The sequence below is a fragment of the Scleropages formosus genome, chromosome 11 (assembly GCF_900964775.1).
Source record: "Scleropages formosus chromosome 11, fSclFor1.1, whole genome shotgun sequence".
Taxonomy (NCBI): Eukaryota; Metazoa; Chordata; class Actinopteri; order Osteoglossiformes; family Osteoglossidae; genus Scleropages; species Scleropages formosus.
The window spans coordinates 3,801,655-3,919,385 of record NC_041816.1 but is presented as its reverse complement, the minus strand read 5'-3'; the positions used below and the strand labels follow the sequence as shown (position 1 = coordinate 3,919,385).

At 46.6% G+C, this 117,731-nt stretch overlaps 5 protein-coding genes across 8 annotated transcripts; 2 read left to right on the top strand and 3 right to left on the bottom strand.

Moving 5' to 3' along the window:
- Positions 1-221: 221 nt before the first annotated feature.
- copb1 (COPI coat complex subunit beta 1) lies at positions 222-11,214 on the bottom strand. The gene is made up of 22 exons (XM_018752773.2): positions 11,134-11,214; positions 9,505-9,654; positions 9,194-9,423; positions 8,907-9,076; positions 8,542-8,656; positions 7,946-8,038; positions 7,582-7,719; positions 7,377-7,496; positions 6,860-6,967; positions 6,610-6,756; positions 6,342-6,487; positions 6,124-6,220; positions 5,782-5,942; positions 5,412-5,532; positions 5,088-5,315; positions 4,525-4,704; positions 3,604-3,748; positions 1,965-2,084; positions 1,715-1,860; positions 1,525-1,614; positions 1,032-1,187; positions 222-752 (listed from the first exon to the last, which is right to left on the bottom strand). Exons 2-22 carry the CDS (start codon positions 9,593-9,595, stop codon positions 693-695), a joined length of 2,862 nt encoding a protein of 953 aa, XP_018608289.1. The 5' UTR covers positions 9,596-9,654; positions 11,134-11,214; the 3' UTR covers positions 222-692.
- Positions 11,215-13,033: 1,819 nt separating this feature from the next.
- Positions 13,034-17,964, bottom strand: LOC108934589 (proteasome subunit alpha type-1). The gene is made up of 10 exons (XM_018752521.2): positions 17,913-17,964; positions 16,397-16,441; positions 16,137-16,238; positions 15,201-15,304; positions 15,013-15,101; positions 14,748-14,818; positions 14,522-14,651; positions 14,329-14,408; positions 14,023-14,127; positions 13,034-13,258 (listed from the first exon to the last, which is right to left on the bottom strand). Exons 1-10 carry the CDS (start codon positions 17,913-17,915, stop codon positions 13,199-13,201), a joined length of 789 nt encoding a protein of 262 aa, XP_018608037.1. The 5' UTR covers positions 17,916-17,964; the 3' UTR covers positions 13,034-13,198.
- Positions 17,965-18,406: 442 nt separating this feature from the next.
- pde3b (phosphodiesterase 3B) lies at positions 18,407-64,338 on the top strand. 2 transcript variants are annotated; one of them, XM_029256206.1, is made up of 16 exons: positions 18,407-19,850; positions 46,959-47,009; positions 47,242-47,490; positions 48,075-48,220; positions 53,834-53,952; positions 54,710-54,893; positions 55,022-55,119; positions 55,554-55,687; positions 56,241-56,375; positions 57,008-57,119; positions 57,409-57,522; positions 58,984-59,183; positions 60,333-60,536; positions 60,658-60,819; positions 61,664-61,913; positions 62,693-64,338. In XM_029256206.1, exons 1-16 carry the CDS (start codon positions 19,002-19,004, stop codon positions 62,896-62,898), a joined length of 3,213 nt encoding a protein of 1,070 aa, XP_029112039.1. In that variant the 5' UTR covers positions 18,407-19,001; the 3' UTR covers positions 62,899-64,338. The 2 variants fall into 2 exon arrangements, with proteins under 2 accessions (XP_029112039.1, XP_029112038.1); XM_029256205.1 differs by having other exon boundaries at positions 55,551-55,687.
- Positions 64,339-66,730: 2,392 nt separating this feature from the next.
- cyp2r1 (cytochrome P450, family 2, subfamily R, polypeptide 1) lies at positions 66,731-74,075 on the bottom strand. Its single transcript, XM_029255958.1, has 5 exons — positions 73,162-74,075; positions 71,731-71,872; positions 70,431-71,063; positions 68,082-68,415; positions 66,731-67,036 (listed from the first exon to the last, which is right to left on the bottom strand). Exons 1-5 carry the CDS (start codon positions 73,384-73,386, stop codon positions 66,859-66,861), a joined length of 1,512 nt encoding a protein of 503 aa, XP_029111791.1. The 5' UTR covers positions 73,387-74,075; the 3' UTR covers positions 66,731-66,858.
- A 6,685-nt stretch (positions 74,076-80,760) lies between these two features.
- calca (calcitonin/calcitonin-related polypeptide, alpha) lies at positions 80,761-84,833 on the top strand. 3 transcript variants are annotated; one of them, XM_018752393.2, is made up of 4 exons: positions 80,761-80,830; positions 81,467-81,598; positions 82,418-82,552; positions 83,289-83,844. In XM_018752393.2, exons 2-4 carry the CDS (start codon positions 81,513-81,515, stop codon positions 83,476-83,478), a joined length of 411 nt encoding a protein of 136 aa, XP_018607909.1. In that variant the 5' UTR covers positions 80,761-80,830; positions 81,467-81,512; the 3' UTR covers positions 83,479-83,844. The 3 variants fall into 3 exon arrangements, with proteins under 3 accessions (XP_018607909.1, XP_018607910.1, XP_018607908.1); XM_018752394.1 differs by lacking the exon at positions 83,289-83,844 and adding an exon at positions 84,349-84,833 and having other exon boundaries at positions 80,763-80,830; positions 81,507-81,598; XM_018752392.2 differs by having other exon boundaries at positions 80,763-80,830; positions 81,507-81,598.
- Positions 84,834-117,731: the final 32,898 nt, after the last annotated feature.

The following is a 117,731-nucleotide window of genomic DNA, read 5'->3' as shown; positions in this document are numbered from 1 at the left end:
ATTATCAGCTGCACCTGGACAGGAAACGAGTACCAGGTGCGGCCAGAGACGTCTTTATGCATATAAATAGACTGTGGAAGTGAAGCAAAAGGACCAGATGGTGGAACCACGTGAGGCTGTGTTTTGTTGCAGAGGATGATTTGTGTCATGTTCAGAAGGGTTCTCTTCTAAAAAGTGGTCTACCCTTTTTGACCTAAAGCATGATTTATTTAAAAAAAGATTTCACAATTCAAATCACAATTTCGTTTTGGAAATATTACAGTCCGTAGTGCCAAATGGTACCTGTTGGACAAAAAAGTTAAGCTGCTGATTCTGCACTGCCTGTTTTCTTGTTCTACAATAAAAACTTAACTCCATGCACATCTAGTCACAATGAGGACAGAACAGAATACATGCTGGTGTGTCACATACATACTATGAACAAAGAAACTTTGGTATAACCAACACAGAACTCAGGAGAATTAAGTACGTTTATTGTCAGGTTCCAAGTTTAGTGTAGGTTACAGTTGAGCCAGAAATATGATTCCTCGTGCTAAATGAAATACGAATCTCACAACAATCATTGAACACTGCTGCAACCTCTACTTCAGCCCAGGGACTTTGTGGACGAGAGAACAGGAAAACATTGTGGGGACGAGTTAGACACAGACGGATGCGACGACAGACAAGTCAAGCCACACGTTGCAGCTGCTTTAGGAGTTACTCTTCTTCTGAGACAAGTTGATCTTGTCCCCTAGGCTCAATGCCATGCCCTGCAAAAACAGCATGAAAAACAGAAGCTCATGTATTTTTGTTGGTAATTACAGTAACTCCTGAGGTGTTATTATGAATCATTTAACAAAAATCTCATACATTTCGAACTGCTCCTCAAACACTATTTGAAAAATGTAAGGCTGTGCTATTTTCCATCCACGATACACAGTGAGCACCACTATGGCAAATGAAGCTTCAAGGATACATCTGGCCGTTGTGCTAATGAGAAAAAAGCGGCAGCGTGCGCCAGGTGAGCGGATGGGTTCAAGTAGGCTCACCTGGCTCTTGGCCCGGATGCGGATGTGGCCGTTGACGGGTGCCTCGGGCCCCAGGTGGATGGGCTTCTCGATGCTCACGTTGGCCAGTGCATCCTCTCCGAAGATGGAGCGCGCATACAGGTTGGCGGCCATGAAGCCGCAAAACCCTGACAGAGCCTGTTTGGAGATGGACACAAAGGATGGAGGTGAGGCAAAATGAGTCTTTCCCTGGTCACACTTCCTGATACTCAGTCCAGTGCTCACATGATCTAATCTGACATTTCAACACAATTGCCCTGTTACTTTTGGCCGGGCGTGGATCTCATTAAAACTGAGGTATCAAAGTCAAAGTCTAAAGCAGGTTTTCCTTGTCGTGCTGTAGATTTAGCTCCAAAGGGAAGAGCAATTTCAGCCAGAGAAGCTAAATGGCCATTGAGGAAATCTCCTGCAGGAAAATGTATAACTATTAAAAACTGCTTAAGTCTCAGCTGTAAAACCACACGACTGTACTGACCTTTTCTGGGGTCAAGCACTTCATGTTTGTTGAGCGGATGATGTGCTGCAGGTACTCGTTCAGGTCTGTGATGTTCGTGTTCACCGTCACCTGGAGGGGAGAGAACAGCATATCACATGACCCCGAGTCCGAGACACTGTGGCCAGATGAACCCCCATTCCTCCTCCAGGTACCCCTCCCTCCCACCTACCTTGTTCTCCCACTCAAACTCGGCCCACATCTGACGGAACTCTGCATCGGTGCAGGTTGCGGGCTGGATATAGTCCATGATATCAATGTGAATGTCACTCAGGACCACACAGTTCCTGTCGCTAGCTGCTCCTGAGACATCATACACTGGACACACATACAGGGTCGAAAAGGTCAAACAGGAAAAGGGGAAAAAGCAAATAAGCGAAGTTATGCCAGAACATCAAACGTACTATGAGGTCCTCCCTCACCTATGTTGCCGAATATGATGCCGTTCTCTGTGGAAGCCACCTTAACGTTGGCCTTAATGTTGGCAAAGTCATGAGGGGCCAGTGTGAGGGGGGATGGCTTCTCCACCAGCTTCAAGTCTCCTGCAATGTTTAAAACGAGATACGATGAGCATCCCACATATAAACATTTGTGTAAATATTTCATTTATCACTTTTTGCCAACAGTTTAAAAAAAAAAAAAAATTGTTCACTGCCACTCACAAAGAGAAGAAACTGCTAAGGTATCTTTGCAACACTCACCCGAAAACATTACAGTGAACTGGTATAAAACTGATCAAAAACGTAAATGCAAATTGTGTAAATTATGCAAAACTGCTTTTGATAAAAACATCTGGAGGCAAAAGAATTATTGAAATCAAAACTTCAACAAAAGGCAAAGCAAGAACAATAATAAAAGGCTTTCTGTCATCACACAAAAGTCCTGGAGAAGCCATCACTGAGCTGCAGACAGTTTACAAATCAATAATGAATTTGTGGCAGCAAAACTGTTGCCTTGTTGCAGAAAAGGAAATGCCTGGGAGAGATTAGAAACTGAGGTTAAATAGAGAGTGGGAAGCAATCGGATGGCAGGTGTTTTAACGTAACCTGTAAGGAAGGTAAAACTTTACAAGTGGTCTGCAATATGGCAATCTTTTCTGCTTCTGACTGTAAGCTCTCGCCTTTAGTCTCAAGAAGCGGCACTGCTGTCAACAGATTAATCCAAAACAAGGCACCAGACAAACACTGCCATGTGCGGATTCTGAATGGGCTGCAAATGGAGGTCAAAGGCGCTGTGAATAAACAAGGGGAATGACTAGCATCCCAAAAGCACAATGCCCCCCATTCTGTGTGGCACAGACAGGGATTAAAGCAAGTGTGAGGGGAGCAGCGTCAATCTACGAGGAACACGCTGGAGCAAAGATGCATCAGACCACAAACCAGACAAAAACAAAAATAAAGTGAAAGGCACTTTTCAGCTGACGTATGCTTTTGGGTGCGGACGGTGGGGTGTTACTGCTCATATATGCACCACTGAAGAGTTGTCTGGGAGACATGACTGCAGACGGCAACCTAGCACGGCACACGAAAGATCAACAAGAGGGAAACTCTGAGCAGCAGGACACATTAACAGGCCGCCATTCAACAGGCCCACTGTTTTATTACTGAGCATTCAATTGGGTTCACTAACTACCGCATTCTCTTTACCATAAATGTAAATGAAACCTTCCTTCATTCGGCCATTGTCAATCACTGCTTGTCCAATGTTTGCCCAACATCCTATCCCAGAAAGCACATGGCAGGGTATACTCTGGATGGGACACCAGGTCATCACAGGGTTACTCATCCACTCAATCATACACACATGCCACCCTGTGAAGCAATATGTATATAAAGAAAACAACCTTGCTTGCTTCAAGTTCACTGTAATTCCAATTTATTACAGCATTCGTATCCCTTAATTTCTACATATTTTTAAAGAATTTGACATGCATGTCCCTAATCCTCAAGCTGAAAACTAGAAGCAGAGATTTAAATGACAGGTTCATGATTTAAAGTACAGAGCTGTATGGTTTCTAGGGCACACTGCTCCTGCTGTCACTGAGGGACAGAAGAAACTCACCCAGAGTTGCCAACTCCAGAGTGCAGTTCTGCAGGGTATCGTTGGTCTGGTTGACAACCAGGACATCCAGCACAATGTCATACTGGTTAACGTGGACGTAAGCCTCGGCGTACACTGGGTCTGAGAAGCCCGTCAGCTGGGTAACCTGTAGGGCAACATGCGGCAGGATCACCCATCGGTCCTCAAAGAGGTGGGAGGCAGCAGCTAATAACAGCCATCGCCCCAAACACTGACACAGGAAAATGTCAACTAAACCAAAACAGGAGGAAAACACAACATACTGGAAAAAACACAGCTGAAACCTAAACCACACCATTAACACAGAAGAAATAACAATAAATAAATTACTTTAGGAATTTTTGCTGACATGCCAAAGCACAACATTAACAATCTGATTAGATAGTTATTTAAGCACCATCATAAATACCTACTGTAAACAGAGGCAGTTGATGACATTTCCCTAAGGCCAAGGGTAAACAACCCGAAAGCTAAAAATGACCACAAGCACCACCTGGTGTTGGGGTAGGACTCTTGATCTCACTGTGTTGCCTTGCTCCACAGGTAGTGCTGCCTCTCCCAAAGACTGATGTTTATAAGACCCAAAGAAACCCAAACATTTACTACTACATCAATTAAGAGGGTGTGACCACAGCTTAACTCAACCCAAACAGGGCCCTTTATAATGAAATTTAACACTTACTCCTATATATCTTGTTAAAATACACACACACACACACACACACACACACACACACACACATTTGGGTCTTGCATTATGCCTGCGTTCCAAATGTGCAAGAATATAGTGGGTCATCAAGAACTAATATTATTTGGTTAAACACATCCTGCATGTGTGTCTGCACAATCACGTGACCAAACCCGACCAACCCCCACCACCCCGCAGAAGCCAGGTCTCGGCACCTTGTTGAGCTTGGAGGCGAGAGGGTCGGCAGCTTCCTTCTTCTGGGTGTTCCCCATGGCGGCGAGCAAGCTGAGCTGGAATTGATCCTCTTTAGAGGCCATCTCGCTCTTGGCAGTGAGCTGCATGAAGGAGATGGGGTCGTCTGCCTGCACTGTCACATTGCGCTTCTCAGATTCCTTCTGTTGGTACAAACAGCAATACAGAACAGTCAGGAGGGAAACATGCAATATGCATGTGATGAAACAAAGAATTCTACATTTAATCTAAAATGCACAGAAAAACCTTAAAGTTCAAGAAATTAATTTTTCGCTAAACTATATTATATCTATCTCAATGAATTCTAACTACTACAGAAGCACTGTAAATCATGGAGAAAAGCATTGGGTAAATGAATAAATGTAAATGCAAGAGAACCTCCAGGAAATTCTCACAGCTTAAATACAGGAAATGTAAATGAATGTACACTGCAACAGAAAAAAATTCAGAACAGTTCTCATTGGTACTCCTGTTGGCAGAAGTCAGATTGGAAGTAACGGATCAGGAAAGAGTGAAAAGCTTGTACCTTCTGGGACAGCTTCTCCTCCTCCAGCTTGACGGTGAGCATGCGGGAGAGAGACTCGCGACACTCCTTGTTGAAGATGTCATTCATAAGGGGCGGGCACTCAGAAAGCACCTTAAGGCACAGTGAAATGCGGTCCACGTCGTCATCTGTGATGGGCTTCTTTGGTAATGTGGACTTGCCCAGGTGGAGCACTGTGGCCATGATGAGCATAGCTTCGGCCACAAAGGACTGCGTGAAAGGGAGATGGGGTGAAACGACAGCGTGATAAGGTAGGCATCAAACAAGACTAATAAAATTCAGATAAAAGTCATATGATCGACTTACATTTTGCTTCTTTTTGTCCTGAACGATGGCCACATAGCGCAGAGCCAGCTTGGTCAGGGTTGTTGCTAAGGAAGCGCCAACATAAAAATCTCCATCCATCAAAAATCCCCTGAGAGGTGGTCTGCAAAATTAAGGGACACACTCAAGCTTTCAGCCCACGTTTAGCATAGAAACAGACTTAAAACTGGTGTACAGCTGGGGTGGAGAGATTCAATATGTTGTTCAATATGCCTCAAAATGTGAAGATGTACTGTGTTGTCATGAAACTCTGAAAAGTTCTTTCGCCTTGTCAGAGAACATAGACTGGGACCAGCTTTCCCTGTACGCTGCAATGTGCCATGAACTGCTACATACCGGTAGCGCACCCTACCTGTCCTCTGCCTTCTTCGAGGGCCGGGAGGAGCTGAGTGCACTCTGTGTGACGTAGGTGCCCATTTCTGTCACCAGCTTCTGGGCAGGAGCAGCTGACATCTCCTCCTCAGGCTTCACTTCCCCCAGCTCCTTCTTTATCTCATTCTCCACAATGGGAATCTGAAATGACAGTCACCCGGTTTCTGTGTGCACTGAGATTTTATTAATCATCATGAAAACATGCAGTGAGACTGTATCACATTGGCCACATTTTATTCCAGAATGAAAACCCCACATATCTGCAACACAAAATGACCCACAAGTGCTTTACATAAAAACACGACCAAACAAAAACACCCACCTCGCCAAGGGACCGGCGGATCTCAGTCATCACACTCTGAATGTCTTCCTTGGTACTGCAGTATTCACCCAGAATCCACAGAGCCCCCCGGTAGATCCTACACATTAAATTTAAGTACAGAAAATAGCAAAACAGTCCTTTCAAGTTACTTCCCAAATTCTGACACTCTAACGAGGGCAAGAGTGCTTCTGCATTCAGCAGGTTGCAGGGAGTCTTACTTGACAGTTTTGATAGAATGAAACACCTCCAGCATCTTCTCAATGATGAGTGGCCGCAGGCTATCAAACCTCTGTATGGCCTCCCGCACAAACTCCAAAACGTCCGCAGCAGCCGCCTCATTCGTATCACTCAGGAACTCCATCAGCTGACCAAAAAAAAAAAAAATTATTTCTAATGCAGAATTAAAAAAGAGAATCCATTTGGTTACATGCACCTAATAAACAGACAAAATTGGTGAAGATATAAATGTACGTTTCTTGAACTCACCACAGGGATGACATTGGCAGCCATGTCAGGGAAGCGCACACTGCAGGAGTGGAGGGTGCGAACCAACAGCTGTCTGTACTTGTCTGTGTCCTCATGCTCAGTGACATTGTTGGTTTTGATGACCTCCTTCTTCAGAACAATGACCAGCTGCAGGGCAACACGACAATCTCAACAAGATCAGACCTCAGCCAAACAAACTGGGCCAAACACCAAAGAGTGCATAGAACACGCTAGAAAATGCCTCCTCCACCTCCTCCACATTGCGGGTTGAAACTAGGTCCAGTGCCAGCTGTAGGGTCTTCTTTCGGACCTCCAGGTCTGGCGTGGTCAGAACCCGAAGGATATCCATCACAAGATCCTGAACAGGACATAGTGGTATAAAAGTAAATGTCAATACTTTAAGAGGGTGAGCCTACAGCCTGCTACTGCTGCTTTTGCGTCTGAAAGAAGCCATTTACATTTACATGTATGCATTTAGTTGACAGTTTTCTCTAAAATGACTAAAAATGCTAAGGTACTTAATTTTTACTGGACTAATTCAAGGCAAGTACCATACTCAAGGGTTCTGTAATAGGAAAAGGGATTCAAACCTGTGACCCTGGTATCTAAAGGCAGTAGCTCTATGCACTACACCTGGTGCCGGTCAACCAGGCATAGCTCAGTCGTACAAGCAGCGTTACTTTTGCATATACCAATGGGAACCTGCTCAGTTCAGCAGAAAGCTGCTATATGCTTGATGTCTGAGGTACGACAGTATGTGATAATACCTGAAGAACTCGTTCGTGGGTTGGGTGCTCTTTCAGCTCAATCAGTCGATCCAGGACAATGAGCTTGACGTTGTTGTCGCTCTCCTTCACAATCAAGTCGATGTAGCACTGTGCAGCAGCCTGGAGGGGAGAAACCCAGTCAGCATTTAAATCAGTTCGTACAGGCAGGGGGTGGGATGGTTTGGCTGCAGGTAAGTGGAGGCACCTTGATGGCGGTGGGAGCGCTGGACAGGGTGACAAGAGTCCCTGCGGCCTCGTACTTGACAGCAGGACTGGACGACTGCAACAGGTTGTAGATGCAGCGAATGAAGCGTGCACGTTCCGACGGGTTGGCATGGCACACCTGTACAGTGGAACAGTAGTAGGTGGAGGTTTGCAGTGTTTTTACAGATGCCCATGCCCACAGATGTAGAAGTTCACTGTCCACCTCATTCCTCCTTAAAAGTTTCAGCTTTTTTGCTAATTAAAAATATCACAGAAAATTAAAATTAAAAAAAATTAACTGGCTTATCAATACAAAGACATAGCCTGAAACACATGCTCAGTGTTTAAACATCTAGTGCTGTTACCTTGTAGATCAGCTCCACAATTACCAACTGAAGGATGTCTCCAAATGTGTGGACCTGGTCAATACATGTACTGAGGTAATCCAGAGCACGGTCCTGCATAGACACAATAGTGATAGTAATAAAATATTGTCCCCATATGTACATATATATTCCCATGTAACTATTAAAATTGAACCCATTAATATTGTGTAGCCTGTAATCATATACAAGATCTTCACGCAACTACTCCTGCAATGTAACGTAAATGTTTATATATAAATATTAAAATTACTAGGAAGAAATTGTCAGTATCGGGATAAAACTTTATGCAGCTACGCGTGTGACGAATATTGATTCATATGGTGGAAAGAAACTAACTGCATCTAAGAATCACGCATCCGCATCCAAGTCTCTCCTTCTGCTAATGTAATGCACACATTGTATTTATGAGATGCAAGTCACTTTGGAGAAAAGCATCTGCTATATGCATTAATGTAAATGTAAGACGATTAAAAAAAAAAATGTTCACCTCTTGAAGTTTGGCTAACAGCATGAACAATCAAATTTTCTGGCAATAAAAAAAAAAAAAATTCAACTTTGATTGGGACTATACTCACCTGGTCAGCATGAATGAGCATCATGAAAGCATTTCTTTTGCAACTAGCATCCTTCTCATTTACAAGGAAATCATGGATCAGCTCAGGGGCATCAGGAATCAAATGTTCAAAATTTCTGGAAAAAGAAAAGATGCAAATGCTGAACATTCCCAGGCTTTGTAGGCTTCAACAAGGATAAGCAGTGTTCTGCTCAGCACAGGCCTTCTTGGTTTCACTTAAGTCACCATTTGAAGAGTAAGTCAGCCAATGCAATGCGCAAACTGCAAGTGTTAAATGGTAAGGTGAGCCGGGGGGGGGGGAACAGCAGCAACAATAAAATGGGCTGAGTTCTTGGGGTGACACTTGCTCTGCGGTGGGAGACTCACCTGTAGATGGTGTAGATGGCCAGCACAGCATTGCGGCGCACATAGCTGTGCCGGTGCTCCAGGCAGGCACGGATGGCCGGCATCAGTGGCTCCAGCAGCTCCGGCTCCTTCAGCTTGCACAGGAAGCGCAGCGTGGAGCCCCGGATGAACTCATTGGGATGTTGAAGGTCCTGATATGGGCAGATACAGACAATCAGCTGAGAACTGGAAAACACCAAGGCCTACATTGGTAAGGGGCAATCACTCCTGCTTAGAGTGCTGCTTCCCTGTATTCCGTCCATGATTACCTTTCTGTAGGCATCACAGACGAGGATCATCTCCTGGAGCAGCTTGCCATCTGGCGTGGTCTTGGGCACAATCTCCCAAAAGACCAGAAGCAGCTTCTTTATGGTGTGGTCTTGCAGTGGGAGGACAAAACGGATGATGGTCATAAGAAGGCCGGGCAGCTTCTCCCCATTCAGGATCATGATGATCACTTTCTTCAGGGCCTCGGTCTTTGCCTTGATCTCTCCCTTCTCTAAACATGAGGAAACTGTTTTAATAATTCAGAAAACTCCTTCCAGCTTTGGCTCAGCATTAAGCTAAAACACTCACTTACCCAAATCAGTTTTGAGACTGATTTCGGACGGAGGCTCAGAGTCCGAGGCCACATTAATGAGAGTGTAACACACATTTTCTGCAGCTGTCATCCTGCTGTCCTGACACTCCTCCTTCCTGCGAGCCTCCAATCAGAACTTTTCAAGTTTTTCTGGAAGAAAAAATACAAACAATTTTTTGTAAAGTTTAAAGCTGTCACTTTTCACTGTTAAATACACTGCAGAATAGATCTTTTGCTAATAAATTTTCAAGGAAGTTTCCATCGGCGTGCATGTACTCTACTGGTGTCAGGTTGATTTCTAGCCCGTGCATGTGTATTGAGGTTTCTGCTCCAGCCTCACCTGTTAACGCTTAACAAGCTCCTTGTGACATTATCAATTTCTAAAAAATATCAACACATCAGAAGGCAATGAAGAGAGTGAAAAAGAAATTACCTAACTGTGGCTCTGGACAAAGTTGCCAGTAAAAGCAGATAACGGGACAACGGAAAGCACAGTGATTAAGGACACTGACCCGCACCCTGAAGGTTGCTAATTTGAGTCCCACTCCATACCACAGCTGTAGTACTTTTAATCAAGCAACTTAGTATCAGCTACTACAGTAAATTACTGTATGTGTTTTACAAAAATAGAGATACTTTGTATACAATGATCAGATAAGGTGTGAATAATAATTACAATAAAAATATAAAATAACACAATGAGCCACTGGCAGTGAGAGATGTGTGTATCCCCGAGTATTTTTTTCTGTACAAAATTAACAAATCAAGGGGCCGTTGAAGAGTGTTAGTGAAACAACAAAAACACAGTAAAACACAAGGCTCTGTTTTACACAAGTAGATGGCTCCTCCGTGGTGATTCAGTGCACCAAATTCCTGGTGTTCACCTGGCGAAGAACCTCACCTGCTCCCTCAACACCAGCAGCGTCTCTACTTTAGGAAGGCTCATCTCCCACCCTCACCACATTCTAGAAGAAGGACGTATCGAGAGCATCTGGTCCAGACCAGTGCAGCTACACCACTGCCTGGTTTGGTAATTAGTAATTCCACCGTTTCGGATCGCAAGACCCTGCTGCTGCAGCGTTACTAGTATGGACAGCTGAGAAGATCATCATCGAGGTCTCTCTCCCCTCCATGATCACAGACATTTACACTACACACGCACCCCTCACGCAAACTCTTTACCCTGCCGTCTGAAAAAAAGGTACCGAAGAATTCATTGCGGGCCCAACCCCGTAGTAACACACACAGAGTGACAGTCACAGTACTCACGGACTGAGTGAATGGAAAACGAAACACGCACACCCCGGCCGTAACGGGCCGTAGCGTATCAATTTTCTTCCATACTTAAATCTCGGCAAATAAGGCACTCGTTCGGAAACATTTTTAACTAATTCTTTATTTGAAAGGACAGGTTTGTTCTTCAGGCCTCAGCTGCCCTGGCTGAAGTGAATAAGTAGTAGCTACCGACCGTCATCACGGAAGTGTCCGTAGCTGAGCTGGCACGACGGATGCTTACGGTTAAACCCAAACCATTACAAAACAGGAAACCCCGAAGACAGCACAACCAGAAACATATATGCTTTTAACCATGATAAGATAAGTATGCCTTTTCGTTATGCGCCGAATTACCTTTAACACCGGGTTTACTCCTCCACGCTCTTCAACGGACTGCCTGTTCTGACGTGGAGCTTCTCTGCGGGCCACATCAACAAGTACGGCCACTGTAGAGGGACATACCGAGCGAACGGAGGAAGTCCGTTCTTTTTAAATCGCCTTTTCCAAGGACAGTCTCAAACTGGTACAGTGTTTCACACATCCACCCGAGCGGACTCGCCGAGAGTCAGCCAACTGTTACTTGGTGCTAGCTGTTATTTACCTGACACCTTTCTCTAAAGTGGATAAAGGTTAGATAATCAAATGATTTATTCATTAGTGGAGTATTCTTACTGTAACACACACACACACACCATCTGAAACTGCTTGTCCCAAGCAGGGTCGTGGGGAGCCAGAGCCTAACCTGGCAACACAGGGCATAAGGCTGGGGGGGAAGGGGACACACCCAGGACAGGATGCCAGTCCATCACAAGGCTCCCCCAGCAGGACTCGAACCCCAGACCCACCGGAGAGCAGGACCCGGTCCAACCCGCTGCACCACCGCGCACCTGCTTTACTGGAATAATTCAGGATAAGTATGCTGATCAAGGGTCCTGCAGCAGGAGCCAGGGGATTACAAATTAGGAACTTTATAAGGCAATCACTCCTACTTTTACACATTTTTTCATCATTCTGCAAATGATCTTTCATCAAGTGATTAAGAAAACATCCAAGCACGAGAACCAAACAGCTTTAACAGCTGTTTAAAATCGTTGGTTTTGCTATTTATAAAGGGAATCATCAGCATTTCAGAGGCCATCAATAGCTCAGCTTCATTCAACAGCAGCTTTACAGCACAGCTTTATGCAAAGCTGCAGTGTTTTCCAGTGTAGACGACTGTTTAGTTTGCTGTACAGTTACGATAAAAAGGCCCTTCCGGTGGTTTAAGCCTACAGTTTTTCACTGCATTTTTTAAAAAAATATCTCTGCTGTGCTTGCTCCATCCTACAACTGAAAAATATCCCCAGCCTTGGAGCATTTGAAGTAGCTGTGTTAATGCACGATTAGTAGAACCTTCCATTGTAGTCATCTTGATGTCTGGTAACATCTCAGCAGGATGTTTTTTTTGGACTTCTGATAAAACTTAGCAAGCTCATACAGACATGTTTTATGTCTTTTTTTTTCTTACCTGGTAGAATATACAGAAACATTGTTTATTTCCTAAGGGGGTGCAGTTACATGGCAGGTTTGAGCAGTGCCCACTGTGTGGCAGGTCTGGGGTTTGAACTCTGCTTGGGGTGCCTTGCAGTGGACTGGCATCTCATCCTGGGTGTGTCTCCTTCCCCTTTGGCCTTGTGCCCTGCGTTGCTGCAACCCTGCTTGGGACAAGCGGTTGTGGACTGTGTGTGTTTATTTCCTGTTTGATCAACAAGATGGTTTATGGAAACTAGTTTACAGATGTCCATAACCAAACCTGAAACCCGGTGCACAAGAATTCAGAACTAATGGGCTATCCGAAAATGTATTGACTTGGAGATTAATAAATGTAGATCTGTGGATCATATTAACTGACCAGCTTCAACTAATCTTGAAATACTTGCCCTTTCAGTTAAAATAAAATATTTAATCAGTATTGTGCAATTTAAGCTGTCACACCAGGTACAGTCTGTATTTTGTGTATGGGGAGTCTATTCGTGAGACAAGATGACAATGTGAGTGCAAACACAGTTAAGCCCTAAATCCTTGTTAAAATGCCACCCTTTGACATTTTGCCAGGCAACCATATATTGTCTTTACAGTTAACTCCTTCAAGGACTTTGTTCTCCTTCCACACTCAAGGTGTCATCTCGTAGACCCATCAGAATAAAATGTAGCCCTTGTTAGAGAACATTTCAGTCATGCCATCAAAAAAAAAAAAGATCAGAACAAAGTAAGATTTACTTTCAGAAAAAGATGTATTTTCATTTTTGGCTATTTTTGCTACCAGAACAGAAATGTCACAAAGAAAAATCAGATAGGAACAATATTGACATAATGGAAAAGCTTGTTTTGGTGGGGGTTCTTGGCCACAAAAATCTCTGTGCAGGAGCCTGGTTCCAGATTAGTGCTCCATCGGCTCATCTGCTTTCTCTGTAGCTGCCTCTTCTGCTGGCTGAGCAACCTACAGCACAGAGATGAGAACTGGATGAGAAGTTCAAGGACATGCTGTTCAGGTGGATTAGTGACTACAGAATCATCTATAGTGTGTGTGAGTGGCAGACAGAAAAGGAGTGTTTCACTGGTAGATGCATATAGAAGTCGAAGTCACCTTGGTAAATAAGGTGTTTACTTTTTCTTTATTTTTATAGAGCACTCTTCTCACGCAGTGACACTTTAAATTGTTTTGGAGAAAAGCATCTGCTAAATGAATATACAAACACACAATTGATCCAGACCCAAGGGCAGATTCCTCCCAGATTACTCTTACAGCAGTGTAAAACAGTGTATTAGTTTATAAACAAGTGAAATTTGAATTTCCCCTCTTTATGCACATTAGTCCGTGTTATATGCGATATTTGAATACTGACTGATATATCTTTCATTTTATATATGAAAGGCAAAGAGTAGTTCCTTCAAAGAGGGGGGCACGGTGGTGCAGCGGGTTTGGCCTGTGCCTGCTCTCTGGCGGGTCTGGGGTTCAAGTCCTGCTTGAGGTTCTTTGTGACAGACTGGCATCCTGTCCTGGGTGTGTCCCCTCCCCTCCAGCCTCGCGCCCTGGGTTGCTGGGTTAGATGCCGGTTTGCCGCGATCCCGCTTGAGACGAGTGGTTTCAGACTGTGTGTGTGTGTGTGTGTGTTCGTGTGTTCATTCAAATTCAATTTATATGTGTTCTGTAATAAATAAGCAATACTTTCTCACATAATAATTTCTGACATTCTAGTTTACCTTTCTCTGAGGCCTCTCTTCAAGGCCGACAAGGAATGGGGCGACATCATCATCATCATAGATGGTGAACTCCATATCCTTGCCAAGAATCCCAATGGACACATTCTGCAAGTGGTGGAACCATTAATGTCCTCCATATTTTCAGCCACAATCAACAGAAAACATGGCAAGTATTATCAACTATATTATATTATACACACACACACACACACACACACACATATATATTATACACACACACACATATATATTATAATATATATTATACATACACACACACACACATATATATATATAAATCCTTACCTTTGTTGTCAGGTCCTGTTCAGCAGGGAGGGTCTCTCGCAAAGCACGAAGACCATGCTGGACCAGCTCATTCAGGCTGCCTTAGAGACAAATCTAAGTATAAGTCTCTATGCATGTATACTCACAAAATGAAATGTTCTGGTGCAAAAAGGCACTCAAGATCTGAAATGGAAATTCTCATGGTCGGACTCACAATCCAGGAAACTGTCCATTTTTCGCTCCAGGTATGTACGTGCAGACTGGGAACGTGCTCCGATCGACATTGCCTTGCAGTCAAAGTAGTTTGCTGAAGGACACGTCTGGAAGATGTGAGGACCCATATCCTGCAGAGAAACCACATGGACCAAGGTGTGTTTCATGCAGCACATGAGCTCACCAAACTGGCTATTCTAGAAACAGACACGTGCACACACACTTACATCGTAACCAGCAATAAGCAGCCCAACTCCATATGGCCTCCTACCATACCTCTGTGTTGGAATCTGGGTTTCTGGGGGAAAAAACTGTTAAGGAACATTGCCATTCACTTTAGCATGTCGCAGAAACGCATTTGTTATTTTGCTGTCAGCCAAAGAAGTACATCTCCAGCATTGTGCAGTGGATTAACAAGAATTTTCCAAAAAGGTAATAACAGACATTTGACAAGACCCAAAGAAAGCGGCTTTGTTTGTATGCAAAGGATACTGCCTCCAATTAGCGAGACGAGACGAGACACGGGCAGAGGTCGATCAAACACAAACCTTGAGTCCAGGCACTCCTGACGCATGAAGTTGCTGTCAAAGCAATAAAAAGTTCAAGAAAGTATTATCCCCAAGGCTGCATCACCAGAGCTCAGCAATGGCTGTTAATTCACAACACTTGTTTACACTAACCAGAGAAGTCTCGCATCGGCAGTGAGACCTGCAATGGAAATGCCCACGTGGTTGTCAACATGAAGGATCTTCTTCTGGTGAGCAGCCAACTCTGACTGAGCTCTCTGGAAAGGCAACAGCATTGGAGAACTTCACCTTATTTCAGTAAAAGTCCAGAAAACTGACAAGAGTGCTTCCAATTCTAACATACTGAATGTGGCCTCATATAAATGTACAAGTGTTAAGGGATGTTAACCCATAAGTTATACTGAAAAACAAATTAATTCATGCATATTTAAAGAAAAAGTATACAATAAAGACAGCAAATTGCCATATACTTCCAACACGTAGTTTACAACAGGTGATTTTTTTTTTTTTTTTTAAACTAAGAACATACTAGACTTGTTAAGCATGAAAAAATGCTTCTTTTCAACTGAAAATTATTTTAACATTTGGATAATTTCTTACAGATACATAATATGGATTTTGGCACAAGGGGTTGAACATCTTTCCCTGTGTATTATTGTATGGATCCATTCACATCTTTCACCACCCGTAACCATGGACCGACTAGAAGCTAAGACGAGACTTATTCATTTAACTGACGCTTTTCTCCAAAGTGAGTACACACTGACAGGTTTATAAAATAAGCCACTTACAATTTACACATTTACAAAACTATGTAATTTCTGTAACTGAGCAAAATACATTGATCAAAAGCACAGCATGAGTGGGATTCAAAAGAGGGTCCTTTCAGTGAAAGGTGATGGATCTAACCATTGTGCTAAGCACTAGCCAAGAACAAAAGTATCAGTCTTGATCTTGAATGTGACTGTAGCTGATAGCCTGAAAAAAGCAAATCTAGAACTTTTCCAAAGACTATAAGGGAGTGTCCATCTAAAGCATGAAGCTTCCATGAGTGAGAAAGAGAACAAGGATGATTCAGAGATTCCATACCTTCAGTGCCACAAGTACTGCATGAGTCCTAGACTTCAGGCCCACTGTAGCTGAGCCTTGTTTCACTGCCTCCATGGCATATTCAATTTGATGAATACGCCCCTACAATGTATTCAAGGGGAAACAAGTCATCACTTGGGCAAAAAGTTCTAAACTGCATAAACAAGGTACTTACATGCAAATGAAAAACCTTAAGAATTAAATGAACAATTCCACAGCACTCATATCTACAGGTTTTACTTGAGGAGACAGACACTCACCTGAGGACTCCAAACCGTAACATCGTTGTCGTACTGATTGCGAAACTGAATAGGAAAACAGAAAGACTGCAGCTGCTCAAAAGGTAAATGACACCATAACTTCATTTCCATTTTCATCATCAACTACTTGTCCAATGCAAGGCTTTGAGGTACAGAATCTGGTATACCTATGACCGAAGCATATGAAGCATGAGGTAGGATACAATCTGGACAGGACATGACTCCCCACACACATACACACACACACACCCTGCCCTAAGTGCAGTAAGGCAACAGCAGTACCAGTTGTGCTGCGCTGAAGTCATAACAGCAAAAGTGTGTAATCAGTAACTAACCATAAGAAAAATAATTCAAATAGCTGAAAGTAATTTTTTCCCACTATAAGGGTAACAGTTTAAATTTTCAGCTCAGGAAAGGAACTCTGTGACATTTATTCATTTAGCTGACGCTTTTCTCCAAAGCAACACAGTACTGAGGTTACAATTACTTACCCATTTATACAGCTGGGTACTTTTACTGGAGCAATTTAGGGTAAGTACCATGCTCAAGGGTACTACAGCCAGAGGTGAGGCTTGAACCCACGACCTTTCGGTACCAAAGGCAGTAGCTCTAACAACTACACTACCAGCTGAATAATACAGTTCTCAATTTCAAGTCACTAAGTATTCTTTTTAATCTTTATTATTATGTAAGTAATAGTTGTATTTACTGTGTCTATGACAAAAACGAAGGGTTAGGGAAAAAAAAATTTCCACTTGAATTTTCTCGGTAACTTGCTGATGGGCACAATGAAAAACTAAACTGTTTATTTCTATACGAACGAACTTCACAGCAATCATGCTGCCTTTACACCGAGGTTAAAGAAAACGGCAGTTTATTGGTGTTCTTTGAATTATTAACGACCAAATGTTCAAATCATGGCTGAACAATGAATGGAAAGTGAAAGTAAAACCTCAACTTGTCAATCAAGCAAAAGAAGAGAAAAGTATCTCATTGCTCTGTCGTAAATGTATTACAAACAAGAGAGGAGCAAACTCGACTGAAAAAAGTGTTATATAACACTTGTACTTACAATTTTCGACACGCTAGCTAAAATGAGTCTTATTTCTTAGGCCTACGTACGTCTCGTTCCCGCCGGCATCGCAGAAATCATGAATGGGAAAACAACAAGTACTAAATAAAGAGGTTTTCGCCAAGTGCAAGTCAAATAAAAGAACGACGACGAAAACTACACTGACTTAGTTACATCGCACTGCATAAAATACTTAAGAGTATATCGTCGAAAGCAGCGTAAGTAGAAAATGTTCCCGGCGACGGCGGGTCCGCCGGCGAAACGCTTACTCACCGTCCTCCTCCATCCACTTGATTATCATCATAACTGCCACTTTCACAGTTACTACGTTACATCGAGAAATGCCATATAAAGGCTTTCGTTCATTCGAAACACGATTTAAAAGATTTAAAATAAATAAACGAATGAAAATAAAAAAATAAACTCGAAATCTCTTCCACTCACCATGTCTGCCGGTGCAGCTCTTGCAGAAGTGAAGTTGACTGAAATCGATTGCTTTTCCTGTGGATTCAGGGACGCTGCAGGGAAAACCAATCGATCACAGAAGTATTTTAACCTGAGATTTATTTGAAACCATATGGAAACATGTCGATACGTTATGAATTACATTTTTTTGAGACAGACACCTCAGTTTCGTTCGAAATCTGTTTGGGAAGGCCATAAGTCGGAGGATCTGAAGTGTTTCGAAGTAAGCTTACTTTAAGGACTCTAACTAAGTGCTAAAGTTTAATTATCGTGTGTCTCATGTCTGGTTTCCATCTCGTTTTATTATTTCAGTGATACAGAAATAACTGATTTGGCCATAATAATAATCAAATCAGCAAAGTTAACGGTGGAGTCATTCACATTACATTTCGGAGTGTGCAGCATTATGGCTGTGTATGTATGTCCCTCGGAATGCAAGCAAAGACGTATCATATCAACTGTTGAAGGGGCGTTTTAAATTCAATATTCACTTCATTATATATATATATATTTTTAATCATGACCGGACTACCGTTTTACCCACTTATACACCTGGGTAACTCAGGGTGAGCACTTTGCTCATGATGAGTACTAGAGAATGGGGGGATTCGAACCATCGATCCGAAGGGACTAACGTCATTCATTAGCCAACAGTTCGACCGAGCCACAACAGTGAGGGGGACTCGAACCTGCAACCTTCAGGCTACACGTGTATGTCTTAACCAAATGGGGACTTTCTATAACTTACTAAAGAGTTGCATTTCAAAGATGGTCTCACTGGAAAATTGTTTTTAATTCAAACTGCACAGCGTACAGCATAGCCGATGAGGCGGGTCCCCGCGTGCAGGAGGCTCCCGCGCGCCTGGTTTTTGCCGGTAGGTGGCGTCTGAGGGACCGCCCTAACTGGGGGGGGGGACGACGACACATTTCCACCTTATTTTCATGCCGTGTTTTGTGTGTGTGAGTGGCTCTAAGCGTCTCCGCGCCGCCATGGAGCTCGCGCTCGCTCACACTTGAACACACACACAGTGAGCAGAGAAAGGGGAATTGTGTGGACCCGCGGAGGACATGGCCGTGGACGAAGAGGGGACCGTTTCCCACTGCAGAACGAGGTCTGCCCACGCGAACGGCTACGTGAAGAGCTGCGTCGCCCCCCTGAAGGAGGACCCCCGGGGGCGCTCTCTGCTCCGGCTGTGCGCGTGCACCACCACCAGCGCCGGGGGCCCCGGGCGCCCGCGAGCCTCCGTGTTTTCCGTGGGCGCGCTCGCAGCCCTCTCCGCTTCCCTGCTGGTGGCCAGACTCGTGCGCGGCGGAGACAGCCCCGCGAACGCGCTGGGGGGTGTCCTCGCTGGGCTCGCGCAGTCTTCGAGCCCCCTCTTCGGCGTCGGCTCTGCCTTCTTCTTCGTCACGCGCTACCTACGGAGCCGCGCCACGGGAGGCGAGCGCTCCCGCTGCTGGCTCGCGCTGCTGCCCGTCTCGTGCTGCCTGGGGGACCTGGCGGCGACTCGGCTCGCGCGCTGCGGGGAGGACACCGGCGCGGGTCTCGCGGGCAGGCTGCTGTGCGTGCTGGCCTGCGTGGGCTCGCTCGCGCTCGTGCCCGCGCTGAGGCTCGGACAAAGCCTCGTGGTCGTGCTCTCCACCGGCCTGCTCTGGATGGTGTCCTCGTGCAGCCTGGACTATGATGTGGCCCCGGGTGGCCGCGCGCTGCTGGCCGGCCTAGCCGGGCTCTGCGGCTCCCTGCTGGCCCTTCGCGGGGACCCGCCTCCCAGGGGTCTCGGCGCTCACGAGAAGCCGGTGCCCGTGATCAGACCGCGCAGGAGGTCCAGCTGCTTCTCCCTGGGGGAGGCGTCCCCCGGCTGCCATGGCAACAGCAGAGCCCCCCGCAGACCGTCGCTGCCCTGCATCTCCAAGGAGCAGGTAGGCGTGAGGAACAGGTGCCCTTCAGCTGAGCTCCGCTTCTGCACCCACGTGCGCCGCGCGAGCCCCTCGGTGTGTGGGTCCCGTGCTCGTACCGGTCCGACCGTTGTGCCGCCATGCGAGCGCTCGAGAAGTTGTGCATGGCATGGGGGGAGCTGTGCGCGTGTTCGCAGATGCTTCGCCCAGCAGAGTTTCCTGAGCGCTTTTTGCTCGTGTCGCCCGCGGGGATGCTGGACGGACATCCATTCACTCCAGGAGCTGAAGTCTGGAGAAGACGCGTCGCGGGTGCGAATGACTGCTGGTTCTTGTGTGACGATCACTCGGTGTCTTTCGGCGCGGAGTCCTTTGTGACTCATTTCGCTCTCCAGACACTGCGCATCTCCCAAACCCGCCGCTGCTCTTCGGGCTCCTTGCGCGGACCAGGCTCACTTACGGCTCTTATTTCGGGGTGAAGTGATGTCGTGCGGCCTCCATCGACTGTCTGTGACGTTTCGCGGTAATAATGAAATCCGTCCGTGGCGTGGTCGTGGAAAAGCAGAACAAGTCCAGGGTGGGATGCGGCCGCCTAGGAACTCAGTTCCTAACCTGACCTGTGGATCGTAAATGCCCAGAGATCTCAATAGGCTTCTTTAATAAAACGTTTTAATTTACGGCGCTTGCGCTTTTTTTAATGTTCATCTTCGCATTTTTCTCTCGCTCTTTTTTGATTGTTGAATTTAGGATGGAGCCTGAGAGCGGAAAACTAATTTGAAATGCAATTCCTGCAGCTTTGTTCTGTGGGGAATTTGGCATGATGCGTCAGACATGGAGGGTATAACTGCTACAGTACAGTAAAACGCAGTAAAATAGTTATGTGTCAGAAGTGCAATGCTGAGCCTAAATTGCGGACAGGAACCTACTACAGCAATGTTCTTTCGTTTGGAGCCTTTCTAAGTGCCATTTAATGTTAACGCGCATCTTCTGCTCAACATGGGTGAACAAGTCAACATTTCAGATGCTCACCATAGTTTTAGAAAGCTGGAGGGCTGCTGAGGCGCATGTGTATGATGTGCTGTGTTTTCGAAAAATGGTCATTGTTTGTCTTTCTGTGCGTACCGTGTTAAGATATGGTCATTGTGACAGTTTTGTGCTGAGACACGGTCATTTTGGTGCCTTCCACGTTGAGGAAAGGTCAGCGTAGTAAATCCCGTGTTGAGAAATGGTCAGTGTGTGACCTCCTGTGCTGAGACATTTTGGGTTAGGGTTAGGGTAAGGGGTTAGAGGGTTAGGGTTGTGGTAACAGGTTTGGGTTTAGGGGTTAGATGTTAGGGGTTAGAGGTTAGTGTAATGGATTAGGGTTTAAGGGTTAGAGGTTATGGTAATGGATTAGGGTTAGGGCATGTTAGGTGTTAAGGTTTTGTCGTCCCTATTGCATTGAGACACGGTCCGTGTCCTGAGATGGTATTAATTACATAACAATTTTTATGACCGAGTGAAATCGAGTTAAAGAAAGACGTTTCCTTGTTTTTGTGCAATGTAGGCGGAGGGAGGCGAACCCTGGACGTACGCCACTTTTCACACAATGATCATTATTGATCTGTGATTGGTTGTATTGGCAGAGTCACTGGGTTAAAGAAGATGCGTTCACACAAGGAAAAGTTCTCCCTCTAGTTAAGACTGCATTGCGCGTTATTTATTTTACTTGTTTGATTCCTGTTTGAGTTTTTTAGTATTTATATTTGCACACAGGCATGTTTGTAAAATGGTCATGGTAGCAGTGGCCTTGGAGAGGTGTGTCATTATCGTTGCGGTTGTAGTCAGAAGGTGCGGAATTGCCACTTGTTCCTCCAGTTTGTGTCGCGGTCAAAGCCAGCGTCTGCCAGGCTCTGACCTTTGACCGAACTGCATGCATGGTTATGCTTTCCCAACATGCAGTGCAGGGCTGCGGTGCAGGCATATCTGGGCTGAGAGGAGCGTAAATAAAAAAGTCTCGGCTATCTATAATTTGTGGGCCCTAGGGTTGTGCTTCAGTTCGGCTTAGGTTCAGAAACATGCACGCACGTGCGAAGGTGTATCTTCATCGTTCTCGTTTGGCGGTTGCAGAGTTCTCTTGCTTTTCTCCGCTCTTGATTTTGAAAGGCCGCAGCACTTGCGCCAGAACTTAGAGAGCGCTTTTCAATCTCGAGGGATGCAAAGCCGTGCTCCGATCGGCCGTCTCCAGCCTTCCCAGGTTTGTGCGGCATTTACACGGCAAGGTGCGCAATTCAGGCTGTGTTCTCGTGAGATAAGGCTTCAGGTGAGCAAGGATGCGGAGAAATATAGACGTGAGGCGAAAGGCAGCCCTTCGGATACAGCTGCAGCGTTTGCCACGCAGAGGAAGGAGTGAGACACCGGGAAACTCAGAAGCTGAAGGTGCTTCGCTCTCATTTCCACAACATATGCAAATTCATGTGATTTACATGTCATTTTGCACAGTATGCAGCATCTGTGGGTCAATGGCCCTGCCGCGGGAGGAAACGACTGGTGCAAATGCCTTATTCCGTAGAATTAGTTCCCTAAATATAGTCAGAGCAGTTCTCTAGTATATTACTGGAGTGTTTTGAACGACGAGAAAAAAAAAAAAAAAAAAAAAGACGGTAGCGGTAAATGATTCAATTATATATAGAGATTAACTCTGGTAAAATCTTCTCAGAAGCAGCTTTTACAAAATATTTAAGCCGGGTTTCAAAAGCAGCTCGGGTTCCAGTCAGAGACGTTCATCACGACATGATGATTGTCACAATGAGACTGTTATTGGTGTCGTCTGAATAAATATGACGGTTGATACGAGCGATCGTGGCGTTCCGGCACCGCGAGCGCGCGCACGTCAACATTCACACAGTTTTTCCGAACTGTTCCGCAAACGGGACGAGGACGTCACGTCTCCAGAGAGGTGTGATATAACTGGTTTACGATTAATGACTGTAAAGCGATGTTTTTACAAGCTGTAATAAGTCCTTTACGATCCGGCGGGCGGTAAGAGAGAGCTGACTTCCAGCTGCGCGCGCCCGCAGGAAAGTGCCTCGAGGCGGCCTTCACTGGAGCGCGTGACCTTGTTTTCTGGCGGAATCGAGCTGAGGCGACGCTGTGACGCAGCCCCCCGTCACCTTTTTTATTTTATTTATTTTTTTTTTACACAGTCTTTTCATGAAAGATCGCAAATTCCTCAGAGTTCTGCTTGAATACTTGTATGAATAATAAACTCTTCATATGACTCAGGAGGAGTTTTCCACTTTGTTTAGTCTGGCGCCGCACATGAAACCGTGCGACTTTGTCACTTTCTGTGTCTCATTTGGTGACTTGACATTTACTGCCTTATAATGCAAGTATGCAAATGACATTTGTCATTCTCATTGAATGGAATTAGGAGGCAATTAGAGAATTAACCATTTTTAAAAAAAATTGTCATAGACTGAGCTCGGTTTTGGTTATTTTTGTAAATCACGGTCACACCCATTGTAATTTTTCTTTTTATATATTGTAGTTTAATATACATACTCTGTAGTGTAATATATTGTGATGACCTGCGTTACTGTGAGTTTGGGCGGCTTCAATATGTGTGGTTTAAAATTAATATACTGAAGTAGCAGGTAGTATAGTGATTAGAGATGCTGCCTTTAGACTAGACTCACAGGTTGTGGGATTGAATCCCACCTCCATCTGTAGTACTTGAGCAAGGTACTTACCTGAAATTGCTCAAGTAAAATTAACTCAGCTGTATAAATGGTTAAATAATTGTAGGTAGTTTAACTTTGGAAGTTGCTTTGGAGAAAAGCATCAGTCACGTGAATAAATATAATTACACAATGTAACAATGTAAATGTCAGCCAGAGAAAAAGAGCAAATGATAGTACTTATTGTGTAGGTGATCTTTTTTCTGGCCAATATTTGGACTTAGTTTTTACCACTGATGGCGTGATGAAATTCATTGCAATTTAGCAGCGCTATTTAGAAAAATACGAAAAAGTTTATTCTGCTTCTTCGTAAGCGTTTACAGTTTAGCTGAAATATTAAGATCTGCATTTATCCCAGCGTTTGGATTACCATACCTGGTTTCGTGCACTCAGGTAATCGGACCTGTGTTTTAATGGGAGCACGTATCCATTAAAATTCCACGCTTTGTTTAAAGAAGTATAAGCGTTTAGCTCTACGAAGTAAGGGCGAGCAGCGTTGCCTCGCCCCCGGGGTGAGTTCATTTTGAAGAGACGCAGAGCATTTAAGCTGTCCAAGAGTTGACCAAATGAATGATGAATGCCTTCTGGTTTGTTTTCAACGTAACTGATTTGAAAAGTCACCTTACTTTAATTTCCATTGTTTTGAGGAGATGTTAGCAGATACAACCTGTATTCAGCACTTGAAGGAGTGCTTGTTTGGTTCCTGTGGTTTCCCAGTATGAAATGCAGTAGCGATCAAAGTGAAACTCTCTCACACACACACACACACTAAACCTTCCATATTGGCAGTTCAGAATATTGACACTGCAACATGCAGTCCGTCACCAGTGAACATGAGCTGCAAGTATTAGTTGGTTTTGGGCTATGCGTTTGCGGAGAAATCAAGCAGAGGGTCCTGTTCATTCGTGATGCATACCCTTCGGTATCACACGGAGCACCACCAATGGGTTCTGTGTGTGTGTGTGTGTGGTCCAGTCGTCAGCGCACGTCGTATTAACGCCGACCATAGGGTCGGCGCATCCTTGTAAAATACAGGATTACGCTCCCATCTGCGTCAGTGTCACGTTTGATGTCACGAGGCCGACTTTTTTTTTTTTTTCTTTCTCACTCCTTCGTCTTGTAGGACATTCACAGCAGCCCACTGAGCGCGGTTACAGTGCATGGTATATTATTAACTAATTATTAATTAGTATTTGTTCATTTTGCTGATCTTTTTCTCCCAAGTTGGGTTTGCACACTATGCCACTGGCAGTGTTTACCCATTTATACAGCTGAGTAATTTTTACTGCAGCAGTTCATTGTAAGAGCCTTGATCAAGGGTACTGCAGCAGAAGAGGGAATTTGAACCCAGGTCCTTTCAGTTGTAAGACAACAGGTCAAACTACTTGACCCTGAAAGCATGTCAACCTTGTGCAATTATTAACATCAAAATTTCTTCCTCTTTTTTTTTTTTTTTTACCTTTACATTTATTCATTTTGTTGATGCTTTTCTCCAAGGTGACTTACAGTGTTAAGGTACTTACAGTTATTTACCAACATATACAACTGGGTAATTTTACTTGAGCAATTTAGTGTAAGTACCTTGCTTAAGGGTACCACAGCTGGAGGTAGGGATCAAACCTGTGACTGTTGGATTTTTTAATGGGTTAAGTTATGGGAAAAGCCATTTGCAAACCATGCATGGGTTAAAGCTGCACACATCTCCAGTCCTGGACTGTAGAGGAGGGGGACTTTCTCCGCGGCCGTTCTTCGTTCTGCTTTATCTGCTCATCAGGAGCTCTGTGGCCGTCTGTGGGTTTGCCGGTGTGCGTGCTGTAGTAAAGCCGCCTGCGTCATAAGCTCTGGCTGCGAGGGCATAGTGGAGGAGGGGGTGTTTTTCACCGCGGGTGTTTGTCATTTCAGCACACGGCTGTCATCGCTGACTGACTGGAATGTGTCAGCACAGCACCGGTGACAGGCGGAGCGAGAGGCTCGTGACACTGTCGGCCATGCAGCGATGCACTCTGCGTGTCTTCGAGTGGAGAGACCCAGAGTCGCTCTCTTGGGTCTTTTCCACTGTCAGCGTTGAAATGATATTTGTTCGTTCGCCTGACACTTTCCTCCGAAGCGACTCAGAACGTTTAACTACTAATTGTAATTATTAAATCGTTTGTACAGCTGGGTAATTTTTACTGTGTCCGTTTAGGGTTAGTGCCTTGATCAAGGTTAGTATCGCAGGAGCGGAATTCAAACTCGGGTTTTCTACACCTGTGGGTGATATTTTCACTCTATAATATAAGACTCTATATATAGACTGTTTTTATATTTCCCTATATTAGGAAATACAGAAAATGCGGGCAAGGAAAATAAGTTTTTTCCTATTTGACACGACATGTGAAATGAATTTGTGATTTTGCATCTGATAAACATGTTCTTCCCGCACATCGGTGCTCGAGTTGGGCCGGTTCTCACCGACATGCACTTCTGATTTTCACCTGTCAGAGTAATATCACTTTTGTAACTCCCGGAACAGCTGGTAATGAAGTGGTTAGAGCTGCTGTCTTTGGACCCAAAGGTTTCAGGTTCCAATCTCACCGCCCAGCTGTAGTACACTTGAGCACTATAGTACTTACCGTAAATTAGTCCTGTAAAATTTCCCATCTATATAAATGGCTAAGTAGTTGTAAGCACCTTAACGTTGTAAGTCGGTTTGGAGAAAAGCATCAGTGACATGAATAAATGTGATGTAAATGGCGTCACATTTTCTGACCCAGTTGACATGAATTAATTTATCTTGACTTCTTTTCCAGAAGCAACTTACATAGTTAGGTCACTTATTCATACTGTTGGGTCATTTTTTACTATTTGAATTCAGGCTAAGTACCTCATCCTAGGTCTAAAGTATTAGAGAAGGACGGGGGATTCGAACCCAGTCCCATTGATTGCAGATTGGCAGCTCTAACCATTACCCAATGTGCTTCTGCAAAAATATTTAGTTTTATCACGGCTTGGTATTGAGTCCAAAGTTTATTGGTTGCTGTCATTCCATTGCAGTGGTGGTTTCACTGGTGGTTATTTCTGCCTTATTTTATGACCATAGGCCCACCACAGGAAGTGGGAACCAACAAGATATTGATGAATACACTTGCTCCTCATGTTTCAGTCATAAAAATTTGTTCACTTTTAATTGCACTTTCTTCACTTATCTTTTCTCTAAATTTTCGCTCTGTTGTGGAGTGAACGTGACTTGGCTCAACACTTGGCAGTAAAATGCACCAAAATAGAACAGAAGGGTAGTTCGGGACTGCATCCACTTTAAATTTATTTAAAGGTAATAAAAAAATAAGTTTTGCTGCAAATTAAAAAAAAAAAAAAAAAGATTACCGTTTACTTAGGTACCAAATAGACAGCTAGTAGTGTAGTGGTTAGGGCTGCTGCCTTTGAATGAAAAGGTTGCAGGTTTGAATACCCTTGAGCAAGATATTTACCTTAAATTGCCCTAGTAAAATTGCCTAGGTGGATGAGTTGTGAAGTAGCTTAACATTGTAAGTGGATTTGGAGAAGAGTGTCAACTAAATAAATAAATTGAGCGGCATCTGTATTATTAGGGTTTTATTGACTGTGACTCTTTGGTAAAGTTCTCTTTGGATTTACAAACAAATTGACTTACAGACTGACTTGTGGTCCCTGTTGTGTTTGAGCCAGTGTACTTAATAAATGACAATCACACTGAAACTGAGTATTTGGGACCAACAGGGTGTCACTGGAGATGACCAGCTGAAAGCAGGAAAAGATGTAATGGCTCATAGATTTTTTTTTTTATTATTTTTATAACACGGATGATAAAAGTTATATTACGCTGGTGATGTGCAGTTGACAGGGTCATCGCGAGTCTTCTCATGTCATCTGTTGTCTTCTTTGAACTCAAATTTCTGCTTTGCATGCTGATGGTATTTACATTGTGTCCATTCACCTGATGCTCTTATCCAAAGTGTGTTGAAATAATATTTATTTAAAAGGAGGGTGAATGGGAGCTGCATAATCACTTCCTGTTGTTTGATGTTTTGTCACATTAAATTTTCATGCTCTTAATCGATGAATCCTTCAGCTTGATGCTCATTATGTATTAATAGAGGTGCCACTTTTGTCCAGGTCTAATTAGTGTTGGGTTTGCACACTTACAATGAATTATCCATTTTTATGGACGAGTAATTTTTACTGTGTCAATTCAGGGTAATTACCTTGATCAAGGGTACTATAGCAGAATGAGAAATTGAACCCCAGACCTTTGACCTCCAGAACACCTACTGCCTGTAATAACAATTTCGTTCTACTTCGGCGAAAAATAAATAGATGTAGATGCAAATGGTTCATGACATGGAGCTGCCTGTCTGTGCATGATGCATTTAGAAATATGATATGAGTACAATGATGTAGCTTATGGATCGTGATGATGGGCCTGCACGCTCCGTCTCGCAGAAAGTATGCCGTACGAGACATGTGACTCCAGCACGAGTCCAGTAAATTCATATGAGTCTTTTGGCTTTGAAGGGTCACATAATAATCATGTTGTCACAGTAATTCCAAATGAAAAGATGGTATATATGCTTACGTTGCATTTTTATAATTAATCAAAGCAAGCAAAGACTTACTGTTATGGAATTCATTTCACTAGTCTCAGTGAAGTGCTGGCCTGTGTGTTGTTAAATATGTTTGTTCATCTGAATGATTGCAGATTACAAAGAATAAATGTTCTCTGTAGATAGACTATCTCATTTTTGGGACAAGTTTTGAAAATGACAAGTAATTATGCGCTAAGTTGTACAGTCTTGTCTTGTGTTCGTATCATATTCCCCCGAAGGGCCAATTTTTACTACGCAGGAAATATTTTCTAAGCTGAGCGCAGTCGGCCTATGAAGTATAATGCTTTTTTCAAATTAACAACTTTTTAAACATGATTTAATCATAGCGTTTATCAGTAACAGTTTCGGCACATTTGAAATATTCGCTCTGTTCTCCCTGAGAAAAATAAAAATCCTGCATTTCCTGGATGCCGTACCTGAGGAGGGCTGTTTGCAAAACGCGAATTCCCTGAAATTATCGTGGTTCCATATTCTTATCTTATCAAACTGTAAATATTGTAACTAATTCAAAGCCTAGTTTCCTTGGAGGCAGTCCAAAGGTATTATTATAGAAGTATAACCCAAAGGTATTATGATAAAATAATTGGTTTATGTATTTAGTTTTATATTACCAAGGCTGCCTCACTGTTTTGATATATCTATAAATCTCACTTTAAGCTCCCTAGGCAGCAGCTGGTGGTATAGTGGTCAGAGCTTCTGTCTTCTTAGGTGAAGGTTGTAGGTTTGAATCCCACCTACTGCGTTACTGGCCTTAAACAAGGTACCTACCCTAAAGTATCTCTAGCAAGAAAATACCCAGCTATAAGTGGGCAAATCATTGTAAATTGGTCAGGTCCTTTTAATATAAGCACAGTTAATATGTTCATAGTTGTTTTTTTTTAGATCAGATGTTATTCTCTTCGGAGTTATAGCCTTTACCCTGTATTTGTGGTGTGTGGGTTTCTCAGTACTTGGACATTTAGTACTTAACACCACTTTTAGTGCTTTTATCAAACGGTATCCATGGAACAGGAAGCTGGTTGACCTCAAAACACAAGAGCAGCACGCACGCACGCACACACGCACACACACACACACACACACGTCTCCTGAGATGCAGGGTTTTACCACGGAGGATGTGTTTAAATTCAGTCAGGGCGGTGTTTATACCACCAAGGCTCACACGGTGTCACATAGTATGTTTTTCAGGTAAGTTAGTGATCACTTGGGGAAAGAGCACTCAAAAGACCATTTTTCCACTTTTGATATTTTAATGTATATTTATTAATTATGTTTACATTATTTTCATGCCACAAAAACAAGGATTAAGAAATGTGACTAATGCTGTAGTGAAAAAAAATTGGTTGAGGAACTAATTTTTAATTGAAAAATGTAAAAAGAAAGGTTGGATTAAAATACTTTAAAAAAAAAAAAAATTCCTATTTGACCATCAAATGAAGGTGGTGATAACTTGTCAAAACCAGGGATTTGACAAAACTTTTTAGCCTAATACTGACCTTTTTGTCAAATTTGATCCTGTACTAATACACCTAGATGAAATCACAATATAAGAAATTCTATTATAAAAAGTATATTTAATTTCCATTTTTCTGAGTGTAATTTAAAGCCCATAGTATTTTTGAAGGTGCATGTGCAGCATGGACCTAACCAGCCAATCTAAAATAGTTGCGATAAGGAAAACTGATCACTGATCGTTTCAAAACTTAAATTTTTGAAGTAACACTGAAAAGAGGAGACGGACGGAAAAATTAAGCAATAACGAGACACGGAATAATGAACTATATCTGTAATACGTCAACGGTAAGATTACACACAAACCTGGAAAGCAGAGCCTGTGAACAGCGGGTGGCATAATACTTAGAGCTGTTGCCTCGGACCCGCAGGGCCCGGGTTCAAACGCCTGCTCTTGCTGTGGTACCCTGGCTGAAGGGACTTACCCTGAGTGATGCAGTAAAAATTACCCAGTTGTGAATGAGTCAATCCTTTTAAGTAGCTCAGTGTGCAAACCTCACATTTTGAAGTGCTTTGAATAGAGGGGGTGGCTAAATAATAATAATAATAATAATAATAATAACAGTGAAGGGATGCTGGAATGCAGGGGAGATGTCAGATGCAGATTGAGCCACAACCACAGGCAAACTAAAGGGGGGGGGTGACAGATTTCCACCAAACTAACGTGTCACTGTTACGTCCCTAAACACAAGGACCTTTGTTACTGTGTCCCTCGTGGAGCCACTAGATGATGTCCAGCCGCTGCCATGTGATGGTGACAGGGGACAGGATGGGGCTCGCAGTGCGACGTAAACAGTTCACGGTGCGGGTTCGGGGCGGGTGGAGGGTGTGGGAGGGATGCGGGAGAGGGATTCGTCTCACCGCGTGTTTGCAGGTGGAGTGCGATCGGCAGCGAAGGGGTTAACCCGCGCGGCGCGCCGCTCTCCATCCTTAGCCGCCGCGCACCGACACAGGATGCGCTGCCGCTGCGTTGTGAACCTGCAGAGAGAGGAAGCGCTGCCAGGAGAAAGCCCCCCCCCCCTCCCCCCCCTCCCGCATAACTCCGGCTGTTGCCTTGGAAACCCGCGTGCGTCACTATCGGCGGCAATTAGCTTGCGCGCTGTAGTCCCGATGACAGCTCCGGCTCAGGGCTCGGCTCTCGGTGTCACAGTGACAGAAAAAGGAGGTGATCTCAGAGCCCCCCCCCCCCCGTGTATAGCGGGGCACATGTGTTCAAAACTGGACTTAGTCCCGATCTTTTATTATGTAGGTCACGCGGTGACGCGGAGCCGCCGCTCATGCGAAGTTCTCTCGTATAAATAGATTCCTGTGTGTGTGTGTGCGTGTGCGCGTGTGTGTTCTCAAGGTCCTTTTCCAGCGCACCACATCACGGGTGTGTGATATTTTAGCCTTTTTGCGAAAGATCAAATACACTCTTTCGACAAATGTCCTTGTAAAGATTGGTGCTGCTCTGCGTTCGGGATGTTTCTCGGGTTTTAGCGGAACTTGGAAGTAAATTGTGTGATGAACACCGATGCATATGGTGAAGGAAACGAACTAACTGTGTACGTCGTTCTGGAGAAAAGTGTCTGCTGAATGAATAAATGAATAAATGTAAATGTGTTACAGTGTCACTGCTGGAACAATATTCTCCTTTCTCTTTCTGGCACCATGAGGAGCGCAGTGCCAGCAAGTGTCGGAGCTCCTGCTATAGAGCCTTGGGCACTGCCTCTTATTCATTCATTTGCTGGGTAGAGCACTGGGTTGGCCCAGTTCCTGCTCTCGGTGGGTCTGGGGTTCGAGTCCCGCTTGGGGTGCCTTGTGATGGACTGGCGTCCCGTCCTGGGTGTGTCCCCTCCCCCTCCAGCTTTTCGCCCCGTGTTGCCGGATTAGGCTCCGGCTCCCCGCGACCCCGTATGGCACGAGCGGTTTTAGACGTTGTGTGTGTATTTATTTGTTTGTTTACTTAGCAGATTCTTTACTACAATGCGACTTATAGTGTTAGGTTTTACACCCTCTACTTACAATGTTTTACCCACGTATTCAGCTACGGGAATTTTTACTCTTATCGGATCAAGGTAAGCACCTTGGTCAAGGGTACTACAGCAGGAGTGGGGATGAGCCCGGGGGCTTTGTTTGCGCGGCGGGGGCCGTAACCACTGCGCCACCTGCTGCCCTGCTGTTGAGGCGCCACGGTCTGTGTCTGCAGTCCCTTGTCCGAAGTGCCTGGGGCCAGGTGTGTTGGGGAATTCAGAACCGTTTGCATTTCAGAAAGGTAGCCCGGTGCCTATAGCGCATATTACCTAACAGCCCCAGCAGGGTTTGGGTTCAAATCCCGTAATGAAACGCATCAATATTTCTGTAGCGAAACATAAATATTCACACTAAGTTTGATAAATAAAGACTATAAATAGCAATTCAGTTGATTCATGTAGTAATGAGTTGGTCAGTAAAACAGTGTGGTTCATATAGACCATTAAAAACTGCTCATTGGCACCACGCGCACGTGCTTCCTGTCTAATGGTCGAGGTCAAGGTCGCAGCTCGGGATGAGGGGCTTCCCTGGCAGGGTGTGCGGATGCCACACGGTGTAAGCGAAGCCGTGGCCTGTGGCCGTGACAGAACTGCAGGGAGAGGTGGCCCTTACCCTTCAACTAAAGGTCCTGGGTTCGAAACTCACCTTCTGCTGTTGTACCTTTGTGAGATGTATTTACTCTGAACTGAGTAAATTAAACTGCTAAATAAATGGGATGGCACGACAGTGCAGGGAATAGCGCTGCCGCTTTGCATCGCTTGGGTGGTGTAAGAGAACATGGATTCGATCCCCGCTCAGCGTGCGAAGTTTGCGTGTTCTCGCCGTGTCTGTGTGGGTTTCCTCCCGCAGTCCGAAAACGGCGAGAGATTTGTTCGTTACGCATTGAAACCCGAGTCGGTGGATTGGCGCCCGTAGCGTGCGAATGGGTGTGTGCATGCGTGTCTACCCTGCGATGGAGTGGGTATCCTGCCCAGGGCGTACCCCCCTCAGCCTCCAGGATAGGCTCCGGACCACCGCGGCCCTCCTCAGTGAAATTTATTATTGAAATTGGATGGACGAATCGTAAGTCACCTTGGGCAAAAGCATCAGCTAAATGAATAATATGTAAATGAAGAACCTGTAAATGGTGATGGGGAGGTGATAAGTGAAAATTTGAGGCTGCTGAGTAACTGGGTAAATCATTGTAAGCAGGGAGAGCGCGTCGTAGGCGACTCTGGACAAAAACACCAGCTCAAATAATTAACAATATGCAGCAACAGATTAGTTCACCGTTATGTATTTTGCCACGAGAAAAGCTCACTGTCGAGAATATTTGTTCATTATTTCCCAAAGCGTCCGCTTTCCTGCTTTGCCTGTTGTTACTCGTGACCTTAGCCCGGCGGACCGACTTGTTCTTGCCCTTCGTGGACTTTTCGTGAACTTCCAGGTTTTTACGGCTTCTCATTCGTCCGCCTGCCGTCTTTCGTCGTCTCGGCCGAAAGTGACGTCGGCGGCGGCGCATCTGCGAAGAAAGGCTGGTTGCCGGGCAACGGCGGACGTCAGCTCCCCGGCCCATGGTTTGTCAGACTCGCTGCTGCGAAGGCCGGAGCGATGAATTCCTGTTAATCGCTGCCATGATAACCCAGAGCGCAGCGTCTGCGCCGTGTAAACGGAGGAGCGCTTTCTGCTCCGGGGCGCTGCCGTCAGGCCTCTTAACCACCCCTCGCTTCCTGTGTTCCTCCGGCTCCCCCTTTACGACCAACCCCTCTGTAACGTGAGCTTCCGTCCTCGAGAGCCTGAAAGGGCGAGTGCGGTAACTACCGTAACGGCCGGCTGCGATCCGTCCAACCGCTCCCCTCACGTCTGTGGGACGTGGTGAGATGCGCGAGCAGGAGTCCTTTGGTGGGCAATCACGCATCCAGCATTCGTCTGACAAGCTTCAGCTCTTCTGTAGCGCTACCCAGAGATGTGGCACCCTTGTGTTTGCGTTTATTCACGTAGCTTTTCTCCAGAGCGACCTCCAGTGAACTCTGTGTAGTGTTATGAGCCCACACACCTTATTCATCGCGGTGACTTACGCTGCTAGATACACTACTTACACTGGGTCACTCATCCATACATCAGTGGAGCACACTCACACGCTCTCTGTTACTCACACACTGGGTGAACCTGAACAGCATATCTTTGGAGTGTGGGAGGAAACCAGAGCACCCAAAGACTTCCACTGCTAGATACACTACTTACACTGGATCACTCATCCATACATCAGTGGAACACACTCACACGTTCTCTGTTACTCACACACTGGGTGAACCTGAACAGCATATCTTCGGAGTGTGGGAGGAAACCAGAGCACCCGAAGACTTCCACTGCTTGATACACTACTTATAATGGGTCACTCATCCATACATCAGTGGAACACACACACTCTGTCACTCACACAATATGGGTAAACCTGAAGAGTATGGCTTTGGAGTGTGGGAGGAAACCAGAGCACCCAGAGGAAACCCACAGGGAGAACATGCAAAGTACACACAGACTGAGCAGGTATCGAACCCGCGTGCTCTCGCACCACCCAGGCGCTATGAGACCACAGCGCTACTAGCTGTGCCACCACTTGTGTATCGCTTTGTGGTCACTCTTCAACCCAGCTTGCCCACTTACTCATTTACATTTGTTCATTTGTCCTTGCAGTTATTTACCCATTCATACAGCTGGGCAGTTTTTACCGGAGTGATTTTGGGGTAAGCACCTTGATTAAGGGCACTAGAACAGGAGGTGGGATTCAAACATGGGTCCTTTGAGTCCAAAGGCAGTAGCTCTAACCACTACGCCCCCTGCTGCCCACACTTTTACCCAGTTGTACTTGCACTGGTACTGTGTAGTAAAGTTTTAGATGTGCTGCGGAAGTAATATAAGGAACCCCCCGCCGACCCATAATGCAGTTTTTTCTACTTTAAAAGGAAAGCCTTTATGTTTATAAACTGTCGGGTGTTTTACCTGGGCGTGTGGTTGTGCAGGTGCTGCTTCATGTTTCCTGCTCAGCTGACGCTGATCCTCGCTAGCGCGGTGTAAATGTCAGACCTCTGTTGGTGGCCATCAGGATGGAGGGACCAGTAAATGTTCTGGAAGCATTACGGTGACATGAAGAGGTGACGGCGACACGTGGCTGATGGTAGCGGGAGCGGGGCGTCACCTCGAGTCCTGGGTTTTCATAGGGGGTCCGCAACGGAGGGGCGGCACTCGGGAGGGCGTCCGGAGCCAACGTCCGGCGGCGTTTGGCTCAAACCCTGGTCCTTCTGGATTTTTCCACTCTGACCAAACACGGGTTTAGCAGGACTGTCAACTTGCCTTCGCTCCGCCCAGTTTTGCCCTTTCTAAATCTACAAATTTCCATTATTCGGTAAGTTAATGTATATAACAGCCGTCCAGATTTTAAATCCTGCGGTGAAAATGCTGCTGTTAAATCTTAGTCTGATGTCAGACTTAAAGGGGCCAATTTTTAATACCCTTTTCAGTACCATAATACGATTATTTTATTTCGTCATTATGTTCTCGAGGGGGCGCAGTGGGTTGGACCGGGTCCTGCTCTCCCTTCGGTCTAGGGTTCGAGTCCCACCGGGGGTGCCTTGTGACGGACTGGCGTCCCGTCCTAGGTGTGTCCCCTCCCCCTCCAGCCTTTCGCCCTGTGTTGCCGAGTTAGGCTCTGGCTCCCTGCGACCCTGTATGGAACAAGCGGTTTCAGGTGGTGTGTGTGTGTGTGTGTGTGTGTGCGTGGCATGTAAAAAATGTTTTATTCATAGAATGCATGACGAAATAACTTTATTTAGCTTCAGGCACACTGGCTTGGCTGGTTTGTTTGTTATGCTGTAATGCTCCCTTGGCTGAGGTGCACCCCTCCCGTGAGGGTCGCTCCACGCCGGAGGTCCAGCTGTCCGTGGCGTCCCATCGCGGCGCACCTTCCGTGTCGGGTAACACTTTAACCCGACCGTTTGGCCCATGGCTACGAACGCAGCGCACGCCGGTCCGAGTCTCGCTCCGCCTTTTCGGCTCCGTCCTCCGCTGTCCGAACCAGCTACCCGCTGGCCTCTGTGGGTTTCCTCCAGGTGCTCTGGTTTCCTCCCACAATCGACAGACCCTTGTATCTGATGCACTAGTGACTCTAAATTGCCCTTAGCGTGTGTGCGTGTGTGTGTTTCTAACACTGCAAGTGACCTTGGATAAAAGGTGCCAGCTAAATAGCGGTTCATAACAGTAATAATAATAACCTCGATAGTTACAAAACAGTCCTTCCTGTGGGCACAGCAAAGGAACAATGATTAATACACAGCTGCGCGCGCTGGATGCACTGAGGTGTTGTATTTCATTCCTAGCGGATGGGATTTGATAGGATACGCCGTTAATAACCAAGCCGAACATGATGGCGAACTGCAAAAGTTCAGCCAATTGTGCTGGACGTTCCGCGAAACTTGGTGTCAACGGTTCTCGGTACCGTAAGCTTTTTTTTTTTTTTTTTTTTTTTTTGTAAGAGCAGTATTGGGCGGGAAGTGGCGTAGTGGTTCAGGTCGGGCAATCCAAGGGTCTTTGATCAAAGCGCTTACCCTGAATTGCTCTGGTAAAAAAAAAAAATATCCAGCTAGCGTGAAGTTGCTTTGGACAAGGGTGTCCGGTGGAATAACGGTTAATAAATTTGGCTCGCGAGTCGCTTTTGCGAGGTGGCGGTACACGGTGAGATCCGCCACGTGACTCGCTCCGTCTTCCGTCGGCTCATGACGGTGAGAGAGACGTGAAAAGGCAGCGCTCGCCGTGCCATCGTTGACTCGGGAGGAGAATCTCCGCGTGGCGCTGTCAAAACAGAGCCGAGGGTTTTCTGCCAAACGGGCCCTGGCATCGTGCCAACAGGGAGGCCTTCCTCAAAAGCTCACCTGTATCGCTCTGCGTTTCACCCGATTCTTCAGCCGGAGCTTCGGTACGGCCTTACTCGGCACGACGCTGCCTACAGCTGCGCCAGGAACTCTTTAGTACCAGTCCCACGTGGGCCCTTTCGTGGAGTTGGACTGAGGGCGACACGGTGACGCGGCACCTGGGTGGCACGAGAGGACGTGGGTTCGATTCCCGCTCAGTCTGTGTGGAGTTTGTATGTTCTCTCCGTGGGGTGCTCTGGTTTCCTCCCACACTCCTAAGATATGCTGTTTAGGTTCACCCATAGTGTGTGAGTGACACAGAGAGAGAGAGAGAGAGTGTGTGTGTTCCGCTGATGTATGGACGAGTGACCCAGTGTAAGTAGTGTATCTAGCAGTGTAAGTCACCGCGGTGAATAAGGTGTGTGGGCTCATAACACTACGTAGAGTTCATTGGAAGTTGTTTTGCAGAAAAGCGTCTGATAAATAAATGCAAAAGGATCATTAATGGGGTCTTAAAGAGGGGAATCTATACAGAGATCACGTAATCCATTAATTGTACATGCCAGTCAAGGGTTGGCGTGATTCGGACAACTCCGTCTCCTGCTTCAAAAACGGCAAACGCTGCATTTACACATTGCTCATGCTCTGGGGCGTAGCGGGTGGCGTAGTGGTTAGAGCTGCCGCCCTGCGCTGTAGTACCCTTTGAGCAAGGTCCTTACCCTAAACTGCTCTAGTAAAAATCACCCAGCCGTTTACAATCATCTTTGGCTTACGATGGGTTTCCGTCCGGTCGTACAACCCGCTCGTAAATTGACTGTAAAAAATCTCAGTTTATTATATGACTTATAAGGATATATAAACAATTAACATGCATGAATGCTATTCTGTATAATAGGGCTTTGCTACATATTATTCATTACACTGATGAATATGTTATATATTGTTATGTTATGCATTATTCATGTTAAAATAATACTTACATGGAATATAAGTAAAGTATTATAATCATACAGTATATTCATGGGGGGGTGTGATGGCGCAGCAGGTTGGACCGGGTCCTGCTCTCCAGTGGGTCTGGGGTTCGAGTCCCGCCTGGGGTGCCCTGCGACGGACTGGCGTCCCGTCCTGGTGTGTCCCCTCTCCCTCCACCCCTCTGTTGCCGGGTTGGGCTCCGGTTCCCCATGACTGTGTGTGTGTGTGAATATATTCATACTGCAGTATTATTTTCAATTTGAAATTTCTCATCTTCTGCTGCTCTTTTCAGCATCACCAGAACACTCACTTTTTGCTTGCGAGTTGTTAGAAGTAAAGAAAAGAATGTGAAACAACCACAAATAAGCAGACAGGCTGTTTTATCGCACAGCAGATGGAGCGGTCGTTGCGAGACGTTACGACCATTAGGTTAATGGGCTGGCCGTCCTAAGTCTGGGTGGTCGCAAATTGCGTGCGTTGTAACTTGAGTAATCTTTTTAAATGGGTAAATAACAAAGTAGCGCAACACTGCACGTTGTTTTGGAGAAAGTTTCAGCGAAATTAATAACTGTGTACCTGTAAATGTCAGTAGCTGCCCAGAGAAGTAGAAATAGCAAATATGTGGACAGTCGTAACAGATGGTGCCGGGAAAATGGACGTAGTTGTCAGGAGAGCAGCGAGTCCGAAGGCGATGTGTTTTGAGACCCTTCTTAAATGCTGGGAGGGATTCAGCAGTTCCGAGGGACAGGGGGAGCTCATCGCATCGCATCGGCGCTAAGGCTGCGAACCGGTTCCCTTTCGATTCTTTTTTTGGGCCTTTGTGAGACCAGAGAAGGAGCGCAGCGTTCCTGCTGGGGTGTAGGGAGCGATCAGGCCCTGTAGGTATCGTGGTGACGATCCTTTAACCGCCTTGTGGGCAGTTTAACGGGAATGTTGAGGAAGGCAGCGTCGAGAGACGAAGAGGGGGACACGCTGTCGTCTGGTACCTTTCTTTTTATTGCACCGGGAGCTTTCTTATGCCGATTCTTTTGTTCTAAGGATGTTTTCATTTCCACATAAGGCATTTCCAGAAATAACTGACACATCCATGCCTGGAACATGTGAGAAGAGGGCTCATCTTGCAGCGTCCCGTCCGTCCGTCCATCCGTCGTACCTTCATACAGTTTACACTCGCGCAGCTGTTTGTTCGCTTTTCATTTTCCAAAACTGGTTCATTCCGACTTGATAGCATGGTTACCTACCGTTTGCTGCCCGCGAAATAACTTGGAGATGTACGACGCAAAGTCAAACGGTAGTTATTTAATCAGAGCACGATTCATGGTGGCAGCGTTGCCGAATGCTTTTCTATGCACCCACTTAGCACGTGCTGATGGATAGAGGAGATGGGCCATAATCTTACATTCATTTGTTTAGCAGACACTTTTCTCCAAGCCCACTTCCAAGGAACTCTATGTAGTGTTATTTTCTCCAAGCCCACACACCTTATTCACCGCAGTGACTTACACCGCTAGATACACTACTTACGCTGGGTCACTCATCCATACATCAGTGGAACACGCACACTATGGGTGGACCTGAACAGCATGTCTTTGGAGTGTGGGAGGAAACCAGAGCACCCAGAAGACACCCACACAGACACGGGGAGAACATGCAGATTCCACACCCTTTCAAACCACCCAGGCGCCCGCAGTTGGTTGGTTGGTTGGTTGGTTGGTTGGGTCCCCCCTTTCATAATTTCTTTCCCTCTCCCCCAAGCAAAAGGCCCCTGGGTGCAGTTAAATCCTCCGCTCTCTCAGAACCTCCTGCTGGCTTCTGGCTTCTCTGACAAAGATCCTGAAAAAAATACAGCAAACTGTGCCGCTGGAGGTTCATGATATGGACGTTGCTGGGCGGGGATTTAAGGCAGCGACATTTCACTGAGATGACGCTCAGACTTGATGGTTGCAGGCTGCTGATTTGACTTGCAATCCGGGGATTTTTTGACTCGTAAAGGGGCCGCGTTCCGCACCACGACGCCACCCGAGCTGCTGGAGACGATCCGAGGGCATCCTCCTAACCCCGCTTCCTTACGTCTCTTCAGAAACAATCACAAGGACAGCTTTTAAAAACCTCCAAGTCCCGGGAAAGGCCGAATAACCAAGTAAAATAATTAACATTTACATTTATTTCTTTAACTGATGCTTTTCTCCAAAGCGATTTGCAATGTTAAGGCAATCGGTACCAGGCGTGTCCACGTGTGCGGTTTCCCTCCGGGGTTAGTAACGTTTCGTCCGATCGTTCGTCCACCCGCGTCTTTGCAATCGTCCTGCTCTCGCGGACACGGGCCGCTAAACGAGGAAAACGCGACCGCCCCGGACTCCGTCGCCGCTTGCTGCCGCGTCTGTCCGATGGACCTTCTTCCGCACTCCAAGCACGTCGTCCTCTGCTGCATTGTCCAGATCCCCGCTGAGCCGGGCTCGAAACCAGGACGAGACGGGATAACGTGATGGAACGCAGGACTTCCGCGTAAGGCCTTCCAGGTAAAGCCCGCGACGTTTTATGGGCCAGTTTGTACAAGTTCCTCTTCCTGCAGCTCTGGACAGCGCTGTCGGAGACTGAGAGGCACCGGGAGACGCGTGGGCCGTTTGGAGGAACCGACAGCTTCGTTGATGCACCGATAGCTGACGGCTCCTTTGGCTCAGCGCTCCGATTCACTGACACCCCCGCTCGGATTTGATCGCTTCGAGAACTTCCTGAAGGTTCCTGGAATGTTGCATGAAGTCACCTATAAAGTGTGTAAAGCCCCCCCCGTGAGCCGGTGCCTCGCAGCTCTTACGCTCCTCCAGGTTTGATGCCGAGTTTGCGTGTTCTCCCCATCTTCGCTTGGGTCTCCTCCTCCCTCTGATGTCCCGCGCAGGGCGTACCCCGCCTACCATCCCGTGCTTACGGGATAGGCTCCGGACCACCGCGACCCTGCGCCGGACAAAGCGGTTGCCGACAATGGATCGATGTCGAGGAGACGAAGTCCAGGACGCTGGCGACGTGACTCGTCCTGCTCCAGAAAGACCATATGGCGATTAGAAATGGGAGGAGGGAAGCGGAGCACGATGGGGAAAAGTGTCCACTACACAAGTGCTGCAGTAAACACTTGTCCGGCTCTGCTTAAACACGCGGGCGGAACGGAGGAGACGGCAGGTCGCAATGAATTACAGTTTCCAGACGCAGGCCGTTGCGCCGGTTCCAGGTCAGGGGAATAAAGCCGGATTTTTATCTTTGATGCATGTTGGAAAGAGGGAAGAAGAGTCCGGTTTGGAGCAGAAGAGGAAACCGTTTTATAAATGTCAGGGTGTATAAAAATGTTTAGCTTTTCCGCAGAACTGGAGCGACAGGTTCTTGCTCTGGGGAATTCTGGGAGTTCGCCTTCCCTGACCGGTCGCGTGAAAAGTCGATCGTTCGTGTTTTCCCTTTTGGGAGAAGCACCTACAAACAGTAGAGCGCCGAGCAGCAGTAGAGAGGGAACTCGCTGTGGCGTAGCCCTCTCGGCCATGTTTCGTAACTGCCCGCTCAGGACCGCGCCGCGCCATTTGCCGCAGAATGTGTTGGGCTCACGCTTTTCTCCAAAGCGGCTTAGAGCCGTTTACCTCTTTACACATTACATGGCTGGCTCATTTTTTTACTTGAGAAATTTAGGGCAAGTACCCTGAGCAGGAGTACGATAACGGCGGGTGGGATTCGAACCTGCGACCTCCGAGTCCCCAGGGAGGAGCCGGAGCCATGTGGCCGAACCCCTTTTCCACACGTGGCACCTTTCGGTATTCCGACTTTCTACCCCTGGGTATTAGGATGAAGACGTCGGATACGGTCGCTTTTACTAACTTTACCACGTTGCTTAAAGGTACCAAACGTACACGAACGCGACGGGGCGGGGCCTTGTAACTGTGCAGCGCGGAGGGCCACGAACGAAGCCGAAAACGCAGGGAAAACAGAATCGCTGTACCTCTCGCCTCCTTTTACCGCGTTATGACCGCTCCGCTCACAAATTTCGAAACCTTTCCCGTTTCACTGAATTTTCTTCTTCCTCCTTCCGCTGTTGAACAAAAACTACCTGACTTTCTGCATCCGGCGTGGAACCATTTCCACCACGCTTACAGCTCATTCAAAGTTAACGAAAAGAACTGAAATATTTATATACAGCGTATAAAGCATTTTCTTTACGATAGCGATGTGTAAAATGTTTACGGAACCGAAACGAAACGAGTCGAGGGCTCCGTTAAGCTTTTATCGATTGTGTAGGTGGTAAAGAAAGGGGAAAAGGGAAGATGTTTGCGGGATGAACTGGTGAGCAACTGGGTCCGAACAGGAGTGTGTGGACACGACACATTTTTTCACTAATGTTAAAGTAGATTTAATTTCAATAGAAGAAAAAAATAATAAAAGAAGCTTTACGGAATATTTAATTAGAATTACTGTATCATGCGATTTTTTTTTTTTTTTATCTAAGGTTTTTTAATTTTAAAAAAAAAAAAAAAAAGAAAAAAAAAAAGAAACCTAACCATGATGCAAATGGAATGACATTTATGTTCAGCTGTTACTGTGACTGCAGACTTCGGGTTTATGAACGGACGCAGTTACGAACAGACTTCGAGCGCCGGCCGTGTTTGTGAAATGACGAGCCAGCGCAGAGCCTCGTGGAGCACGTTTGGGTCCCGTCTCCCTCCTTCCCTTCGTCCCTCGACCCGACCGGTGACGGCCGCATGCCCGGATAGCGCGGAATCGCCACCGCGGAACACCGACGGCCATCGTGTGCCTGAAATACGCCGTTCTCTGAGAAAGTTCATCTCTGACGTCAGGCTGCCGACCTTCATCCGGCTTCTGGCTTCTTCCGCGAACACATGTTTGTCATTATGGAAGCACTTTTCACCAAGAAAAGAAGCCCCGATTACAAAAAGTACCCAGCGTTGCCCCTTCCAGCCTCCCCACCCCCCACTGGCGGCGGATTCCCACATTTCCGAAGCAAAAAAAGGAACCTCGCATCAGTCAGTTTAAAGCTTGCTCAGGGTAACAGTATCATTCACTTTCTCTGCATAACTCCACCCTTCTGTCTGTATGAAGCTGCATATCACCTGTAGAATTCACCAGGTGCTGTAGTAGGGGGGCGTGGTATCACAGTGGGTTGGACCGGGTCCTGCTCTCCCATCCATCCATCTTCCTCCGCTTATCCGGGACCGGGTCGCGGGGGCAGTAGTCTAAGCAGATCCCCCCAGACTTCCCTCTCCCCGCAAACCTCCTCCAGCTTCTCTGGGGGAACCCCAAGGCGTTCCCAGGCCAGCCGGGAGACGTAGTCTCTCCAACGTGTCCTGGGTCTGCTGCCCCGAGGCCTCCTCCCAGTGGGACAAGCCCGGAACACCTCCCCAGGGAGGCGTCCAGGAGGCATCCGGAACAGATGCCCGAGCCACCTCAATTGGCTCCTCTCGATGCGGAATAGCAGCGGCTCTACTCCGAGTTCCTCCCGGGTGACCGAGCTCCTCGCCCTATCCCTAAGGGTGCGCCCAGCCACTCTGCGGAGGAAACTCATTTCTGCCGCTTGTATCCGCGATCTCATTCTTTCGCTCATGATCCTGCCCTGAAATGAAACGGTAAAAATTACCCATCTGTGTAAATGTTACCCCCCGTTATGGCCTACAAATGCATCAGTAGAACTGCTCCTAGCTATTTACAGGACTTCATCATGCGCTACACCCCTGGCAGACCGCTACGCTCCTCCACACCTGCTTGCTTGGTGGTCCCACGTACGAAAGGTGGGTAGCACGGAGGTCCTCGGTTCTGATTCCGTTCTAGTGGAACGACCTCCCCCTCTCACTCAGAACTGCTGAATCTCAATCTACATTTAAAAAGGGTCTGAAAACTCACCACTTCCAGACTCACTTTGCCCATCATCTCTTAAGCTCATGTAATGTGTAAATGTTCATGCACTATAATTTTAAGATCACCCCTGGATTAACTGTTACGCAGCTACTACTGTAACGTAACGTAAATGTTTATATGTATCTTTAAAAAAAAAAAAAAAACTAGGAAGGTGATTAGGAATCGGCGATATTTTGATCTAGTTTTATGCAGCTACTTGTGTGATGAACGTCGGTGTATATAGCAAAAGAGACAAACTAAGTTTACTGAAGAATCGCACGTCTGCAACTATGTCTCTTTCTCCTAATGTACAAATTGTATTTTCTACGAGATGTACGTCGCTTTGGAGAAAAGTGTCTGCTAAATGAATACATGTAAATGGGTAAATCACTGTAGAATACACACCTCACAGAGTAAGTGACCCTGGACTAAGGTGTCAGTTCAATTATAACAAGATCACAGTGGTCAGTAACTTTTTTATAAGCATGCTTACCCTGGTGTGTCTTTGCTGCACCACACCTTCTCGGTGTAATAGGACTTGAGAGACGGGGGCCCGTAAGCAGAGAGAGGGATGGTGGTTCCTACGCGCCGTTTGTGTCAGAGGGAACCTCTCCAGGCTGTCTGGTAGGACGCTGCCTGCTGGACGCACCTCGGCTGCTCTCCATTATTAAGTGCTGTCGTTTATGTGCTGACCCGTAGCGGGCGGAGCGGCACGCCGACATCCGTGAGGTCAGTGGCCAATCTGGGCAGCGCAGCATCTGCGTGTTGTGCGGGAAGGACTTTTTACCTCCGTGTGGATGGACGCACACACACACTCCTCAACTATGACACACTGCAGGATTGCTGGAGGGGCTAAACTCAAGTTTGACCTGACTGGGCTCAGAATTGGGAGTAAACGGGTGTAAATATAGCGCTGTGGTCGGAGGAGGGGCGGTGAAGCTCAGCCGGGGTTCGAACGGGACGCCCCGGCTTCGGCCGCGCCTGTCGGAGAACCGGGGGCCCGGGGCAGCACTGCGATCGACCGGGATTGGAGCCGGGCGCGCGACTCGTCTTCGGCCCGGCGTCAGGAAGAACGCGTCAGGTGTGCAGAGGCACCCGAGCGACAAAGCAGACACGGGCAAAAACAGGAAACGTCCGGGCGAGGGAACCGAGCGCAGCCCCAGTTGTCCGGTGCACTCCTGCCCTGCCACGCAGCCAGCGGTGGCGCTCCGCACCAATGAGGCTTTTAACCTTTTCAACCTTTGAAGGAGCCTTGGGCGCAATGCGGAAAGGAAGGGCGCAGCATCCGCTCCGGGGCATCGCGACAGCGTGTCTGGGCCGTGCTGCTGGGACTGCGTCGACGACACCCGAAGGATGTGTCGAGGTTCCAAACGATGTGTGGGCGTGTGTAGCTGCGCAATTACAGCAGCGCACTTTGTGCTCTTTATCCCGTGGCCCACGGCGGCACAGTGGCTGTGGAGCTTCGTTGCTCGTTCCAGGGGGCTCCGCTCCCGTGGGCTGCAGACGTGGGTCTGCGAACGGTTTTCAGGCAGAGATCACGAGCGGTGGGTTTACCGGGCCGCCGTACGTCGGGTGGCGTAACCGCGCACGTCGCGGCCGGGGACCGGCAGCCAGGACGCCGCTTTCCCACGCCGTTTTGTTTGCGCATGGCGTCTTCTGTTTTTCGGTCGCGAGACTTCAAACGAGGTACCCCCGTGCGCTCATCGTGGTGTCTTCTGCCACTGCTTTGTTGCGTGTGTGCTGCTCCAGCCCTGCGCACGTTCCTTTGGCATCAATAAAATGACCGCCTGTCTGCGAGGGTTCACCGAAACATTTCGAGGGCGACCGGGAGAGGACCGCTTCCTGTTCAGCCCGTCACTTGTCGCGCCCCGCGGTTCTTTCCCTACTTTGCGGCGACGGCGGTGCCGAGCGATGCTTCTTCAGATGCCCTACAAAGATGAGCGACGCTCAAGAAAAGTGCGGAAGCGTGGAGTCGAGCACGCGGAGCAGAGACGACGAGCGGAAAGGCTGTGAAACGAGCCGAAACGTGAAGGAAGGTACTTGGGAAAAGGTCGCCGACCCCGAGGAATCTTGAGACGTGGAATGACGGGTATAGCCGTACAGCCTCAAAACCGTTCCGCGGGCCCTCAAACCCACCCGTCCGCCTGTCCGTCAGGGGCGCCGGAGGGACGGAGAGTATGCGTGTACATCCTGACCCCCAGCCTCAGAAGAACAGCTCAGCGATCTCAGTAAAAGGAGTGGCGAGATCCACGTGGTGCTCGAGAGCTTTCTGGCCCACAGGCAGCTCTGCAGAGAGGGAAGCGCTGTCTCGCCACCCTGTCCCGTCCCCTCTCCGTTACTCTGGCTCGTGTGCTTACCCTGAATAGAGACAGCAAAAATTACTCCGCTGTATAAATGGGTAAATCATTGTAAGCAGCTTAGTGCAGAAAATTCGGCGTAGGAAATTTTTCATCAGGGAATAAAAAATGGTTAATAACAGTAAAAAATGGTCACGGCTGCGGGCTGGGACCGACAGCCCGACCTGAAGATCTCCCTCTCCCAACCACACTGAGCCTCAAGCCCATTTTCTCCCGCATTATTTTCCCGCCACCTGGTGGGAAAGACGTTCGCCTTATTGTTTGCTTACGTGGCCGTTGGGTTTCCGTGACAACGCTCCTTTGCCGCTCCAGCGTCGGGCTGCGCCTAACGGGTGCCGATGACGATCCCGAGTCGTTTCCTCTCCCTCGGTGGAGCGTCTTCTTCTGAGGCTCTGCGGGATGAGCAGCGGCCCAGAACTCGCCAGGTGCCACCTAGTCCCGTCTCTGTCCCATCGAGTCTCTTGCGGTTCTTCGAGCAACACGGCGCAGACGGTCGCGATAGGCGTAACTAGTACGTCTTTTGGGATGGACCACGGTACCACGGTAACTGCAACGATTTGCAATACGTACAGAAGAAAGCCATTACTATCATGCAGCAGGTGGTGTGCTGCTTAGAGTTGTCGCTTTGCGTTGGAACATCCCAGGTTCGAATCCCCTCAGTCCAAGTACTTGCCCTGAAGTGATGCAGTAACAATATCCCAGATGTATGACAAGGCAAATAATTGTAAGTTGCTCTGTGTACAGACCTCACGCCATTTCAAGTCGCTTGGGAGAAAAGTGTTGCTCGATAAATAAACGTAAACGTTACAGAGATCTTGTAAACCTCACAGATGCGCTACACTCCACCATGGGGGTAAGAAACAGGGCACATGTGCGGCAGGCTCTCCGGGGTTCCTCCAGCCCAAGGGCTGCGCTGTGCCACGCTGCCGTCGCGCCATCTAGTGGTTGCAGAGCAGCATTGCGGTGGAAGTGCGGTAAATGTTGAAGGCAGGCTGGAGCCTTTTGTGTGGCAGTGCCTGACAAGGGCAGCAGGTGGCGCAGTGGTTAGCTGCAGTGCCCTTCACCAAAAACTGTTTAACTCGTTTGCTGTGTAAATGGGTAATTAATTGTCAGCGGTGGCTAAACATTCTAAGTCCACAGTGTGTAGTCTGACCCACCGTATTCTCTTTTCCAGATGATTCTGTGGGACTGGGACCTGAAACAGTGGTACAAACCGCATTATCAGGTGGGTGACAGTGTGTGTGTGTGTGTGTGTGTGGGCACACCTCTGCTTGCTCTGGAATGGGGCCCGACAGCCCTGTTTTTCTAAGCTGCAGTGATTACATTAAGAATAAGTGAGATGCAATAGGAGACGTACGTCACTTTGGAGAAAAGCGTCTGCTGGGTGAATAAATGCAAGGATAGCCGACTATGAGAAGGGTACATCGTGCATCTGATGGGTGGCTGTCCCTCCGCAGGGTGCGGTGAGCGGCAGCGGAGTAGACCTGTCCGTGATCAACGAGGCGCGGACCGTGCTGGCGGAGGTGCTGACGGACCCCTCGCTGGCCCCCCACGTGTCCTCCTCCCTGCGCTCCGTCAACAACCTCATGGGCACCTTCTCGGGCTCCTGCAGGCCCTGCGTGAACCCCTTCACTCCCTTCCCCGGGTTCTACCCCTGCCCCGAGGCCGAGGACCCCTGCGACAAGGGCGAGAGGAAGCCGCACAAGGTGGGACCACCGGGACCCAGTTTATTAAACGGTGTGTTTCAGGACTGCTGCGGTACAGATGCCGCACAGCACACCATCTCTCCCTTAAGTTGAAATAGTAATAAAAAAAAAACAAAAAACTGGTATTATTTATGCACCTGCACTGTTAGTGTTTCTTTTCTCCAATGTTAAGTTTATACCCAGCAGGGAAATTTTCACCATGACATTTCAGGGTATGTGCCCTGCTTGAAGGTACTACAGTAGGAAGTGAGAGTGAAACCCATGTCCTTCAAGTGAAAGACATCACTGTAATAATAATAATAAATGCAAGTGTATACATAACACCCACAGCAACGGTTCTTCTTCTGCAACGCCGCAAAGGAATAATGTTAAAACCTTAAATCTATGTTGGATCTCACACTGCGCATTTTTTGGGAAAGTTTATTGTTCGGTTTCTTTCTCCTGCACGAGCGGCGCGTTACATAAGAGCCACCGCGGAGGAAGTTCACACGAGCAAAGAGTTCTTTGAGACCACAGTGGGAGTGAATTCAACACTGTGCCGGTGTCAGCGCACTTCCTCTGTGTCCCCTCCCCCCCACCAACAGGGACTCAGCAACAGGAGCAGCCTGCCCACCCCCCAGCTGACCCGCCGCAGCTCGGCCTGCGCCCCACCGCCCCCCCAAGAGCTGGGCCCGTCCCGCTGGGAGCGCAGCGGGGGGAAGCGCACGCAGCCCGATGTCACCGCCGCCAGGTCAGAGTGTGTGTCTGCGTTCTTCTCCTCTGTCTTCCCTTCTGCGCTTCACACTCCCTTCACTTGTGAAAGGGGTTCAGTCATTAGAAATGCACCCATCCGTGTGGGGTGGCACAGCAAGTAGCACTGCTGTCTCACAGCGCCTGGGTGGTGCGAGAGGACAGGGGTTCGATCCCCCCCTCAGTCGGTGTTAGAGTTTGCATGTTCTCCCCACGTCTGTGTGGGTTTTATTCAGGTGCTCTGGTTTCCTCCCACAGTCCAAAGACATGCTGTTCAGGTTCACCCGCAGTGTGTGAGTGACAGAGAGAGAGTTTGTGTGTTCTGCTGATGTATGGATGAGTGACCCATTGCAAGTAGTGTATCTAGCAGTGTAAGTCACCGCGGTGAATAAGGTGTGCGGGCTGGTAACATTACATACAGCTCATTGGAAGCTGTTTTGGAGAAACAGTTGTTTTACTGTTTTTGTTAGTTTGCCCTGTCTTTAGTTATACTCCGACAATCAGTTTTACCAGGGAAGAACTGCTGAACATTCGGCAGTACACACCACCCGACATTTTACCGGTTTTCGACTTTTCTGACGTTTTGCTGGACGTTGTAGTCGGAGGTGCAGCGGCGCTACTCAAGCGCTCCAAGACGCGCAAGCGTGGAAAGCGAGCCGGCGCGCTTGTCAAGCTCCGAAAGCGCGGCTTTAGAACAGCGCTGCCTAGTATCCATCTGGCGAACCTCCGCTCCTTACCCAACAAAATGGACGAACTTTTCCTCCTGTCCCAAAGAAACAAGGACTTCTTAAACTCTGCTGGTCTGTGTTTCACGGAAACCTGGCTGAATGAAGCCATCCCGGACAGCGCGCTACATCTTCCGGGCTTCCAGCTGTTCAGAGCGGATCGCGACGCGGAATCAGCGGGGAAATCACGTGGCGGTGGGACATGCTTCTACATCAACGAAAGGTGGTGTACAGATGTAACAGCGTTGAAGAAGATGTGCTGTCCCGACCTAGAAGCGCTCTTCATCAACTGCAAGCCTTTCTACTCGCCGCGGGAGTTTTCCTCGTTCATCCTCGTAAGTGTTTACATTCCACCGCAAGCGTGCGTGAACGCAGCGCTGCAACAGCTGGGCGACCAGATCACTGACACAGAGCAACAACACCCGGACTCTGTTATAATCATTCTCGGGGACTTTAATAAAGCAAATCTCTCCCGTGAACTGCCAAAATACAGACAGCATATTACATGTCCCACCAGAGACAGTAATACACTGGACCACTGCTACACCACAGTAAAGGATGCATATCACTCTGTTCCACAGGCAGCTTTGGGACTCTCTGATCACTGTCTGGTTCATCTTATTCTGACCTACAGGCAGAAACTGAAATCAGCTAAACCTGTAATAAGGACTGTTAAAAGATGGACTGAGGAAGCAGAGCAGGACTTACAAGCCTGCTTCGAGTGCACCGATTGGAGTGTTTTTGAGGCTGCTGCTAGCGATCTAGATGAGCTCACAGACTCTGTAACATCATATGTCAGTTTCTGCGAGGATATGTGCATCCCTACCAGGACTCGTTTAACATACAACAATGACAAACCGTGGTTCACTGCAAAACTCAGACAGCTTCGTCAGGCCAAAGAAGACGCCTACAAGAACGGGGACAGAGTCTTGTATAAACAGGCCAAAAATACACTGGCAAAAGAGATCAGAGTGGCTAAGAGAAACTACTCTGAAAAGCTGAAGAAACAGTTTTCAGCCAACGATCCTGCGTCGGTGTGGAAAGGCATGAAAGACATCACAAATTACAAGACACCACCCCCCGGCACCGTGTCAACTCAACAACTGGCCGACGATTTGAATGAGTTTTATTGCAGGTTTGATAAACCCTGTCTCACACCCCACACCCATTCAGACCCTCTCTCCACCAATCAATTAACAACTCAAGTAACCCCCACCTTCCCCTCTCCTGCACCTTTGATCTGCGAAGAGGAGGTGCGTCGGGTCTTCGTCAAACAGAAGACAAGGAAAGCACCAGGCCCAGACGGCGCCTCACCGGCCTGCCTAAAAACCTGTGCTGACCAGCTGGCCCCTATCTTCGCAAAGATCTTCAACAGATCACTGGAGATGTGCGAAGTTCCTTCCTGCTTCAAACGCTCCACCATCATCCCCATCCCAAAGAAACCCAAAAATCACAGGACTTAATGACTACAGACCTGTCGCCTTAACGTCTGTGGTCATGAAGTCACTTGAAAAACTGGTGTTGGACTACCTGAAAGACATCACTGGACCCTTGCTGGACCCCCTGCAGTTTGCTTACCGAGCAAACAGGTCTGTGGATGATGCAGTCAACATGGGACTGCACTACATTCTGCAACATCTGGACAAACCAGGGACTTATGCGAGAATCCTGTTCGTGGACTTCAGCTCAGCCTTCAACACCATCATCCCACACCTCCTCCTGTCCAAATTAACCCAACTCTCCGTGCCCACCTCCATCTGTCAGTGGATCACCAACTTTCTGACAGACAGGCAGCAGATAGTGAGGCTGGGAAAATTCTCATCCGAAACTCGCACAATCAGTACTGGAGCCCCCCAGGGATGTGTGCTCTCCCCACTGCTCTTCTCCCTGTACACCAACGACTGCATTGCTAAAGACCCCTCTGTCAAACTCCTGAAGTTTGCAGACGACACCACGCTCATCGGCCTCATCTGGAATGGCCACGAGCCTGCTTACAGACAGGAGGTCCAAGAGCTGGCTGTCTGGTGCAGTCATAACAACCTAGAGCTGAACACGCTCAAAACAGTGGAGATGATCATAGACTTCAGGAGAAACACCTCAGCATTATCCCCACTCACCATCATGAACAGCACTGTGGCAACAGTGGAGTCATTCGGGTTCCTGGGCACTACCATCTCACAGGACCTGAAGTGGGAGTTCCACATAGACTCCATTGTGAAGAAGGCCCAGCAGAGGTTGTACTTCCTTCGTCAGCTGAGGAAGTTCAACCTGCCACAGGAACTACTGCTGCAATTCTACTCTGCAGTCATTGAGTCCGTCCTCTGCACCTCTATAACTGTCTGGTTCGGCTCAGCTACGAAGTCAGACATCAGAAGACTGCAGCGGATAGTTCGGACTGCTGGAAGAATCATCGGCACATCCCCCCCAGCTCTCCAAGAACTGCACTCGTCCAGAGTCAGTAAAAGGGCTAGCAAAATCATTCTAGACCCCTCACATCCAGGCCACTTCCTCTTCGAACCCTTGCCATCTGACCGGCGCTACAGAGCACTGAGCACCAGGACAGCCAGGCATAAGAAAAGTTTCTTTCCTCAGGCCATCTACCTCATGAACACCTAAATCTCTCCCCTAGAGAGTAAACTGTGCAATACATAATGCTATTTATATTTATAACTATTTATCACATGTCTCTTACTCACACTCCCCTGCATTTGTCTCTAGTGACTATTTTTGTATATTGGGTACTTTATATTTTTAAATATTTTTTATCCCTTGCTCACATACTCTTATCTTCTCACTGTCATTCTGTCTGTGCTGTGGTAGTTCCTGTCACCAAGACAAATTCCTTGTATGTGCGAACATACTTGGCAATAAAGCTTGTTCTGATTCTGAAAAGTGTCTGCTAAGTAAATGTAGTGTGTGCACTGCGATCTACGCTCATCAACTCTTTTAATGTGACATTTCAAATTATGTCCGTTCTTCCTACTTTGTTAATCTGTCACTTTTCTCCAAGGCCACTGAATGTAAGACCTGTCTATGTATCTAAGATGTGCGCTACACATGCGGCCCAAGTGTCACAGCTAAGAGAGGAATGAATCACTGCTGTTGCTGCGCGTCTCTATGATAAACGCAGAAACATGTTGCGCCACGTTTGTCCACCAGGTGGCAGCACTAACCAGGGGAGTCCGCCGTCCTCGCGCCTTCCACGCGCCCCGGCCGCTTCATCGCCCACTTCTCGGATAAACTAAAGAGGCGGGTTGACGTCGGCTCTTCTCCGATGACTCACTTGGTTTTTGGGAGAAATTACCGCTCAGCGATTTTGGGTTTTCCTATTTGGAGAACTGCGTTTTTTCTATTATTATTAATATTATTATTTTTTCTTAAAAAAGCTAAGTAATTTCCTGACGGAATCTTGTTTGCGCCGGTTGAGAGGAGTTTTCGCGCGCTGCAGTGCTTCTTCTTGCTGTACAACTTCTGGTCTTTGTGCGCAGCTTCAGAGCCTCGAAGTCCAAGGTCCTGGGTTCGACTTCCCGCCCTCATGTTCTTGTTAAGGCTTTAAGTTTGACGCAAATACGCCAACAAAAAGTTAGAAGAGGACTCTTAGCCGCGCGTAGATCAACGCAGCGCGCCCACCTGCGCACTGCGCATGCGCCAACGCACAGTCACATGTAGAGTGCGAATCGTGCGTGTTTTCTGCCAAATCATGCCACATCAGCGCATTTCGCCCTGCTCTAGTAGCCTTGATCAAGGTACCTACCCTAAACTGACAAAGTGAAAATCACCCTGCTGTTTCTATGCCTAAATAGAGGCAGCTGATAGCTTAGTGTGTCGTGTTGCTGTCTTTGGACCCGAAGGTCACAGGTTCAATTCCCCTCTCAAGCGTAGGACCCCTTGACTCAAGGTATTTACCCTAAATTGCTCCAGTAAAATTGCCCAGCTTTGTAAGCGGGTGAGTAATTGTAAGTAGTTTCATGTTGTGAGCTGCTTTGGAGAGAAGCATTTGTTAAATATGTGAATTAGTGTACAAAGCCCCCACTTTTAGCCTAAATAATGAGATAATTGCGCTAGTTGGCAGAGATGGAAGATCAGGGTACATTTGTTCACTCCACACACAGGTAAACAGTGAATAATGCATGCGGCACTAAGAGCCCGTTCAACCACAGTGTGGGAGCGCCGCGATGCGATCTAATGGTCGACATGCAGCGGGCGGGCGGGCGGGCTCCCTTGAGTGGGCCTCGGCCTAGACTGCGGTCTCTGTGTGCTGTATAGCCCAGGGGGTTCAGGTCAACACCCCCTCCAGCCCCACAATTTAATTACCATACTGTGGGGCAGGAGCCATAGAGTGAAAGTGAACTGCTGGCCACTGTTTGCATCATTTTTGTCATCGCAGAGCGTGTACCCTCCTCGCACAACGTTGCACTGTGGCAGGACACCCGTGCAGACGTGCAAACTCCACACGCAGTGAACTGGATTGGACCCAGCAGCTCAGGAGCTGTGTGGCGCCAGCACTGCTGAGCCACTGGGATTCTCCCAGTTGTCTTAGACGTCTCCGGTCTCCTGCAGTTTTCGGATGCGAAATGATAGCATGCTCATTTATGCCAGCGGGGGGAATAGTGGTTTATCCTGTTGCCTTTTACTGCAAGAAGCCAGGTTCGAATCCCATGCTCCTACTGTACTACCCCTTGCTGAAGGTACTTACCCTGAATCGATGCAGTAAAAAATGATGCAGCTACTTTGGAGCAAAGTGTCAAACAAAAAATTTGATACAATAGGTGAATAAATAATAATAATAATATGCAAAGACACTGGCTGGCTTTAGGAAGCCGAGGTATGTTTTGCACGGCACTATTGTATCCCTCTCAATGTGCTCTTGCCCTCTGTGTGTTGTGAAGCCAAGGGGCTCCATGCAGCAGCACCGCAGTCTCTGCGCTCAGTACCAGCCTCCTGACCATCCCCAAGCAGAGGTCCTCCTCCGTCACGCTCACCTACCAGCTGGTGCCCAAGAGAGCAGGTAAACGGGGTAAAAAGACGCCCAGAAACAGCCATTGGTGGGGAGATCTCACCACACACGGGTGTGACTTTTCCGTACGCAAGATTCTGGAACCTGCTGAGATAGTCAGTGATGTTAGTAGATCCAAGCCACTGGTGTCTTAAAAAGCTCTTCGAGGGAGATTACGTGTGACTGCAGTGTAAAAAATGAGTCTGGATGTGGCAAAGGTCGTTTCCGTAGCATAAACTCTTCCAGATGGAAGGAGATGTCAGGCAAACAGTGCAAAATTAAAATGAGGAAAATAAATACTTCTGCTTGATGTTTGCAGACAGATTTATTTGTCCAAAATGTTTGTGCTGTCAGCTTCTTAAACTGTTGTAATATTAATATTTATTAATTTATCTGACAGTTCCCTCCAAAACGACTTACGTCAGGTCTGCACACTGAGCGACTTGCATAGGAATTACGTGTTCGTGCACTAGTGTAATTTTTACAGCGTCAGGGTAAGGGTAATACAGCAGCAGTTGAATCCGAACCCTCCAGACAACAAAGTGGCAGCCCTAAGCACTGCGCCCCCTGGTGGCTTGTTAAGTTGTGCATGTCTGGGGGAAATACAAATTTCTCTTACTAATTTTTTGTGTTTGTACAATGTATATGCCAAAGTGTGTGTGTCTTTAGATAACTGTGTGTGTCATCAAACTACTCGTAGGAGAGATTGGCAGTAGCAGGAGCTGATGTGTCCATGGGTCTGTCCCCAACCACCCTCCCTCACCCGCAGGCGCTTCGCCCAGTCTGAGCTCAGTGAGCTCCCCTGGTCACAGCCCCCCGTCGGTGCCGCGCTCCCTCGTCGAATTCCTCGACACGGCCAACTTCCTCTCCAAAGCGGGGGTGGGCCTGCACAAGCTCAGCCCCCCCGAGCAGCAGCAGGTGACTCGCCCCCCCGGCCCCACCATCTGCAGCAGGTACAACCCGCACTGTTGGTTTTCCTGAGGCTGTGCTAGGGGGCAAGTGTGTGCGATGAGATGACCGATAGCTGTCAAGGTGAGTGACGGTGTGACTTTGCACCCCCCCCCCCCCCCCCCCCCCCCAGCTGCGGGCGACAGACGGCAAAGAGTGAGGGTGTGTCTGGTGAGGAGGAGGTCGAAGGTCAGGTGCCGGAGACCCCGGAGCCTCAGTACAGGCGTTTGGGTGAGTCTCACCCGCCAGAGGAGACACTTCAGTCGTTCCTTGTTTCAGTGCTCTTCTCTACCCCAGCCGTGCAAGCAGCTCTAAGAGGTGCAACAGATATCAGTGTCTAAACATCCAGTATGTATGTTTGTTTTTTTTTTTTTTTAAAAATCTCTCCCCAACATTCTCTTTTATTCCCTTCTCTTTCTTCCCCCTCCTTTACCTCTTCCCTCTTCCTTACTTCCTTCCCTCCTGCCAAGCTCCCAACCTGTGTTGTGAAGCAGGCGTCTGCTGTTGCATCTCATCTCTGATCTTATTTCCATCAAGTGCTTGTTGATTATAAATATGAGATGCTGATTGCCGGAGGGGGACGCTCACAGAGTCTTTGCAGTTTCACTGGGTCTAGCGGACAGAGGGCAACTGGCTGACAGGCTGCCTGATGTCTCCTCCAGCAGACAAGGGGGTCGACAACACGGGTGGCAGCCTGCTTCCGGAGGAGTGCCGAGCAATCGAGGTGCACGGAGCCGTAAACTCGAGCTCGGGGACAGGAGATGGTGCTGACCGAGAGCAGCAGGAGCCGGAGGCACAGGTACAGTGCGGTACAGCCGAGGAAACCGTCTGGTCTCTTTGTCAGCAGTAAACTATTAATAATTTACTTGTTTCTCTGACCTTTTCCTCTCAAGGAACCTATTATATCTGTAGAGTAAGCCACTTACTGTGATTTACCCATTTGTTCTGCTGGGCATTCTTAACGTATTAGTTCAGGGTAAGTACCTCGATCAAGGGTAACACAGTAGAAGGGGATATTTGAATCCGAATTCTTTATTTGCGAGCTGACAACCTGACTACTATGCCACCTGCCGCACCACTAACTGATGTTCATGTCCAGAGAGACACATCTGCTATACCTTGAATGACATACTGGAGCAGCTCCATGAGTGCAGAAGGTGAATCCAGTAAGATGGTGTGGAGATCAAGTTCAGTGCTGTTAGCTCCAAGTCCACATGAGGAGACTACAGCAGCCATGTTTTCACATCATTCCTGGATTTGCGTTCAGTGTGTGGGGAGCGTGACACGTTTCAGGTTCTTGGCTGCTGGAACCATCAACTTCCCGCCTCCTCTTGCACCTCCTCCTCCTGCAGATGGAGCAGGACTTCACCTTGGACCCCTTGTTGGAGGAGCACGAGGCCCTCATGGAGAAGATGAACACGTGGAACTTCCAGATCTTCGACCTGGTGGAGCAGACGGGGGGGAGAACTGGGAGGATCCTCAGCTATGTGAGTTGAAGCCCCGCCCTTGTTCTTGCAGTGCCTTTATCCCCAAAGAGTGCTTAATGCATGGCTACCATAAGGCGCATGCTGTACGTGCCAACAAGTGAGGAGACATCTGGAAGAGTAGCAGCTTTTATGACCTTAGACAGGACATTACATTTATGCATTAGTTCAGTTATGTGCTGCTTTGTCCAGTGTGCACATTAATCTTAGAAGAAGCTAAACTCCATGTGAGCATATAGGTAGGTAGGTAGGTAGGTAGGTAATAACCTTGTTGATCCTGAAGAGAATTGCACATTATATGGTGATAAACATTATTGGATTAAATTCTATGAAAATAAACCTACTGTGTGTGTGTGTGTGTATATTATATATTACATATACACATGCACAGTAGAGTAGGTCTGTATTCATTTTATATATTTATATATTTACACTATATATATGTATGTAATAGGCATATATAGATAAAATGTTAATGAGTACATTTTTATGAGGTTCAGAAAATGTACCTTTTAATATGATGTTAAATACATGATTATGGTTTATTTTCCAGCTTCATCTTTTGAGAATCTCTAATTTTTATTGTGGTTTGAATGGTTGTTCTCCTTGCTGTGTTGTGTCTTTTTCTGTCACAGGTCACCTACACCTTGTTTCAGGACATGGGCCTCTTCGAAATCTTCAAAATCCCCATGCAGGAGTTCATGGCCTATTTCTGCACCCTGGAGAATGGCTATCGGGATATTCCCTGTGAGAAACATATCAAATTTTAAAAAAAGAGGCTGTGGTTACGTGCCATCCACTTTGTGTGATTCTCTCTTTAAATGAATTCCTGTGTGATCATTTTGAAAACACTTTCTTTGAAAAACGAGAATATTTTTTAAGTGTAAGTCTGTATATGCTCAACAGGTATTAGTGTCTTTCACTGTTCCTCCCTCTGTGATTTGTGTAGGACTTTGCGATCATCTGTGTGCAGGAGATAGAAACACGTTTGGTGACTTGATGACTGTTTACTGACCATTGCGGTGATCTTCCTCAGATCACAATCGCATCCACGCCACCGATGTCCTGCATGCAGTTTGGTACTTAACCACACGGCCCATCCCAGGGTTCCAGCAGGTTCACAACGAACATGTGTCAGGAAATGACACGGGTAACTCCCGCCACTCCTGATATTTCCACTGCTCCCTTTGCGCTTCCTTTATCACTAATTCGGATCTGAAGGTTGCAGGTTTGAATCCCACCCACTGCTATAGTACCCTTGATTGAGGCGTTTACCCTAAATTACTCCAGTCGAAATTACCCAGGTGTATAAATGCTTAACATTGTATTTTGCTTTGGCAAGAAGCACCAGAAAAACATGTAAAAGTAAAAACCGCCACTGTGGTTCTCAGAGCTTACCTTGTTTTTATTGTATGTCACCAATGCTGTAATATATAGTAGTAGTAAGAAAGCTAAGTAACTACAAAGTTGGCTCAAGTAGGCAGGTTCAGCGTTGCTAGTGAGTGTGGTAGGTTGATGATTAAATTTTCTGTGTCCCTGTATGACACTTGAATTTTGCATCACATCCATGATTTGGAGGGAAAAAATTTTGAGGGAGCCATTTAAAAAAGCCAACTGTAGCATTTTTCCTGCAACACTACATGTTTGGCCCTTCCTAGCACCACGAAAGGTACATTCATGCACAGTGACCATCTTGCCTTTCTGTTTACCTTCGGTCACCGAGTCCCCCATGGTACCCGTGTATGTACCGTATGCACATCCCAGAAGTGTCCAGCCGCTGCTCTCTGGATGCTTTGGCTGCTTTTCGATCAGAAATCTCGGATTTGGAGCTTTGTCTCCGTTAATGATATCCGATGCGCCCTTGATCCATCGGAAATTAATTAGAGGCTGCTGCTGACGGGCCCGTCTCTTCTGGCAGAGGAACAGCGGCCATTAGATAAGAAAGCCTCTATTGTGATTGAGATCTTGGGCCACTGCTGAGCTCAGCATGTTCGGGGGCTTAATTTAACTTCGCCGATGGGCCATTTAATTTTTCAAATGGAGAGCAGCCTGAGTCACTCGGCTGGGTTCCGCGCATCGGAGGCTTGCGTGGGGGTTGGGGCGTATTTAAAGGGCCAGCACACTTCTACAAGTGATGTCAGCAGCAGCAACGCAAGTGTCGGTACCGGCATTGCCGCTGATCCCGGGCGCGGCCCCTGCCCCCCTGCACAGCCTTGTGTTACAATGCAAGTCATGCTGCACCTACCTGCACATTCACAGTAACAGGAAACCAAATGCGCAGAAAGGTGTCTTCTATAAAAGAGGTTCTAGGTGATCCCTGAGGGCACATGTCCTACAGATGTTTCTTTCAGACCGTGCACATGAGCACCTGATTGAACCGATCGGTCGCCGGGTTTGGTTTAATAGGAGGCACCTATTAAATAAACAGTAGGTATGGCTGTTTGGACTGTGGTTGTGATCCTTCAGAGTCAAAGTGATAGTTTCGGACTGTGGTTAATTTCCACTAGCGGTGCTATGGAAGTGTTACTAGACTAGACTGGATGAGCAGTCAAGCCACGAGGAGGCCAACCCAGGGATCAGTGTGATGAGCACGATTGTGTTGTGTCCCCAGATTCCGACGGTGGAATCTCTCCAGGCCAGGTGGCCTACACAACCTCGAGGAGTTCCTCCATCCCGGATGACAGCTACGGCTGCCTGGCATGGAACGTGCCCGCGCTGGAGCTCATGGCTCTGTACGTGGCAGCAGCGATGCACGACTATGACCACCCTGGCCGTACGAACGCCTTCCTTGTAGCCACGAACGCCCCCCAGGTAGGCCTTTCATAATCACACTCCAACCCGGTGCCAGTGGAAGAGCTTCTCCCTTTGATTAGCTAATGATCCAGCCATGTTTTTTTTTGTCTTGGCAACTCAAAAACGTCATAATTTCTTGCTCTAGGAAATTTGTTTTTGATTTTCACACACACACACACACACACACACACACACACACACACATTTTCAGAACCGCTTGTCCCATACGGGGTCACGGGGAACCAGAGCCTACCCGGCAACACAGGGCGTAAGGCCAGAGGGGGAGGGGACACACCCAGGACGGGACGCCAGTCCGTCGCAAGGCACCCCAAGGGGGACTCGAACCGCAGACCCACTGAAGAGCAGGACCCGGTCCAACCCACTGCGCCACCGCGCCCCCTTGTTTTAGATTTTCTTCCGTTAAAATTTTAAATCCATAGTTTTTAGCTTTCTCTACTCGTTATATTAGAAAAGTTATATATTTTTTTAAACGTGTTAGAAGTCACAATAAACAATGCATTAAGTCATTCTTTAGTGGGCAACGGGGCGATTCCAGTTATTGTCTTGTAAAATGCCGACGATAGCATGTTTTATTGGGAAAAATAGTTATCCCTTTTAGAATAATCAGATAATTTTTGCTTTAGTGTATGTTATGTTAGTCTGGGAATCTAAAGGTTCAGAGTCGTACTTTTACGGAAGTACTGTGCTGCAGTCATACTGTGGAAGAGGATATGAACTAAGAGACCCAGCAGTGGTTCCCTTGCGGAAAGAACAGTAAGTGAACTGGGTCCATGAATGGATGACTCACTGTTTAGGGCGAAAGCATCGGAAACAACTGTGAAGAAAAATGACTGTCTGAGAAAGGGTGTGAAATGATGCATAGCTGGGCTTGGATTGCGCTTCCTCTTCCACTCAAGAGTTGATCATGACGGTGCTGTTTTGGACACTTCACTCCTGGTGGGAAATACAAATTGATTGTGGAAAACTGGAGTTTTCACACAGTGGTGCTTAATGTGATCAGTTGAACAGTTTCTTTTATTAGTAAACCCCATATGTTTGACCCCCCCCAAGTCATCACACTGTGCCCCGAACCCAAGTGCATGGAGTGTCACCATTGCCCTCAGATTTCCTTCTCCACACCCCTCCCCTCCCCTCCCCTCACTGTAGGCGGTGCTCTACAATGACCGCTCGGTCCTGGAGAACCACCATGCCGCCTCTGCTTGGACCCTCTACCTGTCGCAGCCAGAATTCAACTTCCTGGTCAACCTGGACCACATGGAGTTCAAGCGTTTCCGCTTCCTGGTCATAGAGGCCATTCTTGCCACAGACCTGAAGAAGCACTTTGACTTCCTGGCGGAATTTAACTCGAAGGCCGGTTGCGTTTTTCCTTCCTTTTCCCTCGTTCCCTCTTCCGTCGTCCTCATTTTGGAAGTGCAGTTGTGTCACTGGCAGAGACTGAAAGAGAACGTTCCTCTCACGTTGCTTAAAATAGGTGAACGATGTGAACAGCCCTGGCATCGACTGGACGAACGAAAACGACAGGCTCCTCGTGTGCCAAGTGTGCATTAAGCTGGCCGACATCAACGGGCCTGCCAAGGGTCGGGATCTCCACTTGAAGTGGACCGAAGGCATCGTCAATGAATTTTACAAGCAGGTACAATTTACACTATTTATTATGGAAGCACCATATCAGCTTGAGGTGCATAAGACACTTCTTTTTTTCAGCTCTTTCTGCAAACCAACTTTTAAAAAGCACTGTATGAAACAACGAGAAATGTCACGTTGTGTGCTGTTTCTGCTTTCTACAAAAAACATCAACCAATCTTTAGGAAATGCAGATTTTTGAATGCTTTTTACAACCGTTTGTATATACATACACAATCATCAGCTGCAGGGGGAGTAATGGTTAGATCTGTCACCTTGCAAGCAGGCGAAGGACCTGGGTTTGAATCTGCAGTCTTGCTGTAGTACTTTGAATTGCGATGAAAAATGACCGAGGTGTGTAAATTGGTAGATCGTTGTAAGTAGATCAGTGTACAGACTGAGCACTCTAAGTTGCCTTGGACAAAGGACTCAGCTAAATTAATTCAAGTTTCATAGTATTTTTTAATCCTGCAGTAATTTGTCTGGAAAGCAAGAGACAGTAATGTATCTGTCAGTACTCACAGGTGTTCAAAGGACTCCGATTGTTACAAGATAGTAAGGTTAAGCACCTTGAACTGAGCTTAAGACCTATGAAGCCTTTTGGCGTTGATAAACAAATAGCTGAATCTGATTATCCTGTGAAAATGATGATCTGGGACTCATTTAGACATCTTTCGTGAGTATTCAGTTTGGGACATAAATATGCAGTTTTCAGGGCCCGGCGTTCCTGAAAGGTCACACCGTATAGCTGTTACCTTCTCTTTGTCCTCTGTGCAGTTTTCCACTTGTTTGCACTCTCTGGACTGTGATTTTGCTCTTTCTGGGCTGTGGTTGGCTGATCCACTGTTTTCCAGGGTGATGAGGAGGCCAGCCTGGGATTACCCATCAGCCCCTTCATGGACCGCTCCTCTCCTCAGCTGGCCAAGTTGCAGGAGTCCTTCATCACACACATTGTGGGGCCGCTTTGCAACTCGTATGACACAGCAGGGCTCCTACCGGGGTACTGGATGGATGAGGAGCGCTCTGACGAGGTAGAGGAAGCGGGGGAGGAGCCGGAGGACTCGGAGTCTGAGGATGATGAGCAGGATGAGGAGCAAGAACCAAGTAAGAGTTAACAGAAGCAACAAATGGGTCTGCGAGTTCATTGGGTCTAATGAAGTGCTTCCCATGGCGCACTGGTCCATGGTCCACTTTTGTGAATTTACGCTCAGTTATTTAAGCAGATTTGGATATAGACCACTGACACAGGTATGTTAGGTGGTTATACAAGGTGTACGCTGGGTGCTTATTAAATGGTTTTTTAGTGAAAAAACCATGCACTTTCTCAGGAGATGTGCTTCATGTGTTATTAACAGTTTGGTTATAAATTTGCAAAGGTCTGAACATTTAGCGATTGATTCATTTTTTAAGTCTATATTATTTATTCTGCAGTCAGTTCTCTAAAATTTTCCTCTATATTGGTACAAATGCAACCCATTTTTGACACAGCCACCGAACGGGTGCCAATAAAATGCACTCAAACAGTGTAGGAGCATGGATCTTAACTGGCTTACACAGTGTTTCATGTGTATTGTTGTTGGTTCTAAGAGCACCAGTTAGAAGAAGTGAGCTCTTATCACACTTGTTTATGTGATTAATTGATCAACTAATGGGAGTGAATAGGAGTTTATGGAGAAATGTTTTTATTTTTAGCTATTTTTAAATTTAATTCATATTTAGCTCAGTTAATAGAAATATTACAATAGAAAGTTTTATTTATTTTTTGCTCTGTCCAAGACTTTTACAGAACCTAATTCATAAATACATTGACAGTGTATAAAATAATTGTAAATGTGCTTTGGATTTTCAAAAAAAAATTAATGTGGGGTATCTTCTCTGTGCAGAAAAGAAGGAACATCGGCGGCTGTTCTGCAATATCATGCAGCAATTGACAGAAAACCACAGGGTGTGGAAGAAGATGATCGAGGAAGAGGAGCGGCTTAAGGAGCTCGCACGGCAGCAGCAGCCGCACGCTGAGTTACCCTCGCTCAGCCCAGCCTCCGACGACATCCAGGTCATCGAGGAGGTCGAGGAGGAGGAGCACCAGTAGCAGGGCGGCTGCAGAGACGTCCTCCCCAGGCCCGCTTTCTCAGTCATGCACACTTCAGCCGTGTTGATCTGTCAGTGTGGCAGCAGCCAATCGGGCTGTGTGTTTCAATCGAAATAAGGCCATAATACTGTGAGTGGCCTTTCACTGTCATGGTGGGACCCCCCGCCCCCTCCTCAGAGTCCCCCCACTATGGTCTAAGATGGCATTTACTAAAGTGCATGCCTAAAACAGTGATTCAGAGTTTTTGGGCTCTCTGTTTGGGGGAAGTAACAGTAAGGGGTGTGTTGGACTTTTCAGGGTCTTTTCAGTGCCTTTCTGCACGGATGGCCGAGCTCTACAGTCGGGTTCGAACGTGGACTTACAGCTCCGTTCTTCCGGAGCAAAACAGCACCTCACGCTGGTAGCACGAAGCACTGTCCTGACACCCAACATCGAATCATCGAATGTGCTGACATTTTGACTGAAAACAATGAAAGATAATTTATATTTTAATCACATTATTTTTGATGCCTTTATTTTTGTGTATGATCTACCATTTTGAGTGATTGTATGTTTTTTTCCCCTTTTCTCTAGAATGCGAAGTGGCCAGTCCTGAATTCTACCGCTCTTTATGAAACGGGAAGGATATTTCCACAAAGGGATAACTATTTTTTTTTTAATTTTAGCATCATAAATATAAAGAAAGAGAAGCTAACATATCATGTTTCCTTAATAGTGGCCATTCGCATTTTGTAAGAGTTGTATGTAGATTTTGTTATATAAGCATCACAGAGTGACAGGCCTGTTTCTGTGGCATTCTAGAAAAAGTAACTCATAACTGTTCACAACTGTTTTTCTCCTACCAATATTTTTAGGTTGATTTTCTATGAATTTTATACAATATACACCAAATACTGTAGATCCAGATGAGGGGACCAGGATAGATGATGTTGCTTTGACGTGCTCTCCTGTTCCCCTTGTTATGTCACAAGAGCTAATTATTGACCGACTGTCCACTGTGCCGTTCGGTGACCCGCAGCCGTGAGCGGCGGCCACCTTTGATGTAGCATCCACACATGCAAGATGTAAACATGCAGGTTTACTGAAGATGCCATTTTTACTGTTCTGCTGTTTCTACCAGTCATAATACACTGTTGAAACCCATGTGCTCTTAGCTCTGTGTGTGTGTTGTGGATGCATTTCCCTGCTGTGCCCAGAGTCATGCCATAAACACCGCCAGAAAAACGTGACACCTCGAGAAAGGACGGGGTGAAATGGATTGAAATAAACGAAAGAATCTCAGCGCGCTCTTAGTGACTGAGGAGAGACCCTCAGACTGCAGGGTGTGTATCTCTTACCACAGATTGAGCTCTTCCACCGTACTTCAGCCATCCCTTTGACCGAAGGAGGAGTCCACAAGGACAGGAGACCCCAAGCCTCTGTTTCACGTCTAGGTACAGACACAGCTTCTCTCTAGGATCCAGTGGATCGCTCTGCCATGAGACAGCGAAACCCAATCTGTAGTCCCAGTGGATGACTCTGTGTTCCATGGCACCTTTTCTTTTACGATTCAGAAGGCCGTTCTAATGTAGCACAGTGTTTATGTTTCATGAAAACAGGCAGAGTGTAGTGCTAGAGATCTTTTCCCAAAAAGGTCTGAACTTCTACACTGGACTAGTCCCTCTACTGAGATCTTTCATCTGACATGAAACACTGATCAAAATGAACGGAACTCATGTTTATATTAGCATTAGGTTGCAAAGGTGCTTCAGCCCCCTTCTGACATAGTACACTTGAGTCATGGTATTTACCCTGAATTGCTCTGGCGTGATATATAATTTTACTGATAATCTAGTGGTATTAAGAAAGTGATACAAGGTTTAGGTGGTGACATCATGGTGGAGTTTATTAAAATAGATACTCTGGGAATTGAGAGGTTGTAGAGTAGAACTAGTTTAATTTCCTTGTGGGGGGTGCGGTGGGTTGGACCAGGTCCTGCTCTCCGGTGGGTCTGGGGTTCGAGTCCTGCTTGGGGTGCCTTGCGGCGGACTGGCGTCCTGTCCTGGGTGTGTCCTCTCCCCCTCCAGCCTTATGCCCTCTGTTGCTGGGTTGGGCTCCGGCTCCCCGCGACCCTGTATAGGACAAGTGGTTCAGACAGTGTGTGTGTGTGTGTGTGTGTGTAATTTCCTTGTTTTCAGTAATCTGTTATTCCATCTTTGTTGGAATGTTAATGATGAATTCAAGAACTGCAGTGGAGCACAAATTTTAGCCGTTAGGAAGTTGTACAGAAACATGAAGGAACACTGTGTAAAAGATGAGAACTACCAGTCATAAGAAACAGAATGCAGGCCCTCCTGTGAATAAAATGTCTTTGTGTAGACCTCAAATTGCTTACTGCACTTTCCCAGAAAGCCATGCTTCAGTGAAGAATTTATGGCAAGCACAGGGTAACACCGTAACATAGACAGCTTTGTGCAAACAGTGATATTGGTGGCATATTGACTGTTTCAGATTTATTTTCAGATTATCTAAAATAACCAGTTATTTTCCCAAGAGGGTAACACAAGGACATTGTGGGTTTGTTGCCTCACAGCTCCTCAACAGTGGGATAGGATATTGGTTTGTATCCTGTTTAGTCTACATAGAATTCACATATTCTTCCCAAGTTTGTGTGGGTTTTCTCTGGGTACTCTGGTTTTCTCTCACAATCCAAAAACATGCACTTTAGGTGAACTGGTGACTTGACTATACCCTTTGTGTGTGTGTTATGCTGTGATGGACTGATGTCCTGCCCATGGTGTATCCTGCCTTTTGCCCTGTGCTTCCACGACATGCTCTGGACCACCACAGCCCTCCACCTGACAAGCAGTTATTGATACAGGTTGGATTTTTTTTTTTTTTTTTGCAGAGACAGAGGAACCAGTCTGACATTTTTATAGATTTTAGAGGGGGGAAAAAATCTTATTTAAAAAATGTCTTATTTCTTCAGATGAATTTTTTTTTTGTATATTATGCAATTATTACTGAATCCTCAATATTGAAACATACTAACAAAGGCAGGCTGCTTGGTCCATTTATAGTGCAGACATTTACAGAGTTTTCCCATCTGGACTTCTGAATTGCTCATAGAGGAGGATGCTTAACAGAAATGGTGACAAACTACTGGCTCTGAACTCCAGGGATAACTGTGATCATCACTGACACATGGAAAAAAAAAAAAAATATATATATATAATTAAGCTGAACCCTGGATTCCATCTTAGTTGTGATATATATTACAAATTCAGAGTAATCAATTTGTACTGGAGATCAGTTTCAAGTCTTACCTTTTAAGAAGCATAAAACATATTTTACTTTAAGAAAATAATTATGTCCATTATAAAAATACAGGTATTGCAGTGTTTCACTTTAAGATACAGAAAACCAAACAATTTAAAAATACATTATTAATTAGAAAGATTGCATGGTATAAATACACTCAAAAATTACATGCATGGTAGAAACTTCAGCCTGTATAAATTGTCTCTTAAGTACCATTTTAAGCTACATTTATAACAAAGGGGGTTTTAATCAGAATAAATACAAGTTATCCAACAGAAACTGTGTGAGGATATTAGATATAGTTTGTACATTCAATGTAGAGCAGTTGTTACTCAGCACAAATATACTGCATACTACATAAATAGTGCTGTATAACACACTGTAATGCTACCTTGTCCTGCCAAAAAATGCTATTATATTTCCCGTCATGATACTGGAAATGGCCTTTGACAAAGACTGCAAAAAAAAAATACTATTACTACTACTAATAATAAATATTCTTTATTTATTGAAGATGATTCAAGATGCTGCTTGTAGAAAACGTTTGCCATTTCAATCAGACGTTGGCAAATTTTCAGTCTAACTGGAGACTTTGAGATTCTCTCGTTCATTCTGGAGTTTTCTTCCAGGCTCCTCGCTGTTGCCATGGCTGTCCTGCCCTTACCGCCACCTCCTCGCTGCACAGATGTGGTAGGGAAGAGGCTGCAGAGTCATGCCCAGCTTGGGTGTGGGGCTGGGGACGAAGCCCTGGGGAAACCTGAGGTGGAACATCTGCAGGATCGTGGTGAAGAACAGGAACATCTCCATCCTGGCGAGCTGCTCGCCGAGGCAGTGTCTCCTGCCTGGAGACACACAGGAACAGGCGGAAGAGTTATTAATGTGGGGAAGTGACAGAAAATGTGAAAGACAAAATGAGATGTGGTTAAGGTGGTCGTAGTTAATGGACTTTTTGCTGCTTCCAGTCTAATGTTGTTTCGGAGAAACACTTTGTGACCGTCTCTCTGTCTGTTGAATTCTTATTCTGAGTTCTTACTGTCTGTATTCATTTCACTGCACCTTCATTTTAGGGTATATATATAGGTGTATACAGGTGTTTGGATATCAGTGGACAATTTTTTTTTTTTTTTTTAACATACCAAACACATCACACCTTTAAAAAAAACAATGACGCATTATCTCAATCAAAAATATTTCCAACAAACTCATTAAAAATGACAGATAAGCGTAGGCTAAAAATAACTCATTAAACCATGCGCAAAATCTTTCATCCACATAGACCTTAATCTAAATACATTTAAAAAAAAAAAATAAAAAAAAAAAAAAATAAAAAGAGATCCATTATGTGGACACATTTAAGTCACTTCACCAGAGGACCTGTCAGATTGTATTTACTGTGTCACAGTTTCTTTCATTAGTCTATACTCTTTATTATTTCAATATGACTCACCTATTTCTTATTACTCTTTAATTTTGTTATTCAGTGCATAGTGCTCATTTAGGTCTTTTACTTTACACCATTATATAACTCTGTGCCTTTCCTTTCCTTTGTCTTCTGCGGAAAGTTCTGGAATACCAAGCTCCTCTGTTCAGGGGGACCTGGATGGTCTGTTTTACAGCTACAAGCAAATAAGGGGTAGCGGGGGTGTATAATGATGGTGAAATTGTGGCCGAGAACCCGTCTGCGATGGGTAGTATGTTGTAATAAATAAATTTTAAGCTTATTTGTGCATTATTACTGGAACTCCAAAGAACCTGGAAATGTCAAAAAAGATAAAAGTCTAAACAGATCGGATCCAACAGACCAGGCAGAGTTGTACAAGACAAGATGAGCGAATGGTGGGGTCGGGAAGACGGACACAGGTTGCGTGACGGACGAGGTGGACTTGCCCAGAGAGAACGGCAGGAAAGCCTCCCGGCGGACGAAGCGTCCGTGTCCATCTAGGAACCTCTCCGGGCTGAAGACCTCCGGGTTCACCCAGTACTTCTCATCAAAGTGCACCGAATACAGGTTGGTGATGACAGTGGTCCCACGGGGGACGGAGTAGCCCCTGACCAGCGCATCCTCGCAGGTGGCGTGGAAGACGCCCAGCGGTGCCACATTGCAGAAGCGCAGGACCTCGTGCAGCACGGCCTCCGTGTAGGGCATGTGCGGCCTGTCCTCCAAACGGGGGGACCTGAGGCCGCCCACCACGCCGTCGATCTCCCTCTGCACTTTCTCTGCAAGGAGAGCGCCGCTCTGCTCAGTATGGGCGTCACGGTGCTTTAGTAACAGTAATCGGCCGAACAAAGCCAGTTCGAATGGGTGTGTGTGTGTGTGTGTGTGTGTGTGAGGAAAGTCACGAAAAATAGACCTCCTTAACATAAAAACCTAATTTAAATAAGTTTTAACCACTAATTCAAACAAATCTAAGAATAACACAACACCACTCCATATGTTGCTATAATGAATAACGTAATAAAATAACAGCACAGGGTAATATAAAATCATACTAATTTTAAATCTTACTAAAACAAAAAAAAAAAATCGAAATATGCTATTTATGATAAACCTTACTCAAGCAGCAGACGACATAACCTTTACCCTAATAATAAAAAGTGTTCCATTACACACTAACTCCCAAAATATACTGTATATACAGTACACCTACAGTATCACTCCTGCATTTATTACTTATTTGTTACCAATACCTCAGGTTCTCTTTCAGTGTGGTGTAATGAGCTCTCTCTGTCCCTCACAACTGCTTAATCCCTCTCAGGAATAGTCTCAAAACATCTGTTTCAGACCCACTTCTCTTCCATCTCCTTTCTGCGCCATGGACTTGCGCCACATTACCCGTCTGGTCTCCTTAATGGAAAAATGGGGCTATAATGGTGAGAAAACATGCAAGTAAATTTCGTAACCCCGGGATTGCCTGCACTTGAATGTCCAATTTAATAAAACACGTAGTTACGAACCACCCCCGTAAAGCCTACAATATTAAAAATTTGAGTTCCGTACAATGGTTTGTAACAAACAGGCGCTATGTTGTGACACGCATCCAAACATTGTGCATCTACAGCGGTTCGTCGACTCATGGGCATCTGAGTCTGAGGTAGGACAAAGACTTTCTTCTTTTCAGTCGGACTGTCACGTCCACGACCTCGCCCCGAACGTCCGCATCTGCCCGAAATCAGAGTATAAAGAAACCGCGCCTGCACACCCTGGTTGCGGAATCTCATTTGAGAAACCTGTCTCTCCAGCGCTCTCGAGTGAACCCACGACACCCTACCCGTCCTTCCAATTCCCACGTTCTCGCTCCCGACGTCCACGGCTCCCAATACTTGCGTCACCTCCTCGACTACCACATCGGATTCTTCCCCAAGGCCTACACTTATGCATCTACCGATCCATGCCTGTCCCCAAGCATCAATCTCGCCTGCTCCCTTATGTACCGACAATAAAGATCCCGCGATTGGGTCCATACGCACCCACTTCAGTCTCCAGCCCGGTCAGTATGACACAGACCACGTTGCTGTTAACAGTGCCTTCTGTGTATTACTGTATTTGCCTTTAATTTTTTGCTTTTACCCTCCAAACTATGGCACAAAATCGTAAATGTAATGCAAGCGATGGTGACGCATCAAAGTAAAGGAAAACGATCACGATTTAAACTAAAGTGGAAATAATAAAGTGATCGGAAAATGGTGAAATGGAAACGAACATTAAAGTGCTTTTCATACCCACACACACATTCTCTCTCCTCCTCCTCTCTCTATTATAAATATTGTAGTAACATTTAACATTACGATTTATTATTACTGTATTTTTATATTAAATGTTTTAGTGTATCCAGAAGTGTTTAATATTTTTTATGCATAGAAAGGTACACAATATACTACAAACATCTGAATAACTGAGGTTAGATACGAACCGTACCTAACTGTTCCAACTTACGTCAAAATCCAACTTAAAGACAGATTTAGGAACGGAACTCATGTGTAATCCAAGGAATGCTTTTAAAGCTAAACTGATTAAAAGGAGCATTTTGTTCCAAGATCCAAAGCAGTTGCATTTAACACGTAACATTTTGCCCTCTAACAATGTAATTTGACAAACTTAGATTTTCACCATTAGAACATCAGTGGGGCAGCAGGTGGCAAAGTGAGTAGAGTACAGTTTTTAAGGACCATGACTTTTGTAAGCACCAATACCATTGTAAGGACTGCACTAGGGGTTCCTTCCATGTCCTTACCTTGGATGTGTGGGTAGAGAGCCATGTAGAGCACGGCCCAGCGAATGGCGCTGGTAGTGGTCTCTGTGCCAGCGATAATGAGCTCGCCCGTGGAGAAGATGAGGTTCTCATGGGAGTAGGAGGCCTTGGGGTCACCGGCGGCCTTCTCCATCTCATCCAAATAGGCATCGATGTAGTGACGTGGCGAGTGGTGCGTCCGGTTCCGGGCTGAGCGCTCGACGAGCCTCTGCAGGAAATCGTAGACATCGGTGGCATTCCGGAAAAGTCTTTTGTGCTTGCCGAACGGCAGGAGCTCGATCCAGGGGAAGGCGTTGTAAAGGAAGGCCCAGCCGCTGGCTGCCAGCTCTACGTTCTCGCTGAAGATCTCAATCATTCTCTGGAAGTCGTGGTCGTCGTAGGCAAATCGGTCCCCGAACACGATGAGGTTGGTGATGTTAGACACGGCGTTCGTCAGCAGGCGTTTGGGGTCGAAAGGCTTCCCCCCATGCTTGTCCATGGCCTCCACGAGGAAGCAGCACTCCTCCGAGATCTTGCTCTCAAACCATCTCTGGCCACTGCCAAAGTGGCGGAGGCAGTTGGTGGCAAGTTTTCGGTGCTCCACCCATCCCTGGCCGTACCTGCAGTTGAGGAGACCTGCGAAAGACACGGAGCGCAAAGACGAAATCTGATCAAACTCTTCAAAAAGTTCACTCCCGGAACGAGGAGCAGCACCGAAACTTCACCAAGCAAATTTTCAAATTCGTCTTTTAAGACGGACCCTCGAGTCAGAGAACCCAACCCAAGGTTTATTCCCTCAGGTGCACTGGCCTGAAATGCCACGCAAAGAGAGAAAGTTACAAACATCCAAAACTGCACAATTATTGATATGGAGCAAGTCGTTTATTCCTCTCAATTTTGGGCCGTTTTTTTGGGTGTTTACTGGGATGATGATGTTCTGAGAATCAATGTTGACCCCCGGTTAGATTCTGGTGGAAACATCACATAAAGCTATAATAATTTAAAATATTTCAGTGAATTTTTAATTCATTTATTGTAGTGCTGAACTGTGGTGTACCCTGGATTACTTATGAAACTGATATACTATCTGCACTTGCAGTAATTCAATAAAACATAAGAAAAAAAATTGAACCAAAAAAAAAAAAAAAAGAGAGAGTGAAATGTTCCAATTAAAATGTTTCCAGATTAATTGGAATAACTCCAATTCCACATAGTTTCAGGCTGCTCACCATGAAAGGCCCAGTTTACCACGGAGGCTGGTGAGCAGAAGTGCTGATGCGCAGTAAATCATGGTTTTCAGTACCTCCCATGTTGGTCAGTTTCTTGAATAAGGGCAGAGGTGGTCGGTCCGCGAACGTTTCGCTCTGGTGCAGCAAACACTCTTTGATGACATCGTAGCCGTTGAGCACTACGGTGAGGATGCCTCCTAAGTCCAGACTGAAGATCTAAGACGACAGGTAAAAATCAGCATGTACAAACTCCTCAACAGATCTTTGAGTCCCGAAATAATGTTAACCCACACACCATCTGAAACCGCTTGTCCCATACGGGGTCGCGGGGGGCCGGAGCCTAACCCGGCCACACAGGGCGAAAGGCCGGAGGGGGAGGGGACACACCCAGGACGGGACGCCAGTCCGTCGCAAGGCACCCCAAGCGGGACTCGAACCCCAGACTCACTGGAGAGCAGGACCTGGTCCAACCCACCGCACCCCTCCATAATGTTAACCATATTTTGAAATTTTGTAATTCCTGAAAAACAAAATCTAAATGATCAGGTGATTAGTGGCACCACACAAGAACAATAATGTCAAGGCAATTAATAGTGTTACTAAATGTCACAAGGGGACAGCGAGCATTGTCCTGGTTAGGTCCTAAACGTTATGACCAGGAGACGATTGGCTTGAATCCTTCTCCAGGTGTGACACACCTGAGCGAGCTATTTACCCTGAATTCCTCAAGTAACCTGCTGTAAAAATGTTAAAAACTAGGAGACATATAAAAGCCAAGGACAGTTGGTAGCACAGGACCCCCGAGGTTCAAATCCCACCTCTAACTGTGATACCCAAGAGCAAGGTACTTACCCAAAATTGCTCCAGTAAAATTACCCAGCTCTATAAATGGGTAAATTGTCATAGGTGACTTAACATTGTAAGTGGTCTGGAGAAAAGTGTCAACTGAACGAATGCAGTAAATGTAAAATAGTAATTAAGTAACAATTGTATTACACCTACTGGGCATGAGGTGGCGTAACAGTTAGGAGAGTCGCTCTGTAATGGTCCGCACCTCCTGCTACTAACTTACCCTGAACCGATAGAGCAAGGAATACCAACTCTGTTGTCTAAATAGGCAAGTTCATCATCTGACACTATAAGTGCCTCTGGAGACAGCAGGCAGCTAAATAAACTTACATTTACGTTTATTTTACAGGCCGACCAGTGATTTACCCGCTTATACAGCTGGGATTATTAATAAGAGTAGTTAAAAAGTGATAAGAGTGATGAAAATGCTAAATGTCAGTTTGAAGTGGGAGGTGGATATAGTGGATATACTGAGATTACTGTACAGTACAGTACAATAGTGAACCTCAGCGGAAGTCCCACCAGAGAAGCTCGACTAGGCTCAGCGATGCGACACACACCGCTGCCTGGTTCTCCCGCTGCCGTAACGCGTGCGCGCGCTCCCGAGCCCTGCACCAACCAAGGGGACGCGGCGAAAAGGCGTCGGCGCGCGCTACCTGTCCGTACGTCGCGCTCAGTCGCATCAGGGTTACGTGCGGCTCGCGCCTCACGCTCAGCAGGTTCCCCACGAGCGGCGCAGCCGGGGGTCCGCGGGGCGCACCGGGGGGTCTCCCGCGCCGCGCGAGCTTACGGAGCAGCGCCACGAGGATGAGCGCGAGCAGCAGACACGCCAAGGCCGTGGCACACGTGTGGAGCGAGGACGGAGTCCTGAGGAACGCCATCTTCCGGCCGCGACGCAGGCGCGTGCCTCCGCTGCACCGACCGACCGACTGGCACTCTGGGCAGGCGGGCAGGCGGGCAGCCTGGGTGGGTTACCGCCGGTTCTCGCTCTTTCTCTTTCTGTTCTGCGTCAGCAGACGCCGGCAGGGCTGTACGAGAAACGGCAGAAACACACCCTGCCGAGAAGAAGGACGCGGGAGCCTGACTCAGCCGCGTGCGGAAACCCCGGCTGCTCGTGACAGAGAGAGAATTACTTCGCAATTCTGAGGAATGAGCAACACCTGAGGAAGCCGCGTTTCAGTGTAAACGTGCAGTAAGGAACGTACATAAAACACGGAAACAATAATAATGAAATAAGAATAGGAAAAACTGGTTTGTTGCTATTTTACGTGCTTTCCAGTTTCCTACTTTAACCTTTTAACCAGTTTTCGGCGGGGGGGGGCTCAATGGGGCGCTGCTCGCCTTCCATCCGGGTCACTGTGGGTGTCCCCTAGGGCACGGGCCGGAGAGACCCCCCGAGGAGCTCGGGGTCAGTTTGAGTGCCCCCTCTGTAGCTGTGTGAACAGCTAAAGAACAAATAGAAGAGATATATTTGCTCGTAAGGAGTAACAGATAACTGGTTTACAGATAGGTCACCCTGTTTCTGTTTGTTTTAAGGTTGCTGTGTGTACATTTTCATTCACTTAGCAGACACTTTTCTCCAAAGCAGCTTCCAGTTAACCCTATGTAGTGTTATCAGCCCACACCCCTTGTTCACCATGGTGACTTACACTGCTAGATACACTCCTTACAATGGGTCACTCATCCATACACCAGTAGAACACACTCTCTCTCTCTGTCACTCACACACTATGGGGGAACCTGAACAGCATGTCTTTGGAGTGTGGGAGGAAACCAGAGCACCCAGAGGAAACCCACACAGACACAGGGAGAACATACAAACTCCAACACAGACTGAACAGAGAGTGAACCCATGTTCTCTCACACCACTCAGGCGCTGTGAGACAGCAGCATTACTCACTGTGCCACCATGCCATTGTGTGCACACAATAAATACAACGCAGTAGTACCGGGGGTGGGGAGGTCTAGCAAAAGTTGAAGTGTTGTGTTAAAAGGGTCGGCTACACACTGACCACAACATTTACAGGCATCTCAGAAAAAAAGATCTTATAAAGACATGTGTGCGCCTTCCTAGATCATATGCAATCAAAGAAAACAAAGAACCAAACAAAAAAATGCAAGAAACTCTAAAAATGTCTTTTCGCTGTATCCTTTTGTTGAACTGTGTGTTGATGGCAGAAAAGAATCGATTCAATCAGTTTTACAACACAGCAAATGGCCCTGTAAATCTATAGTAGCAAACATTGGAAATTGTATAGTTTTCACGTGATAAAATTACTTTAGTAATTTCCCCAAAACAGGAATATATTTGTATTGTGAAAGTATTAAAATGATTAACGGAAAACCAACATGGATGAGTCTGAGCATTTTGAGCACGGGATATTTTATTGTTGTTGTTCACATTGTTCTTTTTCAAACCCTAATGGATATCGCTAAGTTTCATAAACTGTATTACTGTAGTTCCTACCATAAATAATTCAGAAATCTAAGCAATGAAGGCAGAATAGGGAATTTCATCCGCTAACCACATCATTTCAAAGAGATTCTGTCTGATACCTACTTCTGTGAAGGTAAAGAAACACAGATTTATAACCTTTGTCTGTAAAACCACCAGAAAAGTTCTAAGCTTTCATAGCTGCATGATGGTTCTTGTCTGCTGAGCAGGAAATTTCAGCCAGTCAGGCTCCACAGGCTTTGTGAGTCCATCAGAAAACAGCCGTATCAAGTGTTCCTCACACCAGGAGATTAATGATAACAACATAACAAAAATTTTTAAAGTCCTTAGTTATGTCAATTACTTAAAGTTTACTGATTACAAAAATTACCACTAGTTCCTCTGGAGTGTCGGTTTTAGCCACAGAATCTTGCAACCATTGGAAGATTCTAGAATTCACCAGAACATTCTAGAAAGTGCCAAAACATCGTAGAAAATGTAAAATCCTAAAAGATACTAGAATATTCGGTTCTTGGAACCCAGGGTCAAAATTTGCTGAAATTTGCAAATTTCAAGAAGGTGGAATGTTTTTATAAAAACTGACATATAGTACGAACTAATGCCAAAAATATGCTTAATCGAACAAAACTGAATGGACAATGCAAAAAAAAACTGACATAACAGCATTTTTGTTGTATTGTGTGATTATTCTTATTCTACATTGGAGCATCTGAAGACACTTTACAGTAAAGAGCAATGGTTACAGCTGGAGGATTAATAAATATTAACATTTAAAAGGATAAAGGAGTAAAAGAACAAGAGAATAAAAGAAAAATAGAAAATAAGATTAAGTATGATAGGGAAGGGGGGTAAAGAGGGAGCATCAAATGAATTATGTACAAGCTATTTTGAACATGTTGGTTTTAAGCTTGGATTTAAAGGTGTTTAGGGAAGGAGAATCCCTAATATTCTTGGGGAGGGAATTCCACTGAATTAAACGGAAGACGGGATGCAGGAGAGCTTGAGGGGCATGTAAAAGACCAGGGTACGATGAACAAACTTTGCAAAGGGGCAGCGTGCATTAAATGCAATAGTTTTGCTTCTGAAGATCCTCAGTTCTCAGACTTAGTCTTTGGTGATGTGGATGATGTCACTGACTGGACAGGTGCCACGTATAAACTGCAATCCTTTTACTTCCTAAAATATTACAAGACAAGATCTGAAATTAGCAAATCAAATTGAGCCAAGAAAGCAACTAAAGAATGGGAAGAATGGGCTTTTTTGGAAAGCTTGCATGTTTTTAATGCTCTCATTAAGCCTGCCCCCCACCCTAAAATAGCGAAAGATTTCGGAAAGGATGGATGGAAGCGCCATCAAGTTGAGTCAGACTCTAGTGACTACTCACGAGGTTTTCAAGACAAGGGAGGAGCAGAAGCAGTCTTCTAGTTCAGTAAAGGGCCCCATCTTAATATCGCTGATAACAGCATCCTTCTAGAGTTTTACTTTCCAAATATATACCGCTTGTCAAATACTACAGCTTTGGGGATGATCTCCATCGCATCGCTCGACAATCCTGCTAACTCAAAGCATCTGCTGGAGAAGAATGAGTTTTGTTTGCTGAGTCTCTCGCCTCTTCCTCTCTTGGATTCGTGCTTGCAGACATCATGGGGGTTGTAACCAAACACCTGGTCACTGTGTCACGGGAAATGATGCCAGCTCTCCTGCTATTCCTGTTTAGTGCCTTTCATGTATTCTGCCTTGCTAGCTCTCCATGATGCTTGGGATACAAACGGTCCTTCCTGTCAATTCCCAACAACATTCCTCCGCCAGTCTTGGGTTTCTCTGATACTTCTTCAAAAGCCTCAAGACGTCTCAGCCAGACGCATCTATTATTTAATTTCAAGACAGTGCTTTTCTAAAAACTCTCAGTGGAAATTACTTTGATCCACTAAGTGTAAAGAGCCCTCAAGTGGTTTAGGCCAATTATGCCGTTTCCACATGATGGACAATCGTACGTGTTTGAAGACAGTTCATTTACGAGCTTTACTGAACACTGGAGGAGACAGACGTGCTCATGTGATGTCTGTGTCACTGTGTGACAATAGTGCTCTATAAAATAAAAGAATTTAATTGAATTGAACTGAACTGAATGTCTTCCATGTTGTCTTAAATTTTTCCACCGTTTGTTTGAAGAAACTAGCTCATGTGTTCAGCTACACCCCAGACTTGATAGTTGCACTCCTCCCGTGCCATGCTCAATTTGCGTTAAGAAAAAACTGTAGCATGAGTCGTCTCCATTAGTTGTAGGAAAGACCACATAACCCTGGATGTCTCCAGTGGCCCCATCTACACTGTAAATGTTATATGACTCTGCCCTCAACTACATTTCCCTGCTCATGGACTAAATCACCCTTGAGCGCACATTGCGGTCCCCTGGCAGACCGGAAAAGAATACTTATCCATCTCCATTCCTTAGATATTACTATTATGATCTCTATATTATATCTCTATTTTATATTATGTTTATTGCCCGATACACTGAGAATGGAAAAATATACTTTCTTAACAAATTGTATTGACGTTATCTTAATACTAAATTCGTTTTTAATTTCCATTTAATTGACAATAGAGCAGCTGTGTACTTTTTATTATTTACTTATGTATGTATGTATGCGGTGAACAGGATAGAAACCCTTACTTACGGCTGCAAATTTATTTGCCATGCTGAGATTTTATTACAGCAACGTTTTTCACCCCAAGGGGGCAGAGATTCGAGCATGATCAGCACCTGATGCTTTTCTGCATGCTGGCTTATAACATAAAGCTACTTATAACGATTTACCCATATATACAGCAGTAAAATGTTTTCTGGAGCAGCTCAGGGCATTTACCTTGCTCAAAGATAACCACACAACAGGACCTCCAGCCACTACATTTGTTCATTTATCTGATTCTTTTCTCCAAAGCAACTTATGATTATTTACCCATTTGGACAGCAGGGTTATTTTTTGACCGAAACGCTTCACAGCGAGTGCCTTACCCAAAACTGAGATTTGAACCCGTGACCTTCTGGTCTGAAGGCAGCAGCTGCAACCACTGCGCTGTCAGCTTTTATGAACATCGCTCGCTTTCCTACTTAACCCATCAACAAAGTGTGCCGTAGAAACCCTCATCAGTGTCACGTAGAAAACCAAGTTTCACCCCCGCTCCTCGGCCCCGATCGCTGCTCAACAGTCCGCCGTTAAACCCAATTTTCTTAACGTGTCACACACTGCAAACATTCCTTCGTTCCGCTTGAGGTGAAACGTCGTCTCGCCGGGGGGGGGGGGGTCGTAGACAGCATCCAGCTCGGCCACGTCAGACCCCGGTCCCTAATAGGACCGTCCCCACATAGTGAAAAGGTGCGCCCTTAATCCCCACGTACGCAACCTGCAGGTGTTCAAACACTCTCCCCGGCGCCCTAATGGAGAACACACAATATCCAGAGCATGTGTATACAAACAAAAGTGTTTGCGCTTTGTACGCTTCCTCTCCACAATGGCGCACGCTGATTATATTATTACAGTGCAGCTATTACCCAGTGATTTGGCCCGAGAGTCATTGTTCTTCATTTATGGCTTTATCTTTATTCATTTCTTTTAAGTTAAAATGATAAGTTGGGGCTTACGGACAGGTTTTTAATTGTGTAGCCGAGGAGCTGCAGATGCGGCAATAGAGAAGTTGACGTATTTCTGGTTGCTTGCTTTGCGCTCTCCTTTTTTCGTTAGCTGAGCACAAAGCACACGCCGCGACGCAGAGTTTTAAACGAACATTCGGAGAAAAGCACACTTAACCATCATCTGTGATGTTTAGTTTTTGTGAATGCAAAAATGAAGTTGCGTTACACACTAAGCATATTTTTTCCCAAATTAATTAAAAATTACTAATATGCATAATTGGCTTACTTTCTTATATGCCCTTTACTATGCAGAAATCCTGATGGCCACATAATTAGGTGATTATAATGGTTTACTGTTACTTCTTAATGTATGATATATGTCGCTGCGGTTGCCGTATAATATATGATATCACATAAGGGCAACCGCAGCGACATTCTTGGATCCGTTTTGCCCGTTTGTGTTCTATCCCTTCAAATACATGTTTGCATTTCTCGTACTTGTGATAAATCAATGTCTCGGCGTGTATAGTTGTGCATATAATATAACTTTCCAGCAGCTATTCCGAGAGGAAAATCATTATCTGTCGCTCGCAATAATTCACACTTTAGTGAATGAGCGCTGTGATGCTGGAATAAGAGCTGATCTGAAAGGTTACTCTATCGATTGGAAACTTTGGCAGGGGACGGAAACGTGTCGAGCGCAGGCTGCTGGTTGCCTGCGCTTCTGTCTCAGACCGCATCGCTTGCGTGGGTCCGCGGTAGGAACGGGAGCGAGAGCGTTGCCGAAAACACCTCTGCCCTCGGTATGGGTTAGGATGGAACCCGAGCTCCGCCCGACTCCGGGGACCGAGGGTCCTGCCGTGGCCTTGCCCGAATCCAGCCGCGCTAAAAGGCCCTTCCCAGCTAATGGGGCTCCTTTGAGCTGGTTTATGAAACCCTGTCCAGTAATGAAAAGCACCGGGCATAAAACGATGCCATGCGACAAACAGCCATCTAATTGCCTTTGAAGAACTGTTCACATTATCATCAGCCGCTCAATCGATATTCTTTAATGGCAGCATCGCTGGAAAGTGGGGAAGTTGCATGAAGACGATGTTTAATTTAAAACCAACTTCAAGCCTATTAGATCAGCGCTAATATTCTCTTACTGTTCATCTGCTGCAAACTCCCACGGGCGTACAATATCGATTTCTGCAAGATATCGACGAAACTATAACATACTTTACAATTACTTATAGCACTAGTATTTAGAATCAATTTTATTGGCTATGTGGAGTTCAGTGTAGTGTTAAGATATGTGTAACAATCAAAGCCATGTAAAATCATATAGGTAACACAGTGTGCAAAGTTTTGTTTAAACGAGGGGCACCATTTATAGTCTGCAATAAAATGCATTTGGAATAAATATGTCGTGCTTTCGATAGAATACGCTTTCTTTGGCAACGTACTCAATAAGCAATGTTTCAACATGTTCTGCAGTAAATGTACAGAAACATCATGTTTCTCCCGCAAGACCTAACCGGTAACATAAAAACAAAAACTCAGATTTCTATGTTTTATAACAGACGGTATATACACTTACAAGTTTATGGATAAATTGTAATTAAAATATGTTTTTAACTGCTTTGGAGCTCGGAGCTGAAGTATTTCTGCATGATTTCTAGAGCTAATGAATATGCAGCTGTGCTGAGGACATGCGAAGCTGTCCAAACGTGCTATGAGCTCTCTTTGACAGAAGATGGCTCTACCTGCCAGATATGTGCATGAAGCTTATTGATTTGACATTTTGAAAAATATCAGGGAAAGCAGTGTCACGTATTCGGAAGCCTGTAAAATATTTATTGTTGGGCTTGATTTCCGTGACCATTCATTCGATCTTCTGCGGTTAAATTAATGACCTCAGTGTAAATTTAGATATCAAATGATCCAAATGGCCAGTGGATTTTGTGAATGGAGCACTTAGTGACTTAAGAATGACGCAATTATAGTGTCACGGCCCATCAGCGTGCCAGGACCGAGAGGTGGCCTCTGATTGGCCGGCTCGCGCGGCCGTGTGCTCTGATTGGACAGCCGGAGATAATTAAACACCTACTCAGTCAACACATAGACCCTCATGGAAGATATATAGGGTTGTGAATTGTAACTGCATGCAACAGAACCAAGGCTTGGTCCACCAGTGCAAAGAAGCCCAACTTTCCAGAATTTTATTTACGCGAAGAGCGAGAACTCAGAAGTAAGTAAAGCGTCACTGCGTTTCTGTGTCTTGTGGTAATCTTGATTGTTTTGTAGGGCAAGACAGAGAATATATCTCAGAGCTATACTGTTAAAGAGCAATTTTGAGTGAAGGCTTTGGCAATGATTGCCATTAGTTTACTATAGCTCAGGTGGGTCATATATTCTGTGTCCACAGAGAAATGTGTTCTGGGTGGGTTCTTTGCGAGAGACGAGACGCTAGTGCAGAGGCAGAGTGAGGGTGCTGGCAGAAACTCATCACACTAATGCACTGAACTGCAGAGATGCACCAGCGAGAGCCACTAATCTTGATGATCCCACAAATTGTTCAGTGATGTCCCCTTAGCATTCAGCGGGTTTCCTCCAGCCTGACGCAATTTCCTTGCCCGGCAACTTCTGAGCTTCTAATTGTGAAGGGCGCCTCAAAACCGATGCTTTGCTGCGGGGCTGAAAATTATAAAAGGATTTTTTTTCTTTTATTACGTTAGGTCTGTTCCTTGAAGTATGAGAATGATGTGATGAGTTCCGTACAGTGAAAATTTCTTCGTTAAGTGTGAGCGGAAGAATCGTTCTAGGCGTCTATTGCGGATTAAACTGTGGCTTTGTGAATTTGCTCATGAATGAATATTTTTGGAAGGACCGACACATCTGCTGACGGCTCTGCCTCTCCGCCGTAGGGGACCATGGTTATGCTGAAGATCTCTGCTTTCCTTGTTACCTGTGCTGTGCTCATTTGTCAGCTGTACAGCTCACAAGCTGCACCAGCCAGGTGAGGAGCTACGCACATTGCAAACGTACACTTATACAGACAAGAACAGATACAGGTACCAGCTGAAATAAGGAATGAGCATGCGCCCTGACGGCAGGACCCGTTTTACCATGTTTAGCATATGTGATGCAGAAATGCAAAAGCAGACACATGCACCGAAGCCATTTTTTGGTATCTAATAGCTCTGAAAGACAGTTTCTTTGGACCAATAAGAGATCAACACTTTTATGGCTACAGGTTAACATGCTCAGATGAAAAAGAGAGGGGTTATTGTATTCTCCTTTATATAAACGTGTTGCCTGCTATCCGTTTACTGGGACTGAAATGGTGAGAATGGTAGAAAACCTTAAGAAAAGTCATAAGTGGCCACCTAAAAGGACCACTGTAAAGCACATCAGACGGTTCTGATGAGGTTATAATATGTTTGAACGTATATTTTTGCACGCGAGCGATACATTTCAATGGAAAGAAAATGTTTTGTCACTTCGATCCTGTGCACGGCTATAAGTGCCAAGCGCATCGTGGTGGCCCGTAGCAGATAAAATATCGTCAGGGACATGATTCAGCATGGTCAAACGCATATGAAAAAAGAGCGGGTCCGAGGCCCCTTCCGCTCCTTGCTGCGTGATTGATTTTGTTGGCAATTTCAACTTGGCTGCACGTCAGTTTCTTAAGTGGAGCACATTTAGCAGATTGTTTCAGTGCTGGCGAGGGCCCCTTCCAGGCGCAGCCTTTTAGCGGCGGCAGCGCCGCATCCATCAGGACCGCGCGCGACCAGACGTTGCTCTGCTGACGGCCGTGCCCGCCGTCTCCCCGCAGACCGGCTCTCGAGCCAATGACGGATCGAGTCACGCTGACGGACTACGAAGCCCGGAGGTTGCTAAACGCCATTGTCAAAGAATTTATCCAAATGACAGCCGAGGAGCTGGAGCAACAGGTCAACGACGGGAATAGGTACGGACCCCTTTACGCTCTTCTCCGGTGCCTAACCGCTCGCTGGGTCGGAAGATCTGGGAAGAGGGACTTTTGGGAAGAGCACGCGTTTATGGTGTTGTTTGTCCTGGACTAGCAGCTGCATTCTGTTTCTCCAAGTGATAAACTGTACCATTTAACCTGGCATTTTTACCTTGTGAGGTTGTACCACGCCGGCTTCCAATACCAGTCGGTCCGGCGCAGGGTTTGATTAGGATCTAGAGGTATGTGCTCAGAGCAAAGGCCGGTGGATCATCCACAGGGAAGGGATCTATGTCCACGGCGTTCAGTTCTCTGTCGTTCTCTCCCCATGCATGGATTCATCGATGTCTCCATCTAGTTTTGGAGCCAGTGCTCATGAGTGCTGAGTGTGTTTCAGATGGGAATGTAAGAAGACCATATATGCATGATTTGCAGTGGCAGAGAAAATTAGAAAAAAAAAAAAAAGCAGCGTTGCATGACAAGCAGCAGTCCTGTGGTTGTGTTCCCTGCGGCTGAGGGTGGGATGGGGTTCGAGCATGCCTGCAAAGTTACCCAGGGGGGTAGTGGGGGTCTGGAATATTCCTTTCCTGCATCTGACATGTGTTTTTTTTTTATTTTTTTATTAAAATGCATGACTGGATGGATGAGGTGCTGATGCTACTGATGTGTCTTATGATGCCAGGACCCAGCATGGCGTTACTATGCGCTTGTCTCTGCATGTTGTCTCTCCCAACAGCCTGGGCAGACCCATGTCCAAGCGCTGCTCCAATCTGAGCACGTGTGTGCTGGGCAAGCTGTCGCAGGAGCTGCACAAGTTGCAGACGTACCCCCGCACCAACGTGGGAGCAGGCACGCCGGGCAGGAAGCGCAGCGTGCCGGAGGCCGACCGCTATTCTAGTTTCGGGGAGCTGCTCAGTGGGAACTAAGCAGTGACCCCCCCCCCCCCCCCATCCCCATACGCCCCTCCCTTCCCTGGCCGCATCTCCTGCTTTTACCTGTTCTGTTATGATTTGACATCCTCGCTGCATGTGGACCTGAACTGCTTGACCGTCCTTAGAGAAACCATGACCGCATCCCTTCCCGTCTCAGCTGGTTGGTTGTGACCCTTCATTTCCGGCAGAGAACGAAAACTCTCTCATAAAGACAATCAAAACAACGGCTATTCTATACAGCAAATGAAGTTTCTTTCAAATGCACTTTATTTTAAAATAATAGATGAGAATTCCATTTTTAAGCAACGAAACAATGATTCGGTGGCGAGAAAGTGATCCCACAATTATCTACATTTCCTATATAACTTATTCCACAATTAACAACAATAAATTCTCCTTTCATGCCAGATTATGCTTCTTTCTTAATAAATTTTTCTGCTAGGAAGCCGTTTTTTTTTTTTTTTTCTCCTTTACTGAAATCTCAAAGCTGCACGTTTTGTCTTTTTTAGTACGGCGCTTAGGTTGCCGCCCGCCTAGATGTCATAATTTTACACCGTATAGTGAGGAAATCAGCCAATTTCTATTTGGTTCATGCAGATCAAATATTTTCACTCAGTTACTGTATTCCCAAAACCATCTCCAAATTCCAGGTAAGACATGAAAGTGTGTTGCAGATCTATACATTTAATCAAATGATAAATCTGTACATTTAGTGGTACTAAGCAATAAATCTGTCGTTTAAATCCAGTTTTTTCATTAAGTAATGCTTATAATTAACGCAGCGACTTGAGCTGAGAGTCTCCATTTGTACGCGTGCGTGGGGAACCCTCACCGGACGGTGTCCCTTCTCTCTCCAAAAAACAGGCTGTCGACACAGAAGCGAGCTTGCAACACGGCCACGTGCGTCACCCACCGCCTGGCCGACTTCCTGAGCCGGTCCGGGGGAATCGGCAACAGCAACTTCGTCCCCACCAACGTGGGCGCCAAGGCGTTCGGCCGATGAGGGACGCGCGGCCGCACGCGAACCGAATGTTTGAATTGGCCTTCAGGGATACGGTGAACATTGACATCGCGCACATGTGCTGCCCCACGCTTCCTGTGTACCCCCCCTGCTCGTAACCGCATCTCCAGTATCGCTTGTACTCCGAACGGCACTTCGCACGCAGCTCGGCGTCGTTCCGCCACCGCCGGAGCTGCGGGCGACCCGGAAACCTGCATGTGTCCTTGCTTTCTGATGTTCTGTCTGTGCTGAATAAACCTTACGTGGCATCTACAGTTCCGGTTTTTAGGAATCTCACACGCTCCACCAGCCGGTGCGCGTTACCGTTCGGATCGTTTCGACCGATGCGGGAGGCGCATCGGTTGTGCGGATTCGCACCTTCGCGAGCGAGACGACGACAAGGTTATTCGGGGGAACGCGAAAACCCCGTGTCTCCATCCGCCTCGCTCGGTAGAAGAATGGCATCGACAGCCAGGATCAGCTTCCAGCACTCTCCCGGTGCCACTTATTTTGAGTTTGTTATGCCAGAAAAGGCAGGAGATAATTTAAACGCGTGCACACACACGCGCACACACACACGCACACACACACACACACACACACACACACACACACAGCTCTTCACTTACACAGTTCTCAACTAACCTGGAAATTCTATTTAACTTTCTAAACAAATGTAAGGTATTTAAACTAGAAGCGAAACGCACCGGTTGTTAAGTTGTCCTTCGGCATAGAGCACATTTGTCCCACGTGAGCCGCGCTCCCGAAACACCCAGCGTGCCGCAGGTCTCGGGGGAATAACATGACTCCCTCCCACGCCTTCCCCCCAAAGGCCTCCCCAACATCGCCTGTGTCTTGTGCCTTGATGTAAAACCCTTTACGTCACATGATTGTACAGTACGTTTGAAAAGAAGACAAAAAATAAATATTGTATCAATTGTGAATTTCAGCAAAATTAAAATGTATTTTAGATACATTTGGGTTGGGGTACTTGTTTTATTCTGTAGAGGCTGGTGGTTGACTTTCAAGGACGTTCCTCGAGACACCCTCATATTCTTCTGACGGTCTTCGGCGTTTCTCAAAATATCTCAACCTGTTTTCACGCAGACCAACTCATCTCTGATCTAAAATGTTCTATTCCCTTACCGCGATATAATAAAAGCCAAAGGAAGGATCACACGTATTATTCAATATTAAACCCATTAGTAAATGTGTTCAAAAAGACTGGAAACAACGGCCGAAGGGAACTGCAGGCGTATATTTTAATATTTCGGTTTTGGAATTGCCTATTTGCTGCATAACATGTTTGTTTAATGGCTCGAATGTTTTGATGACTCATGATGGAGAAAATTGAAAATACAGCTCCAGGAACACACACGTTTAATTCCCCTGGCCAGCTTGTAACACACATAATGTGAATAATTGAATAAACACCCAAGAAGAAAGCATTTCAGCAAAATATTGATAAAACACTGGTGCCACCGCTATGTATCATTAACTGGGACCCTGACAGGAAAATGCAGTTCGCTGCCAGTTCTCGTTCAAACACGGCGCCATCGCATCCTAACGCTGAGTGACAGCTGGTACGTGCCGATAACGCCTTGTAAGAATGACTTTTTTAAGATATTGCATCAAAATTCAGCCAAAATCAGCTTCGACACAGCCCGTTTCAATCTGTAAAACACAAAGTTATACACATCCTGTAAAATGCCTATAATTATTATTGTCAGTATTTCATTTTGAGGAGTGACAGCTGGATGGACGAGTTGCCGGAAACACGAAATCAGCCTGTGCCGGTTTGTTCAAAGATATGCTATATATATCCTTCATTATTATTTTCACTGGCTAGTGCACGTGTACATCCAGTAAGTATACTTTATTCTTGTTGTAGCTTTACTTCATTGAAAAACAGGAAATTGGAGTTGAAAACTAAATTTCTGGAGAGGAGTATTACACTAGCAACACTTCCAATGGTAGTACACTAAGCATACGCCCCATGCGTGATCACAATTTAATACTTCCAAATCCTGAAGAATAATTTACGTATAATTATATTTGTGTCATGCTTCTCACACGTGTCATCTGAAACCACTTGTCCCCTATGGGGTCGCGGGGAGCCGGAGCCTAACCCGGCAACACAGGGCGAAAGGCTGGAGGGGGCACACCCAGGATGGGATGTTTGTCTATCACAAGGCACCCCAAGTGGGACTTGAACCCCAAACCCACAGGAGAGCAGCACCAGGTCCAACCCGCTGCACCACTGTGCCCCCTATCATATCACTCACTACACAACAAATGTTTTCATCTGGTAAAAATGGACCGTCGTTTCAAAAGAATGCCCTTTTTTCTTATAATTTAACCATGCAAAAATAAATTAGAATTAAGATTTTCCCTCAGTTAAAATGCTGAGATTTATATTTCTTCCAAACTTCTTCACTGTTATTTTTGTTTCCCTCTTTAAATCCTCACTTCATGTCTTTGTCCTCCACTTACTATGTCTCTTTCCCATAAATTTCCCACTCATTTTGAAGTGTTCCCCCGACGCCTTGAAATCTCTGACGCATCTGCCAGGATCATTTTGAACGTGTTTATATACACTTCTGCACTTAATATGTCTCAATAGTATAGTTTTCTGAAGTCGTAGATCATTTTATTATTTAACAGATGCTTTCATCCTAGGCAATTTATAATAATTAGGTTTGCCCAACGAGAGACTTGCAGTGATTTACCAATTTATGCAAAAGGTGCTTGTTCAGAAAGAGCGAGTGAGGTTCAGACCAGGAATGTTCCGACGAGAAGGTGAGAGCGTTAACCACTACACCACTGGCTGTGACGTGACTCTCAAGCTGAACAGACAGTCCTTCATTTACCACTTAACCAGCAGTTGTGGTGTAGCTGTAGTGCTTCATTGGGTGTCCCGGCACGGCCTGTAAGGTAACGCTGTTTGAAATGTAACCCTTGTCACTGAAAAGAGATCACATGCACTTTCAATCATGGCTCACGGTGTAAAAAGTCACACCTGCTACATAGAGACACATGCATCGGCGCCGAAGCTGGTGACACATTGAAGCCAATCCATTGCACTGATAACGTGCATCACACCGTGGGTCTCAAGAAGCAGCAAGGAGACTCACAAGCTGCCGTTTGCAAGCCAAGAGCAGAAAGACGGTGCCCACAGAGGGTGACGGGCTCTTATCGGAACTTGGCGCTTGGAGCTCCTCCGCATGCGGAGACAGTGGGGACATGTTATTCAAGGTCCCGATGTGGGGAAAACAAAATATTGCCGCGTCTATTAGTTTCCCTTACGGTCTGAAAAAATTAATGTTTTCTGAAGCTCTCAAAGCTTCATGTAAAATTATAAAATTGCTGTGACTTATGAAAAAAAACTGTTTCTTCACATGGGGCTAAAAAGGTTAGTTACTGTATGTGGTAATTTAACAAAATAGAGTAAACGGCAATCCCATAATTTCTCAGTGGCAGGATGTCATTAGCTAAATGGATTAGAACAAGCAGCAACCCGAGTGCCTTACAGGTTTAAAAATGAAATAATCTAAATGGGATCCATCAGCGAGGAATGCTGAATAAAGTTTACAGCACTTAAAAGTGGCGGCCCTTTTCGCGCTCCTGGAGGCCGGCCAGCGCGTTACAGGTGGACGCGCCTGATTAAAAAAAGGTTTATTCGTAATTGAATTGGAAGTAGCGCAGCAAATAAAACAAGAATAGCATCCCGTAGTGCTGATCAATAGGGAGAGATAAGTCCGTTTTATACTGTGCAGGCGCAGCCGCGTTTAAAAATAGAGCCTGAAGCGTAGCGATGAAAGAAAAACCTAAAAATCATTTAATAAAGTACGTATGAGGTAAATGTAACAATTTCATTAGCTCAGTTTAACGCAATGACATTTTTCTTTATGTGAGGGTCTTAAACCGTCACCTGTGTCTGCTCATTTCCAAATTCAACTTCCCAGTTTTCCAGAATTTCTAATCTTAGTTGTTCTAACTGCGCAACAGCTGAGCTGTAGCTTATAAAAACTGTATAAATTACAAAAGTGGAATATGATCTTAAATTACAGTGCGAAAAAATACCAACGTGGTCTAACTTACTTTCATTTTTCTTCTGCACTTCACTTCAGAGGGTATAGGAGCCGTCGAAAATGTCAGCGTGTGGAATATTAAAATTTCTATCTACATTTTACAACAAACAACCGTTACTACTAGAGATTTTTTAAATAAAAAGTGAATCTGCGGTAGTTTACTAATAAGACCATCCTTTCATCTTGAGTCACCCTCTTTGTTACATATCATAGCCTTAAAAAAAAACTAAAAATTGCTTAATGGAGCAAATGTTTTATCATCTAACACATTTTTAAATGTAATTTCATGTATATATATGTGTAAAATAAATTTAATTTTATTTTAAAATACATTTTAAATATGTTTTTAACATATTAATGTCTCTGTAATGATTGGGCTGCTTGTCGTTGTACGTCTCGTGGACATTTCCAGTGCGATAAGAATCATCCTGTAAAACGGCGCCTATGTCTACTGACCTAAATCTAATGATGGTGTCATTTGCAGTCATTGTACACGGCAGGACCTTCCTGTCTGGATAAGTACCCATTTGTCTGGTTTACAGCTAGTCTTCCTTCGCTCTTCGCTACGGCCCATTGACATGCTGCGTTCCGGAGCGCTTAGTTACAGGTGAAACGCACACAGAGCTCCAGATTCAAGGTTTTCATAATCCCACGTTTAATACTTTTTATCTCAAAAGAAGCAAGCAACTGTTTTACCTTCTGTATGCGTGATGAGAAGGACAGCTCTGATGGTTCTTAGGGTTGGGGTTAAGTGCTGTTCAGTTATGTTGGATCTCGGTTGCCTCATATAGAGCTTCTGTCCTCATCTTCTGTCTTCTTTCTGCTTCTGTCCTCTTCTTCTGTCCTTATGCTGGGAGGTGATATGTTTTTGTGGTATGGTTTGGTATGGCGGTAATATTATGACTGAGTCCATTCATCTGGTTGCTGGTCATCTAACCCTAACTCCAACCCTAACCACTAACCGTAACCCTATTCTTTTGTTTCCGGCTTTTCTAAGCATACCGTATATCCAAGAGTGTCACGCCCTCCACTTCGGCAACGAGCAACACCTGCTGCCGACTAGGGTCCGGGCATATAAAAGGACAACCCGGACCGCAGGAAGATGCGGAGCCTCGTTCAGCTCTACTACTCTTCGCTCTTGTTTATCGGATTGTTTGCTTACCTCTTCCCTGACCTCCCTGTCCTTGTTGCTGTTCCTCGACCCTCCTCCTCCTTCTCCTGACTCTCCTCACCCTCTTCGTCTCCCTCGACCCATCGCCCGATCTTCAGCTCACGGTTTTTGGATTCTCCTCGTAACGACATCTGCTCCTCGGCGACCTTCACTAGTTTCCTGACCACGACTCTTGGACCATCCCCTCATCCCTCGCGCTTCTGCGCTGCACTTGGGTCCGATGACCCGCTTCCCGGACGGAATGATGACAAAGAGAATCCAATCCTCATAACGATTGCAAATTTTGATGCATCCTTCACGTACTTGACGCGACAATGCATTTTCACGTGTCTTGCAATTGCAAATGAAATATCACAATACAAACCCATGTTATTTCACAATGTTGTCAAGCTCTATAACTGTACAGGCAAAGCAGAGCTACGGTAATTGCTATTAGTAATACTCTGATGTACCCTGTCTGACTGTTAGCATTCTTGCCCATGTTTGATTTAGGAAGGACGGATCACACCGAGGCAGTTTGGTGCTTGATTGAAACCACATACTTCCTGGCCTCTTATAGCACTTTTCTTATAATGCTCCGTTTAGGTCACGTGGTCCGACCCTGGCTGGTAACAGCTTGTCTGGTAAGTATGTCTGCAGTATTGCCTTGGACCAGAAACAATGGCAATGGACTTGTTTGTTCAACCTCGCTGTCTTTACGTGGCTTCGGTTTCGGCAGAAAAGAGGGAACGAACTGCTCCTGTCAGACCAAGGCTACAACAGCGGGAGTTGGGATTCAGACCCCGATCCTTCGAGAGCAAGGTGACGGACCCAACCGCTGCACCACCTGCTGCCCCAATAATTGATAATACAAATGATGAGACATTGCTGCACGATCATGGAAAATAAACCATACATTGATAGTGCATTCAGAGTAGTTTTAAAAAGATTCCTTCTTAAACTCTGGACAATGAGCGCATACTGAATGCTTATACAACAGAGACGTTTTTTTTTACCAATGCAATAATATCTAATTTTAGACCTCGTCGCATGTTTTTCTTTATTTTTTGCTGCGACGGTGAATTCCCCCTGCTCTCCATCTCGAACCCGAACACCAATTAGCGTTCCCCGAGCAAGCAGCAGCGCTCAGCTCGAGCGGTGCCAGGTGCGCACTGTGCAACCGTCCTTGTCGCCTTTGCAGGCTCTGTTTGCCTGCCGGTACTTGCTGTGTTTTGTGCAAACACAATTTCTTACTATTGTCGGATGTCACATGCGCCCATTTGTACGGCTTTCATGCATTACGGCTATTTAAAACACATATTTGGGTTTCAGATTGCTTTTCTTTATAGCCTGCCTCGCTTTGCCGCAGATTACCGTGTGTGTATGCGTGTGTCATCGTGGTGCCCATGGAAAGAAGTTCTTGCAGAGAAGAGCAAACTTTTGAAATTATGATGAACTAAAGGGTTCAGTCTTTATACGTGTCTTTGTACTATAAATAATAAAAGTTTTATTTATCTGATGTCTTTGCCCAGGATGAAAATTCACATTTACTCCTTTAGCTGATGGTCTTCTTCAAAGCAGCTTATAACATTAATCTACTTACAATTATTTACTCGTTTAAAGAGCTGGGGAATTTTACTGGCACAGTGTAGGGTAAGTACCTCACTCTGGGTGATTTTTTCTCCAGCAACTTCGTAATAAACGCCTTGATCGAGGGAACAACTGCACTGGCGGGATTCAAACCCAGGTCAGTGAATTTTAGAGTGACGTCTCCTAACACCAGGTCACCTACATTTACCTTTATTCACTGGGCAGGGGTCTTTCTCGAAAGCGACGTACATCTCGCCGAAGAACAAAAAATTACGGTGCATCAAGAGAAGGAGAGATCTGGATGCAGACACGCGATTCTAAAGCCCGGTTAATTTGTCGCTTTCTACCATGTCCTCCAACGTACATCGCCCAAGGAGCTGCATAAAGGTGTATCCGGTATTCAACAGCTGTAATCGCAAAACTATCGACCATACACATTCACACCTGCACCTGATCGGATGCTCCGCATCACTCCACACCCGCACCGACATCGCCCTCATCCCTCCACGATTTGAGCATCACTCCGCAGATGTGACTTCCATCCTTTGCCGAGACTTTCAGAATTTATTTATTGACGAATTTCCCGTTGTTCGGATGCAAGATGCGGACCACAGAAAATTCATAAATAAATACTGACCAATACACATGTCGATAATGTGGTCGTTGTGTAGGCGGTGGGTGAGGGAGGCCTCGCACCCCTGGGACAGTCTGCGCTCAACGCCTCCTTTCGGTTACTCTCACAACTGATAGCTGAAGTTAACCCTCGTTCGAACGGACCTCCCCGAACCAAAATACATGTTTGGTCCTGTTAAATTTAATGATCCTGCTGCTCCACTTGAAATGGCTTCTTAACTGCCGTTAAAAATAACCCAAAAATACTCATTTTCTCCCTCGCTCGGACGAGGAACCCTCAGTGTTGTCTCCTTACCTCTCGATTATATGCAGACGACACTGGTATTATGTCTTTTCACAAGAGTTCTTTGGTTGTCATTAGTCATTATAAGACTAATGAGCACCTAGTTATCAGGCATTTTAACCTGTTTTTAAAAATTATTTAATTTTTTATGCATGTACTCGGTTGGTTGGTAAACTTTGATGTTAGTTGCCAGGGTTATTAACCAGTATAAGTTTAATTTACGACATAACCTCTCATAATGGGGGCAATTTGTTCCATGAAATCACCCCATTATGCAAATTCCAGTTGTAAGGGGATTAAACGGCAGTTATTTCATATCGAAAACGAATAATTGTTCCTAGATAGAAAATATGATTCGTAATTTCTCATTTAATGTTATAATTTTTTCTCACTTTTTTGCAGCCTGTCCTGATTCTTGTTGCACTTTTCTACTTGTGCGGGAGACATTTCGATCATTTGTTTCAAAGATCCTTTATGATGTAGAAATAATGTACGTCGCTTTGGAGAAAAGCGTCTGCTAAATGAATAAATGTAAATATAAATGAGATTCGAAAGCTCATTGTCTATTTTTCCAGCTACAAGGTATCTAGACAAAATGCCTTTGAAATCTTTGATGCAACGTAGAGATTTCATTTACTCTAGTGGTTATTGTTTCCAATGTAATTTAGATTTCAACACACTCCATTTGTCCAGAAAATAGCCATGCTAACCCTACTGAGAGCCTGACATCTTTTGGATTTCAGATCACAAAGTTGTATCTCTGTCCCAAGTGGGAATGCCATTGTACGAGACAAAAACGCTGCTGTAAGAAAAAAGATATATATTTTCATAAGTTGTAGAGGTTTTTCATTGTACCTGAACCCATTATATACTGTAAGGGATGAGCGTATACGCTTCGTCTTTGCTTCCAGAAGGTTCTTATCGATGGACTGTTAGCTGATCATTGATGAGATCAAATTAAAATCAAGGGCTGAGCACTGGTTATTTTGAAAAGAGGAGGGTTTGTCAACCCGCTTCTTATCCTGTTCCTTCTTTTCATTGACATCTTTTTCTCATAACCGGGTGATGAACTCCTGACAATGACATTTATCCTAGGAGATTTTTTTTTTCTGTTTGTGTTCCTGCCAATCTAAGGTTTCATAGAAACTGATATACAGTAATTTGATTTTATAATGATGTGCATTTGTTTAAATGGTGCACATAAATGTACCTAAATTTGATTGTCCTTAATCAGCATAGTGGATATCGGTAAAGGCCGTGTTGGTGAAGAAAGTTTGGAAAACAAAACTATTGGATTGTGCCAGAATGCAAATAAACAGGCGAACATAGAATGTTCTGCAAAACAAACGACGTCAGTTTTGGCACTTATTCATACAAACACTAAGAGCAGTTTAGCCGAACCACATTTTTGGAGAGCGGGATAAAGCTGTAACGCACCCAGGACACCTGTGTGACCACGGTGAGAAGATGCAAACACCACTGAGTTGGGTTCAATCCCGCGGCAGAACGCAGAGTCGAGGAGCTCGGAGGTTTGAATGTTCCACAGTGCCACCCCAAGTGAAATATACTGTATGCCTAAATAAATGAAACTGTTTTATTTCACACCACCTGCATTCTATCTGCCTACAGACATCCTTTTGAAAGTTTTTAAAGAAAGGAAATGAAAATGATAAACAAGAATTTGCTCATTTACTTTTTATATTAAGAATAACAAGAAGAATCATAAAAAGAAAAAAAATTGTAAATTAACAATTACTAGACAAAGACCGTAATAAAAGGACATTATCATATGTGCATTAATATAATAAAGACAGTCATAATAACGTGATGATTTTGCAGTAGAAAGGCTTACTGGAACAGAATAACAATATCTGATCCCCCCAGTTAGCCACATTAAATTATGTAAACAGGAGCTTATGGAAATACCCCTTTTTTCACAGTTTATTTACATAATATCATTCATTGCGGTGATGTTTGTTGGATATTTGGAGAGACAAGAATCCTGCATGTGGAACTAACATATGTTCCCAAAATAGTTCCACCCTTTTATTATCCTTATTCAGAAATGAATTACCATTTTTGCGAATCATTTTGCCAGTTTTTTTCTTTTTTTTTTTTTAAATTTCCATACATTTGAAATGTACAGCTGAACAGTGAAAACAAATCCGCGGTGTGTAGTCATGCATGCGTCTCAGTACAGTCAACAGCGACGCTTCGGTAACATCTCCAAAGCCATGCGGCCACGTCTGGGAGACGGGCAGCAGATTACCGGCAACAGAATAATCAGTGCTGACTCTCTCGACATAATATAATCAGTTAATTCTTTAAACTGTAAATGTGTCTAAGAGTCTCAATCGCATTCAGTGCCAAAAGTTACATTAATTTTGTTTGTATAAGGCCAAATTATTATACTTCGCTCGGAGAGCCATTGTTCGCTGTGCGAAGGGTGCGGTCGGCCTGCTCTTCTCGGTAATGAAACGGCGCGCTGAACGGCCACGGTAATGCCCTCCGGCAGCGGACATCTGAGTACGCTCTCTGTGCCCACTCCTACAGGGCAATGTACTCTTATTTAATCTCGAAGCAGTACAATTCATTTAATTACAAAAATGTTGACATACAATACCGCGTGTGATAAAGAATTCTGATATCCTATTACAGCAAACATTTGCAGCAGGATGAGCGGCGTTACGAAATGTAAAAGCCAGGGAATTTAAAGCAAAATGCTGGGCAACAGGTGCCGTGGTGGTTAAAGCCATGGCAAGGAATTAAATATTTATTCGTTTTGCTGATTATTTTCCCCAAAATTACTAACAGCGTTAAGCTACTTACACCGATTTATCCATATATGCAACTGGGTAGTTTTTTTTTGTATCGGTTCAGGTTAAGGGCGGCACGGTGGCACAAGGTTTGCATGTTCTCCCCGTGCCTGTGCGGTTTGGGCCTTGCAATGGACTGGCGTCCTGTCCAGGGTGCACCCCTCCGCCCTTCAGCCTTGCAGGCTCCGGCTCCCCGCGACCCCGCTCAGGACAGGCGATTATAGAAATTGGATTGGTTCAGGTTAAGAACCTCGATCGAGGCCACTACAGCAGGAGATGGGATCCAAACACCTTTCTTCTGAGCGCAAGGCAGTAGATCTAACCACAGCACCACCCTGCAGTCTCAAGTAAGCCGGTGCTATGCATGTGCCAGAAGTCTAACAAGATGAGATATTTATTCATTTAACTGATGCTTTTTCCCCCAACCACCTTCCAGTTAGTTACCCATTTATACAGCTGGGGGATTTTACTGGAGCATTTTAGGATAAGTACCTTGCTCAAGAATCCTACATCTTGGAGGAGGGTAACTTGAACCTGTGACCTTCAGCTCCAGCCACCCCCTAACCGAGGGGCACATATCTTCCCATCTGCACCACACAGCCTGGTATATAATAATAATAATATCTCGCATCTCACTGAGGCTTAGACAGGGATGCTGGTCCACTCTGCTTCTGAGAAGTCTGAGTCATTGGACCGGTACCAAGTCAAACAGCATTTGCAATAATCTACACTCAAACAAAGAGATAACTGCGGATACTTTTTGACTCACGCTCATGCTTTCACATTCAGTAACAGATATTGAAAATAAGTTCCTAAAACAGGCGGGAGTCCCACCGGCGTTCTCACCACCTTCTCACGCAAGGAGGTGAAGTCGGCCGGGGGGGGGGGGGTGCAGGCGCTCCATTTCGATAAGTGTCTTGTTCCGCATCGATCCAGCTCAAATGCTTGTGTTCTGCAGGCAAACCTCGTTCTCCGCAGCTCCTCGGCGGCGCACAAACCTCCGGCAAGACGGCACGGCCCCTGAACCTCCTGTTGATGTTGGCCCTCATCTCTATTAATGTCGCGCGAGGTCCAGGAAGACGCTCCGGTAGAAAGCGAGACGAGAAAGGGCACCCGGCGAGATGCCGTCACACGCAAGGGTGTGATGACAGAAGCCTGCTCACCATGGAGAACAGAATTACCCATAAAACAAGGTAACTACTGCCATTACCTTAATAAGCTCCATTATTCAGCTGACAGAGCTCACACAAACCAATATTAGGGGCCGTAGAGATGGAATAGCTAATGGTTTGACTGCTGAGCATTTTCCAGTTAATTCCGCTCTGTCCACTTAAAAGCTCACCTCAGGAACCTGCGTTCGACCTCATGGCAGCTCATCGGCCCCGTGCGGCGCTCCGTCCCGGAGAGAGGGGCGCTCGCACTCACCGGTTACACGAACACGACACGTTCTTGGGTAAGGAAAACACACGCTGCCAGCAGGTTTAATCGGTAACGTTGCAAGAACGATATTACGTAGGAACGCGCTCGTTTCAGGAGGAGTTTTAAAGCTCGCGTGAACGGCAGGTGGGGCGGTGTTTAGGAACGTCTCCTTGCCGTCGAAAGGGTCCCTCTTCGAATCCCGCTCCTGTCGTAGTACCCTCGAACGAGGCCGCACTCTGAATCGACACTATAACAATACCCCGTCGCGTACAGGTACACACGGACCGAAATCGCTTGTCCCATCGGGGTCGCGGGGAGCCAGAGCCTAACCTGGCAACATAGGGCTTAAGGCCAGAGGGGACACACCCAGGACAGGACGTCAGTCTATCCCAAGGCACCCCAAATGGGACTCGAACCCCAGACCCATTAGAGAGCAGGCACAGGCCAAACCCGCTGTGCCACCACACCCCCTCTTCTCCAGTGTATAAATGGGCAAATCACTGTACAGTTGACATTATAAGATGCGCTGGACAAGGGCATGTGCTAAAAAAAAATCACAATAATCCCAACAACCGTGAACAAGAAAGACGAAAAGAGAATCTTTGGAGGTATAAACTGTGTTCTACGTGTGACTCTCCCCAACCAACCAACACAGAAATAAAAAATATTAAACATAAAAATGCCTGGGCAGATTTGAAACGGTCCTTGTTGACGAAACTCTGTCTACGCAACGACTTTAAAACGGAAGAAAATCTACGACGGTCCAACAGAGTTACAGGCATCCCATCCCTCTGATGTTAATGGTACAACCGCAAAACTGTATTGACCACACAATTATGGATGCTGCATTACCGAGGAGCCCATTTATTAGCCATCCTTTTCCCTGCAATGGCAGAGCGCTGCCTTCTTTAATAACAGTGTGTAATCTAACTAATGGAGGTGTCATTTCAACCGTCATTCCAATTTGCACAATTTATTACGTGAAATATCTCCAGCTCTGCCTGGAGCCTATTTATTCATTCGATCTAACACCAAGAAGCATATGTCTTTCCTAAAATTGTTACTAAGTCATCCGCCGCCTCTGTGCGAAATTGCTTACCGCTACACGTTCTTGGATACGACAAAAACACGAACGTTGACAAAAACGTCCAATCAAATCCGTAATTTTGTCTCCGCAGCTCACTAACAGGGACAGTCAAAGTGTGCACTGCGCTGGAAGCGTTTGAGGTTTAAACTGTTCTGCGTGGCGCCCGGGATCACGGCACACTGCGGGTGGTCCCAAACTCAGCCCTCACAAGAGCCCGCGCCACTCCCCGTCGGCGGTGCTTGAAATAAAGGTCAAACAAGGTCATCCCTGACCGTGAACAGGCGCTTACTGACAAGACATTGACTTTAATTATCGGCATTACTCTTTATTTTCTCTAACGCTCTTCATCTGCTTTCATTATTTATTGCCCTGCTGCTCCAGTGTCCTTCCTGTCAATACCTGTTGTGTGCACTGTCACTACATGTATGTTTTTTCAATAATTGTTGCATGCATGCGACTGTGGCCATGCGCTGTTTCCTCGAGGATCAATATAGTATCTATCTACAGTCCATTTCCATGAGGCCCCAAGTGGATGAGCAGCGCATGCCTACACAACCATTCCCTGTCATTACCCTGTCGCTCGCAAATAGATCCCGCCCACTAACTTCCCATCCACCCTGAAGTGGAATTCGATTAACATATCAAAATATCAACGGTAGGAGATGAATGGGAGAGAGCACCTTGAGACCTGAGCGCGCCCTGTCGTAGCGGGATGGGACACAGCCTTATCTCAGCGGGGGCTGCGATTACCGTTTTATCTCAGTGTCCGGCTTTTAGAGCGAGTTGGCCGGCAAGCCGAAAGCGCGGCTGGATTACGGGAGAAGTGTGGGACTGCGGGAAAGCAGGGAACGTTTTGTTTGAAACACTATCGCGCACACATTGGCTGAAACCGCTTGTCCCAGGCGGGGTCGCGGTGAACCGGGGCCTAACCCGGCAACACAGGGCGCAAGGCTGGAGGAGGAGACACACCCAGGACGGGACACCAGTCTATCGAAAGGCACCCCAGCATCACTCGAACCTCAGACCCTCGAGAGAGCAGAACCCAGCTAAGCCCGCCGTGCCCCCTGCCCCCCAAAACACTATCAGAATGTGATAAATGCTGGAAATTAATCTGGAAATATAATGGGTCTCTATAGCTGAGAGATGTTGTGTTTAGTTTCTGACTTTCAAAGCACATGTGGTTTGAATCAAACGCTTCAGGCGGAACGTCAGCCTCGAGTGGAGAAATGTCTTGTTTTTTGCAAATGTGGTTACCGCCAACAAGGTGGTTGAAGAATGTGCTCCACGGTAACCAGAGGACCTGATCGCTCCACCGATCCCAACAACAGCACTGTGCTCTTCACCTTTGGCTGCTTGGTGGCGCTATTCTCAATGGTTCCAACCAACATCGAAAGTGCTCAGGCACTCAGTTTTGGTTCTGATGCGGTGCAATGAGCTCCCTCTGTCCCTCAGAGCTGCTGAATCCCTTTCCGTGTTCAAAAAGATGTGTCTCAGAACATATCTCTTTCGGATCCACTTCTCTCCTAATCTCCTAACAGTTTCATAAATGTGCATCTCACCACCTATCACAGTCCAATTTATACTTCCCATGAGACTTGGAGATTCAAGCAGCTGGTGGTGGACAAACAAGCTGTACTTTGACGATTGCGTGTCTGCATCTAAAGGCCCTCGTTGTGAAATGCACTTTTGTTTACTTTGAAATCTGCATCAGTCTGCTAAGTGAATAAATGTAAATGTTAATCGGCTGAATACTGGATACGTTCCAAAAGCCTGGAAGGGAGTAGGATGGCATTCACTAGGAAGAAGAGTCGTAAAGTGACCCCGGTCGGGTGATCGATGCTTGGAGCTTGTTAACCGGCTCCTCCCTGGTTGAAGATGGCAGAAGCTCTAATGGTGCTGGGCAGGATTGATCAAGCGATGGATGTGTGTGGGCAAAGCAACGGGCCGGGAAGTGCCTTATCGAGTGTGCGGTGGAGGCAGCGGTCTGCTAATGGCCACCCGTGACCTTGTCAGACGTCAGAGCTGGATGTCCTCCTCCTAGCCGGTAGGAAGAGTCGCTCTCCTAAGGCAAAGGAACGGGGGACCACGGGCCCACGCCGTTGACGGCCACTGGATGAGGCCTCGGGGACACCATGGGGATGTAAGAGAAGAAGGCGGAGGAGAGAGGAAAGAGGGATGGGCTCGCTTAGACGGAAGCCGTGACGCTCGAGTCCGACCCGAAGCGCAGAAAACGGATGTGTGATGCCACTCGGTACGGAGCGTGCCGCACGTTTCAAGTTTCAATTTTACGGTCATAGGTACAAGCACCGTGTACAAGTATCATGAAATTCTACTTGAAGGCTTCTCCAGAGACTGTGAACAAAAACAATAGAAATGCTGCACATTTTACATAACACATATTGTTCATCTGCGACCGCTTCGACCGCTGCCGGCCAAATATGCTAAAATTGCTGCCTGACTCTATAACCTCGGCTCTGCACGCCCTTCAAGTCAAGTGCCGGTTCCTACGGAATCACAGGCACGCCCCCGCGCCCTTCATCTCCACATTGACGTAATTAAAAAAAAACAACACGACGGCATCGTCACATTAATACGATGCGACACGGCGCGGTCGTCATACGGAGAACGGCAGCGTCTGGAAGTCTCGTCCTCGTCCACGCGCCTCCGTCGGAGCGGCAGACCAATAGATCCGTCTGAAGCAGGCCCCCAGTCGCGAAGCTGATAAACATATTAGCGTTCGGATCTTTAAAAAACAACCAACGTTCACATCCTTCCGTAATTGGATTCCCGAGAGAATTGAAGGAAATGGCAGTTTTTATTGAGCGGGGCGAGCCGCGCGCTTTACTGGCAATCGGGTTGAATTGCACGCTGTCCCGAGAGCGTCGGCTGCACTCCGCCGAGCACGACGATCGCTCTCGGTGTTCATTAGCGCGGCCTTGGCGACGGCGGCACGGCGGCGATGAAAGCGGCCCATTAGGAGATGCTCCCAGCGAGACGGGGCGAACGTTTCTGACCGGGAATGTATTGTTTTGCTGCCAGTGTTGATTTGCCTGTCAGTCTAATTGCTGTAACGATACATGGGAGGAGCACTTCGGGCCCTCTGGGGCGATGCGATCGCCTATCCGTTCCGTACGGCCGAGCGCCGCGCTCGGAACCGTGGCGCAAAGAGTCCGAGGGCGACAAGAAGAAGCTGAAGCGGAGAAGCCGAGGCGCTCTTTCCCGCCGGGACCGCAGCGGCTCGATATCGACGCCACCCCTCCGTGCTCCTCCCGCGCCTCTCGGGGAGGATGTTATACAAGAGCCGCTCGCCCCGTTTACTCCACGCGAAGGGGGATGCATTATAGATGACACCGCGGCACGGCGGATCCACCTCGATCCGAGATGAATAAATCATGGCCCTCGTCCCCGAGGCTGAAACAGCCATCCCGACGTGACTTTCTGACTAAATGTTTGCTGCCCCCCCTCCCCCACCACACACACACACACACAGAGTGAAACACGACAGAACATTTTTGTTGCCGCTCCTGTTGGCAGCAGGCTCCGCTGTTTCAAACGCTCTGGCTAAATGTGACGTTACAGCTCCGCCGAGTGGGGCTGATTGCCTTTAATGGAAAGCGTCCTTTGACGGAGCAGCCTTGCCGGGCAGCCCTTGCGCTGGTGCAGCCTTCAAAGACAGCAAAGCCGGTATGATAAGGAAACTAATAAGGTAAAACATCTGCAGAGAATTTGTACATTTATTCGCTTGGCAGACACTTTTCTCCAAAGCAACTTACAACGGATACTATGTAGCGTTACTAGCCCACACACCTTATTCACCGTGGTGACTTACACTGCTAGAGCCACTACTTACACTGGGTTACTCATCCATACATCAGTGAAACACACTCTCTCTGTGAGACACTCACACACTATGTGGGAACCTGAACAGCATGTCTTTGGATTGTGGAAGGAAACCAGAGCACCCGGAGGAAACCTACAGGGAGAACATATCCAAACGCCACACAGACTGAGCGGGGACCGAACCCACATCCTCTCCTACCACCCAGGCGCTGTTAGACAGCAGCTCTACTCGCTGTGCCGCTGTGCCGCTGTGCCGCCATGCCACCCCCTTCGTAATGGTGTCAATCAAAGTCGCGCGGCGACGCAGCGGCTAGACGTGGGGCCTCATGGTTCCTGGCCTGCACATTCAGAAGTGGGTTTGAATCCAGCTCTGTTTGTGTGGAGGTAACATGTTCTCCTTGTTCACATGGGTTTCCTCCTGCAGTCCAAACACATGTGGGGAAGACAACCATGCGAGCGTCACCAAGAATCACGAAACACGAATGCAACGCTGGTAAAGACAGCAGGTTCTGTCATGGGTCTGACCCCCGACTCAGCGGACGCAGGGGCAGCTACCAGGATGTGGAGGAAGTTAAGAGTCCGTTGCGGACAATGGCTCGCATCCCCTCCATGAAGCGATCGCCACGAGCTCCTTCGGCCACCGCAATCTTCTTGTTCCTGTCCTACGGATTTGGGGTCCTTCTTACCGATGACCGTTTGCTTCCATAATGCCGGTCAAGGGCCTGTTACACAGACGTGCGGAAGTGCCCTGCAACTTTAGAGTCGTTGCGCCGTTTCAATTTATTGTCTGTCTAGTGTGGCTAATTTTTTTATTGCCTACAGTACAGGATGCCCTTTACTTATTTGTTTTTTATTTGTTTTGTTTGGGTAGGACTGTGCAACTTGTCATTTGTTGAGCGAGAGGATGTTGGTTCGATCCTTGCTCAGTCTGTGCGGAGTTTGCATGTTCTCCCAGTGTCTGCGTGGGATTCTTCAGGGTGCTCTGGTTTCCTCCCACACCCCAACAACATGCAGCTCAGGTGGATTGGTGATGAGTGGCTGTGAACGTGTGTGACTAACTCACAGAGGACTGGGACCCTGTCCTGGGGATGTACAGTCAGGGTTAGGAATCAGGTTATTGATCAGGACAAACAGTTATTGAAACTGGATGGATGATAGGAGCTGATGCTACTGACCAAAGGAAACATGGATTGTTTCTGCAGGTTTATTTATTATTTTATTATTTATTTTTTGCAGCTGTGTGGCAAAATGTGTCACATGTGCTATGACAGAGGGCTTTCACCTGCTGCCAAATGAGGGTGTTGACCCCCACCCCCCCCCAGTGTGGGTGCTTCGGGAAAAAGCGACGTGGAGGTGGGATGGTGATGGGTTTGAAAACAGAACATGTGGGAGCAGGAAGGTTAGTGGGTGTTCGCATACAGTACGATGTAGGTGATTGACATGAATATTCCAGAACAGTGCAGTTGCCCACTAACAGCATCATTAATAATGACAGCAAAATGCATCTGAATGCTGGATTTTGCAGACAGAGTCCTACACAGAACATCTCTGCAATCTGGATCTTCAGCTGGGCGTGCATAAAAATGATCGTATTCGCCATGTGAAATTTTCCGTGTTAGGGCACCATTTACGATCACACGTATCCAGATGAAACTGCGTATGAATTTCCAAGTTCCGTCTTCAATATCACTTCGTTGGAAACACTGACGAGGAGAATTAACTTTATCACAAAGGGCCCCAAACCTGTCATAAACGCCCTTTCGTTGGCATCAACAAGGATGGATCGGGATCAATACAGGAGCCAAACTACTGGACTCTTCCACCTCACCCATGAAGACATGGCTTTGCTCGCAGTCCGGCGCTGTTTAATTATGCTGCGTTCTATAATTACATTGTTAAACCGCAACACGTACAGATGTGCCTCTGTGCTTCATTGGACACTTACAATATTCACGTGTACGTATCCAAGCTACGTGGCCGTTAACCCCGAAGGTGAAAAATCATTGCGGCGCTTTTGATTGTGAACGAGGGCCCCTCATTAATTTTATTTCCGAGTGACCGACCCAGTCCGGTGTCAGAGAAAGGCACGTGACGGTAGGAAGTTAGCGTGACGGTTACACAGCAGCGCCCCCCATATCGATCAGCCGCTACTGTCAAAGTGTGTCGATCATATAATATCTGTCCTATTTCATGGCTTGTTGACACCATGATATGAATTGGAGAAGGAAGGAGGGTAAGCTGTGAGTCATTACGTCCAATTAACGGGCCGCGAATGGAGCGCAGCTCATCAGCACGGTCCGTAATTTCGGCAGCGGCGAGCAGCCAATCGCAGCAAGCGGCGAGTCGTGATGTCATGACTCACCGCGCTCTGATTTTACGCGAGGGAGAAAACGATGAAGATTCACCCGTAAATATCTTGGAAAACATACCTATTTTTTTGCCGTGAATTCTGACCTGGGACCTTCGACGGCTTCCCAAGGGATCAGGAAGGTCTTTTCCACACTTTGCTGCGTACTTTCTTGTCATCAGCAGTGTGGATCTGAGGCTTTCGCAGCAGTACCACACACTGACATTTCAGTCTTATTTAATGAAGGCCTCACCGTGGAGCAAGAACTTCCCATTCTCATGTGTCACGTCCACCGTATTCGTTCACTCATTAGCAAGAGCTGATTGTCCAGGGCAGGGTGATGATGCTCCTGAGTCTATCCCGGAAGCAGGGGTTTACTCTGGATGGGACACCAATCTATGACAAAGTCAGCAAATACATGTGAAACACATGTTTTGGGAGTGTGGGAGGAAACCAGAGCACCCAGGGGAAACCTGTGTGAACATGGTAATTAAATGAAAACTCCACACAGATGGAGCTGAACTGAAAGCCATGTCGAAGCCTAGAACCCAGGAGCCGAGACATCTGCGCTGCCTGCTTTGTGCTGGATTTCTTTAGTCAGATTGCCTTGATATCGGCACACACGTCGTATGAGAGAGTAAAAAATAAGATCAGTGCGTCCTGAACGTGACAAAACGTAGTATTTCTTTTAAATAGCAGGACTGGCCATTTTCCTTAAGATCCAGAACGAGAGCAGTTGAATTACTGAATCTCGTTATGCCCACAGATTTTAATGAAGTGAGGTCATAATGCAAATATGTTCATTCGTGCCCTTTCGTTTCAGAATTGCTAACCGTTACGGATTAACATAATCGCACACCGAATGCAACCGAACCCTTCGGTCACTGCCGGGTCATTTCTCGAGCGCAGCACTAGACTTTTCATGATACGTGTCGCACTCTGAAATGTCCAACATTGATGTTCAGCCAAAGAAGGACTTTGCATCAGCGGGTGAAATGCCACGCCACGTCGTCGGCATGACAGGGCACACCCGGGGCTCGACGGAGACGGAGGCATAAAAGGCAGAGGCGGAACGAAATTGGATGCGGAACCTCGTTCGCCAAACCGCTCACTCGCCTAGAGTCGGCCTGCCCTCGCCCTCGCCCTCGCCCCGTGTCCCTTCCCCTTCCTGAACCCAGATCAGTCTTCTTATGTTTTGACCTTCTGCCTGTTTCCTCGACCACGTTTCTGGATTGTCCTCGTGTACGACGTTTGCCGATCGAAGACCTTCGCCTGTCCCTGACCACGCCTCCTGTTCGTCCTTGAAATCAACACCGGTTCGCTCTACAACTGAGTCCGGCAGATCCTTCCGGAACGGATCGTGACGCGAAATTCCCAGGATGAATGGTTCAAGTGACATCGAGCCAGTTCTGCTATGTCCCATATGCCATGGAAAAACAGAGTAATTAGTGTAAAATTTTACGTTCCCCAATGCAGGGCAGCGGGGGTAAAACCACCCAGCGTGGTGGCGATTACACTGATTTACACTCCCAGCGGAGAGGGGCAGCGCTGGAAACGCAGGACTACAGTATCCACTGTGGTTTCGGGCTTGTCTGGAAGGGACCTCCTCCCAAGAGAGCAAACAGCTCAAGGAGAAAGGAGTAATGCAGAGACACGGAGCCTGCGGCAGGGCGCACTCGGGGATGCGAATTTATACGCCTCCACTCTTTCCATCAGAGCTTTCTGTTCCGTAGTCTTTCATCGACCCACTTGGAGGGTCTCTCTCTCCCAGTTTTAAATTTGTTTACTCCTATCCATTCCTTTCTGCTTTTCCCCCCACATTTTTTACGTTGTCTGCTGTTGGGCAGCTGGCGTTGGGCGTTGGAACTGCTGCTTTCCAGTCCAAGGACTCGGGTTCGAGTCCCACTTTCTGTTGTAGTACCCATCATCAGGGTATTTATCCTGACTTAATACTGTAAAAATTACCCCGCTGTAGTAATGGATCAGTCTTTAAAGGTATTTTAAGACTGTAAATGGCTGTGGAGGAGAAAATGTTGGGACTCGTATAGTAAATCAAAGTAAATGTTTATTGTCGCACGTCTCTAGGTGTGTCATTGCTCTGAGGAAAAGTGATGGGTAGGGTGTTGAAGGAAGTTAAACTGAAGAGAAAATCACGCTTCGTATTGTTGAGTGTTCGCCCCGTGATGGAGCGCCATCCCACCCATGGTGCACGCAACCTCGACCGCCCGTGCTTTTGGGATAGGCTCCGCACCACGGCGACCCCGCATTGAGCGAGCAGCTGACGATAATGGACGGACGGATGTTTGCGCTTCAGGGAAAGGTCCGCGGGGGCGGGTTACGAAGCTTTCCGAGGTGTTTCTCGGTTTCTCTGAAGTCGCACGGCCTGTCCTCGGTACTGTTTGCGTGGCGCGTTTTGCGGGGCGGCTCGGCGCCTCCCGGCTGACGGATGCGTGCAGCCAGGTGTAGAAGCGCTCGGTGATAATGAGGAGCCCCGCTCGTTCGGAGACGCCGTCTCCGGGGGGTTTCGAGGTGGGGAACGGTTAATGCAGCCCGGACGGCGGGCGCCGCGCGCTCACCGAGCCTTGAGAAAGACACCTGTCGGGGGCCTCGCGGTTGCCCGGTTGACGGGGCGAAGGGACTCTCTGTTTACCTCCCTTCTTTACCCGCTCCCGTTAATTAGAACGCGCCTGTCATTGGCGCCGAGGATCTCCGCGGTGATGATTGCTGAGCTTTGACAGGCGGGCTTTCCGGGGAGCTTCGGCAGCTGTGAAACTGTAAGACGCGTGTTCGCATGTTCGTCGCTCGCATGTTAATAGTTGAGCGAACGCGCCGCAGGTGTGTGCGCTGTGTACGCGACACACCGTTTCTTGCTCTAAGTGGTTGCTTAGGGCTCTCGAGTCCCCGGGGGGTGTCCCCCCCCCCCACCCCGGCAACATTGCTTATTGCCTTTTCACGAAAAAATCTCAGTTCAGCACATGGTTCAGAGCAAAGTTTCCCCATTCTTCACAAGCTGGAATTTTGAAATGAATTTTAGCTGTTTTTATTCATCGTATTTACTGAGAAGTTCTTGCCATCGTTACTTTCTTATATTTATCCAGTAGTTATTTGTTTATTTGTATTGTAACGATCTCGTTTTCTTACGAAAGGATTTTAATATGAAGATTCATGAGAAGTATTCATTCCCTCTTGGTGCATTCCCAAGTAGCATGTTGCTGAGGGCCCCCAAGCGAGACGTTCAAAAAGGGCCCTGCCAGTGTGGTACGTAACAGTGTACATTGGAGTAAGTGGCACTATTCGCCCGAGCGCTTGCACTGACTTCGCAGAGGCTGGGTAGAGACTCGACTGGCGCTCAGCAGCTCACGAGCACGCAGAAACGCACACGGATGAGCGCAAAACACACTCGAACGCGTGGGGCCCCAGAGGACGAGAGCAGAACCTGTACGAGTCACCTGGGGTTTTGGGACTCCTGGAGGCGGCGCTTTTCCGCGGGCGGTCGGTCGGCCGATCGGCACATCGGGGTTTGGCGGAGGCCACCGTGTGTCACGGACAAAGGCTTCACCGGGGTCCGATCTGCTGACGCACTGAGCAAACATCTCGTAAAAAAGAGTGAAGTACCGTGATTTCATAATAAACTTGAACAGAGGCTCAGTGCAGGAAAAAAAAGTATTAAAAAATACCAGATATGTGTACATGCTTTTTATTATATGGCGTTTTCACACTTGTTTGGGTGCAGTGCTATGATAATTGGTGTGTGTGTGCTAATGGAATGCCCCCCCCTCCCCCCACCCCCACGGGGCCACATGTCAGAACAACTGGGGTCAACAAAACCCGACAGCATTTTTTTTTCTTTAACCAGGAGGCCATATTTAGATAAATTATCAGCACGGCGTTATGATTCATTTCAACAAGTCTGTTTTTTTAATTCTGGTACAGGAGCAGGTTCCGGGCCCTGCCGTTGTACCCTTGTGAACATGCTTGACCCGGAGAGCTTCAAAGGGCTACATCATAAACCGTAGTTAAAGAATGTGTTCAGCAAATTAATGTCACTTTTGTATTGATTACAGGCAAACTGTGACCCAAAAATAAGGATATTAGATTTAAGGAGAGACTTGAAGGCCCACGAGAGCCATCGCAGTGACAGACTTTCAACGTGGGTCTTTCATTGCGATGGCTCTCGTGGGCCTTCAAGTCTCTCCTTAAATCGAATGTTCAGATTTTTCATAGATTTTCCATCCGTGTGCATTTGGCGTAGTAAAATGTGAAATGAAATAAATCAATGGAAAGAACCAGAAAGGGGAGGATTTGGGATTTCCGTCACCAGCATCAAGCGGCGGAGACGCCGCTTTGGGGACATCGGCGGAGCTCAAGTTGTGACGTAGCGCCCCCTACTGGACACCCTACTGCAGCATTCCATTAGCGTGCTCTCAAACCTAGCTTGTCCTCCCTCAGGAGCTTCAGCTGCCCTTTGCGCCCTGATCCCTCTCTTCCGCAGCACCAACACCCAAGGTGGCGTAGTCATAAGAGCCCCCTAAATGCAATTGGAAGCGTGGGGTTCGAATCCCCTCTCCTCCATCAAGATACTTATCCTGAACTCATACACACACACACACACCATCTGAAACCGCTTGTCCAATACGGGGTCGCGGGGAGCCGGAGCCCAACCCGGCAACACAGGGCGTAAGGCTGGAGGGGGAGGTCCATCCCCAAGTGGGATGCGAACCCCCGACCCACCAGAGAGCAGGACCTGGGCCAAACCCACTGCTCCACTACACCCTGAACAGATAGAGTGAAAACCACTGAGCTCTACGAAAGGGTAAATCAGTGTACGTAGCTTAGTGTTCAACTCTAACATTTTAAGGATCTTTGGAGAAAAGTATCGGTTTATCAATTTATTACCCTGCATAAACGATAACATTTGGCTTTGGGCGGAGTTACTGGTCCTGTTTTGTGCGCTTCGTGCCCAACTGTCCCGTTTCCCCAGGAGGCCCCGGAGCAGGCGTGGAGGGGCAGCGAGGGCTCCGCAGAGCACCCCAGCCCTGCTCCGCACAGCTTTGGCATCTTTAATGATGGTCAATCAGAATTAAGATCATATGTGGCCTGGCGCCAGAGCGTCTGTCTCCGCGTGTCTAATTATAAAAACGCTTGGAGCAGCACTTTTCCCTCCGCTAAAAAAAACACCTTTTCATTACATTATGCTGCTGTCTTGCTTAAATGTACCTCGAGACAATTAAAGATGCTGGCAGCGGGCCAGCGTGGTGATGGAGAGCGCCGTGACACGCGCCTGGATCTGAGCAACAACGCGTGCGTCATGTTGGTGAGTAACAGCAAATGGGTTGAGGTTAAAAATAGCGCGGCACTGAGGGAGGGGGCAGCACCGGAGTCGGACAGCTCCTGGGGTGAGGGTTTGAATCCCGCTCGGTGTGTAAGGTGATTACATGTTCTCCCTGTGTTCACATGGGTTTCATCCAGGTACTCTGGTTTCCTCCCACACTCTAAATACACGTGCTTCAAGTGACTTGGTGACTCTAAACCGTGCGCAGTGCGTGTGTGTTTGTGATTTCCCTGTGACCGAACTGGATGTCCCTTCCAGCGTGTACCCTGTATCACACCACGTTTTTCCAGGATAGGCTCCAGACCACTAGGACCCGGAACTGGACATGTGCTTAGCTTATTAATAATGAATGAGAGTTTGGATAAACGTGCTGACTTTGATCTCATAACCTGTTAGTCCTTCCGGTCCATTACCTGCAGCACCAAGTCGACGTATTTGCACACAGCAACACCCCGAACATCAATGGTCAGGTGTAGGGGTGAGTCCCAGGGCTAACGCCATCCTGGCTGGTGGGATCCCACACCCTGCCTGGTGCTCCAGTGCCCTGCTTTTCCCTTCGACCCAGTGGAGGAGACTTTTTTCATTTATAGAGTATATTCATATTATATTCATAATGGCTGTGCTGTGTGCAGCAGATGAATCTTCTGGGTTTAATTTACTACGATTTCACTGCCTAATTTGACTTGCTCTCTGTCAGTCATAATGAACCTCTTGCGGTGAGGCTCCGTTCGTGCCGATGGAGTTTTTCAAAGGCTCCCATGATTTCGAGGTGATCTTTGAAAGCGAGCCGCCTGAAATGAAACATCCACGTGTCGCCACCTCAACATTTCCTTCTTTGTACCTTGATTAAAGTAAACATTTGAATGGAAGTGAATGCGGCCGGATCCGTTCTGTACTGTACGCACCGAGGGATGCCGTGTGGCGTCTTCGTCCTCCCCCAGATTTTCTGTATTCCTCTACCCTTGTAATTTTTTATAGTTTTGGTCATTTTAATATTGCCATATCTTCTTAAATATATATTTACTTATATTTTAGTCAGGCATCAGCACTGAGCATGCGATACCTAATGTGGGGCTCGTTTGACAGTTATTTAGCTCTAAAATTGTCCACAGGGTTTTTAAGTTGTCCAATATTGTTATTGTTATTATTAGCTGTTTTTCAGCAGACACTTTTCTCGAAGCTGCCTTGAAATATTCAGTTCAGATACTAAGTTTTCTTTGATTATTTGCCCATTTAAAGAGTTATATAATGTTTACTGGAGCAATTCAGCGTTCAACCTACATAAGCTTTTGGGATTTAAATGGCACTAACTGCTATACTACGTGCTGCTTCTACTGTCATTTTATACTATTTCATGGAATTGAGAAGAAAGAAATGTATAAAATAAAGAATGCAGACAATGGGTCATATTTTGGACTCAAGCATGTGGAGGAAACGTGAAAATTGGGTTCGGGAGGGATTGTGGGAACATAAAATCAGTGCTGTGCAATGGCCATCTCAACTTCTGGACTCAAGTCCTACTGAAGACGTGCGGTTTGAATGGAAGAGGACAGTCCACAAACACACAACCTAAGACTGTCGAGGGCCTTGAAGCATCCTGCATGGAGGAGTGATGTAAGATCGTTGCGAAAGTGCGTTCCAACCTTATCACACCGAATTCGCAGCCAGAGGGCCAGCTCTGTCATCCAATGACGTCAGTTGTAAGGGTGCCAATCATTTCAAAACCTATGTTTTGAGGAAAGAAACTCGTGAGAGTGTTTCGTGTTTGAAAAATGTTTGGGTCAGAATAAAACTATATGGCTTCTCCAACATGTTTGAGCTGAGACGTTTCTCTGTGTGTGTGTGTGTGTGTGTGTGTGTGTGTTATTCTACACACTCATTTTTGCTGTTTCCTGAAGGGTGCCAACACTTCTTCACTTGACTTTAAGTACCCTAAAAGAACTCATTGTGGAGAAAAACCAAGGGTGGTGTTTCCTGCATTTCCTTTCACTGAGAGTCAGAAAGTTCTCCGTCTCTTTTTTGCGCTCGGAGGCGCAGCGGAAAAGTTTTAAACCTTTATCTGACCACGAGGTGGCGCCAAAGCTCCGAATAACAGCGTGCCAAAATGTCCGTAAATCGGAGATGTTTTTCAACATTATAAGTTACGAAATAATGATAGAATTTAAAAAAAAAAAACAGCTGCAATATTTTGTATTAATTACAGAATAACAATTTCTCCTGATTATAATGAAATACGCAGAAGCTTCTTTTCGTTGATGGAAACTTGTGATTTAGTGCTTGTAGTACAATGAACGACCACCAGGGGGCGATGCATATGACCACCTGCAGCAGAAGGCCATACTGGAGGAGCTATTTAAATTTTCTTAATGGCACGTAACCCAGTGATCGGTTTGAGAAAATAAAATAAAAAAGCAGAGTACATGTATCATTAGTATTTTCCCATTCCCTTATTTGGGGCTCTAAAATAGGTAAAACCATGACGGAATCATATCTGGGCTGGCCGAGCCACGGTTCCGGTGTCTCTCTCCACTTTCCGCTTGCAGAAAACCCAAGGAATTAAAAGTGCAGCCAATTGCAGGAAGGTCAGTTTAATGATGGATTACTTTTCAAACCGTAACATGGCCCAGATTAATTCTGCGGTGGATTGAAGGAGCCCCTGTAGTTTCTGTGTGTGAAGCCAAGCAAGGACCAACCCTTTGAAGGTGATCCTCAGATGACCTGCAGGCGAGCCAGAGGAGAGGGTGAAAGGAAAGTTTACCTTGAAAGAAGACCCCTGTGCCGGAACGGCGCTTGGAGGGAGCACCCGTCACCAGCCAGCCCCCGGCCTTCTGTTTGAATCGGATGTTGGCAGGTCAGCGCGGGTCCTGAAGGCGGCTGCAGTCGGAGAGCAGGTGCTGCTAAGTGCGACGTGGAGCGCTGTCGGTGCCGGACCTCCAGGAGGAGAGGACGAGCTGAAAGAAGGTCAGCGGGTCTTAATCGGGCTCAATATTGAGATCGCTCGCGCCCGAAGCTGTCGATAGCGCTGCTGTGACATTCGGGCGTTCAGGATCAAATTAAGACTTTATGGTGCTTTCCCAGAGGCACAAGGAGCTGTGTTAGTATGAATTTCCATAATCCTTTCGGGCCATTATCACAACGGCCTTTAAGGCCACCATCTTTTCCAACCGTTACCTCGCTCGTTGATGTCCGGCTCCTAAGCAAACGAAAGAAGAAAAAACTTCAGTTCACTCTTTTTATAAAGTTCCCTTCTCGACAAGGCGACACCGAGCACGGAACAACAGAGCGCACATACCGACACGTCGGCGAGGAGGAATCAAACTATTTATTGGACAGTCTGCTAATGTTCTGGGGTGGAATATGAAACCAGGCACCAGAGGAGAAGAAGAAAAAAAAAAAAACACTGTTAGGGCATGATGAAAAATAAACCTCTCAATGGCCATGCACCAATGGTTTACCAACCATTATAGACAAAAAAATAGAAAAGTCAGATGGATCTCCCTCACCCCACTGTAAGTATACCGCACCGCACTTCGCACACACCGTGAGACGACCGGATTCTCTCGAAGACGATGATGCTCGGAAACGACGAAGGAAAAAAAGGAGGACGACCAGCAACCAGATGGACAGTGGACACAGCCCTTTAACCTGGAAGGACACAAGTGGAGGTTAGAACTTTCTGCACGGACTCTATATGCGTGGTCCCCGTGAGTAAGGGCCGACAACACCAACACAGCGAAGACAGCTGGGTAATTTTTACTGGCGCAATTCAGGGTGACCACCTTGTTCAAGGGCACTACAGCATTAGGCGGGATTTGAACCAGCAACTGCTGGATCCGCAGGCAGCGGCTCGAATCACTACGTTACCTGCTGTCCTCATCGGTGGCCATCTTTGTACTCTTGCCAGTGAACAGAGGAGCTCAGCTCCACACCAAGATGCCATGAAATATGGAGAGGAGAAGAGAGGCTTTTGATGAGGAATCCTTTGGTTGCGCGTGTCTTTGCAGAGGAGCTGCTGGACGTTCTCGCCTTCTGTGAAACCTTCAGTTTCCTCTCAGCCCGTTTGCCTTGCTCTCTCTTCGCTGGGCCGAAAGATCACCTCCGTGCCGGTTGCGTCGACAAGGCCTCCGCAGCACTTTAACTTGATTCCCTTCCCCGCGGTTCCACTTTAAGAACCGGAGAAGAGCATAGAATCATGGATTTATATTAACGCCACAGTGGAGATGATTCTTGCGACCCGTGCGTGAAGGTGTCACGGAAACGGTGCGTTTAAGCACAATACACCAGCGGTGTTGAAAAGTCAGCCCGTGTTGGCATTTGGCGGTTTTCACACACCTCCGAAGCTGCGTCACACACCGGGCGTGTGAAACGCTGGAACCCAACGTGAAACCGACTGACAGCTGCAATCTTTGTGAGAAGGATTAATAAAAGGAAGGATGTGTTTTGGGTGTCATCTGCTCACCTGAGAACAACACACATACGGTTCGCGCCTCTCCCATCAGACTGCTGGACTTCCCATGGGCCACGAAGTGGCGCTCTCAGTGTTGTTCATATCCACTTGAGCTGTTTCTCTTGCAGCTCAGCAGTGTGAGAGGAATGATCTCAAGTGTCATAAATGCAGTTATTAGGGCAGATTTTCTCTCTCTCTCTCATGAGAGAGATAGCGATATATACATGTGGTGTGTGTGTGTGTGTGTGTGAGACGTCCTCAAGCCCAGGTTCTCTACCAGAGGCCTTGGAGTCTGAGGGCTCTGAGCGGTATCTTAGCTGTTCCTAGGACTGCACTCTTCTGGACAGACACTCCAGATGTTGTTCCTGCTTAGACTCCTAATGCTGTACGCAAGCTCACCTCGGAAGAGGAGCGAGAGAAATATAACTGACGCCACACCGGCTCGGACGTTGCCTGGATCACCAAGGTCCGCGTCAGGTGCTGGGGAAGCAGGACAACCTGATGACGAGTGGACTACAAGACATTCATGGACATGGGTTGGAATTGAATATATATATACAGTATATATAAGGATACACATTTAGAGAACACTGAGCTCATTTGAACTTACTTAGTACTTACGCCTACTACCCCTCTTGGGGCATAGGCCGTCAACAAGGGCTCTCCAGGCATCTCTGTCCTGGGCCAGTTTTTCCAGTTTTCCCCAGGTGTGGCCCATCCTCTTGGCTTCTGCATCCAGGTGGCGTCGCCATGTGTTTTTTTGGCCGGCTTCGCTTCCTCTTGCCGTGGGGTTCCACGTGAGGGCTCTTCTTGTAGTGTTTGAAGCTGGCTTTCGCAGGGTACGGCCAATCCGTCGCCAGCGTCTTTGCAGGATATCGTCTTCTACTGGTTGTTGTCCTGATCTCTGCCAGAGCTCTTGATTGCTGATGATCACGGGCCAGTGGATCCTGAGAATCTGTCGCAAACAGTTGTTGATGACTGTCTCTATCTTTTTTGTGGTGGTGACGGTGGTCCTCCAGGTCTCTGCTCCATAAAGTGGGACTGACTTTACGTTGGAGTTGAAGATTCAGGTCTTGGTCTTGACTGTCAGAACTCTGGACCCCCACGTGTTCTTCAGTTGCAGGAAAGCTGCCCTTGCCTTGCCTCATTTGAAGATCATAGAGAATATTGGTGGTCTTCGTAGCTTGGGTTGATGGTTCAGGTGATCGGTTATTCGCCCTATGCTTTGCATTTAGGTCTAGGCATTGAGATCATTCTAGTATTGATCTGATGGAGAGCAAATCCCATTTAGGTTTCCTATTTCTGGTCCTTCCAACACACAGGGATACTGGACCTAAAGACATGACACCCAAGCCTGATGTTCTTTAGGGAAAACAAACCCTGAGGGTCCTGAAGAGGATGACCTGGTCAAAGTGGCACGGCCTGGGACCCTGTTTCATCGAGCATCTCGGTCATGCAGTGATTTCGGCTCAGATACGTGGCACAACATACAATTTCTCAGCCATTAGTGTTCATTTAGAACATGCTGACTTGTCCTCTGTCACGTATGGTATTACAGGTCCATGCTTTGTACAAATATAAAATGCAGTTTTAATGATAGTCTCTTTAAAAAAAAAACAAAAAAAAAAAACACTTGTTTCCAGTTCGGAATTTAAGTCGTGCTCATTGAACACCGGCGAGCGTTGATATTCATAGCAACCCTTAATGAGCTTGATGCTGCTACACGGCTTCAGTAAGACGCCGTGCCGGACGGGCCGCCGCGTTCGTTCAAAGTCTTTCTTATTGTGGCGGAAAAATGTCGTTCATCAAAGTTGCACGTTCCATTTCCACGAGGATGAACCCGGCTCTGTAAACGCAGGGCCGCTGTACGGAGAAGCCAGGCCTGCGAGCGATCGCTGGGGAGCCACAAAGTCGCCATTAATTCTCAGGAACGTGGTCTCGATCGAACATGTTAATTGCACTGATGGCTGGCCTTGTGGGGAATTGCCTCGCATTTCATGCAGAGATAATAAAAATGAATTTTTAAACAAAGGGATCTTAAAATAATATCGAACCTACAGAGAATACGCACATCAAAGGCGCTTTTCAAAGCTTTGAAATGTATCTTTGTGGTCCGAAATGTTAAAGGCGAGTCCCGCTATGTTTCGGTCGGTTCAAGTTTGTCGGAGGGGGAAACAAAACAAGAGTTAATTAACTGTTATTAGGGGCCTTTTCAACTTTAATTTGACTTTCAAATATTAGCATTTATATATAAACTCTGCCCGGAGCACGAGCAAATGAGCGCTCGCATAACTCGTCTAATTGGGCTCAATTGTGGCTCTACTTTATGTCGCTAATAATTTGTCATCTCTAACAATCCTGACGTCGTGCTGTTAAATATTCAACAGCGTCACATGTTTTTCAGCATCTTTTCCACTGTAATATTCTTTTTAAATTGCAGTTATAATTTAATTACCGAAAGCTGTGGGTTGACTTCCCCTTTGGTACATGTTTAATCCCCAAGGGTTTGTTTGAAAGCATACACGGTATATATATATAATGTATATAAAGGCATGTATATGTTCAGCTGTATTGGGGCAGTTGATAACGTAGTGGTTAGAGCTGCTGCTTTTAGATCTGAAGGTTGTAGATTCAATCTCTGCCTCCAGCTGTACTACCCTTGAGTAAGGTACTTACCCTGAATTGCTCCAGTAAAATTACTCAGCTGTATAAATGGGTAAATAATTGTAAGCTTGTAGTAACTGGAACCTTAACATTGTAAGTTGCTTCGGAGAAAAGTGTCTGCTAAACGAGTAAGTGTGTCTATAGAGTATGAGGTTCTATTTGCATGGTTTGCATGTTCTCTGTGTGTTTTTATTTGTTTCCTGCCACAGTCCAAAAACATCGCACACACGCATCGTCTGAAACTGCTTGTCCCATACGGGGTCGCGGGGAGCCGGAGCCTAACCCGGCAACACAGGGCAAAAGGCCGGAGGGGGAGGGGACACACCCAGGACGGGACGCCAGTCCGCCGCAAGACACCACAAGCGGGACTCGAACCCCAGACCCACTGGAGAGCAGGACCCGGTCCAACCCACTGCACCGCCACGCCCCTCCACAATCCAAAAACATGTTGTAGGTAAGTCGGTGACTCTGAATCACCCTTAATATGTGTATCTGCCCTGCAATGGACTGTCAGCCTATCTGTGGTGCTCCCTGCCTCCTACCCTATGCTTCCAGGATAGGCTCTGGACCACTGTAACCTGACAATAAATGTCCGCTTGTCCTGAGCAGGGTCATGACAAGCTGGAACCTTACCTGGCAACACAGGGTGTAGGGCTGGAGGGGATGGGGACACACCCAGGACAGGACACCAGTCCATCACAAGGCACCCCAAGCAGGACTTGAACCCCAGACCCACCAGAAAGCTGACACAGGGCAAACCCACTGCGGCACTGCACCACCACACCCCTCTCATCATGAATGTACCATATGTCTATTAACTATTATTAATATTAACTCTGTGTAGAGTCATGGTTAGAGTGGTTGGCTTCTGAGGCAAGGAGTGGCCGCTCAAATCTCTCCCGTTGCCCTGGCGCCCTAAACTGCTGTAGTAAAATGACCCATCTGTGTACATAAGAGCAGGCAGCTGAGTGCTGTGAGTTGCTTTGCAGAAAAGTGTCAGTGAAATTAATTAATGTAAAGTATCTCAGCGCTGTATATGAACGATAATGTCACGCCCCAACAGAGCAAGTATAAAGGAAGCAACTCCACCTGCCTTGAACTGCAGAATCGAACCTGCATCTGCCTCCTCCTCCTTAGATCATTTACTCATTTTTAGGGGTAAAACGGTGGGCCAGCGAAGAGTTCCTGAGTCCACCTTGTTCTGTTTGCTGTCAACGTGCCCACGATACACTCTGCTCGCATGCGCATTATGGGGTGGCCTTGTCCTTAGGGTTAGGGTTCGGGGTTTGGGGGCAGAGAGGGCACAGGTCGCATCGTCACAGGTTTGGAGCCACAGAGCAGGATTCCGATTACTTCCATCCCATTTTAGTATCTTCTCATTGGGGGGAGACGCAGAATTAATAAGAGCGAAACGGGGGCCTCCTCCTCTCTTCCACATTCCTCCATAATTAGAGAAAAATGCTTGAACGGCGCACTTACGGTGGAACAGGCAATATTACGAGCCACACAAACTGGCAATTAATTACGAATTTAAAGCGATGTTTATTA

Bases quoted from the DNA above. Each gene is read 5' to 3' on its own strand.
- copb1 (XM_018752773.2), bottom strand. From the start codon at position 9,595: ATGACAGCTGCAGAAAATGTGTGTTACACTCTCATTAATGTGGCCTCG. The intron at 9,077-9,193 runs GTAATCATGGAC...TGCCCATATCAG, and splicing joins TCTGTGATGCCTACAGAAAG to GACCTTCAACATCCCAATGA. The intron at 7,720-7,945 runs GTAACAGCACTA...TCCACTGTACAG, and splicing joins TTGTGGAGCTGATCTACAAG to GTGTGCCATGCCAACCCGTC.
- LOC108934589 (XM_018752521.2), bottom strand. The intron at 16,239-16,396 runs GTGAGTGTCTGT...AATACATTGTAG, and splicing joins TTACGGTTTGGAGTCCTCAG to GGGCGTATTCATCAAATTGA. The intron at 15,305-16,136 runs GTATGGAATCTC...TTGCCTTTCCAG, and splicing joins CAGTACTTGTGGCACTGAAG to AGAGCTCAGTCAGAGTTGGC.
- pde3b (XM_029256205.1), top strand. From the start codon at position 19,002: ATGGCCGTGGACGAAGAGGGGACCGTTTCCCACTGCAGAACGAGGTCT. The intron at 55,120-55,550 runs GTGAGTCTCACC...TGTCTCCTCCAG, and splicing joins GCCTCAGTACAGGCGTTTGG to CAGACAAGGGGGTCGACAAC. The intron at 57,120-57,408 runs GTGAGAAACATA...GATCTTCCTCAG, and splicing joins TGGCTATCGGGATATTCCCT to ATCACAATCGCATCCACGCC.
- cyp2r1 (XM_029255958.1), bottom strand. From the start codon at position 73,386: ATGGCGTTCCTCAGGACTCCGTCCTCGCTCCACACGTGTGCCACGGCC. The intron at 71,873-73,161 runs GTAGCGCGCGCC...CTGTCGTCTTAG, and splicing joins TGAGCGCGACGTACGGACAG to ATCTTCAGTCTGGACTTAGG. The intron at 67,037-68,081 runs GTCCACCTCGTC...GTCTCCAGGCAG, and splicing joins CTGCCGTTCTCTCTGGGCAA to GAGACACTGCCTCGGCGAGC.
- calca (XM_018752393.2), top strand. From the start codon at position 81,513: ATGGTTATGCTGAAGATCTCTGCTTTCCTTGTTACCTGTGCTGTGCTC. The intron at 81,599-82,417 runs GTGAGGAGCTAC...GTCTCCCCGCAG, and splicing joins TCACAAGCTGCACCAGCCAG to ACCGGCTCTCGAGCCAATGA. The intron at 82,553-83,288 runs GTACGGACCCCT...CTCTCCCAACAG, and splicing joins CAGGTCAACGACGGGAATAG to CCTGGGCAGACCCATGTCCA.